The sequence below is a fragment of the Eptesicus fuscus genome, chromosome 20 (assembly GCF_027574615.1).
Source record: "Eptesicus fuscus isolate TK198812 chromosome 20, DD_ASM_mEF_20220401, whole genome shotgun sequence".
In the NCBI taxonomy this organism is placed as follows: domain Eukaryota; kingdom Metazoa; phylum Chordata; class Mammalia; order Chiroptera; family Vespertilionidae; genus Eptesicus; species Eptesicus fuscus.
In genome coordinates this window covers 47,695,124-47,817,019 of record NC_072492.1, presented here as the reverse complement: position 1 = coordinate 47,817,019, position 121,896 = coordinate 47,695,124, and the positions used below count along the sequence as shown (strand labels likewise).

Here is a 121,896-nt window from a genome sequence, read left to right as displayed (position 1 = left end):
GAGTCAAAGAGCCTATCCCCCTTCCTGCAGGTGCGCAGACAGCGCCATAGTAACTGATAGATCCGCCTCTCGCCCAAGCCGCAGAGCTTTGCGCAGGGACTCGCTCCCCCTCAGGGAATTTGGCGTTCACGCGCGCGGGACAGAAGCAGCTCCCTGTTGGGGAAATCTGTCAGTGCGCACAGAGGGCTCCCCTTCGGAGAATTTGGGGGAATTTGGCTTGCGGGTCACAGCTCCCCCTTCGGGGAATCTTAGTGCTTGCACAGAGGGGCTTCCCCTTTGGGGAATTTGGGGCACAGGACGGACTCCGCCCCCCGTCTGGGACTCCGGTAGAGTGCACGGAGCCAGCTCACCTTCAGGAAATTAAGAGTGTGCACCCTAGCCAGTTTGGCTCAGTAGAGAGAGCACACACAGGACGCAGCTCCACTTCAGGGAATTTGGCACGCCGGACACAGCTGCCTGGGATCCCTGAGTCACAGTGCATTCATACTAAGAGCCAGCGACCCCAATTGTTGGTGCATGCACACACAGGGACCCAGATTCTCAATGAGAAACCGCACAAGGCAACAGAGACTCTGACACTCGAGTCTTGGTGCAGAAACAGGGAAACTCTGACTCCTGGCACATGCTAAGGATCTCATTTTTGGCACATACCAAAAGTGTGGTGCAGACAGGGCCCCTCATTCTAAGTGTGCACACGAGACCACACGGAACACTGGGGACACTGACCCTGGGCAAGTCTGGTTCCCACCAACCAAAGGCAGCCACACGTCCTAGTGTCAGAGCACTTCAGTGAAACTCGGGTGGAGCGAAGTCCCCACAGCACACGGCCCAGGTCCACGCAAACGGAAGCTTGAGCTTTCTGGTGATAGCCAGAATGGGGAAACGAAATAACTCACAGAGGAAAGAAAATGTGGAGTCGCCTAGAAAGGAAATCAGTGAAACTGAAGCTTGCAACATGACCGAAAAGGAGTTTAGAGTAATGGTCGTGGAATTTATACATCGGATGGATGAGAAAATCAACAACTTATGCAAGAATCAGGAAGAAATGAAAAGTGATATAGCTACAATAAAAAACACCATGGAAAGTTTCAACAGTAGACTACAAGAAGCAGAGGACCGAATTAGTGAGTTAGAAGATCAGGTACAGAAACAAGCTCAATCTGAACAGCAATTGGAGAAAAAAATTAAAAAGCAGGAGGAAAGCTTAAGGGAGCTTCGGGACAACATGAAACGAAGTAACATGCGTATAATAGGGCTGCCAGAAGGACAAGAAGAGCAGCAGGGATTAGAAAATCTATTTGAAGAAATAATGACAGAAAACTTCCCGGATATGGGAAAGATAAAAGTTATGCAAGTACAGAGAGTCCCAAGCAGGATCAACCCCAAAAGACCCACACCAAGACATGTCATAATTTCAATGGCAAATATAAATGATAAAGAGAGAAACTTAAAGGCGGCAAGAGAGAGACAGAGAGTTACCTACAAAGGAACACCAATCAGATTGTCAAATGATTACTCAACAGAAACACAACAAGCTAGAAGTGAATGGAAGGAGGTATACAAAGTGTTGCAAAGCAAAGGACTGAATCCAAGAATACTATATCCAGCAAGACTATCAATCAAAATTGAAGGGGAAATCAGGAGCTTTGCAGATAAAAAAAGGCTCAAGGAGTTTATCACCACCAAACCAGCAATGCAAGAATTGCTAAAGGGAATACTGTAAAAAGAAGAAATAAACAGGTAAGAAGGAATACAGACACAAAAATAGATATGACTACAAACAAATACCGTTCAGTAATAACTTTAAATGTAAATGGACTAAATGCTCCAATCAAAAGATATCGAGTAGCTGAATGGATAAAAAAAACACGACCCATATATATGCTGTCTACAAGAGACCCATCTCAGAACAAGAGACTCACACAGATTGAAAGTGAAGGGATGGAAAAATATCTTTCAGGCAAATGGAAATGAAAAAAAAGCTGGAGTAGCAATACTTATATCTGACAAAATAGACCTCAAAGTAAATGCCATAACAAGAGATAAAGAAGGCCACTTCATAATACTAAAGGGAGAAATCCAACAAGAAGAAATAATTCTGGTAAACATATACGCTCCCAATATAGGAGCACCCAAATACATAAAAAAACTCCTGGAGGATTTCAAGGGAGAGATTAATAGCAATACAATCATAGTAGGAGATTTTAATACCCCACTATCACCATTGGGCAAATCCTCTAAACAAAAAATCAGCAAAGAAACAGCAATCCTAAATGAATCACTAGACCAGATGGAATTAATTGACATCTTCAGAACATTTCACCCCAAAGCCACAGAATATACATTCTTCTCAAGTGCACATGGGTCATTTTCAAAGATAGACCATATGCTGGGACACAGGCAAAGTCTCTTCAAATTCAAGAAGGTAGAAATTATATCAAGCGTCTTCTCAGATCACAGTGGCATAAAACTGGAAATCAACTACAATAAATACAATCCAAAGAAATCAAACACATGGAGGCTAAACAGCATGCTATTAAACAATGACTGGGTCACCAGAGAGATCAAGGAAGAAATAAAAAACATCATGGCAACAAATGACAATGAAAACACAACAATCCAAAATCTATGGGACACAGCGAAAGCAGTCTTGAGAGGGAAGTTCATAGCTCTACAAGCCTATTGCAAAAAACAAGAAACAATGGTAATAAATTACTTAACCCTACAACTCAAAGAGCTAGAAAAAGAGCAGCAAGAAAAGCCCAGTGTAACCAGAAGGAAGGAAATAACAAAGATCAGAGCGGAGATAAATGACATAGAGACCAAAGAAACAATACAAAAGATCAACAAAACCAAGAGCTGGTTCTTTGAAAGGATAAACAAGATTGATGGACCTCTAGCCAGGCTCACCAAGAAGCAAAGAGAGAGGACCCAAATAAACAAAATCAGAAATGAAAGAGGTGAAATAACAACAGACCCCGCTGAGATACAAAGGATTGTTACAAAATACTACGAACAACTCTATTCCAACAAACTGGACAACCTGGAGGAAATGGACATATTCCTAGAAAAATATAACCTTCCAAAAATCAATCAAGAAGAATCTAAAGAGCTCAATAGGCCAATAACTATGGACGAAATTGAAGCAGTCATCAAAAAGCTTCCGGCAAACAAAAGCCCGGGGCCTGATGGCTTCACAGGAGAGTTTTACCAAACTTTCAAGGAAGAACTAAAACCTATCCTCCTCAGACTATTCCAAAAAATTCAAGAGGAAGGAATACTTCCAGTCTCCTTCTATGAAGCCAGCATCACCCTAATACCAAAACCAGATAAAGACAACACAATGAAAGAGAATTACAGGCCAATATCCCTCATGAACATAGATGCCAAAATCCTCAACAAAATTCTAGCAAATCGGCTCCAGCAGTACATCAGAAAGATCATACACCATGACCAAGTAGGATTTATCCCAGGAATACAAGGATGGTACAATATCCGCAAATCAATATACGTGATACATCACATAAACAAATTGAGAGATAAAAATCACATAGTCATATCAATTGATGCAGAAAAAGCATTTGACAAAATCCAACACCCTTTCTTGATAAAAACTCTCAACAAGGTGGGAATAGAAGGCTTATATCTCAACATAATAAAAGCTATATATGATAAACCCACAGCAAACATCATACTCAATGGACAAAAACTAAAAACATTTCCCCTAAGAACAGGAACAAGACAGGGATGCCCACTCTCACCACTCCTGTTTGACATAGTACTGGAAGTATTAGCCATTGCAATTAGACAAGAAGAAGAAATAAAAGGCATCCAAATTGGAAAAGAACAAGTAAAGCTGTCTTTATTTGCAGACGACATGATATTGTACATAAAAAATCCGAGAGACTCCGTCAAAAAACTAATAGACTTAACAAATGAATTCGGCAATGTAGCAGGATACAAAATTAACGCCAAGAAATCTATGGCCTTTCTATACACCAATAGTGAACTTACAGACAGAGAGACTAAAAAGGCAATCCCATTTACCATTGCACCAAAAAAATTAAGATACCTAGGAATAAACTTAACTAAGGAGGTAAAAGACCTATACACGGAAAACTACAGGACACTGAAAAAAGAGATAGAGGAAGACGTAAACAGATGGAAGAACATACCATGTTCATGGATTGGTAGAATCAACATCATTAAAATGTCCATACTACCCAAAACAATCTATAGATTCAATGCACTCCTCATTAAAATACCAATGGCATATTTCACAGACCTTGAAAGAACTCTCCAAAAATTCATCTGGAATAAAAAAAAGACCCCGAATAGCCACAGCAATACTGAGAAAGAAGAATAAAGTAGGCGGGATCTCAATACCAGATTTCAAGCTGTATTACAAAGCCACTGTTCTCAAAACAGCCTGGTACTGGCACAAAAACAGACATATAGATCAACGGAACAGAATAGAGAATCCAGATATCAACCCAAACCACTATGCTCAATTAATATTTGACAAAGGAGGCATGAACATACAATGGAGTCAAGACAGTCTCTTCAATAAATGGTGTTGGGAAAATTGGACAGATACATGCAAAAAAATGAAGCTTGATCACCAACTTACGCCATACACAAAAATAAACTCAAAATGGATACAGGACTTAAACATAAGACGGGAAACCATAAAAATACTAGAGCAATCCACAGGCAGCAAAATCTCAGACATATGCCAAAAGAAATTCTTCACTGACACTGCCCCTAGGGCAATGGAAGCTAAAGAGAAAATTAACAAATGGGACTACTTCAAAATAAAAAGCTTTTTCACAGCAAAAGAAACCATCAACAAAACAACAAGAAGGCCTACTGCATGGGAGAACATATTTGCAAATGGCATCACTGATAAAGGTTTAATCTCCAACATCTACAGGCAGCTTATACAACTTAATAAAAGGAAGATAAATGATCCAATAAAAAATGGGCAACAGACCTTAATAGAATCTTTTCAAAAGAAGACAAAAGGAAGGCCAAGAGACACATGAAAACATGCTCAACATCACTAATTATCCGAGAGATGCAAATCAAAACAACAATGCGGTACCATCTCACACCTGTCAGAATGGCTATCATCAACAAATCAACAAACGACAAGTGTTGGCGAGGATGCGGAGAAAAAGGAACCCTCGTGCACTGTTCTCAAAACAGCCTGGTACTGTTTTGAGAGACCCACCTCAGAACAAGACATGGGTCTCTCAGTAGATGGGTCTGCACCAGTCTGCATTCCCACTGGTGGTGGGAATGCAGACTGGTGCAGCCACTGTGGAGAACAGTATGGAGTTTCCTCAAAAAACTGAAAATGGAACTCCCATTTGACCCAGTAATCCCACTCCTGGGAATATATCCGAAGAAACTATAAACACCAATCAGAAAGGATATATGCACCCCTATGTTCATAGCAGCACAATTCACCATAGCTAAGATTTGGAAACAGCCTAGGTGCCTGTCAGCAGATGACTGGATCAGAAAACTGTGGTACATCTACACAATGGAATACTATGCTGCCATAAAAAGGAAGGAATTCTCATCATTTGCAGCAACCTGGATGGAATTGGAGAACATTATGTTAAGTGAAATAAGCCAGTCAATGAAAGAAAAATACCACATGATCTCACTCATTTATGGATAATAAAGAACATTATAAACTTGAACAAAAGACAGATACAGAGACAGTAAAGCATCAAACAGACTGTCAAATTACAGGGGGAAAGTTAGGGAGAGGTGGGGGAGATAAGAGATCAATCAAAGGACTTGTATGCATGCATATAAGCATAACCAACGGATGCAAAACTCTGGGGGATGAGGGCATATATGGGAGTGGGGTGGGGGGTGGCAATGGTAAGATATGTACACATATAATACCTTAATAAAAAAAATTGAAAAAATAATTAGTCTGTAACATGATCTCTACATTGAATGATCTATACAACCACAGGGTGTGTTGGTAATGTGTCTATGCTATGTATTTATACATGTGTTTTATTCCTACTGAGCCGCCAGAAAGTTAACATTTTAATGCAATCGTCATCTTCTCATTGTCTGATGGATTATTGTTTGTGGTCATTGGTGTATCAAAAGTTGATTTGTTAACTTGACACATTTAAAATATGCCACCATTTTGGTAACCCTATTTTGACATCTTTTTTTTTTTTTTCAAGATGCCGAGAGTTTCAAAAATAAAAGTGAACTATGTGTAAGGGGTCAGGTGGGAATAGACTTATCGGGGTGGTCACTTTGTAAGGTATATGAGTGTGTGGGCACTATGTGGGACCCTGAAACTGAGGCCTGGAGAGGCCTCGGTTTCAGGGTCCACTGTGACTAAAACATAGGGTGACTATGGGGAAAGGGGAGTGAGACCCTTGTCAGGTCCACACGGGTCGCGTAGGCCAAGCAAGGAGAGTGTGTCTTATTGGAAGAGCGTGCGGCAAGGAGTGACACCGACTGCTACTGATTTCTGTGACTCTTGCTGATGAGTAGAGAAGAGAAAGGTCAACAGGGGGATGTCACCGTAGTGGTGAGAGGACAGAGGTTGCATATGGTCAGAGAAAAAGGAGAGGAAGGGACAGATAGGAGAGCCTTGGAGTGAGGTTGGCTGGCGAATGAGGAGAGAAGAAGCCCATGGTACAGGAGTTGGGTTGCAGCCACTCTGGGGTTATTATTGCCTTTGGTCGTGGTAAACTGGTGTAGAAGAGGAACAGATCTGGAAAGAGAGTGTTTGGGGGAAACGGATAGACCTGGGTTGTGCATGACAAGGTTGAGAAACCTGCGTAACACAGGAGACACCTTAAAATAGGCCCCACCTCTTGACTGGCCCCCCTACCATTTCCAGGGCAAATTGGCCCTGGAGCCATCATGTCCTCAGACTACCAAGCCTGTCTGAGGAAGGAAAGACCTGCCTCCCACCTCCTGGGAAGGACCACCCTCATCTATGACCCCTGAAGAGGCCCCTGGTCCCTGTGAACCCCAAAGGGACACCAGCGGCCAGTGCCATTGGGAAGACCGCCCTCTCTGTGCCATTGGAAGGAGAGGAAAGGCTCCGTCTCAGCTGCACAGGGTCCCCCACTTTCCATCCTCTGAGCTCTGAGCTCCCCTTGTCCACTGTCAGACCTCTGTGCTGAGTCTCACCGTGGAGTTGACTTTCAGAAGAAGAAAGAGTTAAGAGTGAAGTCCTTAGAGGGTTGGTGAACAGGGAAACCCACAGGAGAGAGGACTCAGCCTCGGATGGGACCCCACAACCAAGATGGGACCTTTGAAGGCATCTGAAGTCGTAGAAGAGCTGTGGGCCCCCAGGGTCAGAGCTCCCCGTGGGGCAAGCAGCTACATGTTGGGGGTCGTAACACCTCTGTGGTCACCACCAAGGCCTGAGAGGATGAAAAGGTCTGGCCTTCAGTCCAGGTCTCTCATTCTTGACTACAAGGAAGTGACATATGGCAGAGGGTGGGGACACCCATCAGGAGGAAATGTCCCAACGTAGCTCTGCTGTGTGGAGACATGTGTGGCCGTCAGAGGAGCAGCCGTGTGCTCTGAGAAGGGGCAGGATCCTCGCTGAGGGCCACGGGCCTGTCCTGTCATTGGAGCTGAGAGCAGAAGCCCAGGGCGCCAAGAGCTGGGGTCTGCAGCAGCCTGTGCAGCTCCTGACCCTAAGCTTCCTGCATCCTTGACCATCCAGCATTGGACTCAAAACTGGGCTGGACACGGAAGCAGAGAAGCCCAGAAAAGCAGAAGTGGGCACAGGGCAATCACACCTTCAACGAGGAGGCTTGACCGTGTCCGCACGTAGGGCCTGGCGCTGCTGCAGGCTGGGTCTGTGCGGAGAAATGACCCCGAGGAGGGGGGCCACATGGCTGCTTCCAGCTCTGTTCCTTCTCCAGGTCCCAGGTGAGCGGGGCGGGACTGTGTGGGGAGCTGGGTCCCAAGTGGGAATGAGGACTGGGAGGGGGAGTGGAGTGTGAGGAGCAGCCCATCAGGAGGGAGGGAGGACATGGGGGAGGGGAAGGAGAGGCAGAGAAGTTTCTAGGAGCAGCCAGCACCTGCCTCAGCAGCAACCACAAGGATTCAGTGCACAAAGCAGGGGAGTCTCAACCACTGAGCTGACAGAGCTGTGCTGGGAGGCAGGGCCTGTGCTCACCACCTCATTGTCATAACCGGGGATGTGGGCCCTGGCTGGAGGGTTCAGTGGTTAGAGCGTTGTCCCGCCGCAGGTTTGATTCTGGGTCAAAGGCATATACCTGGGCTCATGCAGGAGGCAACCAATCAATGTGTCTCTCTCACATCAATGTTTCTCTCTCTTCCTCTGCCTCCCTACCTCCCTCTCACTCTCTAAAAAGCAATGGAAAAATATCCTTAAGTGATTAAAAAAGATCAGAGATGTGGTCTTGGTGCATCACACTCACTTATACACACACACACACACACACACACACACACACACACACATAGCCATGTTCACACACACACAGACACACACACACACGTACACACACTCCGTTTTTCCCATCGTGGCCTTTTTGTCTCCATGGACACCCTCTCCCTGTGTCACCACTGGGAGGAGGGAGCTATGGCCCCTCCTCCCCTCACCTGGTTTGAGGGAAGGCATGGCCTCCAGACCCTGAGGGCTCTTGAGGGACCTGCACCCCAGGGTGCCCCTGGCCTATCTGGTAAGAACTGGGAACTGGGCTGTATCTTCCAGGCTGTTTGTCTCTGAGCTGCCCCAGACACGTGACGGGCACCGTGGGGGGATCGCTGAGCGTGCAGTGTCGGTACAAGAAAGAGTACACAGACCATAACAAATTCTGGTGCCAAGACCCGTGTTTGATATCGCTGGGGTCGAAGATTGTGGAGACCACAGAGTCAGAGAGAGAAGTGAGGCGTGGCCGCGTGTCCATCGAGGACCATCCAGCAAACCTCACCTTCACAGTGACCTTGGAGAGCCTCACAGAGGGCGATGAAGGCAAATACAGATGTGGGATCCGTACACCATGGAGAGAAAAACTTATAGACCTCACCTTCGAGGTTGTGGTGTCTGTGTCCCCAGGTGAGCCGCACACACCCTCCCCTTACCCCAGCTCCAGGCTTCCTGATCTGTACCTGGTCACCTCATTGGTCAGGATAGACATGGAATTAAAGAGCTAGGTGAAGTGGGGGGTCAGTGATCAGGACACAGCATGTATGGGTATTGTGTTATCTGGGCACACATGTGACCTGCAAACACATACAACACAAACATACAGTCTGTTCCAGACCCCTTCGGGGCCCAGGCCCTGACGCAGTCTCAGGCCTGGATGGCTCCTGAGGCACCAGCCTCACAGCCGTGGTCCTGGGGGCCTGCAGCAGCTATGAGACAGGCCCAGAGGAGCCCCAGGTTCCTGTGTGGGGCCCCTGTGATATTTTGGGGGGCCACCCATCCCTTCAGGCTGATCCTGTCCCTCCCCGTTTTTCTCTGATGCCTTGTGGCCACAGGAGGGAACCCAGAGACGCCCCTGAAAACACCTCCCTCAGGAAAGGAGAGGAAGGATGATCACGTGGCTCTCAGGTGCTATTGGCCCCCACTTCTTGCCTGCTCTCAGAACAATAATCTGCAACAGGTCGCTGCGCTTGTCTCCTAAGCGCTGAGTCACGGTCACCCACCTAAGCCCACAGCTCTGCCTGCTGCTCCTGCCGACCTTGGCTCTGGCTCCTTACTTCCTCCTTGTAGTTTTGGGTTTCCCACTCTCACAGGGAGGTTCCCTCACTGGCCTTGGTGTCTTCCTATTGAAGAGTGAGAACCTGGAAATCCCAGGACCTCTGGCTGGGGAGGGGGAAGGGTTTGTCCCCGTGCCTTCAGGACAGGCCACGTTCTATGGGGTCTACCTGGTGTGTGTCTCTCTAGATCAGGGGTGGGAATATCCAGCCAGAGGGCTGTATAAGGCCCACAAAATCATTGGGTCTGGCCCTTCCAAGGCATTAGGGGTGAGGAAATGAAATGCTTGGCCAATCAGAACAGGCTAATGTTTAAGTTGATGATTTTGTATGGCCCGAGAATGATGTAGTAAATATCCAAATGGCCCTTGGCAGGAAAAAGGTCCCCCACCCCTGTTCTAGGTCTTTGTTTCTGCTCATTTCTTCCCCCAGAGAGGACTGCCCAGTGGGCCAAAGGCCTGGCTGACAGTGTGGAGGACTGATAGCTTAGAAACAGCTGGAAGCCTGAGATCAGGAGGCCGGGATGTGGGCATGCACTCCTCAGGGTGCAGACTTTGTTGTATCCTCCGGGGTGGAGAGGCCTCCCTCATCAGGGCACTAATCCCATGGATGAGGGCTCCACCCTCATGACCCAATCACCTCCAAATGCCTGACCTCCTAATACCACCCCACTGGGCATGGGGCTTTCAACAAAAGAATTTTGGAGACAGGAGCGTTCAGACCATGGCATGTCTAAGGGACTGCGGGGTCCCGACATCCAATGCAGATTCTGAGACACGCCTGTTTCCTGGGTCTCAATGGAGCCATCAGCCACGCCTGAGGGCCCTGGCCACCCATCACTCTAGTCAAGGCTACAGAATATAGAATAAGTTTCACCCCGCCCCTACTAGTGGGACGAGAGAAAGAAGGGTGTGGCTGTGTTTGGGGTGAGGCCAGAGCCAGGTGCTCTTCCCACACACTCTCAGATCCTCTGCTGAGCAGGAAGACTCTGCATCCCTACGTGCCCACTGGCCACGGACTTCCTGGAGAGGGGGCCAGGGAGGGGGCCCAGGTCTGGCCTGGCTGTGGCCATGGAGGGGATGGCCTGAGTGACCTTGACCTTGTGTCAGAGCCACACAGCTTAAAGACTGGAAGACCCAGGGCCTGACATGCACTTCTCCCTAAGTACCCACCCTGAAGATCGTCACAAGAACCCTGGGCCCTCCAAGCATCTTTGGACCTCCAAGCACCCTGGTTCCTCCCTCCTCCCTGCCAACCACCACCGGGCCGAGTGTGACCAGCCAGGAGACGCCTGATGCCACCCAACACTCTCGGTAAGGGGCCCACATCCCAGGAGTTTGACACCTGGTGGATTCTCCTCTAGATGGGGGTGGGGAGGGTAGTGAAGATGTGGCTCACTGTGCATCACCGTCACTGTGTCCCCCACAGGTCCCTGCTCAGCAGTGTCCACTTCCTGCTCCTGGTCTTCCTGAAGGTGCCCCTGCTCCTGAGCATGCTCAGTGCCGTCCTGTGGGTGAACCGGCCTCAGGGGAGGTCTGAGGGGAGGCAGAGTCAGCCCCGCTCTGAGAACCAGTGACACTTGCCCCGCTGTGGATGGGAAGGACCTTCAGACCAATCAATCCAGTGTCATTGTCCATGATTCTGTGGGAATAGTCTGTGAACTGATTAGAGAGTTTTTTTCTTGCAATGTATCCGACACACACAAAAGATTCCTAATAAATGCATACTTATTAAGCCATTCATGTGCCCACCTTGTAGCTTAAGTAACAAACACCATGAATACTTCTGTAGCCCTAAGCATCTCGCTGAGAGAATCAACTCCGAGTTTACATTCATCATCTCCTTATTTTCTTCATGGTTTTGCCATATATTTATATGTATTTCCAGAGTATACACACACACATATATATATATATATATTTAAATATATTTTTATGGATTTTAGAGAGGAAGGGAGAGGGAGATAGAAACATCAATGATGAGAGAGAATCACTGATCAGCTGCTTCCTGTACACTCCCTACTGGGCATAGAGCCTGAAACCTGGGCATAAGCCCTTGATTGTATTCAAACCTGGGACCCTTTAGTCCTCAGGCTGACGTTCTATTCACTGAGCCAAACCCGCTAGGGCAGGGCAGTTTGCTGCTCTGTTGACTAATGAGTTTGCCGACCACTGGACTAGACTAAATGTTACCGTGTAGTTGGAAGCTGTGAGGATTAGGCAATTGTGGCATATTGTGTGCAAAGAGGTAAAGGGTAGTATATGACAGTGGTTGGCAAACTCATTAGTCAACAGAGCAGCAAACCCCGGCTCGTGAGCCACATGCCAACCGCTGGCTAACACATCCTGCCATTGTCCCCGCCCAACAATGTCCTGTTCAGAGACACAGCCACTCGGACTAGAGAAGACAGAACTTCATATCTGAACCTTACATCCCTTTTCAGCTTATCGCCAGAGACTTCAAAAAACATTTTAATGAATATATCACCAACACAAACGTGTGTATAGGAACAGTTGAAGGACTAAAAATAGACATCTGTGTACCCGCCATCAAGCCTAATAAATCAAACATCATTGAGACATTTAAAGCCCCCACCTACTTCTCCCTGCCCTCAAGCCCCTCCTTCTCCTGCTGCCAGAGTCAACCACTCTCTGGATTAGTTTGTGCCCATCATTTCTATTCCCAACCTCATGGGTAAGAAGGAAGAGCACGCTTGAGGCAGTTCTTAAAGTCACCAAGAGATGGCGCCAGAGGCAATTTGCAGAGCTTCACTATGGACTTCTCCATGGACTTAGAAATAATTCTTCTCCAACAGGATTGCTTCTCAGTTGATGGATCCCTCCCAGCTGATCCCCAAATACAGACCCATTGTATCCTGCTGGCCTTTCCCCCAGGCTGGGTCCACTCCCTGCCCCATCCTTCCCAGCAGCCTGGGCTATCTGAGTAGGGACCCCCTTGTCTCCATTGGGGCCAACCAGATGTGGACTCAGGCATCCAGGGGGCCAGGGGCCAGGGCTCAAGGTACAAGCAAGGGTCTGGAGCCCAGTGGGCAGCTCAGACTGGAGTAGACTGGACCTAGGGGAGGGGATGGAGCCAGGGCGAGAGACAAAGACACACCCGATTCCAGTCCAAGGCTTCAGATTTCTGAGAAGCAGCACCACGTGGATCTGATTTCTCACTCCCTGGGAGAGGCAGAGAGACCCAGGGCCCTCAGGGAACACGTTCCGCTAGCTTGGAACTTCAGGGGGTGACAGCTGTCACCACTTCCTATTCCCCAGGAACAAGGGAACTTGTGTCTAAAGGACTAATCATGACCAGTGCCTGGAAGCATCTAAGGAAGGGCCGCTGTGGGAGTGAGAAACAAGAAGACAGAGGTGCAGGGGCGAAGAGAGATGGGTGGGAAGTGGGGAGGGGTGGCGGGGTCCATCTTGCAGTGTCCTGGAAGAGTCTACAGTTGGGCCCTGGCCTGGCATCCCATGAACAGCCTCAAAATTAGTCTGTAACATGATCTCTACAACCACAGGCTGTGTTGGTAGACATGTATATACATACATGTTTATGCTATGTATTTATACATGTGTTTTTTTCCTACTAAGCCATCAGAAAGTTAACATTTTAATGCAATCGTCACCTTCTCATTGTCTGATGGATTATTCTTTGTGGTCATTGGTGTATCAAAAGTTGATTGGTGAACGTGACACATTTAAAATATGCCACCATTTTGGTAACCCTATTTTGACATCTTTTTTTTTTCCCCAAGATGCCGAGAGCTTCAAAAATAAAAGTGAACTATGTGTAAGGGGTCAGGTGGGAATAGACTTATCGGGGTGGTCACTTTGTAAGGTATATGAGTGTGTGGGCACTATGTGTGACCCTGAAACTGAGGCCTGGAGAGGGATGGACACTGTGACTAAAACATAGGGTGACTATGGGGAAAGGGGAGTGAGACCCTTGTCAGGTCCACTCGGGTCGCGTAGGCCAAGCAAGGAGAGTGTGTCTTATTGGAAGAGCGTGCGGCAAGGAGTGACACCGACTGCTACTGATTTCTGTGACTCTTGCTGATGAGTAGAGAAGAGAAAGGTCAACAGGGGGATGTCACCGTAGTGGTGAGAGGACAGAGGTTGCATATGGTCAGAGAAAAAGGAGGGGAAGGGACAGATAGGAGAGCCTTGGAGTGAGGATGGCTGGGGATTGAGGAGAGAAGAAGCCCATATTACAGGAGTTGGGTTGCAGCCACTCTGGGGTTATTAATGCCTTTGGTCGTGGTAAGCTGGTGTAGAAGAGGAACAGATCTGGAAAGAGAGTGTTTGGGGGAAACGGATAGACCTGGGTTGTGCCTGACAAGGTTGAGAAACCAGCGTAACACAGGAGACACCTTAAAATAGGCCCCACCTCTTGACTGGCCCCCCTACCATTTCCAGGGCAAATTGGCCCTGGAGCCATCATGTCCTCAGACTACCAAGCCTGTCTGAGGAAGGACAGACCTGCCTCCCACCACCTGGGAAGGACCACCCCCATCTCTGTCCCTTGAAGAGGCCCCTGGTCCCTGTGAACCCCAAAGGGACACCAGCGTTCAGTGCCGTTGGGAAGACTGCCCTCTCTGTGCCATTGGAAGGAGAGGAAAGGCTCCGTCTCAGCTGCACAGGGTCCCCCACTTTCCATCCTCTGAGCTCTGAGCTCCCCTTGTCCACTGTCAGACCTCTGTGCTGAGTCTCACCGTGGAGTTGACTTTCAGAAGAAGAAAGAGTTAAGAGTGAAGTCCTTAGAGGGTTGGTGAACAGGGAAACCCACAGGAGAGAGGACTCAGCCTCGGATGGGACCCCACAACCAAGATGGGACCTTTGAAGGCATCTGAAGTCGTAGAAGAGTTGGGGGCCCACAGGGTCAGAGCTCCCCTTGGGGCCTGCAACTACATGTTGGGGGTCGTAACACCTCTGTGGTCACCACCAAGGCCTGAGAGGATGAAAAGGTCTGGCCTTCAGTCCAGGTCTCTCATTCTTGACTACAAGGAAGTGACATATGGCAGAGGGTGGGGACTCCCATCAGGAGGAAATGTCCCAGCGTGGCTCTGCTGTGCGGAGACACGTGTGGCCGTCAGAGGAGCAGCCGTGTGCTCTGAGAAGGGGCAGCCTCCTCACTGAGGGCCACGGGCCTGTCCTGTCATTGGAGCTGAGAGCAGAAGCCCAGAGCGCCAAGAGCCGGGGTCTGCAGCAGCCTGTGCAGCTCCTGACCCTAAGCTTCCTGCACCCTGACCATCCAGCATCGCTCTCAAAACTGGGCTGGACACGGAAGCAGAGGCCCAGAAAAGCAGAAGTGGGCACAGGGCAATCGAACCCTCAGCGAGGAGGCTTGACTGTGTCTGCACGTAGGGCCTGGCGCTGCTGCAGGCTGGGTCTGTGCGGAGAAATGACCCCGAGGAGGGGGGCCACATGGCTGCTTCCAGCTCTGTTCCTTCTCCAGGTCCCAGGTGAGCCAGGCTGGGCTGTGCGGGGAGCTGGGTCCCAGGTGGGAATGAGAAGGACTGGGAGGGGGAGGGGAGGGGGAGGAGCAGCCCAGCAGGAGGGAGGGAGGACATGAGGGAGGGGAAGGAGAGGCAGAGAAGTTTCTGGGAGCAGCCAGCACCTGCCTCAGCAGCAACCACAAGGATTCAGTGCACAAAGCAGGGGAGTCTCCACCACTGCGCCCACAGAGCTGCGCTGGGAGGCAGGGCCTGTGCTCACCACCTCATTGTCATAACCGGGGATGTGGGCCCTGGCTGGAGGGTTCAGTGGTTAGAGCGTTGTCCCGCTGCAGGTTTGATTCTGGGTCAAAGGCATATACCTGGGCTCATGCAGGAGGCAACCAATCAATGTGTCTCTCTCACATCAATGTTTCTCTTTCTTCCTCAGCCACCCTACCTCCCTTCCACTCTCTCTAAAAAACAATGAAAAAAATATCTTTAAGTGATTAAAAAAAATCAGAGATGTGGTCTTGGTGCATTACACACTCTAACACACACACACATACCCATGTGCACACACACACATACATGTGCACACACTCCGTTTTTCCCATGTCGCCCTTCTTGTCTCCATGGACACCCTCTCCCTGTGTCACCACTGGGAGGAGGGAGCTATGGCCCCTCGTCCCCTCGCCTGGTCTGAGGGAAGGCATGGCCTCCAGACCCTGAGGGCTCTTGAGGGACCTCACCCCAGGGTGCACCTGGCCCATCTGGTAAGAACCGGGAACTGGGCTGTGTCTTCCAGGCTGTTTGTCTCTGAGCGGCCCCAGACACGTGACGGGCACCGTGGGGGGATCGCTGAGCGTGCAGTCTCGGTATGAGAAGAAGTTCAAGGAAAATAACAAATACTGGTGCAAAGCCTTGTGTTTCTCACCACTGAAGACGAAGATTGTGGAGACCACAGAGTCAGAGAGAGAAGTGAGGCGTGGCCGTGTGTCCATCAGGGACCATCCAGCAAACCTCACCTTCACAGTGACCTTGGAGAGCCTCACAGAGGGCGATGAAGGCAAATACTGGTGTGGGATCGATAGACCATTGAGAGACCTCACCTTCGAGGTTGTGGTGTCTGTGTCCCCAGGTGAGCTGCACACACCCTCCCCTTGCCCCAGCTCCAGGCTTCCTGATCTGTACCTGGTCACCTCATTGGTCAGAACAGACATGGAATTAAAGAGCTGGGTGAAGTGGGGGGTCAGTGATCAGGACATAGTATGTGTGGGTGTTGTGTTATCTGGGCACACATGCCCTGTGCATGTTCACACGCGCGCACACAGTCTGTTCCAGACCCCTTTGGCGCCCAGACCCTGACGCAGTCTCAGGCCTGGATGGCTCCTGAGGCACCAGCCTCACAGCCGTGGTCCTGGGGGCCTGCAGCAGCCACAAGACAGGCCCAGAGGAGCCCCAGGTCCTTGTGTGGGGCTCCTGTGATATTTTGGGGGGCCACCCTTCCCTTCAGGCTGACCCTGTCCCTCCCCGTTTTTCTCTGATGCCTTGTGGCCACAGGAGGGAACCCAGAGACGCCCCTAAAAACAACTCCCTCAGGAAAGGAGAGGAAGGATGATCACGTGGCTCTCAGGTGCTATGGCCCCCCACTTCTTGCATGCTCTCAGAACAATTCTCTGCAACAGGTCGCTGCGCTTGTCTCCTAAGCGCTGAGTGAAGGTCACCCACCTAAGCCCACAGCTCTGCCTGCTGCTCCTGCCGACCTTGGCTCTGGCTCCTTACTTCCTCCTTGTAGTTCTGGGTTTCCCACTCTCACAGTGATGTTCCCTCACTGGCCTTGGTGTCTTCCTATTGAAGAGTGAGAACCTGGAAATCCCAGGACCTCTGGCTGGGGAGGGGGAAGGGTTTGTCCCCGTGCCTTCAGGATAGGCCACGTTCTATGGGGTCTTCCTGGTGTGTGTCTCTCTAGATCAGGGGTGGGAATATCCAGCTCGAGGGCCATATAAGGCTCATGAAATCATTGGGTCTGGCCCTCCAAGGCATCAGGGGTGAGGGAATGAAATGCTTGGCCAATCAGAACAGGCTAATGTTTAAGTTGATGATTTTGTATGGCCTGCAAATGATGTTATAAATATCCAAATAGTCCTTGGCAGGAAATCAGCTCCCCACGCCTGCTCTAGGTCTTTGTTTCTGCTCATTTCTTCCCCCAGAGAGGACTGCCCAGTGGGCCAAAGGCCTGGCTGACAGTGTGGGGGACTGGTAGCTTAGAAACAGCTGGAAACTAGAGATCAGCAGGCCGGCATGTGGACGAGGCCCTCCTCTGGGTGCAGACTTTTGTTGTATCCTCCGGAGTGGAGGAGTGGAGGTGCCTCCCTCATCAGGGCACTAATCCCATGGATGAGGGCTCCACCCTCATGACCTAATCACCTCCAAATGCCTGACCTCCTAATACCACCCTACTGGGCATGGGGCTTTCAACAAAAGAATTTTGGAGACAGGAGCGTTCAGACCATGGCGTGTCTAAGGGACTGAGGGGTCCCGCCAACCAGTGCAGACTCTGAGGCACTTCTGTTTCCTGGGTCTCACTTGAGCCATCAGCTATGCCTGAGGGCCCTGGCCACCCCTCACTCTAGTCAAGGCTACAGAATTAGTGTCACCCCGCCCCCTCCTGGCGGGACAAGGAGGAAAAGGGTGTGGCCGTGTTTGGGGCTTGGCTGGAGCCAGGTGCTCTTCCTACACACTCTCAGATCCTCTGCTGAGCAGGAGGATTCTGCATCCCCATGTGCCCACCAGCCACTGAGTTCCTGGAGAGGGCCCAGGGTCTGGCCTGGCTGTGGCCACGGAAGGGATGGCCTGAGTGACTTTGACCTTGCGTCAGAGCCACACAGCTGACAGAGTGGAAGACCCAGTGCCTGACATGAGCTTCTCCCTCAGCCCCCTTCCTGAAGATCGTCACAAGCACCCTGAGCCCTTTAAGCACCCTGAGTCCTTCAAGCATCCTGAGCCCTTCCTCCTCCCTGCCAGTGACCACCGGGCCCAGTGTGACCAGCCAGGAGGCACCTGATGCCACCCAACACCCTCGGTAAGGGGGCCCACATCCCAGGAGTTTGACACCTGGTGGATTCTCCTCTAGATGGGGGTGGGGGGGGTAGTGAAGATGTGGCTCACTGAGCATCACCGTCACCGTGTCTCCCACAGGTCCCTGCTCAGCAGTGTCCACTTCCTGCTCCTGGTCTTCCTGAAGGTGCCCCTGCTCCTGAGCATGCTCAGTGCTGTTCTGTGGGTGAACAGGCCTCAGCGGGCAACTTGTGAGGAAACACAGTTTGGCTAACACAACCTGCCACTGTCCCTGCCCAGCGATGTCCTATCCAGAGACACAGCCACTCGGACTAGAGAAGACGGAACCTCATTCCCGAACCTTACATCCCTTTTCAGCTTATCGCCAGAGACTTCAAAAAACATGTCAATGAATATATCACCTACACAAACGTGTGTATAGGAACAGTTGAAGGACTAAAAATAGACATCTGTGTACCTGACATTCAGCCTAAGAAATCAAACATCATTGAGACATTTAAAGCCCCCACCTACTTCTCCCTGCCCTCAAGCCCCTCCTTCTCCTGCTGCCAGAGTCAACCACTCTCTGGATTAGTTTGTGCCCATCATTTCTATTACCCAACCTCATGGGTAAGAAGGAAGAGCACGCTTGTGGCAGTTCTTAAAGCCACCAAGAGATGGCGCCAGAGGCAACTTTCACCCAACCTCTGGCTGGGGAAGGGGAGGGCTTTGTCCCTGTGCCACACACACATGCCTGCACAGGACCCCATCCCTGTGAACCCCAAAGGGACAGAGTTGGGCCCTGGCCTGGCATCCCATGAACAGCCTCAAAATTAGTCTGTAACATGATCTCTACATTGAATGATCTATACAACCACAGGCTGTGCTGGTAGACGTGTCTATGCTATGTATTTATACATGTGTTTTATTCCTACTGAGCCGCCAGAAAGTTAACATTTTAATACAATCGTCACCTTCTCATTGTCTGATGGATTATTCTTTGTGGTCATTGGTGTGTCAAAAGTTGATTGGTGAACGTGACACATTTAAAATATGCCACCATTTTGGTAACCCTATTTTGACATCTTTTTTTTTTTTTTCTTCAAGATGCCAAGAGTTTCAAAAATAAAAGTGAACTATGTGTAAGGGGTCAGGTGGGAATAGACTTATCGGGGTGGTCACTTTGTAAGGTATATGAGTGTGTGGGCACTATGTGGGAGCCTAAAACTGAGGCCTGGAGAGGGATGGACACTGTGACTAAAACATAGGGTGACTATGGGGAAAGGGGAGTGAGACCCTTGTCTGGTCCACACGGGTCACGTAGGCCAAGCAAGGAGAGTGTGTCTTATTGGAAGAGCATGAGGCAAGGAGTGACACCGACTGCTACTGATTTCTGTGACTCTTGCTGATGAGTAGAGAAGAGAAAGGTCAACAGGGGGATGTCACCGCAGTGGTGAGAGGACAGAGGTTGCATATGGTCAGAGAAAAAGGAGGGGAAGGGACAGATTGGAGAGCCTTGGAGTGAGGATGGCTGGGGAGTGAGGAGAGAAGAAGCCCATGTTACAGGAGTTGGGTTGCAGCCACTCTGGGGTTATTATTGCCTTTGGTCGTGGTAAGCTGGTGTAGAAGAGGAACAGATCTGGGAAGAGAGTGTTTGGGGAAAACGGATAGACCTGGGTTGTGCCTGACAAGGTTGAGAAACCAGGGTAACCCAGGAGACACCTTAAAATAGGCCCCACCTCTTGACCTGCCCCACCCCCCTACCATTTCCAGGGCAAATTGGCCCTGAAGCCATCATGTCCTCAGACTACCAAGCCTGTCTGAGGAAGGACAGACCTGCCTCCCACTTCCTGGGAAGGACCACCCTCATCTATGCCCCCTGAAGAGGCCCCTGGTCCCTGTGAACCCCAAAGGGACACCAGCGGCCAGTGCCATTGGGAAGACCGCCCTCTCTGTGCCATTGGAAGGAGAGGAAAGGCTCCGTCTCAGCTGCACAGGGTCCCCCACTTTCCATCCTCTGAGCTCTGAGCTCCCCTTGTCCACTGTCAGACCTCTGTGCTGAGTCTCACCGTGGAGTTGACTTTCAGAAGAAGAAAGAGTTAAGAGTGAAGTCCTTAGAGGGTTGGTGAACAGGGAAACCCACAGGAGAGAGGACTCAGCCTCGGATGGGACCCCACAACCAAGATGGGACCTTTGAAGGCATCTGAAGTCGTAGAAGAGTTGGGGGCCCACAGGGTCAGAGCTCCCCGTGGTGCCTGCAGCTACATGTTGGGGGTCGTAACACCTCTGTGGTCACCACCAAGGCCCGAGAGGTTGAAAAGGTCTGGCCTTCAGCCCAGGAATCTCGTTCTTGACTACAAGGAAGTGACATATGGCAGAGGGTGGGGACTCCCATCAGGAGGAAATGTCCCAGCGTGGCTCTGCTGTGCGGAGACACGTGTGGCCGTCAGAGGAGCAGCCGTGTGCTCTGAGAAGGGGCAGCCTCCTCGCTGAGGGCCACGGGCCTGTCCTGTCATTGGGGTTGAGAGCAGAAGCCCAGAGCGCCAAGAGCCGGGTCTGCAGCAGCCTGTGCAGCTCCTGACCCTAAGCTTCCTGCATCCTTGACCATCCAGCATCGGACTCAAAACTGGGCTGCACAAGGAAGCAGAGAGGCCCAGAAAAGCAGAAGTGGGCACAGGCCAATCGAACCCTCAGCGAGGAGGCTTGACCGTGTCCGCACGTAGGGCCTGGCGCTGCTGCAGGCTGGGTCTGTGCGGAGAAATGACCCCGAGGAGGGGAGCCACATGGCTGATTTCAGCTCTGTTCCTTCTCCAGGTCCCAGGTGAGCAGGGCTGGGCTGTGCGGGGGAGCTGGGTCCCAAGTGGGAATGAGAAGGACTGGGAGGGGGAGTGGAGGGTGAGGAGCAGCCCAGCAGGAGGGAGGGAAGACATGGGGGAGGGGAAGGAGAGGCAGAGAAGTTTCTGGGAGCGGCCAGCACCTGCCTCAGCAGCAACCACAAGGATTCAGTGCACAAAGCAGGGGAGTCTCCACCACTGCGCCCACAGAGCTGTGCTGGGAGGCAGGGCCTGTGCTCACCACCTCATTGTCATAACCGGGGATGTGGGCCCTGGCTGGAGGGTTCATGGTTAGAGCGTTGTCTCGCTGCAGGTTTGATTCTGGGTCAAAGGCATATACCTGGGCTCATGCAGGAGGCAACCAATCAATGTGTCTCTCTCACATCAATGTTTCTCTTTCTTCCTCAGCCTCCCTACCTCCCTTCCACTCTCTCTAAAAAACAATGAAAAAAATATCTTTAAGTGATTAAAAAAAATCAGAGATGTGGTCTTGGTGCATTACACACTCTAACACACACACACATACCCATGTGCACACACACACATACATGTGCACACACTCCGTTTTTCCCATGTGGCCCTTCTTGTCTCCATGGACACCCTCTCCCTGTGTCACCACTGGGAGGAGGGAGCTATGGCCCCTCGTCCCCTCGCCTGGTCTGAGGGAAGGCATGGCCTCCAGACCCTGAGGGCTCTTGAGGGACCTGCACCCCAGGGCGCCCCTGGCCCATCTGGTAAGAACCGGGAACTGGGCTGTGTCTTCCAGGCTGTTTGTCTCTGAGCGGCCCCAGGCGCGTGACGGGCACCGTGGGGGGATCGCTGAGCGTGCAGTGTCGGTACGAGAAGGAGTACACAGACCATAAGAAATACTGGTGCAAAGGCTTGTGTTTCTCACCACTGAAGATGAAGATTGTGGAGACCACAGAGTCAGAGAGAGAAGCGAGGCGCGGCCGCGTGTCCATCAGGGACCATCCAGCAAACCTCACCTTCACAGTGACCTTGGAGAGCCTCACAGAGGGCGATGAAGGCAAATACAGTTGTGGGATCGATAGACCACGGAGAGAAAAACTTACAGACCTCACCTTCGAGGTTGTGGTGTCTGTGTCCCCAGGTGAGCCGCACACACCCTCCCCTTACCCCAGCTCCAGGCTTCCTGATCTGTACCTGGTCACCTCATTGGTCAGAACAGACATGGAATTAAAGAGCTGGGTGAAGTGGGGGGTCAGTGATCAGGACACAGTATGTGTGGGTGTTGTGTTATCTGGGCGCACACAGTATGTGTGGGTGTTATGTTCACACGCGCGCACACAGTCTGTTCCAGACCCCTTTGGGGCCCAGACCCTGACGCAGTCTCAGGCCTGGATGGCTCCTGAGGCACCAGCCTCACAGCCGTGGTCCTGGGGGCCTGCAGCAGCCACAAGACAGGCCCAGAGGAGCCCCAGGTCCTTGTGTGGGGCTCCTGTGATATTTTGGGGGGCCACCCTTCCCTTCAGACTGACCCTGTCCCTCCCCGTTTTTCTCTGATGCCTTGTGGCCACAGGAGGGAACCCAGAGACGCCCCTAAAAACACCTTCCTCAGGAAAGGAGAGGAAGGATGATCACGTGGCTCTCAGGTGCTATGGCCCCCCACTTCTTGCATGCTCTCAGAACAATTCTCTGTAACAGTCGCTGCGCTTGTCTCCTAAGCGCTGAGTGAAGGTCACCCACCTAAGCCCACAGCTCTGCCTGGTGCTCCTGCTGACCTTGGCTCTGGCTCCTTACTTCCTCCTTGTAGTTCTGGGTTTCCCACTCTCACAGTGATGTTCCCTCACTGGCCTTGGTGTCTTCCTATTGAAGAGCGAGAACCTGGAAATCCCAGGACCTCTGGCTGGGAGGGAGAGGGGTTTGTCCCCGTGCCTTCAGGATAGGCCACGTTCTATGGGGTCTTCCTGGTGTGTGTCTCTCTAGATCAGGGGTGGGAATATCCAGCTCGAGGGCCATATAAGGCTCATGAAATCATTGGGTCTGGCCCTCCAAGGCATCAGGGGTGAGGGAATAAAATGCTTGGCCAATCAGAACAGGCTAATGTTTAAGTTGATGATTTTGTATGGCCTGCAAATGATGTTATAAATATCCAAATAGTCCTTGGCAGGAAATCAGCTCCCCACGCCTGCTCTAGGTCTTTCTTTCTGCTCATTTCTTCCCCCAGAGAGGACTGCCCAGTGGGCCAAAGGCCTGGCTGACAGTGTGGGGGACTGGTAGCTTAGAAACAGCTGGAAACTAGAGATCAGCAGGCGGGCATGTGGACGAGGCCCTCCTCTGGGTGCAGACTTTTGTTGTATCCTCCGGAGTGGAGGAGTGGAGGTGCCTCCCTCATCAGGGCACTAATCCCATGGATGAGGGCTCCACCCTCATGACCTAATCACCTCCAAATGCCTGACCTCCTAATACCACCCCACTGGGCATGGGGCTTTCAACAAAAGAATTTTGGAGACAGGAGTGTTCAGACCATGGCGTGTCTAAGGGACTGAGGGGTCCCGCCAACCAGTGCAGACTCTGAGGCACTTCTGTTTCCTGGGTCTCACTTGAGCCATCAGCTATGCCTGAGGGCCCTGGCCACCCCTCACTCTAGTCAAGGCTACAGAATTAGTGTCACCCCGCCCCCTCCTGGCTGGACAAGGAGGAAAAGGGTGTGGCCGTGTTTGGGGCTTGGCTGGAGCCAGGTGCTCTTCCTACACACTCTCAGATCCTCTGCTGAGCAGGAGGATTCTGCATCCCCATGTGCCCACCAGCCACTGAGTTCCTGGAGAGGGCCCAGGGTCTGGCCTGGCTGTGGCCACGGAAGGGATGGCCTGAGTGACTTTGACCTTGCGTCAGAGCCACACAGCTGACAGAGTGGAAGACCCAGTGCCTGACATGTGCTTCTCCCTCAGCCCCCACCCTGAAGATCGTCACAAGCACCCTGAGCCCTTTAAGCACCCTGAGCCCTTCCTCCTCCCTGCCAGTGACCACCGGGCCCAGTGTGACCAGCCAGGAGGCACCTGATGCCACCCAACACCCTCGGTAAGGGGGCCCACATCCCAGGAGTTTGACACCTGGTGGATTCTTTTCTAGATGGGGGTGGGGAGGGTAGTGAAGATGTGGCTCACTGAGCATCACCGTCACCGTGTCTCCCACAGGTCCCTGCTCAGCAGTGTCCACTTCCTGCTCCTGGTCTTCCTGAAGGTGCCCCTGCTCCTGAGCATGCTCAGTGCTGTTCTGTGGGTGAACAGGCCTCAGCGGGCAACTTGTGAGGAAACACAGTTTGGCTAAGACAACCTGCCACTGTCCCTGCCCAGCGATGTCCTATCCAGAGACACAGCCACTCGGACTAGAGAAGACGGAACCTCATTCCCGAACCTTACATCCCTTTTCAGCTTATCGCCAGAGACTTCAAAAAACATGTCAATGAATATATCACCTACACAAACGTGTGTATAGGAACAGTTGAAGGACTAAAAATAGACATCTGTGTACCTGACATTCAGCCTAAGAAATCAAACATCATTGAGACATTTAAAGCCCCCACCTACTTCTCCCTGCCCTCAAGCCCCTCCTTCTCCTGCTGCCAGAGTCAACCACTCTCTGGATTAGTTTGTGCCCATCATTTCTATTCCCAACCTCATGGGTAAGAAGGAAGAGCATGCTTGTGGCAGTTCTTAAAGCCACCAAGAGATGGCGCCAGAGGCAACTTTCACCCAACCTCTGGCTGGGGAAGGGGAGGGCTTTGTCCCTGTGCCACACACACATGCCTGCACAGGACCCCATCCCTGTGAACCCCAAAGGGACAGAGTTGGGCCCTGGCCTGGCATCCCATGAACAGCCTCAAAATTAGTCTGTAACATGATCTCTACATTGAATGATCTATACAACCACAGGCTGTGCTGGTAGACGTGTCTATGCTATGTATTTATACATGTGTTTTATTCCTACTGAGCCGCCAGAAAGTTAACATTTTAATACAATCGTCACCTTCTCATTGTCTGATGGATTATTCTTTGTGGTCATTGGTGTGTCAAAAGTTGATTGGTGAACGTGACACATTTAAAATATGCCACCATTTTGGTAACCCTATTTTGACATCTTTTTTTTTTTTCTTCAAGATGCCGAGAGCTTCCAAAATAAAAGTGAACTATGTGTAAGGGGTCAGGTGGGAATAGACTTATCGGGGTGGTCACTTTGTAAGGTATATGAGTGTGTGGGCACTATGTGTGACCCTGAAACTGAGGCCTGGAGAGGGATGGACACTGTGACTAAAACATGGGTGACTATGGGGAAAGGGGAGTGAGACCCTTGTCAGGTCCACTCGGGTCGCGTAGGCCAAGCAAGGAGAGTGTGTCTTATTGGAAGAGCATGAGGCTAGGAGTGACACCGACTGCTACTGATTTCTGTGACTCTTGCTGATGAGTAGAGAAGAGAAAGGTCAACAGGGGGGATGTCACCGTAGTGGTGAGAGGACAGAGGTTGCATAAGGTCAGAGAAAAAGGAGGGGAAGGGACAGATTGGAGAGCCTTGGAGTGAGGATGGCTGGGGAGTGAGGAGAGAAGAAGCCCATGTTACAGGAGTTGGGTTGCAGCCACTCTGGGGTTATTAATGCCTTTGGTCGTGGTAAGCTGGTGTAGAAGAGGAACAGATCTGGGAAGAGAGTGTTTGGGGGAAACGGATAGACCTGGGTTGTGCATGACAAGGTTGAGAAACCTGCGTAACCCAGGAGACACCTTAAAATAGGCCCCACCTCTTGACCTGCCCCACCCCCCCTACCATTTCTAGGACAAATTGGCCCTGAAGCCATCATGTCCTCAGACTACCAAGCCTGTCTGAGGAAGGACAGACCTGCCTCCCACTTCCTGGGAAGGACCACCCTCATCTATGCCCCCTGAAGAGGCCCCTGGTCCCTGTGAACCCCAAAGGGACACCAGCGGCCAGTGCCGATGGGAAGACCGCCCTCTCTGTGCCATTGGAAGGAAAGGCTCTGTCTCAGCTGCATAGGGTCCCCCACTTTCCATCTTCTGAGCTCTGAGCTCCCCTTGTCCACTGTCAGACCTCTGTGCTGAGTCTCACCGTGGAGTTGACTTTCAGAAGAAGAAAGAGTTAAGAGTGAAGTCCTTAGAGGGTTGGTGAACAGGGAAACCCACAGGAGAGAGGACTCAGCCTCGGATGGGACCCCACAACCAAGATGGGACCTTTGAAGGCATCTGAAGTCGTAGAAGAGTTGGGGGCCCACAGGGTCAGAGCTCCCCGTGGTGCCTGCAACTATATGTTGGGGGTCGTAACACCTCTGTGGTCACCACCAAGGCGCGAGAGGTTAAAAAGGTCTGGGACCCCTGAGTCCTCAGGCCGACGCTCTATCCACCGAGCCAAACCGGTTTCGGCTCGTTCTTGACTACAAGGAAGTGACATATGGCAGAGGGTGGGGACTCCCATCAGGAGGAAATGTCCCAGCGTGGCTCTGCTGTGCGGAGACACGTGTGGCCGTCAGAGGAGCAGCCGTGTGCTCTGAGAAGGGGCAGCCTCCTCACTGAGGGCCACGGGCCTGTCCTGTCATTGGGGTTGAGAGCAGAAGCCCAGGGCGCCAAGAGCCGGGGTCTGCAGCAGCCTGTGCAGCTCCTGACCCTAAGCTTCCTGCATCCTTGACCATCCAGCATCGGACTCAAAACTGGGCTGCACACGGAAGCAGAGAGGCCCAGAAAAGCAGAAGTGGGCACAGGGCAATCGAACCCTCAGCGAGGAGGCTTGACCGTGTCCGCACGTAGGGCCTGGCGCTGCTGCAGGCTGGGTCTGTGCGGAGAAATGACTCCGAGGAGGGGGGCCACATGGCTGATTCCAGCTCTGTTCCTTCTCCAGGTCCCAGGTGAGCGGGGCGGGGCTGTGCGGGGAGCTGGGTCCCAAGTGGGAATGAGAAGGACTGGGAGGGGGAGTGGAGGGTGAGGAGCAGCCCAGCAGGAGGGAGGGAGGACATGGGGGAGGGGAAGGAGAGGCAGAGAAGTTTCTGGGAGCGGCCAGCACCTGCCTCAGCAGCAACCACAAGGATTCAGTGCACAAAGCAGGGGAGTCTCCACCACTGCGCCCACAGAGCTGTGCTGGGAGGCAGGGCCTGTGCTCACCACCTCATTGTCATAACCGGGGATGTGGGCCTGTTTGGGGGCTCAGTGGTTAGAGCGTCGGCCCAACGCAGGTTTGATTCTGGGTCAAAGGCATGTACCTGGGCTCATGCATGTCTCTCTCACATCAATGTTTCTCTTTCTTCCTCTGCCTCCCTACCTCCTTTCCACTCTCTCTAAAAAGCAATCGAAAAATATCCTTAAGTGATTTTAAAAAATCAGAGATGTGGTCTTGGTGCATTAAATACTCTTATACACACACATACCCATGTGCACACACACACACACATACACACACGTGCACACACACATACGCACACATATATACATATGCACACACTCCGTTTCACACCCACACACACATGCACACACTTCGCTTCACACACACACACACACACACACGTGCACACACACATACGCACACATATATACATATGCACACACTCCGTTTCATACCCACACACACATGCACACACTTCGCTTCACACACACACACACACACGTGCACACACTCCGTTTTTCCCATCGTGGCCTTTTTGTCTCCACGGACACCCTCTCCCTGTGTCACCACTGGGAGGAGGGAGCTATGGCCCCTCGTCCCCTCGCCTGGTCTGAGGGAAGGCATGGCCTCCAGACCCTGAGGGCTCTTGAGGGACCTGCACCACAGGGCGCCCCTGGACCATCTGGAAAGAACCCGGGACTGGGCTGTGTCTTCCAGGCTGTTTGTCTCTGAGCGGCCCCAGGCGCGTGACGGGCACCGTGGGGGGATCGCTGAGCGTGCAGTGTCGGTACGAGAAGGAGTTCAAGGAAAATAACAAATACTGGTGCAAAGAGCCATGTGTGGCATTGCTGAGGACGAAGATTGTGGAGACCACAGAGTCAAAGAGAGAAGTGAGGCGCGGCCGCGTGTCCATCAGGGACCATCCAGCAAAGCTCACCTTCACAGTGACCTTGGAGAGCCTCACAGAGGGCGATGAAGGCAGATACAGATGTGGGATCGAGAGACCATGGACAGAAGGCATTATAGACCTCACCTTCCAGGTTGTGGTGTCTGTGTCCCCAGGTGAGCTGCACACACCCTCCCCTTGCCCCAGTTTCAGGCTGCCTGATCTGTACCTGGTCACCCGCTGGTCAGGACAGACATGGAATTAAAGAGTTGGGTGAAGTTGGGGGTCAGTGATCAGTACACAGCGTGTGTGGGTATTGTGTTATCTGGACACACGTGTACTCTACACACACACACGCACACACACAGTCTGTTCCAGACCCCTTTGGGGCCCAGGCCCTGACGCAGTCTCAGGCCTGGATGGCTCCTGAGGCACCAGCCTCACAGCGTTGTTTTGGGGGCCTGTAGCAGCCATGAGACAGGCCCAGAGGAGCCCCAGGTCCCTGTGTGGGGCCCCTGTGATGTTTTGGGGGGCCACGCTTCCCTTCAGGTTGACCCTGTCCCTCCCCGTTTTTCTCTGATGCCTTGTGGCCACAGGAGGGAACCCAGAGACACCCCTGAAAATACCTCCCTCAGGAAAGGAGAGGAAGGATGATCACGTGGCTCTCAGGTGCTATGGCCCCCCACTCCTTGCCTGCTCTCGGAACAATTCTCTCCAACAGGTCGCTGCGCTTGTCTCCTAAGCGCTGAGTGAAGGTCACCCACCTAAGCCCACAGCTCTGCCTGCTGCTCCTGCCGACCTTGGCTCTGGCTCCTTACTTCCTCCTTGTAGTTCTGGGTTTCCCACTCTCACAGGGAGGTTCCCTCACTGGCCTTGGTGTCTTCCTATTGAAGAGCGAGAATCTGGAAATCCCCAGAACCTCTGGCTGGGAGGGAGAGGGGTTTGTCCCCGTGCCTTCAGGATAGGCCACGTTCTTTGGGGTCCACCTGGTGTGTCTCTCTCTAGATCAGGGGTTAGGTATGTCCTGCCTGAGGGCTGTATAATGCTCACAAAATCATTGGGTCTGGCCCTGCCAAGGCATCAGGGGTGAGGGAATGAAATGCTTGGCCAATCAGAACAGGCTAATGTTTAAGTTGATGATTTTGTATGGCCCTTGAATGATGATGTAAATATCCAAATGGCCCTTGGCAGGAAAAAGGTCCCCCACCCCTGCTCTAGGTCTTTGTTTCTGCTCATTTCTTCCCCCAGAGAGGACTGCCCAGTGGGCCAAAGGCCTGGCTGACAGTGTGGGGGACTGGTAGCTTAGAAACAGCTGGAAGCCCAAGATCAGGAGGCCAGCACATGGGCGAGGCCCTCCTCTGGGTGCAGACTTTTGTTGTATCCTCAGGGGTGGAGGGGCCTGGCTCATCAGGGCACTAATCCAATGGATGAGGGCTCCACCCTCATGACCCAATTACCTCCAAATGCCTGACCTGCTAATACCAACCCACTGGGCATGGGGCTTTCAACAAAAGAATTTTGGAGACACGAGCATTCAGACCATGGCGTGTCTAAGGGACTGCGGGGTCCCGCCATCCAGTGCAGACTCTGAGGCACGTTTGTTTCCTGGGTCTCACTGGAGCCATCAGCCACGCCTGAGGGCCCTGGCCACCCATCACTCTAGTCGAGGCTACAGAATAAGTGTCACCCCGCCCCGTGCTGGTGGGACGAGGGTAGAAGGGTGTGGCTGTGTTTGGGGTGAGGCCAGAGCCAGGTGCTCTTCCCACAAACTCTCAGATCCTCTGCTGAGCAGGAAGACTCTGCATCCCTATGTGCCCACTGGCCATGGACTTCCTGGAGAGGGGGCCAGGGAGGGGGCCCAAGTTTGGCCTGCCTATGACCATAGAGGGGATGGCCTGAGTAACCTTGACCTTGTGTCAGAGCCACACAGCTGACAGAGTGGAAGACCCAGGGCCTGACATGTGTTTCTCCCTCAGCCCCCACCCTGAAGATCGTCACAAGCACCGTGGATCCTCCAAGCACCCTGGGTCCTCCAAGCACCCTGGGTCCTCCAAGCACCCTGGGTCCTCCAAGCACCCTGGTTCCTCCAAGCACCCTGGGTCCTCCAAGCACCCTGGATCCTCCAAGCACCCTGGTTCCTCCAAGCACCATGGACCCTCCAAGCACCCTGGATCCTCCAAGCACCCTGGGCCCTCCAAGCACCCTGGGCCTTCCCTCCTCCCTGCCAACGAACACCAGGCCCAGTGTGACCAGCCAGGAGACGCCTGATGCCAGCCAACACCCTCGGTAAGGGGCCCAAATCCCAGGACTTTGACACCTGGTGGATTCTCCTCTAGATGGGGGGGGGGGGGTGAGGGCGGGGTAGTGAAGATGTGACTCACTGTGTATCACCATCACCGTGTCCCCCACAGGTCCCTGCTCAGCAGTGTCCACTTCCTGCTCCTGGTCTTCCTGAAGGTGCCCCTGCTCCTGAGCATGCTCAGTGCTGTTCTGTGGGTGAACTGGCCTCAAGGGAGCTCTGGGGGGAGGCGGAGTCAGCCGTGCTCTGAGAACCAGTGACACTTGCTCCATTGATGCCCCACACAAGAGCACAGCCCCGCTGTGGAAGGGAAGGACCTTCTGACCAATCAATCCAGTGTCATTGTCCATGATTCTGTGGGAATAGTCTGTGAACTGATTAGAGAGTTTTTCTTGCAATGTATCCGATACACACAAAAGATTCCTAATAAATGCATACTCATTAAGCCACTCGTGTGCCCACCTTGTAGCTTAAGTAACAAACACCATGAATACTTCTGTAGCCCTAAGCATCTCGCTGAGAGAATCAACTCTGAGTTTGTATTCATCATCTCCTTATTTTCTTAATGGTTTTGCCACATATATATTAGAGGCCTGGTGCACAAAATTCGTGCACTCAGGGGGGGCGGTCCCTCAGCCCAGCCTGAGCCCTCTTGCAGTCTGAGAGCCTTCAGGGGATGTTCAACTGATGGCTTAGGCCCATGGGGAGCAGGCCTAAGCCATCAGTTGGACATCCTTAGCACTGCTGCAGAGGTGGAAGAAGCTCCCGCCACCTCCGCTGTGCTCGCCAGCCATGAGCCCAGCTTCTGGCTGAGCAGTGCTCCCCCTGTAGGAGCGCACTGACCACCAGGGGCAGCTCCTGCATTGAGTGTCTGCCCCCTGGTGGTCAGTGCGCGTCATAGCGACCGGTCATTATGCTGTTCAGTTGATTTGCATATTAGCCTTTTATTATATAGGAGGATATTTAAATATATTTTTATTGATTTTAGAGAGGAATAGAGAGGGAGAGAGAGATAGAAACATCAATGATGAGAGAGAATCACTGATTGGCTGCCTCCTGCACACCCCCTTCTGAGGATTGAGCCTGAAACCCAGGCATATGCCCTTGACTGGAATTGAACCCGGAACCCTTCAGTCCACAGGCTGACACTCTATCCACTGAGCCAAACCAGCTAGGGCTAGACATATATTTTTTAACACTCCCCTAGGTCACTTTATTTTTTCCAGCTTTACTTAGATATAACTGACCCATAGCACTGTGTAATTTTAAGTGTACAGTATTTTTATTTAGAACACTGATTGATTGTACATGCAAAATGATGAGCACTATAGGGTGAGCTAACATCTCCGTCACATCACAGAATTGCCTTTTCTTTCTTTCTTTTTTTTTTCTTTTTTTTTTGTGGTGAAAACATTGAAGCTCTGTTCTCTTGGCGACTCTCAGGTGTATAACAGTGTTAGTCGCTCCAGTCCCCCAGCTGCACATCAGATCCCCGGAGCTTAGCTTATAACTGGAAGTCAGTGCCCTTTGACCAGCATCCCCCATTGCTCCTACCCCGCCTGCACTTACACACCTGGCTGTACCCCTGAACAAGTGCATCTCCGGGATGCCCGCATGCTCACCTCACTCCTGTCTCGGTGGCGGGGGGGTGGGGGGGGGAGCCCGTTGCTGGGAAGAGCCATTTCTGGAGTTGGCATGTGCCCCTGGAGCCCGGGGCCCGATGGGCCAGATGCCCCCTCCTTGACCCTCCTGCAGATATGCCTTCCCCAGCCCTCCTCACCCTGCACAGTGCTTGGCTTCCTCTTTCCTACCTAGAGGGGACCCTAGTGTCCTTTGAGTCAGACTTACTAAGAAGCGACAGTCCTTTTGCTGAATAATGAAAAGCAGGAAATGCTCTACAAAAGGAAGTAAACGCATCAGAGAAACACAAAGGCGGTTTGGACAGGCAGAAGGTGCCAGCGGAGCCCAGGCAGAGCTCCGGGTCCAGCCAGCATCGCGCGCTCGCCGGCGTCGGTCGGAGGGCCGAGGAGCCGGGGAGCAGGACCATGTGGCTGCCCCCAGCTCTGCTCCTTCTCAGCCTCCCAGGTGAGTGCAGCTGGGGCCTCGGGAACTTAGAACTGCAGGGGCAGGAGGGGGCGCCGAGAGCAGCTGTCGCGGGTACAACAGGAGGGGAGGGGGGCGGCTTTGTTAGTGCATTGAGCAAAAGCGCACCGGGGTCCTGCTTCGTGCCAGGCATGTGTCAGACCCTGAGGACGCCAAGGGAAAAGAGACACAGGACTGATCGTTAAAGAGGGGACCCCAGAGGGCTCAGTGGATGAGGCATACAGACAAACAACCACCGTGGCAGGACAGAGTCAGGCGTGATGGAGGTGTGCTCAGGGGACACCGAGGGACACATGTGCTCACACACGCCTGCACAGTCACACACATAACACGCATCTCCCTCATATGCACCCTCCCACACCAACACTTCTCCCTCAGACGAAGGCCGAGGCCCGCCATGGCTGACCTGTGGCTTGGGGATGGGACTGCGAGTTACCTTGGAAAGGGGGTGCCGTTAGGCAAGGATGAAAGAAAAGCCGCCCCCCGAGTTCTCACCTGGCCTCTGTGGGGCTACTTCTGTGAAATACAGGAGGGGAACGTGGGTGAGGTCAGAACGCCCCAACTTCTGCTAGGACGCTGTCTTATCTGCTCGGTTGCATAAGCCCCCGACGGCCCGGCCCCGAGGCGAAGGCAGGGCCTGGGTAGAGCGGTGCTAAGTGTCTGCAGGCGGAAACCCAGCCCCCTTCTCCCCGTGAGGGAAGTGGGGCCAGACGGCCAGGAGCGGGGACCTGTGCCCCAGAAGTGACTTCAGCGCTTGGGCTGGCAGGACCGCTCGGGGATGTCAGCTGAGACGCCTTGCCCAAGAGTGGCCATGGGACAAGCGGCCGCGCCGTGGCGCACCCCACGCGCCGTGGGCGTCTCCGCGCTGAGCTCCCAGCGGCTGCCTTGGCCTTGGTTTGGGTGTCGTTTGTCACCTGCTACCGGCCCAGACATGAGCTCAGCCGTTTCTCAATGTTGGGACGAGACTGTTCCCACGAGGATTTCGCACATGCAGCAAATTTTCCCGAGCAATGGACGCAGGAGGGAGTTTCCATCCCAGATTCACAGAAATGAACAATTGAAACCCACTGGCCCTGTTCCCCGGCGCCCTGCTCCTGGCCGGCGGCTGTCCTGTCCTCTCCCCCTCTCTCCCTCCGGACACACGCGAGAGTTCACGCAGACCTCATGGACCCTCCCACCCATCAGAAGCTGCGTTTATGAGAACTTCCCACGTGTTTGTAAAAACATGAGCCCAATCCTGTTGGGAGTGACTTACATGAGCCCCACCTCCAATTCGCGTCTGGTTCCCGCTTTTACTATCACATGAACACTGCAATCAGCCTCCTTAGATTGGCTGCTCGGTGAGGTGGAAATAATAGTTAATCTTAGAATCAAAACGATTCTGTCCAAGATCTTTTCAAAAACAATCATAAACTGGATTGGTACCTACGAGGATCCCGACCCAATGCAAGACACAGGGGAAGGACTGGGGGTGGGAAGAGAGAGAGATCCTTGACCTTCCGGATGGAGCATCCCAGCAGGGGAGACAGAGATGATCAAATCCCACCGACCGGGCGCTCAGCTTCCTATAAAGGCCTCGGGAGCAACGCGGAAGCGGTTGGGAAGGGGAATAAGACTTTGCAAAGGGGGCGTCACCAAGGATGACGGGCCGGGGTTAGGCAAGGTTTCCAGGGGGAAGAGGGACCGGAGCAATGACCCAGCCGCCTGGGAGGACACGGCAGAATCCGGGGAAAGCGGGGTGGGTCATGGGGGAGAGCGGGAGGCAAGACGGCGCCGGGAGTGGCGCTGGGCAGAGACCTGGGACCCCGGCTGCAGGAAGACGCGTGCCGAGCTCCAGCGTTTGAAATCGTTCTGAGACTGCGGGGAGCGGCTGTGTCCGGGAACCACATCCTTCCTATCCATCTGCCCATCGCTGGCACTGAGGCTGCTTGCTGAAGGATGTTCACGTGCTGCCAGTTGCAGACGAGGACTAGGGAGGGACGGTTTCGGGGCATGGCTCCGACAGCCACATTGGGGGGAGGTTGGAGGAGGGGAGCAGCAGGAGGGGGACACCCGTTCCAGGTGCTACCACCAGGATCCACGTACCAGATGAGCACCTGGGTCCCCCACCAGCACCCCCGGAGGCGGGGGGCTGGAGCTGCTCACCTGGGCGCACAAGGACCGACTCCGAACAGCTCTTCCCAACTCTGTGCCCAGCCCTGGCACTGACCAGCCGCCACAGGAACTGGGCAGTGCTATAAACTGGAGATTCCCCCCCCCCCGCCCGGGGGGGGGCTGGCTGTTCAATATTTACCGGCACCCAGTGGTGGTGCTGATTTAAAGAGAGGGAGGGAAGCCAGCGGGGGCCCCTGAGACAGAGTACTCAGAGATCAGGCGAGAACGGCATTGCGAGGACCGTTAGGGACGGGTCGGAGGTCAGAGTGAGCACCCCTGGGAGATGAGGCCCAAAGAAGCCAACGGGGAAGCTGGATGGGGGAGAAGGTAGATGCGAGGGGCCAGCTAAGGGGTGGCCGGGAAGGCCGCGGATGCTGGTCCAGGGCCTGGGCATCAGCCTGGAGCCCCCTGAGCCCAGGTCAGGCCTGGCTGGGGGTGGGGACGGGGGAAGAGGGGCAGTATCTACATCCTGGGATTCTGTTTTCCAGGCTGTTTCTCCATCCAAGGCCCAAAGGTGATGAGAGGCCCGGAGGGGGGCTCGCTGACCGTGGAGTGTCGCTACACGCGAGGGTGGGAGACCAACAGGAAGTGGTGGTGCCGGGGAGCGGACTGGCATGATTGCCAGATCCTCATCCAAACCACGCCATGGCAGCAAACAGTGCAGGGGCCCCGGCTGTCCATCAGCGACAACCAGAGAGACCGCGTGATCTCGGTGACCATGAGGGACCTCCGGCGCGATGACCAGGACACCTACTGGTGCGGGATCCGCAGGTTTGGCACGGACCGTGGGGCACCTATTCAAGTGATCGTTGTTGGCCCAGGTGAGAACTCGCTCATCGCTACTCCGAGGCCCTGGTGCTCGGGCTGCCAGAGCGGGGGCGCCTGCCCCTCCTTCCAGGGGCAGCAGGGAAATGGCCGAGTTCCTGAGAACCCGTGCGTGAGAGCGAGCGAGAGGCAGGCAGACGGACAGACAGACGGATGGGGAGGGAAGTGAGAGAAACAGGCCGAGTGGCCCATGGACTGTGAGGGCGGAGCCCGGGGAAGGCAGGGGCTGCCGCTGGGTGGAGAGGGGCCCGGAGAGGACCGACCAAGCCGAGCGCCCCCGGGCTGCCCGGGAGGGAAGTGAGATGGGGGCGGGCGCGGGGGACACAACACGTGAGCGGGGACCGGGTGGGCCGGCGTGTGCCCAGGCGGAGCTTTGGGGAGAACAGTGTTGAGGGGTCTTGGGCACCAGCCTGTGAGGCGACCATGGCCTCAGCCAGGAGCCACCCACCGTGGCCAAAGGGGAGGCCTCACGGAGCAGGGTTTGCCAGGCCCGGGACTCAAAGGCACACCGGGGACGCCGGGGCCGGCTGGGCTCGGGAAGCCAAGACCACGCTGCTCGCCGGCAGCGTCTCCCAGGCTGAGAGGTGTCACTCCCCGTAGCCGCTGTTCACTACTGAACCGAAACGCACCCTCTTATTCACCAGCCTTCGGGGTGCTCCCTGCCCTCGTCACCCCCGGAACTGGGAGCCCCATTTCCAGAACCGTCTGTCCCTGAGCCTGCTCAGGCCCTGCTTGAGCAAAAGGCCCAGGGCTTCCCCCCAAAACCAGCAGTCCCCCTGAGAGGGGCCGTGGGGGCGCTGGGAAGAGATGAGCTCTCTCCTCAGAATGAGCCCCAGAGCCTGCGCCCACGTAGCTGTGACCGCTTCTGGCCACACCTGGAAGCCATGAGGCGGTGACTGAGTGTTGGGTTCAGCTGGCGCAACAGAGAGGACTGATGCTTCCTGATGGGGGGGCAGTGAGGGGGGCCCCTGGGGGCTGGCAGGGCGAGGGGGGGCACTGTGAGCCACGCACTAGCCCTGGTCTGTGTCAATGACCCTCGGCCGACTTTGTTGTGTCTAGAAAACCTGCTGTCCTGGCGGACCGTCAACGGCACAGGGGTGTCCTCTGGCTCCCGCATCCGGTGAGCGGCTTGGGCCCCTTCTCCTGCCCCTACCTGGGCCTCTCCAGTGGGGTGGCCGAGCCTGGGACCCCACTGCCCCTGGGCGGTCGCCCACCATGGCCCCGGCCCAGCCCTCGCCCACCATGGCCCCGGCCCAGCCCTCGCCCACCATGGCCCCGCCCAGCACTCACCAGACCCCGCTGTGGGCTCCTCCGTAAGCATCATCACCCTGGTCGTTTGTCAACAAAACGTGACCTGGTGGGGCCAAGGGGCGATCAGACAGGAATCTCCACGACCCAAGGCTCAGGCCGCAGAGCAGGAGAGAGAGTCCGTGGGAGGAAGCTGGGCCTGGTGCAAAGCAGAACCAAGGAGCTGGGTTGCCTCTGAGGAGCCCTCCTGATTGAGCCGCTGAGGAGGTTCATGGGGCCTTCAGCGTGGGGCAGCCGGGCCGGGGTCTCAGGCTTGTCTGGGCGGGCGGATGCCCCCGCGTCAGGGTCCCGGGCGCGACGGGGCCTGGAGGGCCGGCGCTGACGGCTGTCCCCGTGACAGGAACTACTACCTGCTCCTGGTGTTCGTGAAGGTGCCCCTCTTACTCGTCGTGGTCGGCGCCATCCTCTGGCTGAAGGGGCCCCCGAGGGTCCCCGAGGAGCAATGGGAACTGCCCGTCCACACCAACCTGTCCTACGATCTGGCCGGAGACGCCGCCCCTTAGACGGACGGAGGAGAGACACTTTGGGCGCTGGACCCCGTTTCCAGAGGAGACCTGGGCTGGGAGGCACGCTTCTGCGAGGATCCCCCAGTTCCCTGCTCGGCACAGCCCAGGGACACAGCTGGATTCCCTCTGACTCGTCAGCGCTGCCCGGAGGGACACACCTGCTCCCACTTCTCCGGGTAGAAAACAGCCGGGCCCGGCCCAGCCCAGCCTCCCAGCCCAGCAGGCTCGGGCTGAGGGTCAGCAGCTGTGGGATGGAGCCCACGTTGGGAGAGTCGTGTCCTCACTGGAGGACCTCGGCACAGAGCTGGGGAGCGAAGAGCAGAGAGAAGCGACAGGAATGTGCCAGAAGGAGAGACAGGGCCAGTCCCCGGTTCCGGCCGGTCCTGAGGCCAGCTCAACACTGCTGTGCCCGCACTTCTGATATAAGTCTAGGGGTTTAACCTTTTCCTTTAGCTAATCAAGTTGGGTTTGGATGGCTCTTTCCATAAGCACACTGACACACACACACACACACACACACACACACACACACACACACGGACGGGGAGTCTGCGGGGTTCCTGGTCTGGGGCCTGAGAGACGGATGTCCCTGGGCCTGGGGAGGACACTGCTCCGTGTTCTCGGGGCTGAGGAGGGTCGGAGAACCCAGGGCTGGCCTTCTGTCCTCCTCCCCACCCTCCCCCTGCAGCCTGGCTCTCAGCACAGCTGCTCGGGCCTCCCTGGGCTGCAGCCTCAGAAGCTACCTCCGGCCAGGAGGGCGGCCATAAAGCCGAGGGGACGGCTCTCCGCAGGAAAGCTGTGTAATAAGCTCCATGAAAACCGTCGGAGGGCGGAGGGCGCTGACACTGCCTCTGCCTCTGCCAGCGACTCCCTCCCAGAAACCACCACCTCGGCTGTGCCACGTGGGTCGCCGGTCCTCACATCGAGGGTGCATCTCTGCATGCGAGGAAGAGGAAGTCCCATAGGGGGTGCCCCCAGACAAACACGGGGCGCTGTTTGGAATCTGCCCCGTTGGCTCTTTCTTTGCCCAGCTTATTGAGGTGTGCTTGACATACAAATTACATGTATGTGAGGCGTAAATGCGATTTTTAAAAAGTGCAAAATATGGTGGTGAAGGCAGGGAGTGGGGGCGGGGTGGGCTAGAAGGAGTCAATGGGAGCAAAAAGGGGACACGTAATACTTTCAACAATAAAGATTTTTTAAAATAAATAAAACACAAAAAGTGCAAAGTAGGAAGATTTAATACGTGTTACGTCGTGAAAGAATACCCACAGTCAGGCCGATACAACCGTCAGTTTGCTCAGTTGTCTTCTTGGCTTGTTTCGTGGGTGAGAAGGTTCAGATGGACCCGCCCAGCGCATCTGAAGTGTCCGCCCCAGGCTGCTGACCACAGCGCCAGCTGGGCATGGGACCCCGAATGTGTTCCTCGCCGACGGGGGGGGGGGTGCCCTGCCCAGCATGGCCCCGTTTCCCCATTCCCCCAGCCTGTGGTTCCCTGTAGAGCGTTGCCCTTTGAACTCCCATGCGGGCGTGTCCGCCCTGCCCTTGGCCCTCATAGGTGGGCCCTGTTCCTCGGCCTCCCCTCCAGGGCACAGGAAGATGCAGGGGATCTCCTGGCTCCATCACCGGGGCGTGGCATGGCGAGGTGGGAGACTTCCTCCCCGCTGGGTGCTGCAGTCCTTTCTCTCCCTCCTCCCGCTGCTGACAAACCCTTTCCCACCTACACCTGGTTAAGGGTCTGAGAACTCCATGGTGCCCGGCCAAAAGTGCCCGGCCGAAACAACGGTGGCCATTGCTGGTGCAGGCCTGGGAGCAGGAAGAGGCAGAAATTCTATAGGCGCGGCTGCGGGCCCAGCCTGCATGTGGTGGTGGGATCCAGTTGACCCTCTGACAGAGATGCCTAATTGAATCTCAGGGCATCACTGCTCACCCATTAGTGATCGCCCACTTAGACAGAGTGGCCAGGATGGCACAGATGCCCTCCGACACCTGACTCTCAAGTTCATGCAGAGATTGGGGGACTTTGGATGTGTCTTCCGGTGTCTCATTTGGTGGTAGGGCCCTCTGATCTCCCACCCACACCACCCAGCACGGGAACCCCTCCCCCCATAGATGGTATTGCCAGGATAATAGAGAACTGAGGGCCACTCTCCATCTTGGAGCTACAGACTCTTCCCCCAGCATGGGACCTGTCTCCACCACCCAGCGTATGACATCACTGTTCCAGAGATAAGATGAGCACTGATTAAATTGGCCCTGATACAGCACAGATGGGGAGGGAAGAAATCCAACGCTAACATACCCTAGTCATCAAACAGGAAAGGCAGGCAGAATCTTCACCTCGAAGACTTGACCACAAAGAGATAGAATGAGCCTCAGAGAGGAGGGAGCTGGGGCCGGGAGTCGGGAATGGGAGTGCGAGGTGGAGAACTGCCACATTCTATGGTTTCTACACCAGAACTTTGCCCGCCATTGGTTTATTACGTTACCAAGATAAAGCTCATGCCCTAACGGTTTGGCTCAGTGGATAGAGCGTCGGCCTGCGGACTCAGGGGTCCCGGTTCTATTCCGGTCAAGGGCATGTGCCTTGGTTGCGGGCACGTCCCCAGTGGGGGGTGTGCAGGAGGCGGCCGGTTGATGTTTCTCTCTCATCGATGTTTCTGGCTCTCTCCCTCTCCCTTCCTCTCTGTGTAAAATCAATAAAATATAAAATAAAATAAAAAAGATAAAGCTCATGGTCAAGTTTACCGCCACTCTTTCAACCCAGCTCTGAAAGTCTCCTGTCATGATTTCCTCTTTGAACATTTCTGTCACCATTGCCTCTTCCAATCCTTGAAAGTAAGACACCGCTGGAGGAGGTGCGAGAAGGCAGGTGAAAGAGAAACACCAGGAGATCTGGGCTGGAGATGTGGGACCGGGTAACCAGCATCCTGATCACTATGGTAACCACAAGCCACACTGGCTACTGCACAGCTTCACTGTGGCTTGTCCTCATTGAGGTGTGTGGTAAGTGTCACATGCACACGAGGTTTCTGGGAGCCAATTCCAGCATGTCATAATTACAAGAGTTTTATCAAAAGGTTGATGAAACTTGGGGGCTCAACAAGGGCTGAGTCACATATGTAATTACCTGTTGGAATTGCTGGAAGGCACTTCCCCCAAACCTGAATAGGATGATTGTCTGCTGCCAGACAGCTCAGGGCATCTTAATCTACATGTTATTACCTCCTGTTGGCCAAACACCTGAACAGCTGTAGGCTATTCCCCAATCTGACAATGCTTCTATAAATCCTACCCTTTGAAGTGTATTATCTCCACCTTGCCTTAGGACAAATTGTGTTAATAAAAAGCAAGGGTCCTGAGTCAAAGGAAGATCTTTAGCTCTGACCCCCAATGCCTTTAAAATTATCTTTCATCGTTAGACTCTTATTGAATCTACGCACAACCTTTCTCCAGATTGCTGCACCCTTCTTAATGCTGGGACAAGAACCCAGGTGTTGAAAATTTAAAATATCTCCCATATCATTGGAATAATATTTTGAGTGTATTGGGTTAAATCAAATAGACAACTAAAATTAATTTCACAGGCAGGAGCTGGAGAGGGGCCTTCAGAGGCTGCCCCCTGACCCTGCTCCTTCTCAGCCTCCTGGAGCTGAAGGGCGGGGCGGAGGGGCCTGTCCTGTTCCCGTGTTGAGGGAAATCCAGTAATGCACCCCTACGCAAACACATACCAGTGTCTCCTGTGTGCCAGGCACTGAGCTGGGTGCTGGGGATGCAAGAATGAACAAAATGTCACTCCTGTACTCAAAGAGCTCCCACCCACAAACCACCCCCCTCCAGAGACCAGGGCTGTTCAGGGGTGAGGCACCAGATACCAGTCAAGGCTTCACAGAGGGTGTCACATTCCCCTGGGAAGGACAATAGGGGTCTCCCAGGTGGAGAAGGAAGAGCCCTCTCCCCACCCCCCACCGCCGACCCCCCGAAGAGGGAGAGCATAAAGACACGAAAGAGCTTGGGGGCACAAGCTTGGGGGCACAGATAGGAGCATTTCTCAGGATGTCAGGACAGGGGGTGGTGGGGGAATGGGGGAGAGACACGATGAGGCCAGAGGACAGGTTTAAGTCATCAGCTAAGAAGACTGAGAACATCTGCGAATAAAATCAGGATGGCTTTTCTAGTCTTCCCTCCCCTGGGTAACTCTCTTGAGTCCTTTAGACTTAAAAATAAACATTTTCAGACTAAAATAAAATTGAAAAAGAACAACCTTGGACTTGCCCCTCATTGGATAAGGCTGGTCCATCGGCACCGTGAGAAAACCCGGGGTTGACCACATGAGTCAGACCCAATCCTGAACAATGGGAGCAAAGGGCACCAGAGTGGGATCGGGACTTGTGGATTCGGTCCTTGCATTGCTGTGACCTTCCCTGTGGTTTCCCTGCTTCTGTGGTCCACACGGCCTGCGAACAGTGAGACCCTAGGCCTGAAGGACTTCATTTAAAATGCCTAGAGCGCTCGAGCCCTCGCTGCACGTTTGCTGTTGGTGGTGATGAGCAGAAGGAGGAAGAGGGAAGCCACGAAGCAGGAACCCTGCTTATCTTGTTGACGTCCCCATCCCCTGGAACTTAGTAGACAGTTTCCAAATAAGAGAATGAGGAAATGACAGAAAGCGGGGTGGCTGCGAGTGGGAGAGTGGGGGCCTACCTCTGCAAATGGAAGTTTAGAAAGACACAGGGAATGTTTTCCAGACCCAGCGGGCCAATGTCATGACTTGGCTTTACCTTAAAAAGCCAAAGACACCCACAGGGACCCCTGGCAACCACTGAGACAAGTTTGATTGTCACAGTTGGTGTTTGTTTGGGGGTGGCATCTGCTAGGTAGAGGTCACGGATTCTGCTCAACACCCCACAATGCACAGGACAGCTCTCCACAACAAAGAATGATCTCAGAATGTCAATTACCCAAGATGTCAATAGCTAAAGAAAATCAAACATTGAGTTACCACACGAGCCTGCACTGGTACTTCTAGGGTTATACCCAGGAGAAATAAAAACGTATGTCTCGCCTGGCTGGCATGGCTCAGTGGTTGAGCATTGACCTATGAGCCAGGAGGTCACGGTTCGATTCCCGGTGGAGGCACATGCCCGGGTTGCGGGCTCCATCTCCAGTGTGGGGCGTGCAGGAAGCAGCCAATCAACGATTCTCTCTCATCATTGATGCTTCTATCTTTCTCTCCCTCTTTCTTCCTCTCTTTTCTAAAAATAAAATAAATAAATAAAAACATATTTTTAAAAATATGTAACAGTGCCAAGGTTGAGAAATTCTGTTCTGAACAAAGAATGTGATGCCGGGACACAGGAAAGCAGAGAGGCGAGGGGGGCTGCTGGGTGGGCTGCTGCTTCCCCTGACTCCATCCACCTCCAAAGCCCTTGGGGGCTTGGTCCAGACAGCTAACACCAGGCCCCGTGGCCCACCCGAGGGGACAGGTACATCCAAGCACTGGGCCCGAACCCCCCTGCTGCTCACGCACATTCTCCTTTACTCCCCCTCGGTGTCACCCCTACATGACCTCATGGAGTTGCTGTGCTAAACCTAAAATTCACCAGAAAGAGAAAAGCAGGAGGTCAGAAAGAGCCAACCGCACCGTGGACAGCACAGGCAGGGAGGGAAGGGAACTTACATCACGGTTGACAGTAACATTGTGTAACGTGCGCACACACCGCTTCCGCAACGCCCATCCCACCGCCCTTCCAGTGCCTCTGGATGGTGGGCAAGGCCAGGCTCAAGCTCCCCTCCCGGGCGAAGGCATGCAGCCCAAGGCAGGTTCCGTGTCTATGCAGAGCCTGGTCCAGAATCCCAGCTCTGTGCAAGTGGCGTGGGCTTGCTGCACGCAGCCCCTTACCTCCCTGGGCCTCAGTTTTCCCATCTGTGACATGGAAGAGGCATGACCTCCTCAGGCTGATGCCTGACACCCGGTCCAGCTGGGCCAGGCCTCTCTCATCACGGACCAGGCTGTGCTGCTTCTAACAGAGAATTCGAACTTGGAGGACTTGTTGCCTCGGATATCTGTAGGTAGAGTGGTTTCTTCTGAAGTCAACCTCCTAACGCTCTGTCCCCAGGAAGAGAGACGCTGGCAATGACGGGCGTGGGGCAGGTGCGGTTCCCACAGCCAGAGCCCCGGGAAGGCAGGACGCCCTGCTGTGTGCACGCCTTCCGGGCCTGGTTTCGCAGGGAGCTCCAAGGTGTACCGGTGCTTTGCTACCTGGGGCATATGGGCTGTGCTGTACTCCGCATTGCTGCTCTGGTGGCATTGTCCTACAATGCCTGGAGTCCCGGGGAAAGCAGGAGTTCTGGGGTTAGAAGGTTCCGGGCTCTTGCCGCCTCCTTCTCTGGGTTCTGGGAGAATCCTGACTGCTGCCTGGCCCCCTGTTCTCTCCCCCCGGAGCCTTTTCCTCCACCCCCAATGCTGGCTGCATGGGAGTAGCATGTGCCTGAGTGAGAAGCATGTGCCCCGCCAAGAAGAAAGCCACCAAGAACCACTGACGCCCAGTCGTGTCCCCTCCCCCACCCCAGCTGATCGGGGCCTCCTGTCACCCCCAATCCATATCCTTTGGATCAGCTGACGGCCCATGAGGTTGGTGATCTGACAAGTTTTACCTTTGACCCTCTCACCGACTGACTAACGTGTGAAATGCTCAGAAGGTCCCACGCTGGGAGGACAGTCCGCTTCTGGGGAAGTGAAGAGGCGTTTGGCCAGCTGATATCCCGCAGGTGACCTTGATCTTGAATTCCTTCATGGAGTGCTGGGTGGTCAGGCACCCTTGTCAGTCAAAGCTCCCTGCTCCTCTTCCGTAACCACCATCCCTTCGGTTCTCTCGCCTCCTACTCCATCTGCCGCTCTCAGTGCCTGGAAGCCAGGGTCCTGGTCGGCTGTTAAGCAGTTAGTGTCTGTCTGTGATGGAAACCCGCCGTCGCAGCTTCATACACAGTGAGGTCATCGCAGCGACCTCCCCATCCGCACTCCCCCAGCCTGTGCCGCGGGGTTTGCTAGCAGAGGGTGGCTAGTTGTGCTCCCTCCAGGTCTGCCCTTGACCTGGGTGACCCGGGTGTTAGAAGCGTGTTGGGGTTCATTCGCCACCAGTGGCCCAGGTTTGAAGTAGAGGGAGCAGAGGGGGGAATCCCAAGGGTCAAACACAATGACCTGGGAAGAGTGATAAGCCAGAGGGTTGGCAACAAAGAACTCAGAGGCAACAAAACGGCCTGAGGGCGGGTGGGGTGGCGAGGGTCTTTATAAAGAACTTGCTTCTAGCCCGCCTGTGTGGCTCAGTGGTTGAGCGTTGACCTGTGAATCAGAAGGTCATGGGTTCGATTCCCTGTCAGGGCACATGCCCAGGTTGTGGGCTCCATCTCCAGTGTGGGACTTGCAGGAAGCAGCCAATCAATGATTCTCTCTCATCATGGATGTTCCTATCTCTCCTTTCCTCTCTGAAATCAATAAAAAATATATATTTTTAAAAGGGCTCGCTTCTCCCTGGGTCCGGGTGAGACCATGCGTCCCTGGATCCGGATGAGGCCTCGGGCACCTAGGCCCGGGTGAGCCCAAGTGGCCCTGGGTCTGGGAGAGGCCAAGCGTCCCTGGGTCCGGGTGAGACCATGTGTCCCTGGATCCGGGAGAGGCCTCGTACACCTAGGCTCGGGTGAGCCCAAGTGGCCCTGGGTCTGGGAGAGGCCAAGCGTCCCGGGGTCCGGGTGCGACCATGTGTCCCTGGATCCGGATGAGGCCTCGTGCACCTAGGCCCGGGTGAGGCCACGTGCCCCTGGGTCTGGGAGAGGCTAAGCATCCCTGGGTCCGGGTGAGACCATGCGTCCCTGGATCCGGATGAGGCCTCGTGCACCTAGGCCCGGGTGAGCCCAAGTGGCCCTGGGTCTGGGAGAGGCCAAGCGTCCCTGGGTCCGGGAGAGACCATGTGTCCCTGGAACCAGGTGAGGCCTTGTGCAACTAAGCCCGGGTGAGGCCACGTGCCCCTGGGTCTGGGAGAGGCCAAGCGTCCCTGGGTACGGGTGAAGCCAGATCCTGGGTCCGGGTGAGGCCGTGCGCCCCTGGATCCATCCGGGTGAGGCTGGGTCCCAGGCCCGGGTGAGACCACGCGCCCCTTGGGTATGGGTGAGGCCACGTGCCCCTTAGTCCGGGTGACGCCGTGCCCCTGGGTTCTGCCGAGACCAAACCAGAGGGAGTCGGACCTCCATTACCACCATTTATCCACCATCCAGAGCTGAGGGGTCAGTGCTGACATGTACACATAAGGAACTACTGGACATTGAAATTGGGTCTCAAAAGAACTGTTGGTCCAGGGGGAAGCTCGCTGCAGATTGATTCATTTGCCTGTCAGCATGGCTATTATTGCTCGTCTCACATTCAGTTCTTATTAGTATATATCTAGTGACATATGATCTCACTCATCTAGGGGAAATGATGAACAACATAGACTGAGGAACAAGAACAGAACCAGAAGCAAGGAGGCATCGATCGGACTATCGGGCCTCAGAGGGAGGATAGGGGAGGGTAGGGGGAGGGTGGGGGGAGGGGGAGAGTTCAACCAAAGGACCTGTATGCATGCATATAAGCCTGTCCAGCGGTTGAGTTCAACAGGGGATTGGGGCATGCGTGGGGAGGGGGGTGGGATGGGGATGGGGGGATGAGGACAAATATGTGACACCTTAATCAATAAAGAAATTAAAAAAAAAAAAAAAAGAATGCTACATTGCCAAAAAAAAAAAAAAAAAAAAAAAAAAAAGGGCTCGCTTCTAATAGGACTAATCTCTGCAAGAATTTTCATTTGTGGTTTTCCTCTAGTAGTAGGTTGACAGGTGTTAATAAACGTTTTAAAGAATTTTCCAGAAAATACGAGTTTGCTTCTGAGCCTGGGAGGGAGAAAGCACGGAAGGACCACTGGCCACTGATGGTCGAGGACGAGGAAATGCCTCCGATGGCCTCCAAGGAGCCTGTGGGCAGAGGGAGTTTATGTGGGACCTGCCCTGTCTGAGCCCAGATCTGTTCCCCCAACCACAGGCGGTGGCTGTGCTGAAGTCAGGGTGGGGAAGTACAGACGTCGGGAAGAGAAGTAGGGTATGAAATAAGGGAACTCAAGGTTGGGGAAAAATTGAGATTTTTTTTGGTGGTTTTTTTTTTCTCGGCACAATGTCATCCAAGCGGTGGGTGGGGAGGGCCTTGCAAAACTGAGGAGGAGTTTGGGGTTTTTTTCCCCCTGTTTCAGGCCGTCCCTTTACCAGCCCAGCAGCTGGAGCAAGGAAGACCAGCTGGGGGCCAGCATTGTGATTCCAGACGTGGCCACAGGGGGGAGACACAGGGTTGTCCAATCCCTACGTCTTGCTCCAAGGCTGAGCCCAAACCGAAGACTTGCTGGGGTGGGTGTACGGCTTAAAAAAACGAGCAGACCTAGGCTTGAGGTCATTTCTACACCCTGGCTAAGTCAGCCCCGATCATCTCCCTAAAGGCCTTGGGCGAATTTAAAAGTAACTTCCACCTCCCTGGACCAGCTGTGAATAGACTGATGATTAACCAACTCACTTCACCTGCAAGGATTTGTCACGCTGGCCCTCGGTGCCCAGCATAGTGCTGGGTTGTGAGGGGAATCTGGATTGTAACACGAAGGCAACACACACACCGAGGGAGGACTCCATCGAACACCAGCTCACACTCTGCGAGCCGGCCCTGGGGTGGCAGCTTTCTCCCACGGGGACCCCGCAAGCAACCCACTCACAGATGCTTCCGAGAAAAGCTTTTTAGATATAGATATAGACATAGGTATAGACATAGACATAGGTATAGATATATAGATATAGATGTAGGTATAGGTATATAGAGATAGACATAGACATAGACGTAGACGTAGACGTAGACATAGACATAGACATAGACATAGACATAGACATATAGATATAGATATAGATAGAGATAGAGATAGAGATAGGTATAGAGATAGACATAGGCATAGACATAGGTATAGATATAGGTATAGATATGTATATAGATATAGATATAGGTATAGATATAGATATAGGTATAGGTATAGGTATAGGTATAGACATAGGTATAGATACAGATACAAACACAGATACAGATATAGATACAGATATATATAGGTATATAGATAGATAGATATAGATATAGATATAGACATAGATATGGGTCTAGATATAGGTATAGGTATAGATATAATATAGATATAGATATGATATGGATATAGATATAGATATAGATATAGATATAGATATAGAGATAGAGATAGAGATAGAGATAGAGATAGAGAGATAGATATAGATATAGATAGATACAGATATAGATATAGATACAGATACAGATATATATAGGTATATAGATAAATGTAGATATATAGTTATAGATATAGATATGGGTCTAGATATAGGTATAGATATGATATAGGTATAGATATGATATAGATATAGATATAGATATAGATATAGATATAGATATAGGTATAGGTATAGATATAGATATAGATATAGATATAGATATAGATATAGATATAGAAATAGATATAGAGATAGATATCCTATCTAATAATAGAGTAATATGCAAATTAACCATCACTCCACGACAAAAATGGCAGCCCCCATAGCCACAAGATGGCGGCGCCCAGTACCATCAGCCCCGCTGCTGGAGTGCAAACCCCCTGCAATCGATCGCAGGGAGCTAGGGGTTGCTTCGGCCTGGTGCACCAGTGGACTCCCTGTGATCGACTGCAGGGAGCAGACCCCCTGCAATTGATTACAGAGAGCAGACCCCCTGCAATTGATTACAGAGAGCTGGGGGTTGCTTAGGCCTGGTGCAGGAGTGGACCCCCTGTGATTGATCGCAGGGAGCTGGGTGTCTGCTCTGGCACCAGGCTGAAAGCCTCTGGTGGAGGCTTTCGGCCTGGTGCTAGAGCAGACCCCCTGCAATCGATCGCAGGGAGCTGGGGGTTGTTTCGGCCTGGTGCACCAGCAGACCCCCTGTGATCGATCATAGGGAGCTGGGGGTTGCTTAGGCCTGGTGCACCAGCGGACCCCCTGTGATCGATCATAGGGAGCTGGGGGTTTCTTTGGCCTGGTGCACCAGCGGACCCCCTGTGATCGATTGCCTGGGCAGGGAGCTGGGGGTCTGCTTTCAGCCTGGGCAGGAGCAGACCCCCTGCAATCGATCGCAGGGAGCTGGGGGTCTGCTCCTCCCCAAGAGGCTTTCGGTCTGGGCAGGCCTGGGCAGGGGCTGAGCCGGTGATCAGAGGGAGCTGGAGGGGCCTGCCCAGGCCTAAAGCTTTGGCCAGAGGCTTTAGACCTGGGCAGGGCCCAGCCCTCAATTGGTGTGAACTATAGAGGAAACACCTTTTCTGACTGCACATTGGCTAAGCTTCCTGTATGCCACTGGTAATATTCTCAGTAACTTGGGTAATAAGAATCTAAAAAGGTGGTCTAGGGTTTTTCCACCACACTTCTGGAGAAAAAAACGAAGGTCCGCTGCTGGAGGGCTAAGAAATGTCATATCCTGCCCTAGCCAGTTTGACTCAGTGGATAATGCCTCGGCCTGCAGACAGCAGGGTCCGGGTTCTATTCTGATCAAGGGCATGTACCTAGGTTGCAGGCTCCTCCCTGGCTGGGGCCCAGATCAGGGCTCATGCAGGAGGCAACCAATCAAAGTGTTCCTCTCCCTTTGATGTTTCTCTCTGTCTTTCCCTTTCTATTCCACATTCTCTAAAAGTCAATGGAAACATATCCTCAGGTGAGGATAAAAAAATAAATCAATGCATAGCCTATGAAATACACATCTTGAAAATGCCTAAAGAAAATTGTCATTTTTTTCTTGGTGAAGGGACTGGAGTCCGTGTTGATGAAAACACCTTGGTGGCTGCGGTGACTGGCAGTGGCTGCAGCAGCAGGGTGATGGGGCTGGTGCCTTCCCCTGATCAGACCGGTTGCCTCCCACCAAGGGAGGCCAGACTGCGGCTTAGGCCCGCTCCCCGTGGGGTGTGGGCCTAAGCCGTCAGTAGGACATCCCCTGAGGGCTCCCAGTATGTGAGAGGGGGCAGGTTGGGCTGAGGGACCCCTGACCCCCAGTGCACGAATTCCGTGCACCGGGCCCCTAGTAGATAGAATAACAAAACAAATGTGGGAATGTTTTTAAAATTGGGTAAATTGAATAATCCCCACACACACTTTTGTCATCCCATTTTTTCTAACTCTAACCCTCTGGCTTCCCTCCCACAAAGCCCCTTGTGATTTCACAGGCCCACCTGGGGGATCCAGGGTACCCCCATTCTGTGTGTGTGGGTGGGTGTGTTTCCCCTTTTGCACCTCAGAACAGCAGTAAGGACAGAGGAGACACTGGGATGCCTCGCATGCTCAGACCATGAAAATCTGACGCCGGGAGATGTGTCCATCCGCCCTTGGGAAAACCTTCTGAAAGCTGGGCCCCCGGCTCAGAGGAACGTGCTCCAAAGGCCCAAGGTGGTTGTGATGGCAGCGTTGCCACGCCCGGTACCCCAGGGGTCAGGGGTCGGCCTCCCTTTCACTTCCGGGAAACACACTCCTTGCTCTTAAGGCTTACTTACTTAACATGGGCCACAGCTTTGTGACGGGTCTAAACAGAAGCCCTGAGACTTCGCACAGCGGAGAGGGTGAGGGCGGGGCTGCTGGCGGCAAGCCTGACCCCCGACGTGGAGAGAACGCGGGTGACTGTCCCTGTCCCGCCAGCGCTGACCTCGGGGTGTCCCACCCCTGGGGCCCCTCCAGCCTCCCTGTGCCCCTCAGGATCAGGGCAGGAGCTCTCTTCACTGCGGATCGCAGACGCCAGCAGGCACTGTGCCAAGGACCTCTTCTCTCTCAAGATGGTGTCACCTTTATTGCCGTCTCTTGTACCAAACTAAGCCTCGCTCAGCGTCCAGGGGGGCCCAGGACAGGCCCCTGCTGGGTCTGGGCCCGGGCAGCGGCTCCCCGGCCTCCGCCTCCTCGCCTGGAGAAGAGGGGTCCGCTCTCAGCGCCGGGGGTTCCCCGCTCTCGGCCGGTTCTCCCTCCCCGGCCAGCCGGACACCTGCACGGCCTTACGAGCTCCTCGGAGGGACAGTCTGTGTGCGCCTCCTTGTCCCGGATCCCGCGGGCTGAGCGCCACGCACAGCTGGAGTGAGGCAGGGAAACGGGGAAGGTGTGGAGAGCCGGCCATGGGAGGGTGTCCCGCAGGTCCCAGGCCAGAGGGACAGCCCGCAGCCGCCTTGTTGGAGGGGAGCGGGCTGAGGGGCACGTGGGGGAATGGGGGGCGGCCCTGGGCTCCCCACAGAGACCTCCAGGCGGGGAAGCGGAGGCACTACGTCTTCCTAACCACGCTGTACTCTGGCTCCTGCCGCGGGGGCCTCTGGGAGGGACTCTGGTCCTCAGGGTCGCGGTGCTGGGCGGTGAACACCACCGTGGAGTAGTGCAGGTCCTCCCTGGGGGGCTGCTGCGGAGAGAGGCGGGAACCACCGGTGGGGACCAGGACACCCGAGGGGGCGTGGGAGGCTCCACGGGGCTCAGCCTTCCCCACTGTCCTGCCTTCTTTCCCCTAAGAGGACTGGGCTCCGAGATCCTGCTCCCCCCCCCCCCCCCACGCCCCCCCCCCCGCCCCAAACCAAGCACGAAGCCCAGGCATCCGGGTGGGGGCCCTGGGACCCACCCTGAGAGCATCAGTCACCGAGTTAGGAAAACAGGGTGTTGTAGTCCCGGGGCCACATGCCTGCGGCCTAAATCCCTCCCCATCTTCCCCACCAAGGGGTCCCCTGCTTGGCTTCTTCCACAAAAGGGGGGTCAGCTGGGGGGCCCTGGGGGACTTCCTCCTCCAGTTCGAGGGACAGTGGCTCTGCCTAAGGATTGGCCTGCGGCGGGTCATCGATAAGAACTGAAAGCAGAGCTGATACCAAAGAGCTGATGGGGCCAAGACAGTGAGAGCTCACAGGCCTTAACGCCGGGTCCATGGCACACAGCAGGTGCTTAACGAAAGCTGTACTTTATTCGCTATCAGGGCCATAGTCACTGGCCGTCCCAACAGCCCCTCCGGCTCCCAGCCCCCTCCCCCACGCCCAGCCCCAAGGACGCCAAGCTCTGGCAAGGTCCACACCAGCCCTATTTTCTGTGTGGCTCCGTCTTTTGTTGTTAATCCTCCCCCGAGGACATTTTCCATTGATGTTTAGGGAGAGAGGAGGGAGAGGGAGAGGCAGAGAGAAACATCAACGTGGGAGAAGCACATCGATTGGTTGCCTTTTCCACGAGCCCTGACCAGGGCCTGGGATGGGGAGGAGCCCCTAACTAAGGTACATGGCCTTGACCGGAATCGAACCCGGGGCCCTTCAGTCCACAGGCTGATGCTCTATCCACTGAGCCACACCGGCCAGGGCTGTGTGGCTCTGTCTTAAAGAGACACGGGGTCACTTCCCTCTCTGCCCACTGCCGCCCCAGGTGGTGCCTCTGGCATAGCCGGGTGCCCTGCCAGGAGCGGGCCTGATACTCACCACCAAGCTGTACTCCACCTCCTCCTGCCGCGGGTGCTCGGGCTCTCCCTGAAGGGGCCTCGGCTGCAGCTCCAGGTTGGCATAGCAGGGCTCGCTCTGCGGGGCGGCCTGGGTGGGCAGGAGGCGGGGGGCTGGGCCGCTGGCCACGGGGCACCCGGGGTCCATCCCAGAGGCCTGTGGGCCTCTTCTCTGCAGACACCCCCTCCCCTCATGCTCGGCCCACCTTCCTGCCCTGCCTCCCGCCCCACGCAGGTCCTCTCTGGGCAATGGCTCCCCAGGTCCGTGGCCAGGCTGGGCGAGCCTCCCTCATTCCCCTTTCCCTGGAGTGGGGGGCAGGCTGGCCAGGGCTCCCAGGCATGGTTCTTCCTGCTCGGGGCGAGCACCCCACTCCTCGCATCAAGGGTCCCCCCAGCCCTCCACTCGCCAATGGGATGTCCAGCCCCCACCCCGTGCGCCCCGCCACCCGCCGCCCTCCTGTGGCCTTCCTTCCTCTGTTGTTGTCAATCCTCCCCCAAGGATATTTCCCATTGATTTTTAGAGAGAGTGGAGGAGAGAGGGAAAGACAGAGAGAAACGCCGATGTGAGAGAAACACATCGATTGGTTGGCTCCTGCACGCGGCCCTGCGCCCCGACCAGGGCCCGGACCAGGGAGGAGCCCCTAACTAAGGTACATGGCCTTGACCAGAATGGAACCCGGGACCCTTTGGTCCGCAGGCCGACGCTCTAGCCACTGAGCCATCCCAGCCAGGACCTGGTGGCCTTTCTTACCTGACAGTGGTTCTGGAGGGGCTCCGGATTCCCACCAGCTACAGAGACAAGGGGGAGGGGAGAGGTTTGTGCCAGAACAAGGCAGGGACGGGGCTCCCACGTCCCACCTGGAGAAAGGCCTTTGCCCACAGACTTCAGCCCTGGGGACCCGTCGCCTCAGGTCTGCAGCGCGGCTGGACTCAAGGGTTTGGGGGATGCGACTGCGGGGATGAGTGATGAGTGAATGCACAAGCAGGTGTGAACACATTCGGTTCCAGGTGCTGCGCAGGCTCCGCGCCACCCTCCCACTCAGCGGGGACGACCTTCTGATGGGGGCGGGGGGCAGAAAGGGCAGGAGGAAGAGATGGGAGCACCGCCGGGGACGGAAGGCCGCACTGAGGGAGCTCGGAGGTAACCCGCTGGACGTGGGGCCCACTCTGCCCTCGTAACACAGTGACCCGGCACCAGTCAGGGAGGCGGGAACCACCGGTGGGGATCAGGACACCCGAGGGGGCGTGGGAGGCTCCAGCGGGGGCCCAGCCTTCCCCACTCTCCTGCCTTCTTTCCCCAGAGGCCTGGGCTGAAAGGGCATTGCTGGGGTCGCTGACACCACAGACAGACAGTCCAGGCTCGGAACCACCCCTTGTCTTCCCCCCTCCGCCCCCTCTCCGCGGGAAGAGGAAGCGGCTAACACCCATCCCGTAGCTGCCTCCGCCTCCCCGCCTGGAGGTCTCTGTGGGGAGCCCAGGGCCAGCCCCCTCCACGTGCCCCTCAGCCTGCTCCCCTCCAACAAGGTGGCTGGGCTCCCGGCTGTCCCTCTGGCCTGGGTCCTGCGGGATACCCTCCCACGGGCCGGCTCTGTCACCAGTCACTGACGCTCTCTCAGTGACACAGTAGGTGCTCAGGACAGGTAGGCACTCAGGACAGCTTTGCCGAGTATGAGTGTGTGAGGGAATGAGTGTGTGTGTGTGTGTGTGTGAGTGAGTTTGTGAATGAGTAAGTGTGTGAGTGTGTCAGAGAGTGGGTTTGTGTGTGAATGAGAGTGAAAGTGTGTGAGAGTGGGTCTGTGTGTATGTGAATGAGTGTGTGAGAGAGTGTGTGAATGTGTGAGTGTGTGAATGTGTGTGTGTGAATGTGTGAGTGTATGAGAGAGTGTGTGAATGTTGAGTGTGTGAATGTGTATGTGTGAGTGAGTGTGTGAGAGAGTGTGTGAATGTGTGTGTGCATGTGTGTGTGTGAATGTGTGTGCATGTGTGTGTGTGAGTGTGTGAATGTGTGAGTGTATGAGAGAGTGTGTGAATGTTGAGTGTGTGAATGTGTATGTGTGAGTGAGTGTGTGTGTGAGTGTGTGAATGTGTGTGCATGTGTGTGTGTGAGTGTGTGAACCACCAATGAATGACTGAGTGCCACAGGCTTAGGAGAGGAATAATGGTGTGACACAACATTTTAAGAAACGTGCACAAATAGGCATGGAGAAAAGACTGGAAGGGCATACCCCAAACGTGGCGGTTTCTCTTCTCTGGGGTGGGAGTTTCCGTTTTATTTCTGATGGGAACTTATTTCCTCCTCTGTGCTTTTACTTGCTTCTGCATTTTCTACAACAATCACGGATCCCTTTTTTAAAAAAACTTTTCTAGGTGAAAGGGCATTGCTGGGAATGCTGACACCACAGATCTGAGACAGTCCAGGCTGGGACCCCCCCCCCCCCCCCCCCGCCGTGGGAAGAGGAAGTGGCTGACACCATTCCGCTCCTAAAGGCCCGGGCGTGCTGCGGGAGAGGCTGGGCCATGGGCGGGTGGACTGGCTGGAGGAGAGAAGGTAAGGCAGTGTCCCCGCAACCCGCCCCGCATGTACCCGCTCCCAGTTAGCGCTGCAGGCTGCAGCCGTGGAGAGAAAATCACCCTCCCTCCGCCCCCCACACTTGACCTCAGGCAGACGTCTGCATCCTACAGCTGACTGTTGGCCGGTCATCCGTTCTCATTTAACTCACTCCCACGTGTTTACTGAGCCCCCGCTGACTGAGCGCCAGACTCAGAGAGGCCCCCTCGGGGCCGCCTCCCACAGCCTGCAGGCACCACACCAGGCTCACGGGCTCTAGGGTCACCGGATATGCAGTCTGAGGGCACACGCTCTACGCCCACCCTGGGCTGGGGGCACAGGGCCAGGGAGCCAACTCACCTTTGACCCGCCTCCGCACCATTCTCCAGGCCAGCAGCGAGGCCCCCCCCAGGAGCAGCAGCAGAAGCGCCAACAGGATGAGCAGCACAGGGAGCCTGCAGGGGCGGCAAGGGCGGGGCAGAGTGGGTGGGGATCTGGCCTCCCGCCTGTGTTTCAATACATAGATTAAGTCATATTAAAAATAAAACAAAATAAGCCCAGCAGGTGTGGCTCAGGTTGTGGTTCAATTCCCCATCTGGGCACAAGCCTGGGTTGTGGGCTCCATCCCCAGTGGGGGGCGTGCAGGAGGCAGCCAATGGATGGTTCTCTCTCATCACTGGTGTTTGTCTCTCCCTCTCCCTTCCTCTCTGAGATCAATAGGAACATATTTAAACAAACAGCAGAGCCCCCTCCTTTCTCCACCTCCCCTCATCTACCCAGTTCCCCCGACCCCCACCCACTGTATACTTGACAACCTTCCAGAGGCTCTTCATTCAGATACAAGGAAACATGAATGCGTGTTATTTTCCTCCCTTTTTCACACCCGGGAGGCACAGTATAAACACTAGCTTATCCTTAACAAATACACCTCGGACTCTGAGAGGATGGGGGCGAAAAACAACAACAAACAAACAACAGAAGATACTGTTCCTCCCGGGTCAGTACCTATGAAAGGCCCTCGCCCTTTTTTTTTTTTAAATATATTTTATTGATTTTTTACAGAGAGGAAGGGAGAGGGATAGAGAGTTAGAAACATAGATCAGCTGCCTCTTGCACACCCCCTACTGGGGATGTGCCTGCAACCAAGGTACATGCCCTTGACCGGAATCGAACCTGGGACCCTTGAGTCCGCAGGCCGACGCTCTATCCAATGAGCCAAACCGGTTTCGGCGGCCCTCGCCCTTTTTCACAGCTGCATGGTATTCCACCGCCCGGATGGACCATCGTTTATTTAACGTGTCCCTCCCTCTTCACGGGCATTTCCCCAGCGTTTGCAATCACAAATATCGCTGCACAAATCACCTCGTAGCTCCGCCACTGCACACGCGTACAGACAGACTTACTGACACGAGTTAGGGTTCGGGCCCCTCACTGGCTTGGGCCCCTTCTTTCATCCCCTGTTGGCAATCATAATGGTCTAGTCTTTTTCTTAAAGATGCACCTCCCTTCTCCCCAACTCGCCGAGGCTTCAAGCCCCACGAAACCTAGCCCTGCCCCCCATGGGTGCATGTGCAGAGTCAGTGTCTGGAAGCGCTGTGTTTGGGACCAGAGTCCCACCGGCCTGGCGTTAAGATGGTCAGCGAGGTGGGCAGGAAGCTTGTGGACAACCTGTCATCAGACTGGCCTTTGCCCCTGGATCCTGGGAGGGAGGCGCCAAACATTCAGGATTTCTCTGGTTACCCACAAATCCTTTGCATCACCCCTGAGATTATGCTAAGAGATGAGGTGACAGGATGGGAGCTGGTCACCAGAAGGAGCTACCACGTGGTTAAAGATTTGGGGTTCTGAGCTGCCTGCCCTTCAGGGAGGCTGGGAATGAGTTCAGCCGTGTGGTCGGTGATTCAACCAATCGGTCTATGTGATGAAACCCAGATAAAAACCCTGCGGCCAGCGCTCGGAGGAGCTTCCGGTCCTTAAACACGTGGAGTTCGGGAGGGGTGCAGCCCGCGCCGCTGGGAGGCGGGAAGCCCTGCATCCGGAGCCCTCCCAGCCTCGCCCTCCGTGACTCTTCCTTCGGCTGGTCCCCACCTTCACCCCTTAGGGCCAAACAGTTACCATAGTAAAGTGCTTTCTGGCATTCTGCCAGCGATCTACCGATGGTCAAAGCCAAGGGGTTATGGGAACCCCCACATGTGTAGCCAGTGGGTCAGAGTGCGATGGCCTGGGGATCCCCCAGGACCCTGACACCTGGAGGCGGGCAGTCATATGGGACGGAGCCCCTGGCCTGTGGGGTCGGCGCCAACGCCGGGCGTCGGGGCCGGGACTGAATCACAGGGCACCAGGTGTCTGTAGCCCCAGAAGCGGTTTGGGACAGCTTGCATTTTTCTGGGAAGTCTACATATGTTGTCAGATCCTCCTGGGGCACGTGACCCTCAGAGAGGTCACGGATCACCAGTTTAGAAGGAAGAACAGAACCCACGGCTTCGGAACCCCAGAAGCCTGTGCTGGAAGCCCAGCCTGCCTGTAGCTGCAGGACCCGCACATCGCTTCACCGCTCCGGCCTCGGTTTGCTCATCTGCAAAGTGGGAGTGGTGATGGCGAGGTCCCAGTGCGGAACAGGCCCTCACGGAAGGTATCAGCCCGTGTTGGGGAATAACAGCTGCTCTTGTTGAACGTTACCTTCTTCATCCCCCCAGCTTCTCCCCCTCAAGCTTCGCTCAGACCCCAAGGCGGGCCCGGCCAGGAGAGACAGCCTGTGGCTCCCGGCCTGGGCCTGGCGCAAAGGGGGCCGGAGGTGACCCCCTCCCCCAACACACACACCCAGGGCCACAGGCCCGGGAAGTGGGTGGCGCCCTGCTCTCCCCTGAGGAAGCCCCCCTCCCCGGACCCAGGACGAGGGCGCCTTACCCGAGGTCCGGGCTCGGCGGGGCGCTGTCCTGGCTGTTCTTGCTGCGGGTGACATTCCCTGCCGGGGCTGAGGACACAGTTGGAGTTTGGGCCGTGGCTGTGGAGGTCGTGGCTGCAGCGGTAGTTGTAGTTGTAGTTGTAGCTGGCCTGGAGGTTGCTGCTGGTGCGGAAACAGGAATCAGGCCCAGGGCTCTCTCCTGACTCCGCCACTGGCCACGCCGTTTAGGTGGGACTTCACACCGCATGTCCGCCCCCCAACTCGTCCCCCATCCAGGCCCAAGGCCCAAGCCTCCCAGGACCGTCCTGCCCTGGGCAAGAGCATTCCTAACAGGACGCTGTACCGCCCCAACAGCCCCGATTCCATCCTGCCCAGGAGGTCACCGTCCTCCAGAGGGGCCCTAAGTCACCCACACCCTGTCTCGCCCCCTCGGCCACCGCCACGTGCTGCCCCCCGCCAGAGCTGTCTGCTTCGCTGGAGTCTGCCACACCACTTGTTGTTGTCACACCTTCAGCCCCCAGCCTTCCCCCACACAGGTCTGGGCGTCCGCAGGGCTGACCCAGCGTCTCCTCTCCTCTCCTCCCTCTCCTCTGCTCTCTCAGCCTCCCCTTCGCCTGACAAGCGCCTCCCCATCCCTCAGACTGAGCATGGCGGCAGCTCCTGCAGGATGCCTCCCAGTCTCTCTCTCTCTCCCTGCACACACACACTCACACACACACATACACACACTCACACACACATACACACACTCACACACACATACTCACTAACACACACATACACACACACACTCACACACACACACCCATACACACACTCACACACACACTCTCTCACACACACACACACACACACACACTCACACACACACACACACACACACACACGCTCACACACATACACACACACACACACTCACACACACATACACATACACACACATACACACACTCATACACTCACACTCACTCACACACACACTCACACATACATACACACTCGGTCTCTCTCCACACACACACGTGTGCACACACACCCATACACACACACACACACACACTCTCTCTCTCACACACACACACACACACACACACACTTATCATTTGCTCCGAGTCTCTGATCTGATTCCTGCCTCAGCTATTCCGACCTGAGACTCTTCAGACAGGACAAGCGGAGGGTGTGTGCGGCTCACCTGGGGACACAGACACCACAACCTGGAAGGTGAGGTCTGTAAGTTTTTCTCTCCATGGTCTATCGATCCCACAACTGTATTTGCCTTCATTGTCCTCTGTGAGGCTCTCCAAGGTCACTGTGAAGGTGAGGTTTGCTGGGTGGTCCCTGATGGACACGCGGCCACGCCTCATTTCTCTCTCTGACTCTGTGGTCTCCACAATCTTCACCAGACAGAAGCCGTTGCACCAGTATTTGTTATGGTTTGTGTACTCCTTCTCGTACCGACACTGCACGCTCAGCGATCCCCCCACGGTGCCCGTCACGCGCCTGGGGCCGCTCAGAGACAAACAGCCTGGAAGACACAGCCCAGTCCCGGGTTCTTACCAGATGGGCCAGGGGCGCCCTGGGGTCACCCCATAGGTCTCCCGCTCCCATCAGCCAGATCACATCTTGAGGGTCCTCCCCTGTCTATCACCCCAATATTTTGATGACAGCGGCCCCTTCCTCCAGACCCCAACCTCCTTTCTTGCTGCCCTGTCCCCCTCACTACCAGGGGCCACCTCTTCCAAACTCGCCAGGACCATGAGAACCCGCCCCAGCACCCTGCTCTCCCCCAGCCCCTCAAGTAATTTTTCAGCATGCGCCCCTCCCCCACCCCATCGCAGCTCTGTCCAGGGTGCCCTGACCACAAGCTCCTGTCAGTCCCTCCCCCATGGCCTGGGTGAGCCGGTGGCCTGCTGAGGCCTTCCCAAGTCCCGTCACAGGGCGCGGGGAGGCCGGGAGGGGAGAGGGGGGGGAGGGGAGGACACGCTTACTGAGATGCTCGCTAATGACTGCGCCGGTGAAGTGAAAAGGCGTCAGGAGCATCGGGTCTATCTCTCAGCTCTATGACATGTCAGCTGTGTGTGCTGGGGCAAGTTACTTAACCTCTCTGAGCTTCCGGCGCCTCCTCTGGGAAGTGGTGACAGGTGTGAGGCCTCACGTTGCCTGGGGCACTGAGTGAGACAGTGGGTGTAATATGCCTGGGAAATAATAATGGCTTAAACCATGTGAAATTGCTAATATCCAACTGTTTTAGACTCAAAACCCAGAAATTTCATGTGATTCAGTCTAACAAAAACAGAGAATCATCTGTCTGGCCGAATGAAGAGATGAAAAGAGAAAATGATCACAGATACGGAGAGAACGGGGAGAATGAAGATGGTGCATTGCAGAAATTCTCTACAAGTGTGCAACCTGGGTGAACGTGCGATTTTCTAGAAAAACACGGGTCACTAGAACTGACACAGACTTGGCCCTAACGGGTGTGGCTCAGTGGATAGAGCGTCAGCCTGCGGACTGAAGGTCCCGGGTTCGATTCCGGTCAAGGGCATGTACCTTGGATGCAGGCACATCCCCAGTAGGGGGTGTGCAGGAGGCAGCTGATCGATGTTTCTCTCTCATCGATGTTTCTAACTCTATATCCCTCTCCCTTCCTCTCTCTAAAAAAAAGTCAATAAAAATATATTTAAAAAATAAAATAAAACTGACACAGACCAAGGACCTCATCACTAAAGGCTGCTGCAGTCTTCTGCCATCCTCCAAGACCCTCTCCTGCCTCCCCCATCTTCCATGACCACACCCCTGCTCCCCCATCCCCCAATCTCCAGGACCACCCTCCTGCCTCCCCATCCCCCATCCCCCAGGACCACGCTCCTGCCTCCCCATCCCCCATCCTCCAGGACCACGCTCCTGCCTCCCCATCCTCCATCCTCCAGGACCACGCTCCTGCCTCCCCATCCCCCATCCTCCAGGACCACCCTCCTGCCTCCCCATCCCCCATCCCCCATCCTCCAGGACCACGCTCCTGCCTCCCTCATCCTCCATCCTCCAGGACCACGCTCCTGCCTCCCCATCCCCCATCCTCCAGGACCACCCTCCTGCCTCCCCATCCCCCATCCTCCAGGACCACCCTCCTGCCTCCCCATCCCCCATCCCCCATCCTCCAGGACCATGCTCCTGCCTCCCCATCCCCCATCCTCCAGGACCACGCTCCTGCCTCCCCATCCCCCATCCTCCAGGACCACCCTCCTGCCTCCCCATCCCCCATCCCCCAGGACCACGCTCCTGCCTCCCCATCCCCCATCCTCCAGGACCACGCTCCTGCCTCCCCATCCCCCATCCTCCAGGACCACGCTCCTGCCTCCCCATCCCCCATCCTCCAGGACCACGCTCCTGCCTCCCTCATCCTCCATCCTCCAGGACCACGCTCCTGCCTCCCCATCCCCCATCCTCCAGGACCACCCTCCTGCCTCCCCATCCCCCATCCCCCATCCTCCAGGACCACGCTCCTGCCTCCCTCATCCTCCATCCTCCAGGACCATGCTCCTGCCTCCCCATCCCCCATCCTCCAGGACCACGCTCCTGCCTCCCTCATCCTCCATCCTCCAGGACCACGCTCCTGCCTCCCCATCCCCCATCCTCCAGGACCACCCTCCTGCCTCCCCATCCCCCATCCTCCAGGACCACCCTCCTGCCTCCCCATCCCCCATCCCCCATCCTCCAGGACCATGCTCCTGCCTCCCCATCCCCCATCCTCCAGGACCACGCTCCTGCCTCCCCATCCCCCATCCTCCAGGACCACCCTCCTGCCTCCCCATCCCCCATCCCCCAGGACCACGCTCCTGCCTCCCCATCCCCCAACCTCCAGGACCACGCTCCTGCCTCCCTCATCCTCCATCCTCCAGGACCACGCTCCTGCCTCCCCATCCCCCATCCTCCAGGACCACCCTCCTGCCTCCCCATCCCCCATCCCCCATCCTCCAGGACCACGCTCCTGCCTCCCCATCCCCCATCCTCCAGGACCACGCTCCTGCCTCCCCATCCCTCATCCTCCAGGACCACGCTCCTGCCTCCCCATCCCCCATCCTCCAGGACCACGCTCCTGGCCCCCGAGTCTGAGCTCTAGTCCCTCCCCCTCGTCAGTGGTCCTCTCCCTGCCCTCTCTCTCTGCCTGGGTCCTGGCCCCCCTCTATGATCTGGGTCACCCCAGCACCCCCACCCACAACACCCAACCCTGTCTGTCCGTCTGTCCTCTCCAGTGTCTGACTTCCCTTTGCACTTGTTCTTATGTGTTCTCTCTCTCTCTCTCTCTCTCTCTCTCTCTCTCTCTCTCCCTCTCCCTCTCCCTCTCTCTCCTTCCTCTCTCTCCTTCCTCTCTCTCTAAAATCAGTTTTTAAAACATGTTTTTAAAAAGGAGCAAACCCCAGACAGTTTCCCAAGTTACTTCTCTCAAGCTTCCCAGCAGCGGCCGCTCGCACTGCGCTGGCGCATTCGCAGGGAGCACAGCCACAGAAGACCTCCGTTCTTTTCGTGAGGTCAGCGTGGCATGTGGGGACTGACATGGGGCCGAATCTCAATGGGATGCACCCCTTCACCGTTCAAAGGAGAAAAGTATAATCGTCTCCACAAAGGAAAAGCCCCGCCTGCTGCTGTTGGTTTTAACTGCTTCAGAGACGCAAGCGGACGGCCGCCTTGTTCAGACTCAGTGGGACACCTGGACGCCTGCGCTGGTCGGGGAAGGCGGGGGTGACCCCGCCGCCTGGGTCTCCAGGCATCATTCTGGCCGCACCAGCTCGTGATGAAAGAGAGAAAGCGAGGGAGGAGCGGGCGTCAGGGAGGAGCCGCGAGCTCTGGGTGCCAGCAGGTCCGTGGAAACACCAGGACCCGGGAGGCTCAGGAGACAGGCGGTGGCGAGAGGCTGCCGGTTTCCAAGTGAATTCACAAAAAGTCATCGCTTTCCGACAGACATTGCTCAGCAGATGGGATGCAGGGAAGCCTGCCGTTTAGGAGCAAAGCGGCCCCAGAGATCGCAGCTATCCTAGGCGAAGCCTCAGGGCTGCAGGCTGACGGAGGGCACAGAGGGTAACGGGGGGGGGGGGGGGTGGAAGGGGGGGGAGGCGGGCCCTGCTCCCTGGAGAAGGTCTCCCCTCCCGGCCTCCCCACAGCCTGGCCTCTCGGTCCCTCTCTCCCTGCCGGCCCTCAGGCCCTGTCCTCTCAAGGGGCCCTGCCTGCTGACCTCCACATCCCTGAGACCAGGCCTGCTCCTGCCAGCCCCCCACTTCCACCACACCCTGCAGCCCGGGAACCAGGAAGGCGCCCCGACAAAACCCAGGCCCTGGGATGCCCAGGGAGGCCACTCTCCACCCCCACCCCTGCTGTGCCCTGCCTCTCAACCTCCCCCAAAGCCTCCCTCTACACCCCCTCTTGGCCCCATGCCCGCCTAGGATGTCCAAGAGGTCAGACCAGGAGTGTGGTCCTTCCGTCTGTCCATCTTACCCGTGGAGCGACCACGTCCATCCTGAGGTCAGGGAGCCGGGCTGGGGTGCTCAGGGCACAGCTCCGCAGCCCTGCCCTCCGCCCTCCTCCCCCCACCCTGCCCCCAGCCCCTCACCTGGGACCCAGAGCAGCAGCAGGGCTGCGGGCAGCCCGGACGCCCGGCCCTGCGGGGTCATCTCTGCGCCTCGGAGGTCACGGGCAGCGGCGCCCGGCCTGCTGGGCCCACGGCTTCTGTCCTCCTCACGGGGAGGCCGGGCCCCAGCTCCCACTTCTGTTTTTCTCTGCGCGGCTGCTTCCTTGTTCAGCTTCTGGAGGTTTTGTTCCTAGAGCTGGTCAGGAAATGGAGGCTCCAAGGGAGCAGAGGCCGGGCGGCTGGCTGAGACGCCCCAGAACCGGGCCCACCCCCACTTAATCCCAGAGACGCAGGTTCTGTACATACTTCCAGGAAGGACACCCCACCTCCCCCCGCCCCTTCACAGCTCACAGGCCTGCACCTCCCCTCTCACATCCCCCAAGACCACAGGGCCAGGTTTCCTCCTAGTGGGGCCCAGTAACTCCCCCAGCCCGCTTCCTCGTCATGTGGTCAGGGTGAGACCCGGGGAAACCCACAGTTAGGCCACCTGGGGAGCTCTCTACCTTTTAAAAATATATATTTTTATTGATTTCCGAGAGGAAGGGAGAGGGAGAGAGAGAAACATCAATGATGAGAGAGAATCATTGATCAGCTGCCTCCTGCACACCCGACACTGGGGATCGAGCCTGCAACCCAGGCATGTGCCCTGACCGGGAATCAAACCGATTCCTCCTGGTTCATGGGTTGACACTCAACCACTGAGCCAGGCCGGCCGGGCTGGGGAGCTCCCTTTCCATGAGCCTCCAGCTCCAGGCCCCAAGCCCTGACCACCCCCTCTCCCGTTGGCACAACGACCTGAGTCCCTGAATGCTGTCTAGTCTGGGAAACGTGGCCTCAACGTGACTGGCAGGTCCTCAGGCCGTGACCTTTCACCCCGCACGGCCCCCGCTGGACCCAGCTCAGGGCAGGACACAGTGGGGACTCAGCAAGCCCTTCTGGCCCTATCACCTTCCCCCGGGGAGTGCAAGGGAACCACGGAGCCTTGCTGGCTCTCCTTCTGGAAGGTTCCACGGACAGCTTGGTAGGAATCGGGAGGATTTCCAGAAGGATGCAGGTACAGACCCGCAAACACTGCGAAGACCAGAGCTGCACGGAAACGGAGAAGCGCTGTCACTTCTGGTGCTTGTCAAACACGTGTAAGTTTCCCCAAAATGCGTGTTTTGCAATTCAACCACGGGAAGGCCTGGCTGTGGGGGTGACTGTCACGGTGAGAAGGGGGGCGCCCAGGATTGAGAAGCAGGAGGCTGGGTTCTCCTGTGACTCATCCATCACCTCCGGGGTGACCTTGAACAAAACCCGTGGCTCCTGTAAAGGTCGATGGGGATAGCTCATCTGCGGGAATAAACAGGATAAAAATTACGAATACACTCAGACGGGAGGTAGTAATATCCTTAGGCATTTCCCGGGGAGTGCATCTTTAATGAAAAGCAACAGGCAAACAGGATGCGATGGTGAGAAGTAGGCTCTACATGTAATCTATGGGCTCCGAGTCCGAGGAGAGAAAGGGGATCTGGTCCCGCCACACGCACCCTGCTCACCCGCCCTGTCCACAAACCCCGAGGAAGAGATGAGATGATGTCAGGTTACCACATGGTGCCAGAAAACTAAGGAAGTGGCCCCCTTGCTGCTGCTCCCTACTAACCACGGGCAGACGTGAGCCCCAGGCCTGAGCCCCCTTTCTCGGGGGGCGGGGGGTCCTGCAACCACAAGGCCTCTCACTGGGCTGGGTCCTCTTCCCAGAGTGGACCCAAGCCTTCGGGTCCAGTGGGGAGGGTGTTGCTGGTGCCACGCGGGAGCCCTCCGGGCAGACTTGCCGCAGCTTTGAGTCCTGCAAACTGTGGGAGCCCCAGAAAAGATCTGGGGGTGACTGAGTTGTGGGACTTCTCAGCAGAACCTCGCTCTGCAGGGTAGCGCAGGTTAGAGCTGCCCTCTCTCTGGGGCAATCCATGGCTCTGAGTGAGGGGCTCAAGTGGGGCCTGAAGGTGGAAAGGCTGTGCCCCGACCCCAGCGAGGGGTGGGGGGGCACGCGATGAGGCTGCAGTGAGAAGAGCTTGGCAGCTGCTTGACCTGCTGCTGATGCCTCCCACCCACCCAAGTGCTTTGGCCGTGGTTGAATGGACATGACTCGGGGGTGAATGACTGCAAGATCCATGAGGCAAATGGACGACAGCATGAGAAGCAGCAGGGGAGGGCGGCAGGGAGGGGGCACACAGTACTGGTTTCCCTGCCCCAGGAGCCTGGGTGAGACCAGCATCGCCGGCCTGGCCCTGCCCCATCGGGCCGGCCTGCCCCTCTGCTGGACTCTGGGACTGACCATGCCCCACCCTCCTGCCTACCCCTGGGGAAGCTGCCCCAGCATGGCCGCATCTGTAACCCCACAGTCCACAACCAGCTGGTGCCGATGGCCTGTGGCACGCTCTCCTGCCTGCTCCTGTGTGCGCTGTGGTGCAGATGGAGAGGAAGAGGAAGCTGTGAGTGAGCAGAGGCGGGCAGCCCAGCCAGAGGCCCGGGGCCCCCGCCATCCACAGAGCCAGCACTCCCTGCAGGCCCTGTCCCACAGGGGACCGGGGATGCAGAGCTGCTCTGATGGGGGCCTGGGAGCTCAGCAGGGCACCCATGGGCGCAGCGCAGGAGGGGGGCAGCCCACCAGGCGTGGGCCTGTTCCTGGCTGTACCTGGAGAAACAGTCTTGGGGTTCCTCAATGTCACAGTCACAGGAATTGGGGAACCCCAAACAGAGGGATGAGCCTTCGAGCCATCTCCTCAGAAGATGCCCCTGCTTCTCCCGGCCCCTCTGAGCCCCCTCCCCCTGCACCCCTGTCCACACGGGGCCCCACAGCCCCAGGCTCACGGGCCCACTGCCCTTCCTGGGGACAGGGAGCCAGAATTGGGGTGAGATACAGAGAAGGCCGGGCATGGAGGCCTCTGTCTCCTCTCGGCAGACCCCACCCCCAGGGAGAAGAAAGGGATGGAACTTAAAACGGCGAGGGCAGGTTAAAGGCCGCCCAGCTGAGCGGTTCAGAGTCCTGCCCTCCACCTAAGCTCCACCTGGGTGGCAGCCAAGTCCCAGCACAGGCCAGGGTGTGCACACCCGGAACTGAACGCAGGGGCGGCATCACCCCATCCCAGCGCCCCGGGGCGCCCAGAGATAGGGCGTCTAAGGGGCTGCCTCCCGAATCACAGGTAATACGCGGGGATCCCTCCAGGAAGCAGGACCAGGAGGGGAGGCCTGGGAGGACCCCTGACTGTGACAATGGAGAGAGATGGAGGGGGGGTGGGAAGGGGAGAGGTCCTGCCCTGTGTGCTGGCCCCCGAGCTGCATTCTAGGGCCTGGGCAGCTTTGTCCAGGGGGTTTTCCCTCCTGTGAAATGGGGACACTGCTAAGCACCCTACCCACTTCACAGGAAGCCCGGCGTGAGAACAGAGACGCGAATGCATTTACGTCACGTGAGTGTGGTTTGCTGAACCGCCACCACCTGCGTGCCTCAGTTTCTACTCCTCACAGCCCGGAGGTGCCTTACCCGCCGACCACGGTCACCATGTGCGTCCCCATTAGCCCCCAGACTTCGGTCCACACGCCGTGCCTCTGTGGGGGTGGCTGCCCGGGGTGGGGGAGTGGCTCGGAGAGGCTGTGGAATGCACCCAAACTGCTGACCACGAGCAGAGGAGGAAGAGGATGTTGGGCAACTGGGGCCATGAGAACCCAAACGGACAGGCTTCCCAGGGGATCCCCATCCCCCCGCCTCTTTCCTCACCTGGGACCGCCTGTGGGCTCTGGCTGCTGTGCGGGCCAAGGGCGAGGCGAACCAGCAAGCGGCCAGTTCAGAAACCTCTCGTTTGCCTTCGGGAGCCACATTTGCCCTTGAGCTTGAAGACACGCATTTCTGACTTTCAGGGGAGGACCCCAACACCCAAGGCCTCAGCAAGGTCAGAAGCTTCCCCCGCCCCTCCCACCCCTCCAACCATCGTGAGCTCACTGCTCGTCGGTCTTCAGGGGTCTTCCCACAGACACCTCCAGAGGCCGGTGCGATGTGTGTGCTTCCAAGGGCTACTTCGGCCTGATTTCTATTCCCTGGTTCTGGCCGCCTGCACCTTCGAGAGAAGCTGCTCTCCTGGGAACCCAGGCAGCCCAACTTGGCCAGCCACGAGCAGCGCCATCGCCACCTGCTGGCTATTGCCTGAACTGCCAGCTTTCTAGGGCAGGCAACCATTCCCATCTGCAAGTCAGGAAGGGGAGGGGCTCCTGTGGGGAGCGGGAGGGTGTGTGTGTGTGTGTGTGTGTGTGTGTGTGTGTGTGTGTCTGAGACCTCCATCCAGGGCTCAGACCTCCATCCGGGTCCAAGACAGTCATGCCGGGGCCCAGGCCTCGAACCCAGTATCCAGTTCGTGATCAGGGTCCAGAACACCATCCATCGTCCAGACCACCATTCCATGACCCAGAGGTCCAGCCCCTGACCCAGACCTCCACCTGGGGCCCAGCCCGCCCTCCAGTGCCCAGACCTCCATCCCAGGACCCAGACCTCCATCCGGGTCTCAGACCTACATCCGGGTTCCAGACCTTCATTGCAGGGCCCAGTGGGCCATCCACGGGCCGAGACCTCAAACACAGAATCCAGTGTTGTATCAGGGGGCCAAACCACCATCCATAGTCCATAACCCAGAGGTTCTGCCCAGGAGCCAGACCTCCCGCCGTGGCCCGGACCACCCAGCCCCTAGGGCCCAAACCGCCCTCCCAAGACCCAGACCTCCATCCCAGGCTCAGTCCTACATCTGGGTCCCTGACAGTCATACTGGGGCCCAGGCCTCAAACCTAGTATCCAGTCCATGATCAGGGTCCAGACCACCATTCCATGACCCAGAGGTCCAACCCCTGACCCAACCTCCACCTGGGGCTCATACCTACCTCTGGGTCCCAGACCTTCATGCCCGGGTCCAGAAGGCCATCCCGGGGCCCAGGCCTCAAACACAGAATCCAGTGTTGTATCACGGGGCCGGGTCACCATCCGTAGTCCAGAGCACCATTCCTTGACCCAGAGGTCCTGCCCAGGAACCAGGCCTCCCCCACCTCCCGGGCCCAGACCGCCTTCCCAATACCCAGACCTCCATCCAGGGCTTAGGCCTATATCCGGGTCCCTGACAGTCATACCGGGGCCCAGGCCTCGAACCCAGTATCCAGTCTGTGATCAGGGTCCAGACCACCATTCCATGACCCAGAGGTCTTGCCCAGGAGCCAGAGCTCTCCCGGGGCCCAGACCTCCCCCTCCCCCCGCCCCGGGGCCCAAACCACCCTCCCAAGACCCAGATCACCATCCGGGTCTCAGACCTACATCCGGGTCCCTTACCTTCCTTCTGGGCCCAGACCTCTAACCCAGTATCCTGTTGTGTATTGGGGTCCAGAACACCACAGTGGTCCAGACCACCATTCCATGACCCAGAGGTCCAGCCCCTGACCCAGACCTCACCCGGGGCCTAGCTGATCCTTCCAGACCCCTTAACCAATAGACCGGGGACAAGGGGAGGGCTCCAGCCCCTGGGAAGCGGGTCTGGGGCTTCAGAGAGGCAGGCTGTGGAGGAGGAGGAGTGAAGGAAGGGGTGGGAGTGATGGAGAAGGAAGCAGGACAGTGCCCAGCCCTCAGACCAGGCCACCCAGGAGGGATGGGAGAGCCGGGGCCCAGGCTTCGGGGTGTCTTAGGTGTATTTGCAGCCAATGAGAGCCAGTGGGTGCTCAGACGCCCAATTGGACCACCGGCTCTGAGGCCAGCCTGGGGAGCCCAGCTGCCCCATTAGGGTGAACAGGCCGGCGCTGCACCTCCTGCCTGCCCTGGAAGAGGACTGTCCTAGAAGGGGTGACGCTGAGGCTGCGGGGGGGCGAGGGGGAGGGTGAGAGGGCAGCAGCCTCCACTCGGGGACAGAGGCAGAGACAGGAACTGGGTCTCACACCTCCCAGCCCTGCCCCCCAGTTCAGTTCTCCACCCTCAGGCTCTGCACTGGAGGCTGCACCCCCGTGGCTCCCGCCGACATGTGTTTTGGCCGCAGGGGAAGGGACCCGAGATTGAGACCTTCGGGCCTGCGGGGTGCCCCGCACTAGAGAACGGGAGGCTCAGCTTGGTCGTGGGCAGTTTCGGGGTCAGGTGCATGTGGGGAGTGGGGGTGCAGGGCCCGTGGGGTGAAGCAGAGAGAGGCTTAGTCCGATAGCTTCCCCATCCCGCTAGCCACCTTTGCTTACCCAGAAGCCTCCAGGGCTCCCAGCCCTGCTTGCATATTAGACTCTGTTAGGGGACTTTTTTTTTTTTTTTTAATGCCTATGCCTGAGCCTCCTCCCCGGCCCCCTCCCCTTTTCCCACCCAGCTGGCCCTGAGATTCTGACTCTGCCTGTTGGGTGGAGCCCACACCTCGAGGAAGAGGGAGGGTGGAGAGTGCTTCAGGAGCAGAAATGAGATTTCAGACCCTGGACAAGCCCAGGAGCAGGTGGAGAAACACAGAAGTCAGAATTTATTTTAGTCCCAACCCCTGGACACCGAAACTCTCCCCAGAGAAGGAGGGGGCTCCTCTAGGGGGACTGGACCCCAGCCCTCCCACAGGGTCCGATCCATAAGGCTGGCCCTGGAAATGAATGAATGAATGAATGAATGCTGACAGTGATTAAGAGCGTGGACTCTGCGTCTCATTGCCCAGCTTTGAATTCCAGCCCTCACTGGTCTGCGTGCCAGCCCAGACTTCTTTCAGCTCTTCCCTCTTCTTTCTCCCGTGCCTTGGGTCCCCTCTCCCACCTGCCCCTCATTACCCTACGACAACCGTATCTTTCAAAGGCAGCCTAGTGGTCGGCGAACTCATTAGTCAACAGAGCCAAACATCAACAGTACAACGATTGAAATTTCTTTTGAGAGCCAAATTTTTTAAACTTAAACTTCTAACGCCACTTCTTCAAAATAGACTTGCCCAGGCCGTGGTATTTTGTGGAAGAGCCACACTCAAGGGGCCAAAGAGCCGCATGTGGCTCACGAGCCGCAGTTTGCCGACCACGGGCCTAGCCTGTCCCTCCCCACAAGACTTTGTCCATGGACCCCTGTGCTTACCCCTGACCCACGTGACCTCACACTTGGACCGGCTGCCCAGAACCAGAGGGCCAGGACACCTCCCTCCCCTTCAACTGCTCCAGCCGCAATCTAAGACACGGCCATACTCTCTGGCTCCACCAGGGGGCACTCTAGGCCCGGGTGCCATTTATTATTTTTATTTGACAACGATTGAATGGCTGCCTACCTTGTGCCAACCATTGGGCCCAGAGATGGAGACATGCAGGTTAAAAATAAAACAATTCTCCTCTCCAGGAGTTTGTGGTTTCGTGGGAAACATGTAAAAACAAAGACGGGAAAACAGGATTGCCTTAAAAGGTAGCCGTGGTACTCAGGTCAAGGCAAGCCTCCCAGGGGCCTGGGTGAGAGAGGGTCCCCCTTCATCAGACACAGGAAATGGCACAGACAAGTGACCCCAGGTCCTGGACCCCAGCCCCGGGCCCCGGGCCCCTCCCCCATCTCAGTCCCTCCTCCTTCGAAGATGGTCTTGGGCTCAGGGCTGCTCACTCCTGGGAGTGGCCAACACTCACACCGTGGGCCTCTGCCATCCACGGGAGGGAGGTGCCCGCTGACATCCCATCCGAGTCTCTGGTCGCACTTGGGAGGCTGTGCTGAGGGGCAGTCTCTGTCCTGTCCTTTCACTGAAACATGAGCGACCAGGAAGCCCGCTTTCTAAGCACTGGGCCCACTCTCCGTGCCCGCTCACCGCCCGCCCATGTCCGGGACGGGCACACGGGTCTCCAGGTTAGGGGTCTCCATTATTAATGCCACCTGCTTTCCTGGAGGAGGGAAAACAACAGACACGTTTGCAAGACCGCACTTCCGGAGGATGCACAATGCGCCCTCGTCCTCAGGCGGCCTCCGTTACTTCCTTCGCCGCTGGGGCCAACCTCGTCCCCTGGTGCCCTTCAGCCTCGTCCCGCCCAGCACTGGAGTTATGGGTTGAATTCACACACACACACACACACACACACACACACACACACACACACACACACACCGAATTCATACGGTGAAGCCCTAGGGCCTCGGAATGTGACTTGATTGGCCCTGGCCGGGTTGGCTCAGTGGATAGAGCGGCGGCCTGCGAACTGAAAGGTCCCAGGTTTGATTCTGGTCAAGGGCACACGCCCGGGTTGTGGGCTCGGTCCCCGGTGGGGGACTTGCAGGAGGCAGCCGATCCATGATTCTCTCTCATCATGGATGTTTCTAACTCTCTCTCCCTCTTCCTTCCTCTCTGTAAAAAATCAATAAAAAATAATTTAAAAAAAAAATAAATAAAAGAATGTGACTTGATTGGAAGGTGGGGTCTTTACAGGGCAATCAACTTAAAATGAGGTCATTAGGGTGACCCCTAATCCAGCACCACCGGTGTCCTTATAAAATGGGGAGACGTGGACAGAGACCCGCGTAGAGGGAATGTGATGAGAAGGGACACAGCGAGAAGACAGCCGCCTCCAAGCCAAGGAGCGGGGCCCGGACAGATCACAGCCTCAGGAGGAACGGACCCTGCAGGCACCCGGAGTTAGGGCTTCCCGCCTCCGGGACTCTGAGCTGGTACATTCCTGTTGGTGAAGCCCCCGAATCTCAGGCCCATTGTCGGGCAGCCCCCCGGCAACTAACACACCAGGTCCCTCCTCGCTGGTCCCGTGGAGGATGGACCTTGTACTGACTCGGAAACTCCCCTCTTGACCTTCCTGAGTATGACCAACGGGGAGACGCTCCATCCCAGCTCAGCGTGACCCCTTCGCCTCTACTTTCCAACTTGACACAACCTCTCCCAGGTAAGCCCCCGCCCCCCAACACAGGTCCATGGACACACTCACACACAGGGCGTACCCCAGCTGTGTCCTGCATTAATTGATAGGGCCAGGTAGTTGCAGCATTCATGCAGATGGTAGGGTAGGTGGCTCCTCCCACGGACGCCCGACTGCCCGCTGGACTGAAGGGGGAGAAGGCGTTCAGGGATTTGAGGAGGCAGGATCGTGTGCCAGGCGGACTGGGGCGCCAGGAGAGCGTTCCGGGCGAGAACTGATGTCGGTCAGAATGGTGGCAGGGAACAGCCTTAATAAATATTGATGAAGAACCGATGAATGGATGGATTAACGCACCAAGTGTCACTCCCAGGCCGGTGTTGTCTGCCCTGCGGGACACAGTGGGTTTGTAATGAGCTACACAGAGAGGCCAGACGGCATGTGGCGTCAGCTCACGACCTGCTCCACGAATGTCCACCTAATTCAGTCTTCGCAGAAGGCGATTATTTCGCAAGGCTGGGGCGGGTGGCGGGGGGTGGGGGTGGGGCATGCACCCACATGCAAGGAAGTAGAGGGGTGAGGAGTGGCCCAGGAGCAGGACTGCTGTGAGGCTGGCTTGTGAAGGCTGGGGCAGTGGCAACAGGCTGATGGGGAGGGGCGGGAGGGGTGCTGTTTTTCATGGAAAAGGAAAGCATGCGAGAAAGGAAGGGGGGAGAGGGGGGAGAGAGAAAACAGTAAAAAGTCTCCCTGTCCCCCACCTGCCAGGTCCCAGGTCCGTGACACCCCCTCCACTTTAACCTCTGTGATGGTGCCTTTGACTCTATGCAAATACAGGCAAATCCGACTCTGGGGCAGTCATATTTATCGTAAGTACTAGAGGCCCAGTGCACCAAATTCATGCACGGGTGGGGTCCCTAGCGGCTGGGCTGCCGGTCAGGGCTTCCCTTTCCCCTGCCACCTGCCACCGCTGCTGGCTAGGGCAGGGTCCACCCGAGGGAGGGGCTGTGGGCAGCTGGCTGGCCGGCCGCTCCCCTTGGTTGAACTCCCGTTCCAGGGAACCATTTGCATGTTAGGCTTTTATTATATAGGATGGGAGTGAACCCTTTTGGAAATTCTACTTTGCATGTGGGGTGGGAGTCGAGGGAGGGGTACCCACCCACCCCCACCCTCTCTGTGCCCTTCATGGCTCTGATGAGCACCCCCACATCAGCTGCCTCCTGCGTGCTCCCTACTGGGAAAAGCCTGAAACCCAGCAACCTCTTGGTTCATGGATTGATGCTCAAGTGCTAAGCCACACGCACCAGGCTCAATTCATTTATTTGCATGCCTGTGTGTGTGTGTGTGTGTGTGTGTGCGCGCGTGCGTGCGCGCACCGTGTCTGGACAGCTCCAAGGACTGGGGTCCACAGTTGAGCCCCTGTTGACCAGGATGTTCCCCTGACCCTCAGCCCACTTCACCCCTCCCCCAGCTCCTCTCCTGGAACCCCAAGGCTACCTGAGGGGCACACCATGTGAGTCTCCTGGTGCCCCACTCTGACTCCTAGTGACGGGAAGACACCCCAGTCCCCTGCACCCATCCCAGGGCCCGCTCAGCACATCAGGCAGGAGCTGAAAGGTGTGTCCAGTAAGGGGGGCTGCTGGTCACACGCGGCCCAGATGTTGGCAGGGAAGGGTCACAGTCCCTGAGTTACCCTCGGGCCTGAGGAGGGGGCCCAGGAATACCCTCACCCCCTCCCTGGCTGGGAGACCCCAGAGGCGTGGTTCTCACCCAGTAGAGTTCGGGGTGGGGGGGTGGCGGGGGGGGGGGTGTTGGCAGCCCGGACAGTTTTAGCATCTAGGATGCTGCTCAGCATCTTACAGCGCCCAGGGCAGGCCCCTCCACAAAGAATGACCAGGCCCCACAGGTCACCGGGGTCAGGCTAAGGACCCCTAGACCCTGACCCCGGGCACCGGGCCCCATGGCACCCACCCGTGGAACGTGGTGAGCCCAAAGGGCCTCCCAGGAGGCTCTCTCCAGAGACAAAGGGAGGAAGGTTGTAGGGTCGGCCTGTCTGGCCTGAGGGGACAGGGAAAGGCCACAAAGGACTGCAGTCCTGGAGGGGAGGCCGAGGGGAGGAGCGGGTCATGGAGGTGGGGAGAGGCACTGCGACTCCCCTTCTCCAGGCGGGGTGGGGGGACCTGGGGAGGAGAGCTTGGGGGAGCAGCCCCCAGCCAGCGGCGGAGCGGAGACAGCCGGCCCCAGCCAGCTGTCCCAGCGCTGCCGCGGGGATCAGGTTGCAGGGGTGTCGGGCGGGGCCTGGGGTGGGGAGCGGGAGGCGGCCTCGGGTTGGCTGGGGGCAGGGGGCGGGCCCTCGCTGGAGGGTGACGTCGGAGCGCCCGAGGTCGGGTCCCCACCCCCACCTGCCACCACCCCAGGTTACAGTGTGGTGTCTGCGGGTGCAGCCAAAGGGATCCGGGAGCCGGCGCCCTCCCGCCGCCCGCTCAGGGCCGGGCCGCTGCTGGAGCGCTGGGTTAAGAAACAGTAAAACCTGCCGTAGGCGGGAGCCCACTGGCCCTCTGGTTCCCTCGGACGGAAGGAGCAGCTGATGCCCGTGTGTGTCCACCCTGGACTGTCCATAGATCCCCCTTCCACCCCCCCCCCCCGCCCCCGACTCCCTTGGAGAGACCTGGGGGAGTGAGGGGAGCCGGCTGGAATTCAGCCCCTTGCCTAAGGGGACCCAGCGCCTCGGTCCCAGGCACAGCCAGATGGTGGCCTGCTCCCCCCAGCTCAGTTCCAGACCTGCCTTTTAGGGCACCTCCCAACTGCTGGGGACCCCAACACCAGGGCCGAGGCAGAGCTGGAAGTTCAGGTCCATTTCAGGGTGAGGAAGCGGAGGCCGTGTGGGGAGCTGCCCCAAGTCAGGGCGAGTAAGAACCAGGTCTCACGGGAGCCTGCCCAGTGCCTCCCCTCCATCCCGCCATCCCACCCGCTCGGGACCTGGCGCGTGAGGGGCCGCAGAGGACAGGGAAGATGGCAGCAACGGGTGCGATCGGGCCTGGAGGCCAGCGTGTCTGGCAGGAAACCCAGGGCAGCCAGCTCTGATGCCCTGCCGTGGCCCTTTTAGGATTGACCTTGAGGGGCCAGAACACTCCCTGTGACCTCAGGATGCAGCACTTCCATCGGGCAGATGCGGAGACTGAGGGTCCACAGAGCCGGAGCGGGGCTGAGAGCCACGCGGCAGCAGCCAGCTGACCCCTAAGCCCGTCCTCTCCCCTGCAGAGCTGCCGGGCGTCACAAAGGCAGCGGGTCTCTGGCCCCCACCTCTCCTGGGAGTGCTGGTGTCGCCTCCTCCATCGCCCGCACCCCGCACCCCGCAGCGGGATCTTCAGCCCCACGGCCCAGCAGCATCCTCTCAAGGAAACAGAGGTCAGAGGCGCCCGGAGCCCAAGGAGGATGAGGTCAGACCATTACCGGCGGGTGCAGATGCTCAATAATTCATGGGCTGCTGTGAGCCAGCGCTGCAGCTTCCGGCGCGGCCGGTGCAGCCGGCAGACAGGAAACCTGCTGGTCACCAGCACTCGGGGGACCCAGCACATCCCGTCCCCCGGGGCTAGACTAAGTGATCGGGCTTGGTGAGAGGGGGCTGAGGCCTGATGGACCCTCACTAGCTGCGTGACCACAGGCCAGTCACTTGACCGATCTGCTTCAGGCTCTCCTATGGGCTGGGAAGGTCCCTGAACGGGTGTGGGAGCCACGTGTCCTAGCCAGATCCTGGGGGCGGCACTCAGCAGGTCCTCCTGACCCAGGGGAGGTAACCCCTGGCCCCAGGATGCCTTCCCAGGAGCCAGTATTCCACCCAGCGGTGCCTCTCCCCCCAGCACACCAGGCCACAGCAGGACTAAGATAAAGTCCACCCCCCCTTGTGTCCCATCCCTACGCTCCCAGGCCTTGTGTGTTGGGTGGGTGAGGGGACACCGGCCTGGGGCCGGGCCGGTTTGGGAGACCTGGTTTCCCCTCTTAGAATAAATTCCCAACCAGGAAAAAAGTTACTTGGAATCAACCATCCTTTCTTGGTCTAGGAGGCAAGGAGAAAGCTAAAAACACATATTGTTAAGAAAGCCCAGAACAGTTCTTCATGAACACACGGGGATTGCTGGTAGCAATTCCTCACAAACCGAGAGGAATAAGGTCATTTAATTCCGAGCAGGTACCAAGTCCAAACGACTCCGCTTTGAGCTGGAGTTTGACAGTGGCTGTGAGATTTCCCCGGGTGCCGGCTGCGGCGGGTTCGGGCCGATGCCGGCGCCCTTCCCTCCCGGCTCGTTTGCGATGCAGCTGGACCGCTTCCCTATCTTCTCCGCTCGGCCAGGGGCGTGCCCGAGTCCCGGCAGGCTGCACCCCTCCCCGCGCCTCCCCGCAGGCCTCCAGGGGACTCGGACTAGGAACAAACCCACATTCACTGCAGGCTGCTACCCCTGGCCGCCTGGCGCGGCTGAGGGCTCACGTGATACCATCACCTCAAAAAGCAGGACCGTCCCTTTGTTCACCGTAAGGGATCCTGGGGCCACTAACCTAGATCAGGAGCCGTCTGAGGTCCAGAGCCCCCCCTTCTCTTCCCTCAGAGGGAAGTTATACTCCATTCTTGGAACTGACAGCACGGTACAAGGGATGGTAAATGGTGGTGGTGGTGGGGTGGGGGGGTGTTATCACACTTGGGGGACAGCTCTACTCTCATCTACTGGGCCTGCTCCCCCAATGCCTCTCTGGAGAGACTCTGGGGACAAGGCACAGGTGCAGGCAGCAGGGGGCAGCACTGGAGCTGTGGGCCTGACTGCATGTCGAGGTTGCGCACAACCCAACTCACCTCGGCTGCTCTGGTCCTCGCCCGCACACGGCCCCAGAGGTGATGCTGGGGTGAGACCTGCAGGTGGGGCACACCTGGGGAGGCCCCTCTTGGACGAGCCTGCTGCCTGGTACCAGAGAGCAGGACAAGGCAGGGGGACGATGCTACAGAGAGACCCCCACAAATCTGGAGCCGTGCACCTCGTCCTTGGTGCCAGCATCACGCAGGCCCCGCGGAGGTCCCCACCCCCCGGGTGGCGTCAGGACGCCCTGGGCATCCTGGGTGAGGAGCGCAGCACCAGCACCCGGAGGTGCCGGGGTGAGGGAGGCACCTTTCCCTGCCCATCAGGAGATGGCAGTGTCCAGCCCCAGATGCCACTTATCCGAGGGGCCTCCCCGAGTCCCGCAGGTCTGTCCTGGACGAGGCCTAGACCCCGTCCGCGTGGTCCAGGACTGTCAGCTGGTTCCCAGCCCCATCTTGTGTCTCCAGGGGACCCGGTTCATCGAAGGTGAGGAAGGAGGGTCGCGGGCGGAGGGGCGCGGAGTGAAGCACCGCCCGCCGCGGCTCAGGTCCGGGGCCCTCCGGCCACGAAGAGGCGCAGCTGTCCAGGCCTGGAACGAGCCCCGCCTTCCCCAGCTCGCGGCCTTCCATGGTTCCCTCGGTGACGGCCCCGGTGAGAAGGGCCAGGGGCAGCTCCCGCCGGGTGTGGCTCCAAAGACTCACGGAGCCCCGCCTCGATTCACCGGGGTGCAGAGGGACAAGCTGGACACCAGCGAGCTGGCCGGGGAGGCCCACCGTGTGCAGACAGGGGCACGTGAGGGTGGCCCTGCAGAGCCACCGCATGAGGACACGGGCTGTGATGTGGGGGAGGGTGTCGCGAGGGGGATGGAGGCAGGCTGGTCTGCAGACGGCTCCTTGTCCTTGTGGCCTCCGTCACTTGAGAGGCTGGGCAGGGCAGGTAGGGGTGGCCCTCGAGCCCCAGCCCTAAGCCTCGAGTTTCACAGCCCTCTCCGGCCGCCCCCCCCCCCCCCACACACACACACTTGGTCCATTGCTCCAGACCGGAGGCCTCCGGGCCCTCCCAGCTCCAGTGACAAGGGTGGGAAAGGTGCATGGCCCTACCAGCCAGGACAGAGGACTGACGACACGGGACGGCGTGCAGTCCAGGCCGCAGGGCAGCTACCATCTCGTTTTACTTTGCGGGGACTGAGCCTAAAGCAACCAGAAAGAACAACCGTCAAAGGGCCCCCCTGCTCGGGGGCCCAAGGGCTGGTTTTTACGGAAACAGCGTGGGGCGTCCCCGGGGGCTGGTGCCGGCTGACACAGGAGAGGCTCGGGCCAAGGTCCGCTCCTCTCTTCCGGCCACCTTTCCCTCCCCCCCTCCCAGCAGGACATTTTTTTCCTACAACCGGTGTCAGAAAATAGCTTCTGGCTCGTCGGGGAGGGACATTCCCAGGCCTGGGAGGGGCGGGCTTGGCGGTCCCCGCGCGAGGCCTTGACCCGCGTCCAAGGGTCAGGACGCTGCCGCTTGTCTCCGCCCGGCCTCCGGGCCGCTGGCTGTCCCCGGGCCGCTGGACGTCAGGGTCCGGAGAGAGCCTGCCTGGTCCTGGGGAGGCTGTGCAGGTTCTCTGGGTCAGTAGGGGGCAGGACAGCTAACCCCCAACTTTCTCCCACGGCCCCGTCGAACCCTAAAAAGGTAACAGTTCTGGGATCTTGCCGAAACCGGTTTGGCTCAGTGGATAGAGCGTCAGCCTGCAGACTCAAGAGTCCCAGGTTCGATTCCAGTCAAGGGCATGTACCTTGGTTGCGGGCACATCCCCAGTAGGGGGTGTGCAAGAGGCAGCTGATCGATGTTTCTCTCTCATCGATGTTTCTAATTCTCTATCCCTCTCTCTTCCTTTCTGTAAAAAATCAATAAAATATATTTTAAAAAAAACAACAAACAGTTCTGGGATCTGGACTCTGGAAAGGAGAAGGGCCTGCCCACCTTCGGGGGCAGCCACGGGGTGCCGGGGAGCTGGTGCGGAGGGCTTTACCGCCGAGGCCTGAGTAATTCCTGCCCAGGAGTGAAACCAACCAGAACGCGGCCCCACCCTCTCCGCCTCTGTGAACCCACCTGGCCAAGTGGCCTAAGAGCGCCGAGCAGAGTTAAGACTCCACCTGTGCCCTAAGCAGGGGTCCTCAAACTTTTTAAACAGGGGCCAGTTCACTGTCCCTCAGACCGCTGGAGGGCCGGACTACAGTTTAAAAAAAACTATGAACAAATTCCTATGCACACTGCACATATCTTATTTTGAAGTAGAAAAACGAAACGGCAAAAACACCCGCAGGTGGCCCGCGGGCCGTAGTTTGAGGACGCCTGCCCTAAAGGATCTGGACCCCCGTCCCCACTGGGCGGCTGAAGGGAGCCCGTCTCCCCTGGCACGCGCCTCCCTCACAAGCACCCTCTGCAGGGGGCCTGCTGGTGGGCCCACCTCCCTGCTCGGCCCCCACGTACGGCCAGTGGAGGGGGACCCGGCGGAGAGCGGTCTGATGCCAGAGGAGCTCAGAGGATGGACTAGCCCCCAGACAGGAGCGGCCCGGTTCACTGAGAGCCCCCGCGGCAGGGACACAGGACGGATCCTTCCCTGCGAGGAGGTGTCAGCTACAGACCACGGCAGCCGTCACGTGAGCTGGGTTGGGCGGGAGGAGGAGGAAGGAGCCGCCCGTGGGCCGAGGGGGAGCGGTTCATCGGGAACCCAGAGCCGGGCCAGAAACGGCATTCCCAGAGGAAGCGTTAACAAAGCAGAAAGAATGCGTTTATTAGGCACCTTGTTCCTCACGGAGGAGCAAGGCCCGGGGCAGGGCCTGTGACATCTCTCGAGGCTGCAGGAATCTCTCCCAAGACTCCGGAGAACGCAGGTGCCGCGAGGCCATCCCTCAGGAAGAACAAACACTATTTGGCTGGAGCGTGACCCCTGGAGGGGACCCTGGCGTGAAGCCGGGGGCGGCTCCTCGACTCCACAAACACTGAGGAGTGGGCAGGGGCACCTGGGACACCACGGAACCCTGGCCACCAGGCAGGGCCTCCCAGCTGAGGCACAAGCTGCCCGGAGCCGTCGAGGGGCACGGGGGCCCCCCGGGCAGTCCCTGGCCCAGGCCAGGTCCCCAGGGCCCTCCCCGCATCGGCCCGCCGCCTTCGGGCGCCGAATCAGTCCCACACGTAGGGGTTTCTAAAGACCTGAGAGTTCTCGTCATCTTTCGGGGCCGTGGCTGCCCGGTGGCTCTGAGCCGCGTACATGTCCTCAGCCCGCAGGGTGGAGTTGGCACTGCCCATCACCTGGCTGTTGGCGGTGGCCCGTGGGAGGATGACGTCGTAGGGTCCCTCGGCCTGGAAGGAAGAGCAGGTGGTCTCACGAACACGCGGCTTCCTGGGGGCGGGGCCTGCCGGCTCCCCTCCCCCACCCCCAGCCAGGCCCCAGCGGCAGGCTGGAGGGGCCGACCTCTGACCTCCAGCCCCTTAGCTCACCCTGCGGAGGGCCCGGCCTCTGGGCCTGGGAAGGAGGCCCCCAGGGTGCTCCCGGGGCTCCCTCGGCCGCCCCTTCAGAAGGAGCCTCTTCCCACGCTGGGCGGCTGCCACCTGACCGGCGCTCCCAGCCTCCCTTCCTCCAAGACTCGTACCCGCGTCCCCCCATTGGCCCTCCGACCCCACCAGGCAGGGCTGCTGGTGTGCCAGGCCTGGCTGTGCCCACACAGTTCTCCTCTAGACGTCAGGGCTGGCCTGCCTGATTGGAGGCTCAAATCCCAAATGCTTTTGGGTGTGAGGATTGTAAGTTTTGGAGACTTCAGACCCAAATTAGCTGCTGGAACCTGGTTCAAGCTGCAGCGGTCCCGTCCTTGTGTGGGTGAGACACGGCTGAGGGGTGCAGAGGGTCCTGAGCGCCCCAGCTCCCAGCGGCTCCAGGGCCCCGAGTTGCCCACCTGGTGGTCTCCAGCTCCCCATCCCCTAGTAGCTCCTGAAACATCTCCGTGGGCGTTCTCAAACCTGGGTCAGAATCACCTGGGCCAGTGGTCGGCAAACTCATTAGTCAACAGAGCCAAATATCAACAGTACGACTGAAATTTCTTTGGAGAGCCAAATTTTTTAAACTTAAACTTCTTCTAATGCCACTTCTTCAAAACAGACTCGCCCAGGCCGTGGTATTTTGTGGAAGAGCCACACTCAAGGGGCCAAAGAGCCGCAGTTTGCCGACCACGGACCTGGGCTGTTTAAACCTCACCCACACCCGGTGGTGGGTGGCTGGCTGGCAAATGTTTAACAACGGGGGTGGGCGGGAAGGGAGGAAGCCCTGATGAGTAGGATTTGCAGATTTCTACAGGTGGTTACTCCCATCATGCATCAGGGTGATGTCACCGAGGAGATGCTAACCATTGGATTCATCACAGCACTGGCCCCACCTAATTTGCATTTTTAGCGAGATCCCAGGTGTGGTGATGCCGAAGGCCTGCGGGCCACACTGAGAATCACCTGTCAGTCCGGATTCCACCCCCCTCGGCAAGGAGGGTGGCAAGCGTGGGCACCCTGCGGCCCAGCAGACTCTGCTCGTGTTTGGAAACTCCTCTGCCCACCGCGGCTCCCGGGGGCCGCAGGGTCGGGCTCAGGGAGACCGAAGGGCCGGGTTGGGAGTTTCGGAGCTAGCTTCACCCGGGCTCCCGGAGGGAGGGGTGAGAACGCCACCCTGCTGACCTCCCTCCTTCCTGTTCCCAGCCTCCTGCCAAGGCGGGTCCCGACCTCTCCTGCCGCGTCTGCCAGCCGGGAGCAGGAACATATATGGGGCGAGTGAATCTGACCCACCGTCTTCCTGTTCCCACCCCCCTCCCAGGGCTCAGGGAGCATCTGTTCCAGAACCCAGGGGAGGTGTGAGGCTGAGAGCGGCTGCCTGCCGGCGGGGGAGGGGCCTCTCTGGAGACAGCTGTGGTGGGAGTGTAAACACCTACCCAGACTGGGTCCCCTGTCCCTCTGGAGTCCCCAAGAATGACCCCCGGCTGGCCGAGGCCCTCCTCGGTCCCTCCCGAAGCTTCGGAGGGTGAAGCTGGCAGCTCCCACCAGCTCAGAGAGCCCGCGCAGCGTTCTCCACAGCCCGCAGCCCCAGTTCAGTGTGTGACACCCCGATGCCACGGGCCGGGCAGGTCCCATCGCAATAAAACTGAAGGTGGTGGATGCACTGACTCCAGGAAAAGGCACCAGGAGCTGGGGCTCGGGGTTCCCCGAGGCTGAGGCACGGAGTGGAGACACCTGCCTCCTCCCTACCCCCTGCACCTCACCCCGCACGGCCACAAAGGCTGGGCTCCCCTTTCCGCAGGGTCCCGGGGACTCGGGGACCCCACTCACCGGGCCTTTGTGCATCAGGGCCATCTCGGTGGGCTGGTACACACTGGTCAGCAGCTGCCCATTATACCCACTGTACGGCGACACTGGTCTCTTGGCTGCAAGGGAACAGGAGAGGTTGGAAGGCCGGGCTCTCAGCTCCCTTTCCCAGCCGAGAGCAAGGCTCCGGGGGCGGGGAGAGGGGCTCGGCCTCCCGGGGGTAACATCTAACCCAGGAGGGAGCCTGGCGGGGGTGGCCAGCTTGGGGGTGAGGCTGTAGGTGTGGGGGCCCCTTCGGAACCCAACACCCCTTTGTTCGGATGCACGGGAGCCGTGAGGCTGCTGGCCTTCCCCTCGGCCTTTCCTGCCGTGTGGGGACCCCCTCCCCCCTTCCCGGTCAGTTCAGAAAACAGCTCCTGTCAGCAGCCTTCACATCGCCATCTGCCTCCAGGGCAGAGGCCACGAGGGCACACGGGCCTTCGGCCGCCTTCCGAGATGGCCAGCCTCCAGCTGGGGCCTCCGCCGCAGCCGGCCAGCTGCCAGGCGCTGGGGTGAATACGGCACAGACCCCGCCGCCCCAGACTCCAGGGCTGGGAACCGACTCCCCGCGACCCACAGCCCAGAGCCCCCCAGGGGGACTGCACGCACATCCTGTCCCTCGGCCCCCGGGCCCGGCTCCAGGACTATTTTCGGAGGCAGGAACACTTCCCCGGGCCTCCCGCGGGGAGCTGGCTTCCCGACCTGTTCCGCCCGAGGGCGCCGTCAGGTGGCTCAGGAAACCTGCTGGCCAGCGGGGCCCAGGATGGGCTGGGCCTGGGGGCAGGCCCCGCGGTGGTCGGTCAGTCTGTCTGTCTGTCTGTCTGCAGGCCGATGGCCCCCAGCTCGGAGGGACCACAGCCACAGAGCTAAGTGCCGGGCTCACGCGATGATTAGGTTTTCCATTTGGAGAAAAAAATAAATGAAGAGAGAGAAACCCTCACGGCCCCAGAACGTCTGCCCTGAGAGGACAAAGGCTGGGAGCGTTTGGCCCCGACAGACACACGGGCTGAGAAAGCGCGCGAGGTGCGTGCCTAGGACACGTGGAGACAGGCGCAGCGGCTGGCGCACAGCAGGTGCCCCATAAAGGCCAGGGTCCTCCCTGAGTACAAACGCCAGAGAGGACTCCAGAGAGGACTCCTTGTGGGAGCTGGGAGCGCCTCTGGCCAAGGCTCCCGGAGAACGGCCCTCCCACTCCTGCTTCCCAAGCTGCTCCCGGGGCGGGGACGCACAGGTTCCAAAGCTCCACTCCCCTCCCCGCCTCTCCTGCCTCTCCCACCGCCGGGCACCAGGACCACCCGGAGCGGGGCCCCGCCAGGAAAGCCTGTCCCATTAGCCAAGAGCCCGGGGAGCAGCCGCGGGACAGTGGGTGCTGCTTTAGACTGCTACGGGGCGTGAGTGCTTTTATTAAAAAGGGAAAATAAAGCCCTGACCGGTTTGGCTCAGTGGATAGAGCGTCGGCCTGTGGACTGAAAGGTCCCGGGTTCGATTCCAGTCAAGGGCATGTTCCTTGGTTGTGGGCACATCCCCAGTAGGGGGTGTGCAGGAGGCAGCTGGTCGATGTTTCTCTCTCATCGATGTTTCTGGCTCTCTATCCCTCTCCCTTCCTCTCTGTGAAGGGTCAGTGAAATATATTAAAAAAAAAAAAAAAGAATAAAATAACAGGAACACGCCCGGTGGATGGCTCATGCTCCCAGCGCACCTCCAAGCGCCAGGCCCGCGCATTAATGAGTTCTCATCAGAATCCTCTGGAGCACGATCTACCATCATCCCTATTTTACAGGTGAGGAAACTGAGGCACGTGCAGCTAAAATACCAATCAACCGTCAGCTCTGGGGATGAACAGGAAGGAATTGGGGAAACAGTTGGGAGAAATTTTGTTTCTCTGTAATGTTTGAGATTTTACGTTGAAAATATATTTATGAGTTACATTGACTGTAGTAAAAATAATTTTTTTTTTTCAAGAAATGGAACTATGGGGGCAGCAATGGTAAGATATGTACACATATAATGCCTTAAAAAAATGAAGAAAAAAAGAAATCTCCATAGCAACAAATAAATAAACAATTGCTATAAAAAAAAAAAAAAAAAGAAAGAAATGGAACTAGCCCTAACTGGTCTGGCTCAGTGGATAGAGCGTCAGCCTGCAGACTGAAAGGTCCCGGGTTTGATTCCGGTCAAGGGCATGTACCTTGGTTGCGGGCACATCCCCAGTAGGACGTGTGCAGGAGGCAGCTGATCGATGTTTCTCTCTCATCGATGTTTCTAACTCTCTATCCCTCTCCCTTCCTCGCTGTAAAAAAGCAATAAAATGTATTTTTTTAAAAAGAAATGGAACTAAGGGAGTTGAAGGCAGAACACCACGGACAACCCTCAGGGACCTGGCTCCAGCCCAGCCCCCCGTCCTGCAGTAAATGACGTGGAAGAAAAAGGGCCGGGAGGGGTCCGGGGACCTACCGGAGCCTGGCTCGTCCATGGAAAACGCCTTGTTCTCCACAAACATGCTCTGGGCCTTCTGCTCCTTCAGGATGGTCTCGTAGCCCACGCCCCGGGTGGGGTACAGGTCTCCCTGGTAGCTCTGCTCCGGGCTGGCCTTGGTCACCTGGGACACCTCGGGGATGACGTAGAAGAGGACAAAGGCCCAGGCGTTGGCGGCGAGGGCGATGGCCAGCGTGGGGTCGTCCCAGGCGGGCCTGTTGCGCTGCCGGTTGCCGTAGGTGTACATGACGATCCACACCACCCAGATGGCGATGGAGGTGGCGGTGGCGAGCAGCACGAAGGCCCCGTGCTTCCGCCAGCGCTTGAAGCGGCCGCACAGGGCGGGCCAGGCCCCCGCGAAGGCGGCCAGCAGCAGCAGCATGACGTAGATGAGCGCCATGACGAAGTCCATGTTGGCGATGTCGCAGGGGGAGGCCGCGGCCCCGCCCGCGCTGCCGTTGCCCAGGGCGCCGTCCTCGCCCGCGGCCCGCACCAGCGTGATGATCAGCCACTCGGTGTTGATGATCACCTCCACCAGGGTGAGCAGCAGCGCCACGGCGAAGACCACCCAGCCCCGCGGCCCGTGGTTCTTCCGGGCCAGGAAGTTGAGGGCAAACACGTGGGCCACCAGGCAGGAGAAGCAGATGGCGAACAGGACCCCGAAGAGGAACCGCCGGGAGGCGCAGGTGGAGAAGTCGGGCTTCACCACGCAGGCGAACACGAGGCAGAAGAGGCCCAGGGTCCCCAGCAGGAAGAACACCTGGGTCCCCAGAAGGCCGCGCTTCTTGACGTCCTGCACGAAGGGCAGGCTGGCCACGAGGACGATGGTGAGGACGAAGGTGGTGACCACGCCCGCCCCGGCCACGGCCTCCAAGACGATGCCCCAGGCCCCGGAGCGGTCACACAGGTTGTAGTAGAGGGGGTTGAGGTCCTGGCTGCAGCCGGGCGGGGCTCGGTTCTGGGCCTGCGCCCCCGGGAACAGGAAGAGCAGCAGCCCCAGGCATGTCAGCAAGGCTCTGCGGACGGCCATCCTGGCTCCCAGGCCAGGCTCCCGCGGGGTCCCTAAAGACAGAGGGAGAAAAGGCACAGTCAGTCCTCCCCAAAGTCAGCCGCCGACATGGGTGCTGCTTCCCGGAGCCTGAACCCGGGCAGACGGCGCACATTGATCAGGATCCTGGGCTTCAGAATTCTTCTTAACGCAGAACTCCTGGAAGGCATGCCAACTGACCAGAGGCCAACGAGATGAAGCCCGTCTGTCATTCCCACTCAGGGAAGAGGAAGGAACTGTCACTGCATTTTCAGGTCCTACCCCCCATAATGTGGATCTAAATATTCCCTGAGCTCTTGCAGCTGGGGTGGGGGGTGGAGGGGGGGATTATAAGCAAGTCAAAACCAAGCATGCCACCCATTCAGCACTTCCTCTCTTGCTCTGGGACTCCCAGCGTTCAGCAGGCCAGATACCATGCCCCTGAACTCTGTCTATGGGATGCCGGAGTCCATGGGGAATCAGCCCTAAGCTCACTGAGTCCATCGTTCATTCATTCAACAAGTATTTCACAATGAGCATAACCAGCATAACTTGCCGCCAGAAAAAGGGAAGAGAAAAAAAAAATCGAAGAGAGTTGACAAGTTGTATTTATCAGCACTTCCCCCTGATCCCTCCCTCCCACTTCCCTTTTCTGCCCTTCACTCTCCCACTCTTCGTGCCAAAGCCTCTCTTCAGAATCCAAAGTTCTTTGTGCAGCTCAAGTGCGTAAGCGTCAGGATAGAGTAATTTCCCAGCTAGGGAGTTAACGACTTAAGGCGAAACTTCTCCTACGAGGCGCTAACGTTTTAAAAGCAAGAACCAGGCAAGGGCCATGTAAAACCCAAAGGAATGAGTCTATAATGGAAAACTCGAAAACACTGCAGCTAAAGGCAAGAAAAATGTCTTTTATTCACACCAGGAAGCGAACGTATTATCCTAGCCACTCGTTCGGCCATTCCGGGCGGCGGCTTTGCCAAAGGAAGCCGGGCTCCTGCTCTCAATGGCAACTGGATTTTCCCTGTATGACGTGGAAGTGCAGAATGCGGAGGTTAAGAGACATTAAAGACCAAATCAATGAGTTTTCCCATCAAAGGCTTTACATGTACTTGGAGGACAGAAGATGTAAGTTATAAATCCCGAAATTCTATGAAACGCACGCGCTCCACATCGAAAGGTATTCTGTGTGCAAATACCAGGGATAACCCTGCCTCTTCCTCGCACCCCTTGGGCCCAGGAACTCTCCAGAAAGACAGCAACCGAGCTTTCCTGGGCTGACAGTGACCACTAGTGGCTGGCAGGGGAATGGCATGATCCAACTCTATCCTCCCCACCACCTCCCTCTTCCCATTTTGGGGGTGGGAGGGAGAGGAAAAGAGAGGGGGGGGGGGGCGAGAGGTTTACACCCTTATGTTTTCACCATTCCTGGTTCCTTAATTTCTAAAAGGAAACAAAAGATCCTAAATCTCGGTCAATATAAATTGTCTCTCCAAAATTAAGTGGAAGGACACAGCTACTGTCGGGGGAAAAGAAAATTCATAAATTAAGAGAAACTGACATAATCAAGATCATCCATTTTCAACAACCGTTAAGCTATCCCACATGCCCCTTAAAAATATTTTAGGCATCTCCGCCTTCTCAGCTACCTCCTCATCGTTCAATTAAGCTTACTTTTCCCATTAACTCTTTTTTAATTAAATTATTTTTCAATTACAGTTGACATACAACATTATGTTAGTTCCAGGTGTATTAAGAAGTGACCGCCCCTCCACTCTTAATAAATTAACATTCTGTGTGAATTTTTCTATCGTTTTTTGTTTTTTTTCCCCCTAAATAACTGGCACTTCTCCTGGCTTCCAATGCGAAAGCAGGTTTCCCCTACGTCGTGACTTAAATAATATTTCGCCGGAGACTGTGTGTGATCGTAGATCAAGAAAGCACACACTGTGTTTATAAGCGTGGGAACGAGGAGGGAGCCAGGAAGGGCTGAGGGGTGAGGAGAAATGCTGAACCGCTCCAGGAGGTACTTGACGGTGTCATGCTCCACTACAGGATCCTAAGCTCTCGGCCCCATCCTGGGCATCTCTGGCTCACAGCAAGGCAGCCAGAACTGGGGGTGAAGTTGGGAGATGTGGAACCGCACCCTGAGAATGGCCACCCAGACTTAGCCTCCCGGCATCTGCACATCTTCAAGGGCTTCTCATTCTTCCCACCCGCCTCTTCCCGTCGGGGTTTAGGACAGACAGTGATTCCAGGCTGCAAACACGGACCATACACCTAGGGCAGTGGTCGGCAAACTCATTAGTCAACAGAGCCAAATATCAACAGCACAATGATTGAAATTTCTTTGGAGAGCCAAATTTTTTAAACTCAAACTTCTTCTAACGCCACTTCTTCAAAATAGACTCGCCCAGGCCGGGGTATTTTGTGGAAGAGCCACACTCAAGGGGCCAAAGAGCCGCCTGTGGCTCGCGAGCCAGTTTGCCGACCACTGTTCTAGGGGCTTTGGGAAGTGCAGAGAGGAGCAAACACAGTCCCCCGACTTGATGGTATTTAAAGATCTGATAGGAGACAGCATTTGAGATCTGTTTGGCTCAAATAAACTCTTGTAAAAAAATTTTTAAAAATCTAACAGGAGAGATAAGAAAATTACACAGTGAAGAATAAGGTAAGTGCCACAGAACAGAGGTTACCTCTGGGGGAGAGCAAGGCACTACAGAAACACGGAGATGGAAGCTCTTCCAGCCCAGGGGTCAGAAAAGGCAGAATGGAGACCTTCCACCAAGCTCGCCACGCGTGAGCTAAGTTGCTAGCGGAAGTCCGAGGAGAAATGCTACAGGGAAGGGGCTTGGAGCATTATTCTAAGGGCAGGCGGGAGCCGCTGAAGGCTGTTCTGTTGCACGATGGGGGCATAACCAGGGCTGTGCTTTAAGAGTTGAATCTGGCACACAGCACAATCGATTTGCTGAGGACACATTCATCCGGTTGAAACATCAAGACCCAAAGTAAGCTGGAATAGGCAGATCCGAGAGATCCTTTCCAAAATAAAATCTAAGGCCTGGTTGGATGTGGGAGGAAGGATGCTAAGCCTGTGCTACAAGTTCAAGTCTGACAACCGCCACATCTTTATGCCACCACCACACCGAGACTCATTTAGCCCTGGGACCCTTATACGCCACTCCTCCATCCATCCTGCTTAGATCCATTCTGCCTGTACCCGGGGCCAGGGCCATACCCTGCAAGTCTCGACTCAGCGGCCCCATCAACAGGGGAATTTCCAGGGAAGGAAACAGGAATGGCCCCTCCTCCCCCATCCAGGTAACATGCTGCCTTGGAACTTACCAACCCCAGAGGGAATTCATCTTCCAGGCCCTGATAGGTCTCATTTCTCTGACTCCCTGGCAAATGGAAGGGCGAGTGGGGAGACAGAATGCACTGACTCGGGTAGGGAAATGGGGGCAGGTTGACCGGGCTCTAGTCCACTGCCCAGGACAGCGACCCCTGCAAGCCAGCAGGAGACTTGGTGAAGGTAACGCAGAAGAGTCTGACCTCCAGATTCAGCCAGTCAGCGGGCGCCACCCTTAAGATGGTGAAGGGGGAACGGACTTCAATGAAAGGGACCCAGCTCTGCCTGGAGACGCTCCCTCCTCCCACGGGTCCCTCGAGCCTGCTCTGCGAGGCTGAGTCTTCTGAGACCTGCGTGTTAGAATCGTGTGTGCACACGTCTCCCCTGCCAGGCTCCAAGGTCTGAGGGTGGCGGGCAAGACACACGGAACGCCAGGCCCTTGAAAATCACTCACTGGAGGGACTCGGCTCACTTCCCTCCCAGCCCCGCCTCCTTCCTCTCGGGGTCACATCTGCTTCGAGGTTCTCGGTGGGACCCAGGAGCTGACCCTCCCTCTGCAGCCCGGCCCCAGCCTCAGCTTCTTTTCCAGGCCAAAGGGCCCCTTGCTTCCTGAGCGCCCTGCGATCAGCCATACAGATAAACACCTCTAATCACCTCTGAGACCAGCCTCTCCCCAGGCTCAGCCACTCCGCCCAACCCAGTTCCACAATCCCCTTCTGCCCACTTTCCTTCTTGGGGAGCAGAGAGGCCTCCGGAGGGCCAGTGGGTTCAGGGCCCAGCCAGCCCCGACTGGCTTCGGCCTGCAAGGATGCGGCGCCTTCCCACTTTTCCAAGCAACCAACTTCCTCCTCTTCGCCCTCAATTCACCTAAAGGCCCGAGAGCCACCCCCAAAAGAGCACCCCGTGCTTCACACCCCGCGCCCCATCGGTCTCCCAGGCTCAGGAGCACCCAGAGATACAGGCCACGGCCAGGTTTCCTCCCAAGAGGGCCGTGACCCTCAGAGCGCCCTCCCAGAGGCACCCAGGCTCCCCCAGGAGTGCCCGGAGCATCCTCCTTCCTCCCCTAGCCTGCCGCCCGCCACTCAGCAGCCGTCAGGAGAGATGGATGGACTCACTGACAGCCCTCCCACCTCCTCCCCTTCTCCCATCCACCCTCCTTCCCATCCGGGTGCCTGTGAGGAGCTACCTCCGTGTCCAGGTGTGTGAGTGTGTGTGGGGGGGGGGGGGAGGGCGAGGGAGGATTTGGGGGGATTTCCTGAAACCCCAGCCTAGACCTCCACACGGGTGTGCATTTGGGCCAAAATTCCAGAGCCTTCTGAAACTTGGAAGTCCCCAATCCAAAGGTCTGTTCTGGAAATGTCACTCTGGAATGTGCCCCACCCCCAATAGCACTCCCACCCACCCCCACCCCCACCCCCACCCCCAGCCACACACTAAGGCTCCAGGGGGTGGGGGATGGCCTCCAGGAGCAAACACCCTGTTTTAGGGGCAGCACTGTGGGGTTCTAAAGTGACGGGGCTTTCCTGGGTGTAAAACTGCCGGCCTGGGGATGGAGGGGCGCCCCTCAGCCTCGGAGGCTGGAAAGGGCCCTGGAAAAGCCATTGAGGGGGTGGTGGGGGGGAAGGGATCTAGAAGCCACGCTGCCAGAAGTAGAGGCTCTCGGGTCGTCTGAAATCCCAAACTTGGCGCAGCAAGACTGAGTGCTCCCCTCTTCACCCCCCCCATGGGGTCCGCAGTGACGCTCCCCTGAACCTCGGAGCAGAAGGCGCAGGGCAGCCGGGCTCTCCCCATTTCCTCTGGCCTCGGAAACCTGCCCTCCGTGCGCCGTAGCGGGCAGCGGAGAGGACGCCCGCCCACAAGTCGCGGTGGACGGTAGACTCGCAGAGGGCGTGGGGCTGGAGGGGGGCGCACCTGGGAGATCCTAATTGTGGAGTTCTCCCCGCCGCCCCCCGCTCCGAGCCGCCGCGCCGGGGTCCCCCCCCCCCCCCCTAGTCCCTAGCAGGTTTGGAAAGTTTCTGCGACCCAGCGGGGCTGGAGCGGCGTCCTCCGCCCCCGGGTCCTCTGCCCCCGTCCACTCCCCGCCGGCCCGAACCGACTCTTCCGGGCGGCCGAGGGGAGGGCAGAGCGGAGGCAGCAGCCCTTACCTGGGACGCGCCGCCGGCCCGGCTCCGGCGCGGGGTTTGGGGCCAACTCCAGCCCCAGGCGAGGCGCGGGCGGAGGTGGGAGGGACGCGGTGCAGGGCGCGGGGCCAGGCCCAGCCCTGGCTGAGGGTGCCCGGGCCGGGGCGGGAGGGAGCTCGGGGCTCGGGGGCCTGCCTCTCCCCGGACTGGGGCTGTGTTGGCCAAGCCTGGTCGCTCGCTCTCACGCTGGCCTCTCCCCGGGCTCGGCTCCTTTCTCTCGGCGAGGGTGGGCCGGCGCCTGCATTACCGTGACATCACCCCCATTCGGGCGCTTATCGGGCGAGCGCAGCCCCAGGTATGTGCAATCGGTTTGCACTGTAACAAAGCCCGCCCAGCCCTCCCCCAGCGACTCACCTCCAGGCTCCGGCGAGGCGCACTTTCCGGCCCGGGAGGGAGGTCGGAGTTTCTGGCGGAGCTCGCCAGTGGGTTGTTGCTGTTTACCGCCACGCCCCCCGCACGCGGGCGCGCGCACACTCACGCGCACTCCGTTTCTGGGCTCGGCGCTGTCTCTCCAGAAAGCGATTTGGGGTGTAGCCCAGCGCACCTCGCGAGTGGGCTCTCCCTCCCCGCAGTATCAGAGCGCGTTCCCAGACACGTCCCGGGGCCACCCCGGTGCGTCTCTCTGTGGCGGACACCTAGCCTTTGTCACCTTCGTCCTGGGTCTCCCGTGAGACACTCGCCAGACACAGCTCGCCGCTCCGGGCTGGAGCGAGCCGCACACTCAGACACAAAGTCCGCCTTTGTCACGCCTTCTGTGCCCCCTCCCCTCCCCGAGCGTGCACACGTGGACGCCCCACACCGCGTGTCCGCCTCTTGCGTACTCGGTTCTTCCCCAACACCTGGGCCACCAAGTGTGCGTGGGAACACCCCTGTGCGCGCCCCTAATGCGGGGGGCGAGCTCAGAACCACTCGGACCGTGAGCAAACTTTGCCCCAAATCCCAACTAACCCGCGCCTGGGTTTCCAGGGACCAGCCCAGACTCGGGCCAGCTCTGAGCGCGCGCTCCTCTCCCCGCGCCCCCGTCCCCTGCGCCGACTTGTCCTAATTAGCCTTCTGCTTCTGTTCCCCTCGGTGCAGCGTTTAGCCTGGCCCGGGAGGACTCGGCGCTGCGCGCGCGTCGGCCCTCCGAGTCCTGCCCTTCCCATCGCCCGGGGACTTTTCCACGAGTTCGGGTGCCCTCGGCCCTCTCCACGCCCCACCTCCACTCCCTGCTCCGGGGTGGATCAGCGGGTGGCCACCCTTTCCCCTTCAGGAACCCGTAGAAAGGGAACCGCAGAATTGAGGAAGCGAATCCAGGCTGGGACCTCCCCGGCCCAGTAAACAAGAGATTTTCCGGCTGCCTGCCTGCCTGCCTGCCTTCCCCCGAGGCTGCGGCTCCGCGCGAGGCGGGCTGAGCTGTCCCGGGCGCCCAGCGGGGCCTAGTTAGCGCGCGCGGGAGGCCCGGCGGGGCCGCGGCGCACCGGGAAGGGAGAGGTGGTTGGGCCTGGCCGGGGCCCAGGGGACACGGAGGGAGGGCAGGGCGCTGGGTCTCCCGGGTGCTGGGTCTCGTGACGCTAGTTGCCTGGGGGATCGCCCGAGGCGCGCCCTCGGAGCCTGCGGGTGGAGGGGCGTGTTTGCTCTGCCTGGAGCGCCCGGGGAGGGAGGAGGGGGAGGGGGGACGGGCGCAGCGGGGAGGAGGGGTGGCAGCTGGTCTCGGGCAAGGGGGTGGCCAGGTGGGGGAGGGGAACCTCCCAGGCTGTTTGTTTGCGAGCCTCAATCTATGACAACCAGGAGTCTAACTCCGTGAATCACCCCGAGCTGCCCGAGCGATAAACCTCCGGCCGCGCCTCCCCCTCGCGCGCGCACCGCCGGTTCGGACTCGGGGAGGGAGTGTTTGCTTGGCGGCAGGGGCTGGCGGTGGGGCCCAGGTTTCCCAGAGCCCCGTCTCCCTTCCTGCGCCTTGTCCTCGCAGGCAGGGCTGGGAGATGGTGGAATTCTTCCAGTTCTTTGAAATGTGAAGCGGAAGAGCGCGATTCCGTGCCTTAACTTCACCCCCACCCCACATAAGGCCCAGGCAGCTGGGTGCCCACCATGAAACGGGGAGCGGCCGGTCTGACGGAGGACTCTGTAACCAGGCTACTGACGCCCAAATCAGTGTGCTGGGAGGGGCCGCTCATTAGCATAGGTGACCAGCCGATTCAGAGGGGCGGGGAGGATGTGGGGGAAGGGAGATGGGGAGATGGGGAGAGGTCTGTGACACCTCAGGGAGACACGGATGAATTGTGGCTGCCTCGGGCTTTGGGAAGGAATCCCTTCACCCTACAGAGACCTCTCCCAAGGAGCAAGTCGCCCCTACATTCTAGGCCCAGGCAGGGGGAAGGCTGGGGTCCTGGGTGCCTGGCCACTCGCTGGGAGTCATCTGGACAGAGGCCGGACCGCGGCGCTGAGCTGTCCGCAGCAGCCTGTGACAGCCGTGGAAATGGAGGGCGGTTTTCTGAGAATCCTGTGCTTGTTTCCTTATCTCGGCCTCACTCTGGAACAGGATCTGCCTTCAAAACAACGCAAAGCTCTCTGGGCAGATGGCCTGGGCCCCCGGATCCCTGGTGCGCTGTGCTAGGAGAGGTGGGGAGCCTGGAGGTGGAGGTGTGGGGAGCCGCACCCACCCCACCCCACCCCTGTGAGTCAGAGGCCGTGGGTGCTGCTGGCCACTGGGGGCCTGGAGTGGCTAACAGGGACGATGTGTGGGAGGTGCTCTTGCTTTCTAAGGCTCCAACTATAGGGTCATCTGCGCCCCCAAATGCCCTTCACCCAGTATAACAGCCCATGGGCATATAGAAGCTTTACAAACTCCCATTTTCACTAAAAACAACACTTTGAAGAGTGGTCCCCTAAGGCTCCTGCCCACTCCCTGTTCAGCGGGATCCCAGATGAATGAATTGTAGAGGGGGGTCAGGCTCCCTCCTGCCCTAACGCGGTGCTGGAGTTCCCTCGGGCCCATTGAAACCACCCTCTTCCTGGGGCCTGGGACAGTAAGGTACTGACCAGGCCCAGGGTTCAAGAGCAGCTCTGCCAGCTGTGGGACCTGGGCAAGTCCCTCCGTCTCTCTGAGCCCCGCTTTCCTCTGCCGGGAAACTGGTCTGACACCACCTCCTCATCTTGCTGTGAAATCCTCATGGAGCTGTGTCTAGAATGTTCCTCACACAGCCAGCCGGGCACTTACAGGTGCTCCGTGGTCAGCCGCTCTGTTCGTAGCCCGCCCCCTCCGAGCCTCAGTCCGGTCAGTTGTAGAAGCTGCTTCTCCAACGTCCTTCCGGTTCTGTTTGACTAATATCAGAAGAGCCTTGCCTTCATGCTCTGGGCCTTCGCCTGTGCTGTTCCTTCTACCTCCAACATCCTTGCCCTCTTACCCACCCAAAATTTCTTGGGCCCAGATTTTTAAAGTAGGTCCTGTCTCCAAGCTCAGCCTCAGTGGCCCTCCTCTGCGAAGCTGCCTTCACCTTCCCCAGAAAGAACCATGTGGGCTGCCCTGTTGCCCGGGGCCTGTTAAGCATTTGTTTATTGATCATTGACCCTAGTGTACCCCCATTATTATTAATTATCATTATTATTGATTTTAGAGAGAGAGGAAAGGGAGAGGGAGAGAGAGAGAAACATCGATGTGAGAAAGAAACACCGATCTGTTGCCTCCTGTATCTCCTGCCCATGCCCCGACCTGGGATCGAACCCAAAGCCTGGGTATGTGCCCTGAGCCAGAATCAAACTCCCGAACCTTTGGTGCACAAGACGATACTCCAACCAACTGAGCCTCCGCGACCCGGGCATCCCTGCGTATCTTAATCAGCCTTCTAAATGACTGGCTCCCCCGTTAGACCGTGCCCTGCCCCAGAGCAGGGACATGCCTCACATCTTGTGCCTGGCATCCGGCCCAGAGCCTGGCACGCGGCAGACCCATTACTCTATGGTCCAAACAATGGCAGCAAGAGGTGCGACAGGCCCACCGCTGACCTCCCCCTCACACCAGGGGCCTTGCACACCTGCCCTGCCCAGCGGTTCCAGGCCGCCCTGGGACGCAGACAAGCCCCAGTGCCTGCTGCTGGAGAAGCCGGCCTCCCTGCGCCCGCCCGCGGAGCCCTGCGCTCAGTCCCGAGTCGGGGCCTTGCGTGGCGCCCTGGAGGAGCCTGCCTGGAGTGCAGTTGGCTCCCTAGAGGGACTTCCCTTTTGCCTGGGTGGCAGGCGTCCTGGAGTGCAGTTCCAGCTGGCAGACCTTTCCGGAGCCATTTCCTCCCCTGGGGAGCAGGAGGCCCACTTCCCAGGGTGGCCCGCCCCGGGGGGCCCGTGCATTCTGGGCCCAGTGGAGTGAAAATAGTTCCCTGCTGAGCGGGGGGCGGGGCTTGGCTCCCTGACCCGTAGGTGCCTGGAACCCTGTGAGGTAAACAGAGTTTGCATCTGCCCTTTGCTTGCCCCGGAGCTGGGATTAACTGGTTCCTGCCCAGGTTGCAGGGTCTGGCCATGTGTCCCTTCTCTTGGGCTCATGGGACTGCCTCCTTGGAGCAGCAGGTGCCGCCTGGTCTTTTGTGAGGACCCAGGTACCCCGGTGGCCCCTTAAGAGGCAGGAAGCCACGGGGCAGGGCCAGGGGAGTGAAACACTCACTCACACAACTGGCTGCCCATGGCCGATCCTCTGGAAATGTACCCGGAAGTGGGCCTGAGGTGGAGCCCGCTGGAATGTCACCTGATGCCGAGCCCATCCCCCCCACCCCCGCCCCTCCATGGCTCAGGGGCCACTGACCAGCCTCCTGTGGAAGAAGAGGCTGGGCCTCCCGGGCTGCCCGGGTCTGGACCGCCTCCATCCACAGGCGGAGCGAGTCTAGGAACCAGGGTCAAAGCTGAGGGTCCAGGATTTGGGCCTCTCAACTCCCTCATCCCTTCCCCCCCCAAAACATGCCAGCAGTGCCGCATGTAGGACCCCTGCCTTCTGGTACAGTGTTACCCCAGATCTGAGAACATTCCAGGGTGGGTTTGCCTTCTACCTCACCTCCAGTCCCCCTGCAAACCCCCACGCATTGTGGGACGTTTCTGACCCTCCCCGGCCATCTGCTCACAGCACCTTCCCGGGCTCCCACGGCCTGTAGCTGAAGAGGCCAAACTCCCTGGCCCGGCATTCAAGGCCTCTGCAACCTGCCCTCCCCCTGCCCCCCCACCCCACCCCGCATCTCTCCTCATCCCCACAGGAAGTGGCCCCTCCACCCCCGGGTCAGCTCCGAGTCAGGCCTCCGTACTGGCCTTCCTGTCGCCCCACTCTCCATCCAGGATGCCCCCTCTTTCGGCCTCTTGTAATCAGTCCCCCTTTAAAACCCTTGGCTCTTCCCAGAAGCTTTTGCTGGTGACCCCACCCCACAGCCCTCCGCCTCCCTCGGCTCTCCCAGAGCCCGTGCCCTGCACTGCTCCGCACGTAGATCTCTGCCGCCTCACCTTGGTGGTGGGCTCCGTGGAGAACAGACGGGATGATATGCGCACCCTTCCTGGCAGCCCATATTGTAGTGCTGTATGCAAGGAAGGTGGGCGGCCCGGCCCGTGCGGCTCGGTGGTTGAGCGTTGGCCCAGGAACCAAGAGCTCTCTCTCAGTTCGATTCCCGCTCAGGGGGGCACATGTCCCAGTGGCGGGCTCAGTCCCTAGAAAGGTGCTTGTGGGAGGCAGCTGATCGATGATGTTCCTCTCTCATCAACGTGTCTATCTCTCTCTCAAAAAATCAATGAAGACCTATTTTTAAGAAATGGGCAGTCCCTGTCAGTGGGGTGATTGGCCAGGAACTGAGAGAGGCCCTCAGCTTCTCTAGGGGGGAGGGTCTAGGCTGGGCCCTGCTGCTGCCCTGAACCCTGGGCTCCCTCCGGCTCCCAGAACCCGGCTCCCAGAACCCCGGGCCAAGACGCTCAGAGCAGCGCTGGCGAGCCTGCAGATGCACTAGCACGACAGCGCGCCTCAGCCGAGCACTGCTCTCTTTCCGAGTGTCTTTTCTCTACGTTTGATGTTCGCAGCTCCGTGAGTTCAATAAGGCAGAAACCATCTCCATTTCATCGATTTAAAAACGGAGGCGGAGTGACGCGCCACGGATCAGAGCCCGTTCGTTTGAACTCTGTTGGGCTTGCGCTGTGCTCCGGCCCAAGCACTTTCTCGTCTCTGGTCGAGCTCTCACGTTTCCTGCCTCCGTGTTCGTGCAGGCACAGGTCTTATGTCCCCAAAGCTCTTTGAGGGGAAGGTCTGCCCTGGACCCCCCTCTGTGCCCTCTGAGAGCCTTGCCTGGGGTAGGGCCTCAGTAAATATTAGCGAGGGGTACACCGACGGAGGACCTGCGCAGGCAGGCACAGAGGACGTGGGCCACAGAGCAGGTGTCAAGCAGGCAGGCGCCCTTCTCAGCGGCCGTCCCTGCTCCCAGCAAGCCCTTCAGCTCCAGGAGCCAGCGCCGGGCAGAGGCCCAACCTGTGGCGGGGCTGTGCCTCCCCCCTCCCCCCCCCCCCCCCCCCCCGCCCCTTCCTCCTTCTCCAGCTGCTGGCCCCGTGGTCACGTGCTCTCTGCACACGCTGCAGCCTGCCCTGCCTCCGGGACACTCAGCCCTCCACCTGCCTCACCAGACACCAGCAGAGCTCACTGCACAGCACCCAGGAGACCCACGCCCCACCTGGGGTTTGAGGGTGCCCCTGACTCCCGAACACATCCAGACCCCCCCCCCCCCGAGGTGATGGGAGAGAGCCAGGGTGTCACGAGCGAGTCAGACAGGCCCACACTCACCAGAGATGGTGCCTCCAGCAGGGCAGGGCCAGCCAGCTGGCTTCTGGGCAGTGTCCAGGCCCAGCTGTTGCCTGCGCCCCCCTCCCCCCCCCGTCCCCACCCCAAGCCCAGCTGCAGAGCCACCAAGGCTGCCGGGAACTTGGTGCTATTCTGGGAGCGAGCTGCAGCTCGGGACGCCGGGCGGCCGCTGAAACTTTAGCCCCTTCGGTCTGCACGCTGCTCCGCTCCGCTCTGATAATAAGGCGGCGGCCTGCCACTGGGCCGACTTCAGAGCCACCGCGGGCGTGCGTGAGGGGCGTCATGGCAGCTGTGGTTGTGCTAAAGTGGGACGTGGCCGCAGACAGCCTTTACTTCAGCCTCCGCCGCAACAGCCTCCCTTCTCGCTGTCACTCCTGTGGTCGCTTCCCTGCAGTTTGGGGTTCGTCCCCATACCCACCCTGCAGCATTAACCCCTACGCCGGCCACCCTGCCATCGGCCTGCGGTTAAATCCAGGGCTGGGGCCTTTCTGCTTCCTGGGTTTTTATTTGTTTGTTTTTATTGATTTCAGAGAGGAAGGGAAAGGAAGAGAGAGATAGCCATGGGAGAGAATCATTGATCGGCCTGCCTCCTGCACACCCCACACTGGGGATCGAGCCCACAACCCAAGCATGTGCCCTGACCAGGAATTGAACCGTGACCTCCTGGTTCATAGGTCAATGCTCAACCCCTGAGCCACGCCGGCCGGGCATGCTTTCTGTTTGGAGACTGCGTGGTCTGATTCTGCCGTGTAAGTAATCAAGTGTCAAGACTGAGTTTAGGTCACAAAAGATGAGCGTCCGAGTCAAAGCCACCTTACCGCCAAGCGAAGCCCGTGCTTGCGTGTCTTCGGACGTCCCTCAGAGGCGCCGGGGTGATGAGGTCGGCTTTGTTTATCCCGGGGGGAACCGGAGGCCAGGGGGGAAGAGAGCCTACCCAAGGTCACTCGGCGGTGGCCATCAGGGTTAGGCCTGGTGTCCTGATGTGCGGTCATGGACCTGTAGTCTCCGAGCTGGAAGGAGCAGCCGAGTTGTCCGAAGGGCACAGAACTTGCTTATCTGTAAAATGGGGTCGTGACCTTGGCCACAGGTGATTGCTGTGGAGATGACCTGAAACCACAGATCTGAGAGCCCCTGGCCCGAGTGCCCGGGGATTTGGGACCTTCTGGCCCTAGACTCATGCCCCTCTGCTGCCTGGTGTGTGTAGGGACAAAGCAGCTCACAGAGAAGGTGGGGAGACCGGTCCTCGGGCGTCCTCAGGCCTCGGTGCGCAGCTAGGAATCGAGTGAGTCATTTGTGTTTTTTTTTAAAAATCGTATGTATTGATTTTAGAGAGAGAGACATCAACTTGTTGTTCCACTTCTTTATGCATCCATTGGGGGTTCTTGGATGTGCCCTGACCAGGGATCGAACCTGCAACCTGAGCGCGTCAGTCGGGACGATGCTCTGACCCAGTGGTCGGCAAACTGCGGCTTGCGAGCCACATGGGGCTCTTTGGCCCCTTGAGTGTGGCTCTTCCACAAAATACCACGTGCGGGCGCGCACGTACAGTGCGATTGAAACTTCGTGGCCCATGCGCAGAAGTCGGTTTTCGGCTCTCAAAAGAAATTTCAATCGTCGTACTGCTGATATTTGGCTCTGCTGACTAATGAGTTTGCCGACCACTGCTCTGACCTGGCCAGGGCTGGGTCGCTTGTTTACAAGCAGATTTCTGGGTCCCCTTGCCGACTGTTGAACCCGAGCCTCTAGCCAAGAAGCCTAAGAGCCTGCTTTACAAAACTACTCTGCCCCCCCCCCCCCACGTCATGGGATGCACACTCACCTGAGGCCCAGTGAGGCAAGGTTCAACCCAGAACTGTCCAAGTCCGCTCTGAGGAAAGGGCGGGGAAACAGAGGCAGCGCACAAACAAGCGTGTGGATGCCTGGGAAGAACTCTGCCCTCCCAGCCGCGGGCAGGCCCCTGCTTCTGGGGGACAGAGGGCTTTGGGGGATGGGCGGGTGAAACGGGAAGCCTGGGTGAGGACGCACAGGGCAAGTGTAGCCCGAAGCCAGAGCCTCGCCGCTCTCTGTGCCTCCCATGCCCACGCCCACCCCGCCCCGCCCCTCGGTGTGGAAGGGGTGCCAGGGTCACAGAGTGATTAAGAGGCACCTCCTCCTTTGTCTGCCCTCCTGCCCCTTCCCAGTCAGGACAGGGTTCAGGGCTCACCGCCATTTTGAATACAGGCAGACACTTCACTGGAGGGGCCTGTGATGGGAGAACTGTGGGCCGAGGAGGTCCGAGCCGTGGGATTCCATGGATGCCCTCCTGGGAGCACACGGGGCGAGGGTGGGGGGTACCGCAGGAGAGGAAGGAGTGTGGAGGCCTTGGGGGTGGGCGCGTGCAGTGAGCGCGGCGGCGGGGCCTGTTGGAGGTGAGAATGGCACGGGGTCGGGTTGGGGAGGAGGGAGGGGAGGTGGGGGGGGGGGGTGTTAGACCTCGGAGTCAGATTGGACCTTGGTTCAGCAGCCTCGGTCCTTGCGTTGGGGCTAAAAAAGAATTCACTCAAACGGCAAGATAAGTTTAACTGGAAAGTCACAGGCAGAAGGAGTGAGCCGAAGGAGCAATGGACTCAGGAAGCCAGTGACAGGGGCACAAGAAGGATCCGGAGCTGAGGAGAGAAAAAGGCAGCAGTAACCCTGGGGGTGGGGCAAGAGGGGGAGGGGGGAGGCACAGGTGTGCTCCCAGGAGGGAGAGCTGGCTGGAGGGCTTTTAGTGTGGGGGTGGGGGTTAGGGTTAGGGAAGGTCCCAGGAGCCTCTTCATCAGCCCTCCAGGTGTGCACCTTCAGGGGGCGGGCTCCACTGATGGGTCGGCGCCAGGCCGGGCGGGCCGGGAGTCATTGGTCAGTGCAGCTGGTCCTGATGTTGGACGTGGGGTCGCTTGTCTGGTTTTTCTGCTTTCCCGGGCCCTGGAGCTGAAATGCCACGGAGCCCAGATGTCAGCCCTGGAGGCTGATGCTGAAAGGAGCGGTTGTGCAAGGGCCGCAGGGGAGTCGCATGAGGTCACTCTTGGGCCCTTTTCCTCCTCCAAGGGGTCTGTCTACCCATGACTAGCGCCATGCCAGGGGGGGAAAGGTCAGGGGGGGAAAGGTCAGGGGATCTAAGCCACATGACCAGCGAGATGCCAGGGCAGGAAAGGTCACCTGGGGGCGAGGTCCTTGCTTTCCCAGGTTTGCCCCTTGCTAGGCCCCGGGCTTCCCGCCCTGGTGACCTCCTGCACCTGGCCCATCGTCCTTGCTCTGCTCAGGTCTGTCTAACTGCCCACCACAGACCCACAGGATTCGAAGGCCCTGCATCCTTGCCTGTTGGAAGGCGAGAATCTCGGAAGAGGGAAGGGGCCGAGCCCAGAAGAAAATGTGACCAAACCTCAGAAGCGTTTCCTCGGGCAGACCCCTTGTAGATTCCCTCTTCCTGGAGGTCAGAGGTCAAAGGAAGTCCCTGCGTTATTTCCGGCTGCTGTCCTGTCTTGCCCCTTTATACCCAGACTCCTTTTTTTGGACATGGTAATGCTCCAGAGAAAATCTCAGCAGACTGTGATGTAAGAGCCTTGGATGCCTGGATTGGGCATTTTAGGTCAAGGTGATGGGGTCGGGGGAAGGGCAAGAATAATGTCTCCTCTACCCTCCTAAGTGCTCTGCTGGGAACTCTCACAAAAGATACATTAACAAGAGAAAACAAACACGTTTGCTAACATGTACACTTTCTGTATCCGTAAGAGACACGCGGGGGAAAGTGAGGAGCTCAAAGAGGTGGCTTAGAATTCAGACTGAAATCCCGTCTTCCGCTGAAGACGGCAGAGAGGAAGGTGTGGGGAGGGGGTGCAGGGAGGTGGCCGGGGAAAGTGTGAGGAACGAGAGTAGGTTTTGCTGTGCAGATGCAGGTCGGGGCCTTCTCCCTGGATACGCAGGATTTTCGGAGCCATCTTCCTCCTCCTGGTACAGAGAGGGAGACCCCGCCCATGGAGACTCTCTTTATAAACGTGCATTTCCCTGACACGGGGCAGCTGGCATGTTCTCAGGGCTTCTCCGCTGTGACAGAGGCATGTGTGGGGTGGCGTATTCTGCTACTGTTCGGTGCCAGCTTAGGAGACACCACGCCCAGGAGCCTTCCTTGATGCCTCACCGGGGCTGCGCCTGGCCCCGAGGCCCCGCCAGAAAGGGACAGGCACACCTGAGGTTCTTTGCATGCAATTTCCATACGTGATGTTATTGCTCACTCAAAGGCAAAGTTCAAGCCCTGGGCAAGTTGGTTAGAGCAACGTCCTGGTACCCCAAGGCTCCGGGCAGGTTCAATCTCTGGTCAGCGCACATACAAGAGTCAACCAATGGGGGAGGGGGGGTGGAGGTGGGAGAGGGGGTGGGTGGAGGTGGGAGAGGGAGGTGGGAGAGGGGGTAGGTGGAGGTGGGAGAGGGGGTGGGTGGAGGTGGGAGAGGGGGTAGGTGGAGGTGGGAGAGGGGGTGGGTGGAGGTGGGAGAGGGGGTGGGTGGAGGTGGGAGAGGGGGTGGGTGGAGGTGGGAGAGGGGGGTAGGTGGAGGCGGGAGAGGGGGTGGGTGGAGGTGGGAGAGGGGGTAGGTAGAGGTGGGAGAGGGGGTGGGTGGAGGTGGGAGAGGGGATGGGAGAGGGGGTGGGTGGAGGTGAGAGAGGGGGTAGGTGGAGGCGGGAGAGGGGGTGGGTGGAGGTGGGAGAGGGGGTGGGTGGAGGTGGGAGGGGGTGGGTGGAGGTGGGAGAGGGGGTAGGTGGAGGTGGGAGAGGGGGTGGGTGGAGGTGGGAGAGGGGGGTAGGTGGAGGTGGGAGAGGGCATAGAGGGGATAAATGGTGATGGAAGAAAGAAAAAAAGAATCAACAGATGAATGCATAAATAAGTGAAACAACACATCAATGTTTCTCCTTTCCTCTCTCTTTTAAATCAGTCAATTAGCCCGACCGGTGTGGCTCAGTGGTTGCGCGTCAACCTCGGAACTAAGAGGTCTTGATTCGATTCCAGGTCAGGGCACAAGCCTGGGGTGTGAGCTTGACTCCCAGTAGGGGGCGTGCAGGAGGCAGCTGATGGTTGATGTTTCTATCTCACTATCTCTCTCCCTTCCTCTCTCTCTCTCTCTCTCTGAAATAAATAAAAACATATTTTAAAAAATAAAATAAATCAAATAAAAATATATTAAAAGAACACACCAAAGGTAAAGTTCAAATGCCACCGCGTTTCTTATTTCCGCGCCTCTTTCTGTGGCCTCATTCCCTGCCTCCTTCGCTGCCTCCCGCTGTCGAATGTGGAGCCTGTGCCCAGACTCTGAGAAGGGCACCCCGAGGGGACCCGTGGCTCCCGGGCCTCTGCGGGTCCAGGTCATTTTGATCTGCTCGAACCAAAGCCGCCCACGCAGTGGCGACTGACTCCCGACACCCCTTTCGCCCCAACGGCGGATTGCGTTTCAGAACAGCTGTCCTGCTCTCCTCCGGCCGTTTCCTACCAGGGCTGGAGCGGCTGGGTCCCTGTCCGTGTACCCGCTCTGACAATGGAATGTGATCCACGAAGTCCTCTCAGGGGTGCCCAGCCTGCTGCTGCCTGCTCGTCAAGCCTGTCCACGCCCCTCCTGCAGGGGCTGGGAGCTCTCCTCAGGGCAAGGCCCACAGTCTGACCCAACTGGCCATGCCCCCCACCCCTACCGCCAGCACAGTGTGCACAGCCAGCTGTTGGCAGTGCTTGCAGCTACACATCTGGGACGGGCTGGGGGGCGGGGAAGCTAAACCAGGAGCACTGGACAGGGAGACAGGAGACCTGGCTTCAGCACGCAGCCTGGCTGCCGAGTCGCTGGCTGTGTAGCCGTGGGGATCTCTCCTCACTTCTCTCGAGCTGTTTTCTCTCCCATATAATAACGAGTGTTTTCTATGGGCCAGGGACTGTATATGTTACGTATTAACTCCTTTGCTCCTCCTAATAGTCTATAGGGTGGATATCGTGATCCTTAAATAAATAAGGATAAGTGAGGGAACTCAGAGAGGCTGAAGTAACTTGTTCAAGGTCATTAGCTAGTAAGTGATAGTTGACCCCAGCGCTTGCACTTTTAACTATGCTGCCTCTGTTGGGATAGGAAAAAGTGTATTGGGAAAAGTGTGTTGGCTAGCTAATGCTGCGTAACAAATTACCATGCCGTTTAGTGGTCCAGAGCAACCAACATGGTGATACACAGTTTCTATGGGTCAGGAATCAGGGAGTGGATGAACTTGGGGTACTGGCTTGGAGTCTGTCATAAGGCTGCAGCTATGATGATGGCCCGGGCTGTGGTCATCCGAAGGCCAGGCTGGGGCTGGAGGGTCTGCTGCCTAGATGGTGCCTTCAGATGGAGCTGGTTGGTGGCTGGAGGCCTTGGTTCCTCACCACGTGGGCTCTCCACAGGCCGTTGGAGTGGCCTCGGGATGTGGTGGTTTTCCCCTGGGAATGTGTTCCAAGAGAGGACAAGGCAGAACTGAAACACGGTGACTAAGCCATGGACAGCACGCGCTGTTATTTCCACACTATCTTGCTGCTGACAGGTCAGCCATATTCATGAAGGGAACTCCGGGAGGTGGGATCAGAGAGGCCGCCTTGGAGGCTGGCCGCCACAGGTGGTAACGGAGAGCCACTGACAGGTAGTTGGGAGGGTCACGTCAGAGATGAGATGGAAGCGTGCTGTGTGCATTTGCTAGAGCTGCTGCACCACAAAGTGGGGGCCTGACAGCGACAGAAATGGGTTCTCTCTCAGGTCTGCAGGCTGGAAGTCCAAAGTCAAGGTGTCAGCGGGGTTACGCTCCCTCCGAGAGTTCAAGGGGAGAATCCTTCCTTGCTTTTTATAGCTTCTGGTAGCTCCAGGCATTCCTGGGCTGTGGCCTCCTATCACTCCATCTCTGCCTTCCACTTGGCTTGGCACTTTTCTCTGCACTGGTGTCTTCTTTTTTGTCTCTGATAAGGACACTTGTCATCGGATGTAGGGCCCACCTTAATCCAAGGTGATCTCCTCTCAAAGCCCTTCTCCTAATTACACCTGCAGAAGCCCTGAGAGGAAACCAGGTCACGTTCTGGGATTCCAGGTGAGCGTGTCTTTTCTTAGGGGGTGGGGAAGAGAAGCACCATTTAACCCACTAAACCTCCCCCCCGCCAACCAATTCTGTTCCGGTTACCTATTGCTGTACAGTAAATGAGCCCCGAACTTAGTGACCTCAAACAGCAGCCGCTGGTTTCTTTGAGTGAGGAATTCGGAGAGGGCCTGGCTGGGTGGCTCTGGCTTCCGATCTGTCATACCGTGGCAATCATGACAGTGGATGGTGCTGGAACAGTCCGGGGCTGAGGCAGCTAGGGACTAGGCAAACATCTTTCTCTCTTCCTGTGGTCTCGGGACCTCTCTGTGTGGCCTCCCCATGTGGCTAGTTGGGCTTCCTCACAGCATGGCAGCCTGGGGGAGGTCGGACCACTTCCTGGAGAGCAAGGCATTCAGAATCACTGAGGGTCACCTCCACGGTGCTCTGCCATTCAAGACAGCCCCAAAAGCCCTCCCTTCCCCCCGGATTCATGACAGCTCTCAGCAATAGCTTACCCCCCTTTACAGGTGCAGAGACTGAGGCTCAGCAAGGGCAGGAACTGCCAAGTGACTAGAGCTCAGGGCAGAGCCACACCTGAACCCAGGAAGGTGACTTCAGGGCCCGAAACTACAGCACGCAGTTAGCCCCTATGGATGCTTTCTCTTCTCCAATTATCTGTTCCTTCAACCTGGGGAAACGGGCCCGATCGAGTCCCAGACTGCTGTCTAGGACGGATTGGGGACAATAGGGATCGTGTGAGCGTGAAGGAGGCCGGTAGACGGGTCGCCAGCTGCCCTGGCTTCCAGCCCTGCTCGGCCACGCCTGTTGGTGTGGTCTTGGGCAGTTTCCTGTTCTGTCACAGAAGGAACCATGCCTGCCCCGCTGCCTTTCGTGGTTGTCACGGCTGACGGGAGGTTCAATATGCTGGAGTGCTTGCTAAGCTGTTTAATGCTGTTCAAATAAAAGGCACCGCATGTCTCTTTGAGTTGCTCCGAGTGCCACGAGCATCTGGATGCTTTGCAGATAGTGGCTGATTTTAATTTAAAGGTTTCCCACCAACCCCAGAAGGAGCAGCAGGTCCCGGCAACTGCGCTCTGCCACCAAGGATGGTTACCCAGGAGACCATGGGGTCAAGTCATCAGTGAGGGACTGTGGACTTCGGAGCTTGCAGATCCTTGTTGCCCCAGAGTGGCCAGTGAATAAGGCTGGGGAAGGGATGAATCTTTCAGAGGATTCGTGTCACTGAGGGCTGTGTACACAAAGGACCCCAAATTTAGTGCTTAATCTGGTGATTCTTTTTTATTTTATTTTATTTATTGATTTTTTTACAGAGAGGGAGAGGGATAGAGAGTTAGAAACATCGATAGGAGAGAAACATCGATCAGCTGCCTCTTACATACCCCCTACTGGGGATGTGCCCTCAACCAAGTTGCATGCCCTTGACCAGAATCGAACCTGGGACCCCTCAGTCCGCAGGCCGACGCTCTATCCACTGAGCCAAACTGGTTAGGGCCTGGTGATTCATCTTTATCTGTCGTGGTTGTGTAGGTTGACAGGGCTCAGCTGACCAGTTCTTCCTCAGTGAATGGGGTGGGGTCTCTATACATTTGCAATCAGAGAGCAGCTGGGTCTGTGGTCATCTGAAGGCCCGACTGGGCTGGGTGTCCAAGATGGCAGCTCAGGGCTCTTCCACGTGGCCTCTCTCTCCAGCGGTGTGGCCCCAGCTTCTTAAGTGGCAGCTTTTAACTCCAACAGTCAGTAGAAATGGCCAGTCTCCCAAGGGCTGGGTGCAGATCAGGGTTGGCATCACTTTGGCCATATTCTGTTGGTCAAAGAGTCACAAAGCAGCCAGATCCTAGGATGTGGAGGAATAACCTCACCCTCTCAGTGGGGGCATGGGGTGTCCACACAATAATCTCCAAAGAATCTTTGTACCCACAACAGTCAGCTTTCCCGGTAGAGACTGGCAGGAAAGACTCAGCCCCCGGCTGAGCTCATGGTGGCTCAGGTATCCAAACTCTTCCTCTCCAGAAAGGGAACAGTCATTCCAGTGGTTTGCCTCCCTGCCCTGGCATCTGTCTGTGGAGTTTCCCAAGCTTCCTCGCCCACTCCCATTCTCCCCTTCTTGTGCATCTTGTCCATTTACTCTTCTCGCCCTAATCGGTTTGGCTCTGTGGATAGAGCGTCGGCCTGTGGACTAAAGGGTCCCGGATTCGGTTCCGGTCAGGGGCATGTGCCTTGGTTCTGTGCTCAATCCCCAGTGGGGGCTGTGCAGGAGGCAGCTGATCGATGTTTCTCTCTCATTGATGTTTCTAGCTCTCTATCCCTCTCCCTTCCTCTCTGTAAAAACCAATAAAATATATTTAAAACAAAAATATATATTTTTTTAAATTTACTCTTCTCACTCCCTTTTGACAAAAGCAAATCTGGGTGCCCTGGGGCACGTGATGGCTTCTTTGAGCCTGGCTCCCCACCCCCACCCCCCTTATAACATGGGGTACCTCCTAGGGTTCCTAGGAGCATTGTAGAAGGTTTAACTGTGCGGTTCCCAGCACAGGTCTGGCCCAGGAAGGTGCCGGGTGAGTAAACCGACAGTCCCCGTCACAGGTCTGGTCTTGCCCACGAGTATCAGGTCTGTGTCAAATGCTTCCCATAGGTTATCTGGTCTAAACCTTCGGGCTCCAGGAACTGAGTGCTATTTTTATCTCTGTTTTATAAAACAAGGAAGCTAACGCTCCGGGAGGTTAGGGCATGTGCTCAAGGTCCTTCGGTTAGTAAGTGGCAGCAGCTCTGAGACTCGAACCTTGAGGTGTTCCCCACTGTAGCCCATCCTACGCCCCAGGTGGTGTGAGTAAGAATAAAAACATCTCTGCTCTCGGCCCCTCCCCAGGCTTCCAGACTGTTCTCTAGGCTCACACACCCTCTGGGAGGCAGCTGGTTCATCTCTAAGTGGCTACAAACATGTGTTCGCTGGGAGGAATCCGTTCAGGTTTAAATACACTCGCCAGAGGGTTAGTGACTTGGCGGGGTGGGGTGCCGGGGCTCCGTTCAAGCAAATATCTGCTTCTTCTCCCCCCACAGAAACTCCCCTCCTCTCTGCAGCGGTGGACAGCCGGGCTCTTGGGGAACCTGGGATGGCTGCGGCAGGTCTGCGGGAGTTTAGTGAGGATGGCCAGTTCTCAGGGATGCTCAGGCCTGCCCTGGCAGGGCCAGCAAACTCCACGCCACAGGCCAAACCTGGCCCACCGATTGCTTTTATAAATAAAGTTTTATTAGAACACAGCCATGCCCATTTGCTGACTAGTGTCTCTCTGCTTTCCTGCTACAAGGGCAGAGTTGAGTAGCTGTGATGGAGCCCACGGGCAGGGGGTTGAATATCTTTGCTGTCTGGCCCTGCGCGGAAACTGCTGACCCTGAATTAGGGGCCTCACTCAGGCTGGTCTCTGCCAGCTGATTCCGCCTGGGCCGACACAGGAGGGAAGAGGTTTGCGTTTTGAGCAGGAGACAGTCTGTGGGAGGGGCTGTGTGGGTGTCTCTCCCAACCTGGCGGCCGGACTTGTTCACGATGAGGCCGGGTTGGAGTCGGAAGTGGTGCTGGCTCAGGGCCTGGGGTTCGTCACGGCCACCCTGGGTCACTGGCCAGAGCACCTGGAACCCCAGCAGGGAACACTGCTTCCCTCTGTCCCCCAGGTGCCCGGGTCCTGGCAGCTCAGGAGGACAGGATGGAACTGGTTCCCGGTACTTGAGGAATCCCCTACACACCCCCAAAGGTTCCTGCGGAGCCGAGCCGGGGCAGGAGGTGGATTCCTGAGAGCCACTGTGCCGTGAGCTCAGCTGCTACAGCGACATGGGGTCTATGGCTAGCTGGGGGCCCTGCCTCTCTCCCCCCAGGACACGTCCTGGGGGCCTGCCTCTGTCTCTGCCCATCAGTGGGACATCCCCTATTAGGAGCAACAGGGGTGTCCTTATGTGGTCCCTTTCTTTGCTCCTGGGTTCTCCATGGACGGCACCCCCAGCCTCTTTCCCTGACCTGGGAGGGCTGGTCCTGGGCAGACTCCAGCCGCACGGGGAGATCCGCATCCACACCCACGTGCCGGGAGCTTCAACAGCAAACAAACAAGCACCACTGCACACGGCCCATTCCTCCCCGCTGTGGCGAAGGTGTGCCAGCCCGGCTGTGCCCTTGGGCACTGAACACAGTCGGCCCAGGCTGGCCTCAGCGCCTGCTGAGCCGTCGGCGCCCCCTGCACCCCCAGCTGCACGCCGGCTCCTTGGGAGGGTGGCCTCGGCGCCCACCCCCTCGCTCGGCTGGGCGGCTGCCCCCGTGATTTAGTTTCCTCCCAAAGATTGATTTTTCATTTCATTTTATTTTTATTTTTCCCCTCAATGATTGATTTTTTTAAAATGTGCTCTGTGCTGACTCCATTCTGTTCTGCAGAGTCCCTGCCTCCAACACCGTGGCTCCGGCCCGCGGCCTGGCCTGCCAGGTAGCCAGGGAGACACATATGTCGCAGACCTGGGGCCTTGGAGGAAGGAGGGAGGAGCCATGGTCACAGCCAATGTGGAGTCCGCCTTCCCTTCCCCCCATCTCTCCTGGAACCCAGTCCCATCCGCGCTGATCTCATGGCCACCCTCAGACTAAGAGTGTCCTCACTGGGCCAGGGGGCCTACACGCAGGCGTGGGAGAGGGGCCTGCAGCTTAGCAGGGCTGGGGGCTTCTTAAAGACCACAAAAGACACTATTCCATTAGCATATGTGGTCACGGGTAATAGTCACAATTTTTTTAAAAATATATTTTATTGATTTTTTACAGAGAGGAAGGGAGAGGGATAGAGAGTTAGAAACATCGATGAGAGAGAAACATCGATCAGCCACCTCCTGCACACTCCCTACTGGGGATGTGCCCGCAACCAAGGTACGTGTCCTTGACCGGAATCAAACCTGGGACCCTTGAGTCCACAGGCCGACGCTCTATCCACTGAGCCAAACTGGTTAGGGCAACATTCACAATTTTTAAAAAATCACAAAAGGAATTCATACTTATTAAAATGTTGAAACAGCTGGGCCAGTGTGGCTCAGTGGTTGAGCATCCACCTAAGAACCAGGAGGTCACGGTTCGATCCCCGTTCAGGGCACATGCCCGGGTTGTGGGCTTGATCCCCAGTTGGGGACATGGGGGAGACAGCCGATCCATGATTCTCTCTCATCATTGATGTTCTCTCTCTCTCTCTCCCTCTCTGAAATCAATAAAATATATGTGTATATGTGATTATTATAACTATTTTTAAAGGCACTTTGGGCTATAAAACTGTAAAGGCACTGAGACAGGCTGGCCGGGAGGCAGCTCCAGCCGGCACTGAGGATCCCAGGAGAACGGCGGGACAGGACCACACTGGCTCTCTAAAGACGGTGGCCCCCAAAAACCTTGACAGCAGAACCTCCCACCTGCAGACCACAGTCTGAGAGAGAAAGAAACTTTTATCTTATTTTTTTAAAAAGGATGCTGTGTAGGGGAAGGCTTAGTACTCAAACCTATTTAGTGGGAAAGGAAAGAGGAAAACGGCCAATTACTCGCTTTCCCCTCTGCTGTCCGTGTCTGGTGGGCTGTCATTTCCAAGGAAGAGCAGTCGTGGGCTTTGAGCGAAGCGGGAAGGGCGGGAGGGCAGAACGGGCTCCTGCTGGGAGAGGCACCGACCGACCGACCGACCGACAGCGTGTCTCCTTCCTCTGCCCCGCTGGCCTGGATGGCGCTGCAGAGCCTCGGTCTGCTCGCTGCCGGCTGCTGGGAGCCAGTGCAGAGCGGGAAGGAGAAGGAGGACAGAGAGGGAGGAGAAAGGAACGTCAGGGTGAGCAGGATGAATGCAAAGCACTCTTTGGATCTGTGCATGAGCCCTGGGATGCGGGCCGCCTTCGGGGAGGGGGGCGGGGGGGGACAGGGGGGGCGGCGGGAGCCGGGCCTGGTTGCTCTTCTAGGCCGCCCGTCCTTGCTGCTCACTCCCTGAAGCCCCACCACAGCCCTCTGCTGTGGGTAGGGTTATTACTCTCTCTCTTTTTTTTTTTAAAGGGTTGGGATATAAGATTTTTATTTATTATTATTATTATTTTAAATATATTTTATTGATTTTTTACAGAGAGGAAGGGAGAGGGATAGAGAGTTAGAAACATCCATGAGAGAGAAACATCGATCAGCCGCCTCCTGCACACTCCCACTGCAGTTGTGCCCGGAACCAAGGTACATGCCCTTGACCGGAACCGAACCTGAGACCCTTCAGTCCGCAGGCCGATACTCTATCCACTGAGCCAAACCGGCCAGGGTTATTTCTTATTATTTAAAAATATTATTTTTATTGATTTCAGAGAAGAAAGAAGAGGGAGAAGGAAACAGCAATGATGGGAGAGAATCATTGATGGCTGCCTCTTACACGCCTTCCCTCCCGCCCCCCCCCCCCCCCCCGCCCCCCACTGGGGATCAAGCCCGCAACCCAGGCATGTGCCCTGACCAGGAATGGGACCATGACCTCCTGGTTTATAGGTCGACACGCAGCCACTGAGCCACGCCGGCTGGGCTATGATTACTCTTGCTTTATAGGCAAAGCGACTGAGCCGGCCCAGTAAGCAACCTGCCCTCAGTCACCCAGGTAGGATGTAGCTGACCCAGAATTTGACGCCGTGCTCTGACATCACAGCCGCTGCCTGACCCGCTGTGCCCTGTGGCCTGGATCGGGCTGTAGGTGGCGATGAGGGCATCCGTGACCCCGGCCGCCAGGACTCTCCAGCCACAGGGATGTGAGGAGGAGCCAGAAGACCGGGATGCAAGTCCTGGCTCAGCCACGCGCTGTGTGACCTCCGAGAAATGACCCCGCCTTCCTGGGCCTCCATTTCTTTATCTGAAAAAGGGGGTCTGCCCGGAGGATCGAATGCGGCGGCACACACGAGGCGCTTTGCAGAAGGTAGCAAGGCAAAAAGGTGCCTAAGGGGAAGGCTTGCTCCTGTGCGACCGATGACACCGGCTCCCGGGTCTCCAGGGCAGCCTTCGGCACCCCCCGCGGACAGCACGGACTGCTCTTCCTTCCCCCTTTCCCCGCAGCGGAGCGTGCCGGTCCGTTCTCTGTGGAGAACTGAAACCGCCGGCCGCCCAGCTGCCCCGCGCCTGCTTTGCATGCTCTTTTGTTTTTCCACTTCGCAGCGTGTCTGGGGCCCGTTTCCACGGCCGCACCTCTCTGGTCCCGGTGCCTCGTTCCTGCCACTGGCCGTCCCGTACACGTGGCGTCGGTCCCCGGTGGCGGGCGCCCGCATGGCCTTGCCAGTCTCCGAAGCAGTGCCACCCAGGTCATGTCACCAACGTGCCTGCACAGCTGGACGGGACTTCCTGGAAGTGGAGCTGCTGGGTCGCAGAATGCGTGCATTTAGCAGATGTCGCCAAATGGCCCTCCCCGAGGCTGGGCGGGTTTGCAGTCCTGCTTGCGAAGCACGACAGGGCCTCCCCCCACCCTTGCCAGCTCAGGCCGTTGTCAAACCTCTGATTCTTGTCCATCTGCTCAGTGGAAAATGCATCCGAGTGTACTTTTTTTTTTTAAATATTTTTATTGATTTCAGAGAGGGAGAGGGAGAGATAGAAACATCAATGATGAGAGAGAATCATTGAGCGGCTGCCTCCTGCACGCCCCCTACTGGGGATCGAACCCACAACCCGGGCATGGGCCCTTGACCAGAATCGAACCCGGAACCCTTCAGTCCGGGCAGGCCGATGCCCTATCCACTGAGCCACACCAGCCAGGGCTGGGTATGCTTTTCATTTGACTTCTCTTATTCTGGGTGAGGCTGAGCACCTTTCCATTTGTGCCCAGCCCCGTGGCCAGCCTGTTTCTGTCTGTACACAGACGGGAGCCGTGACCTTGCCCGCTACCCGCTCTGCAAGATCCAGGTCGAGATCTGTGTCTCTCTCCGCCAGCTTCTTGCTGAGTCACACGCAGGAAGGAAAGGGCAGCAGGCTCGGGTTAGCTCTGCCCCGGGGGCCATCCGAGCTGCCAGTCCTGGGGAGACCTTGGTCTCTGGCATTTCCTGTGGGCGCCCAGCACCGTGGGCCCTGGGTCACCGCACCTGTCCGGCCCAGGAGAAATGGGGGCTCGCAAGAAGGGATCGGGCCGGGCCAGTTTGCAAACGAGGCGTGGCAAGGACTCAGCTGCTTTTGGAGAGCGAACACTTGCAAGGAAGTCGTGAGCGAAGTCGTAGATAAGTGACAACGAGAGGAAGCAGGACCCGCTCGGAGGAGGAGGGTTTAAGCTGCTGGAAGGCACTTGGCCTGGGAGGGGAGTGGGCCTCCGTGAAGGGGCTGGGGCAGTTGGGAAAGGATTCGCAGCGGAAACATCTAAATGCATCTTGCACGAGCTGCACCGCTCCTGGCTCCTCGCTCATCTGGTTAGTGCTGAGAGCAGCCGGCATAGCAAGTAGAGACGCCCCTTAGCTGCCCAGGGAGGATTCAGGCCACTCGCACGCACGACCAGCGAGAGGTGTGGAGAGGCCCAGTGACCCTCGCTGACCTCTCTGAGTGGGGTCGCGGCATCTGGGGCAGCGGTCGCCAACCGGTGGTCCGCGGACCACTGGTGGTCCGTGAGGTCCGAAAGGTTGGCGACCGCCGAGGGGGCAGCCGGTCAGGCCGTTGTCATTTGACCTCAGCGCTGCCCTGTGCATCTGGCTGCGTCTTGCTCTGGGCGAGAAAGCAGGAGCCAGTGGCTGCATTCCTGGGCCCTGGGGAGTCTGCGCTGTTATTTCCAGACTCAAACGAAAAAGCAAATTTGCCCTGGAAATTGCTGAGGCAGAGTCATCCTGGAGCCCTGAGCGGCACGGATGCCATGTCACTTTATGACCTCCAGGCATCTGACCTCAGGGGCAGCCGGGCCGCGGCTTCTGTGAGCTCCGGGGGAGCCTGGCCTGGCCTAGGCTGGGCATGTCCTGGGCTGTACCATCGTCCACTCCGGCCTCTCCCTCTGCTGGGCTGGGGTCCGGAGCGGTTCTCCCCAGTGGCCAGTGGGGAGGGGCTCCCTGGTGTCTTGGGCCCCACTATGTCCGTTCCCGGGCTCCCCATGCTGCTGCTGGTGTCGGATGGGGCTGCCTCGCTGCTGTGAGCGTCTCAACGCAGCCACGGATGCCCTCCCTCCTCCCCCACGCCTCAGCCTCCCTGGGCAAGAGGACCAGGAGTTGAGGTTGTCCCTGAGGCCACCAAGAGAAGCTTAATTGCTTTCTGAGAGAATTGTCACGCCTTCTGGTCTCCATCCCCTCTCCATCACCCCCACCCCCGCCACACCTCTTCCCCAGCCCCTGGAGGCTCTTGCTTAGAGAGTTGGGGCTAAAGACCTGTGTTCCCTGGCTGTGCCCCAAAGTAAGCAGGCGCCGTGTGCTGAATAGCAGCCCGCTTCTCCAAATACATTGCTGCACCGCCTTTGCTGAAGACAAGAACCCTATGTTTGGGGGGAATAAATGTGCGTTTTTCTGTGAGCCAGGTGCTCACTGACAGCAGATGGATGGTGGCCCGGGCCAGCTGAGTCAGCCTGACTGCGGAGCGAGCGGACAGTGTGAACCAGGCAGGGCGGGAGCCAGCAGGGAGTGAAGTACAGGCCTCAGCCCAGATCCGTCAGCACCTTGTGCAACTCGGTTCAGGTTGACGGCCAAACAGGGGGGGGGTGTTATCGAGGGGAGGCTAAGAAGCAGCAACACGCAGACCCCCACGTGTGGAATGGTCCCGACGCCTCAGAAACGGGTTTCTTACTCAGACAACACTCCAGCGCAGGCGTTCGTGATGGGTCAGTGGCTCTCCTCCACACGGTGACGCAGGGACTCAGGCTCCTTGGGTCTCACGACTCTGCCATCCCCAGAGTCTCGTGGTCACCTAAACCCAGGGGGCAGAGAGGAAGGGAACTGTGGGGGAGGCACAGGCCTTGCTGCTCTCGCTCCCCAACACCCCCACCCTTGTTCTGAGGTCTCACGCCCTGGAGGGAGCGCCAGTTCCCCAGCCTCCTCGGCTTCTTGCCTCCCCCCCTCCACACCCCCTCGCAGGGAAGGGCAGGCCTGGGCACAGTGATTTCAGCACTTGGCTGCTCCCCGGGCATTCCCTGGCTCACCTCCTGGCCACCCAGACGGTGCCAGCCCAGAGCGGTGGCCCCGGGTTCGTCCCCCACAGATGGCCCACCACTGGGGAGGGCAGGGGGGGGAGGAGTGGAGGCTCTGCCCACTGTGCCTCCCGCCGTCGCCTCTGGCCTGGCCTCCTCACCGCAGCCTCGGCCTGCCTGTTGGCTCCTGGTTTCTATAAGCACCGTCTGCCCTTAACAATGCTCCCAGCACTTTCTCTACTGTGTCTAATTCCTTTCAAAGCCTGTTCCTTGTGGCAAGGCCAGGTGGGGCGCCCTCCCGCCCCCCCGCCCCCGCACCTGGGGCCGTCTCCCCTTCAGTGACTCAGGAATGCAGGTGCCCACAGCAGAAACCACTAAAAATGTTTTCTTAGCTGCAGGCCTCTACCCTGGGCTCCTCGGAGCAGATCTACCCTTTGTGCACCCCCCCCACCCCCGGCTGGCCCCCCCTCGGCCCCTGGTCTCCCGCCTGTCTGGGCAGTCGACCAGCTCAATCCAAAGCTCCTTGGTGAAGCCATCTGCAGGCCCCGTGACCTTTCCTTTTCTCCGGGACCCCACGGAAGGCGACCCCTGGGGTCCTCTGCAGGCCACAGGGGTGCAGGTGGGAAGGGCCCAGTCAGCCCTCCATTCCCGGGCCCAGAGGAGCCTGCCGAGCCGCTGCCTGGGACCAGCACAGCCAGGGCCACGCAGGGCCTGGTCGGTGTGCGTGGACGGATGCCGGCCCTGCTCGGAGCCCCAAAGCCGAGAGAAACGTCTCTTGTGGGCCAGACGGCTCGTCCATATGTGTAGGCCCAACACATGTCCCGGGGCCTGGATGAAACGGCCATTCGTCAGGCACTGAGCAGGTGCTGGGAATCCGATGGCCCCCCGACAGCTTGGCCGGAGCAGGGTCGGGGTGACATGGGGAAAGCCAGGGCTGGGGGGACGGGAGCCACGGCCGTGAGGGCCGCCATGTGGAGGAGGCAGCACTTCCTCCTGGGGCGGGGGGATGCCCCTGGGTGGCTTCATGCAGGGACAGGGTCAGGGCTGTGTCAGAGAGGAGGGCACAAGCCTGGAGGAGAGAGGTGGTGGGGTGGGGTGGGGTGGACCGGCTGCTGGAATCCTGGAGGTGACCGAGGCCCCTGGACCAGGGCTCCCTCCTCCCAATCAACCACCACCGAGTCTATAAGGGGAACCACGTGTGCCCTTTGCCTATCTGATCTGGCGCCCGCGGCTCTGCCGAAGGACAGGCTGCCTTACGAGACCTGTTTCCTGTGCGTGTTCTCATCCTGGCTCCTCTCCACCCTCTGGCTGCTGAACGGGCCGCTGCCCCCGCTCTCCCGGACGCCTAACTCCCAGCACCCCCCGGCCTCTGCTGGCTCTCTCCCGCTCCTCGGTCCGTCCAGCCACACGACGCTTCTGTTCCCCGAATTTTTCCAAGGACCCAGCCCCCTGCTGGACACCTTTTGGAAGAAAAGAAGGAAGAGAGGAGGCGAGGGATGGAGACTCCAAATGCCTGAAGCCAATCGGAGGCCCTGCCCACCCCCCTCCCTGCAGCGCGCCTCGGTCAGGTCTGTGATGGGGAGGGGGGATGGGGGGAGGAGGGGGGGGCAGACATGGGCCGTCACCTCCCTGGGGGCTCAGATGCCCCAGGCCCAGCCTGTGTGACGTGAGCGGGTGGACTCCATGGTCCCCGGCTCTGGGTGCGAGAGGTCTCTATCAGGCTGTGATCAGCCGCTCCTTCCTGACCCCTGGAGGTGTTGACTCAGCAGGAAGAGGCCCAAGCCCTTGGAAAGATCAACAATTCCTCGGTGGCTCACCCAATCCTTTTCCTTATCAGGGTGACCTGCCGCCTGAGGTCAGAGGGACTGACGGGGCACCCGCTTTCTGAAACGATTTCTCCTGTCTCTTTCCCGGAGCAGGAGCACCGACACCACCGGAGCGGTGACCAGGGGACGGCCCGAGTCCTGGCCGCTCCTGGGCCGCAGGAATGCGGACACAATCGGGAGTGTTGGGTTACGGGCCAGGGCCTCACGTCACCGTCACCGTCACCATCACCGTCACCGTCACCGTCACCATCACCGCTGCGGAGCGCAGGGCCCTGGGGCCAGTTCAGGACACACCTGCGGCCAGCTCGCCCGACCCCTCCCTGCGGGCGGTTCTCCCCACACGGAAAATCCCTCTTCCTGCATAATGGGACCTGAGCACGGAGTTGCTCGTGAGGACGGGGATGGGGGTCGTGGGGCCACCTTAGAATCCCGCCTTCCTCCCCCCGCCGCTGCACCCCAGGCCAGCTCCTGGGCGGAGGCGTCCTCTGCCCTTGGCTGCCCTCCGACTCAACGAGGCTGGACCAGAATCCCCAATCCCTGGATTACACCAGCCAGTGAACAGGGGTAGAGAGGCCCTGGGGCAGACTGCTCTCCCCTCGGGGGGCCAGTTCCCTCCCGGCCCCACTGGCCCAGACCCAGACCGTCTCAGCCGGTGGTCTCAGCTTCCAACCAGGGAGCACAGAGGTGGTGGGAGGGAGGAGGGAGCACAGAGGTGGTGGCAGGGAGGAGGGAGGAGGGAGCACAGAGGTGGTGGGAGGGATCCTGCACTCACTGGGTTTTTGCATTTCCACCTGGTTCCCCTCGCGGTGATCATACACACTAACATTCATCCATTTAATAAAGATTTCTTGACAGCAGGAGCTGGAGGCACAGGGAGGGGGGTGCGGGGCAGGAGCCTCGCCTTCAGAAGGCGGGGGGAGGGGGGCTCGCCCTGTGACTTAGCTCAGTGGGCCACCTCTGGGTTCCTGGTCTGCTTGCCAGAACACTGGGTGACGCACAGGTCGCTGGGAGAGGCTGAATGCACAGGGGGATGGCGGCCGAACTCTGCCAAAGGTGGCCCGGGAAGCCTGTTCTCTGTGACTCCACAGGTCGGAGGTCAGACCTCTATCGCGAACACCTGGCCCGGGAGGCCCAGGTAACCCGGAAGCAATTGACCCCAGGTGGCCAGGGTGATCATGTGACAGCCTCCCGAATCCTTAGCATTGCTTCCAGCCTGGGCCTGGCGGGGAAGGCCACACGTTCCTCTGACCAACCTAACCAGTCCCATAGGACGCCCCAAACCTGGTTGCCCCCCCACAGACTCCCTGGGCGGACAGCCTCACTGGGCCCCACCCGAGGCCTTCCCTTGGTTCTTCTAGAAGCTCCGGCTCCCGCCAGTGCCGGTGCCGGTGATGGTGATGGTGGCTGACCCCTTGCCCAGCCAGCCCCGCGCCAAGAGCCGCGCTTGTCCTCACTTGGGCGGCCTTCGCTTATCCCCACCCGGGGTCCCGGGGCCAGGGAGCGGAGGAGCGGCGGAGAGGAGAGCCCAGAGCCAGGCGGCAGTGTGAGGGAGGAGGATTCGGGGTGCAAGGCCCGCGGCCCAGGGGAAGCAGCGGAGCCATTCCCACAGGTGGTGGCAGGCTGCGCCCCACGCCGTCCCTGGCGAACCCCGTGCCCAGCTCTGCTCTCCACAACCCACGCACGTCCCTGGAAGCCTGGGGCACTCGGTCCTTCCCCCACTCTGGGCCCCCCAGTCCTCTCTGGAACCCCACCTTCCTTAGAGCCAGCTCACACGTGCCCTCCGCTTCCCTGCGCTCTCCTCTCCCAGCATCCCGCCCCCTCGGGGCCCCGCCCCTGCCTCCATCCCCACCCCGCCCGCCCCACCCTCCTGCGAGAGGCGTGGCGATCAGAGGCTCGGTGCCGGGCATCTTGGCATTCCTCTCCTCTGCCTGCCCTGCCGGCTAAATATACATCTAGGAGGAGTCCGGGAAGCAACGCCGCAGCCTTCCTTAACTCCTTCCCCTCCGGCAGCGAGCGGACAGGCTGGAGGGGGAGGCTGGCATCGGAGCCTCTGCCAGCCCCAGCTCCTCATGCCGGCCAGGAGGATGGGGTTCTGGGGTTCCGGTGCGGGGGAGGGTCAGCGGGGAGACCAGCTGTCCCCTCCCCACTCCTGCCCGGGAGGAGGAAGGCAGGTAGAGGCGGACAGGTGGGCTCTGTGGTTCCAATCTCGGGCCAGCGATGGGCTAAGCGAGGCCCTAACCCAGTTTCTCCAGAAGGAACTGAAGGGAGTGAGGGGGGGCCGGCAGGTGGCCCACCGCCTCCCAGGGGGCTCCCCCTTCCAGCTCCCTTTCTAGTAAATAGAGGTGTGAAGGCCAGAGCGGGCCTGAGACTGGAGGAGGTGGGAGTCCCTTCTTCTCCCTCAAAATGGCCAGGACTAGGCCCGCCATCCCTTCTCCAGCTCTAGGCTGCAGGTTGGCAAGGTGACGGGAGAGCCATCGGGGGTGGGGGGCGGGGGAGACAAAGGGGGGGGGCAGGCAAAAGGCTGTCCCACTGGTGACCAGAGGGAGGAGCTCGGGGGCAGTGGCAGGCGTGGGTGACCCCAGCCCTGGGTCCCCGCTCTGCCCGTGACTCACTGGGGTTTGCAGTCTCCCTCCCTCACCTTCCTGGCCCCTTTCCCTCCACCCCTGTTGTGCGGGGCCACTGCCAAGGCTCTAGCTCCCTCCGAGGGCAGGATGCCCAGGTGGCTGCCATGACCAGGACCCGCTGGCCAGGGGCTGGGTCAGGTGGAACTGGGCAGGAGTGGGGCGAGTGGGACCCCAAGGCACTGACCCAGGCTCCCAGGGCTCTGAGCCCAGACCGGCCAAGCTCTCTTAGCAGAGCCTGAGGCCAGGGGAGGGGCGGCTGGACCTGCCTGCAGAGGGAAGAGGGAGGAGGGTGGAGGAGGGAGGAAGGAGGGGGAAGGAGGGCCATGAAAGGGCCCTTCACACAGTGCCACGCTCGCGGGGAAACCTTTCCAACCGCCAGCATGATCTGCAAACTACAGCTGCAGCCTGGCAGATGGACGTGGCTTCGTGGCTTCAGGGTGGAGGAGGGTGACAAGGGGGACAGCTGAGCCCTCCCACCCGGCTGCTCCCCGCTGGCCATGGGCCCCAGGGCAGATAGTTTCTTTGCAGTAATTTGGATCTTCCCAGTCCCGTCTGTCCATCCTGCAGCGCCCCCTGCTGTCTGAGACGGTAGCGATAGGCAAAAGGCAGAGTCTGCCTCACTGAGCTGCTCAAGCTGCCCCTCTACAAAGGAGGGAGGGTTGGGTGTGCAGGGGGCGGGGGTAGCGGGGAGCCAAGATTCCCTAGACCAGTGGTCGGCAAACTCAATAGTCAACAGAGCCAAATATCAACAGTACAACGATTGAAATTTCTTTTGAGAGCCAAATTTTTTAAACTTAAACTTCTTCTAACGCCACTTGTTCAAAATAGACTCGCCCAGGCCGTGGCATTTTGTGGAAGAGCCACACTCAAGGGGCCAAAGAGCCACATGTGGCTCTCGAGCCGCAGTTTGCCGACCACGGCCCTAGACAGACACCCCCATGTCAGAGGCTGTCCCGTTATCGCTCCCAGCACATCTATAACCTGGCCCACCAACAGGCTTGATGTTTAATTCAGAAAGCGTGGTCCCGCCCTCTGGGTGACCCCAGCAGATTCGCTAGAGGTTTATCTCGTCTTCTCCCCCCCCCCCGCCCCTACCCCCAGAGGCCTGTCTCTCTCGTCTTCTCCCCTCCACCCCCGCCCCGTTCCTTCCCCGGTGCCCGGGAAGAGGTGAACAGCTGTGGACCCTTTTACCCAACCAGCCTGCCTCTTCTTTTGGACAAAAAGAAAAAGGGAAAATCCAGTGAAGCCCCTCAAGGGAGAAACACTGGTGGGGGTCGGGGGGGTGAGGACAAGAAGAAAGGAGAGACGACATTTAAAAACACAAGACTGCCCAGCTGACTGTGGCTCAGTGGTTGAGCGTCCACCTATGAACCAGGAGGTCCCAGTTCGATTCCCCATCAGGGCGGGTGCCCGGGGTTGTGGGCTTGATCCCTAGTGTGGGGCATGCAGGAGGCAGCCGGTCAATGATTCTCTCTCATCATTGGTGCTCCTTCTCTCTTCCTCTCTAAAATCAATAAAAAAAATGTGTGTATGTATATCTATATATATAAAAGCCTAAGTGACCATTTGACTGGTAGCAATGACATGCACTGACCAACCGGGGGCAGACACTCAATGCACAGGCATGGAAACGGAACAGACTGATGAATCTCAGAGGGAAGGAGGGAGGGGGAAGGGTGGGAAGAGATTAACCAAAGATCTTATATGTATACTAGAGGCCTGGTGCACGGATTTGTGCACCAGTGGGGTCCCTTGGCCTGGCCTGCGGGGATCGGGCCAAATCCATGCACCGGGCCTCTGACATTCCCCGAGGGGTCCCGGATTGTGAGAGGGCGCAGACCAGGCTGAGGGACCCCACCGGTGCACGGGGCTTCTAATACACACACACACACACACACACACACACACACACACACACATATACACACATACACATATATGTGTGTGTGTGTGTGTGTGTGTGAATTTTAAAATACACACAAAAAACTAAAGACACAAGACTGACTCTAAATCTTGCTACACCCACTACAAAGAAGAGAAAGGTGAGCCCTGGTCCGTGCAGCTCACGTGGCTGAGCATCGTCCTGTGTGCTGAAAGTTTGCTGGTTTGATTCCCAGTCAGGGCATGTACCAGGGTTGGGCTTGATCCCAGGTGGGAGGCATACAGGAAGCAGCTGATCAATGTTTCTCTCTCTCCCTCTCTCTCTTAAAACAAAAACAATAACAGCATATTCTTTTTAAATAAACAATAAATGAAAACCTATTTTTAAAAACACACACACACAGATAATAGAGACCAGAAAACAACCAACTTCCAAACCAGCGAACATCATATCTACGCTTGGGAAGACATGGGAGATGCTTGAACAATCACTGCCCTCCAATGGTCACAAAGACTTAGTGATGGAAGAGTCCACCCGCGGACAGACTGGACAGCGTCTGACAGACTGGACTGGCCCGTGGGCGGGTGTCTGTAAGAAAGAAGGACTTCAGGAAGGATTT

At 57.5% G+C, this 121,896-nt stretch overlaps 6 protein-coding genes across 14 annotated transcripts; 4 read left to right on the top strand and 2 right to left on the bottom strand.

Moving 5' to 3' along the window:
• Positions 1-7,602: 7,602 nt before the first annotated feature.
• On the top strand, positions 7,603-11,476 carry LOC129147437 (CMRF35-like molecule 6). Of its 2 annotated transcripts, XM_054709511.1 has the most exons (5): positions 7,603-7,938; positions 8,750-9,094; positions 9,520-9,592; positions 10,904-11,051; positions 11,167-11,231. In XM_054709511.1, the coding sequence occupies exons 1-4, from the start codon at positions 7,878-7,880 to the stop codon at positions 11,031-11,033; spliced, it is 609 nt and encodes a 202-aa protein (XP_054565486.1). In that variant the 5' UTR covers positions 7,603-7,877; the 3' UTR covers positions 11,034-11,051; positions 11,167-11,231. The 2 variants fall into 2 exon arrangements, with proteins under 2 accessions (XP_054565486.1, XP_054565485.1); XM_054709510.1 differs by lacking the exon at positions 9,520-9,592 and having other exon boundaries at positions 11,167-11,476.
• Positions 11,477-20,861: 9,385 nt separating this feature from the next.
• LOC103298409 (CMRF35-like molecule 6) lies at positions 20,862-25,070 on the top strand. The gene is made up of 4 exons (XM_054709512.1): positions 20,862-21,056; positions 21,836-22,180; positions 23,982-24,111; positions 24,228-25,070. Exons 1-4 carry the CDS (start codon positions 20,996-20,998, stop codon positions 24,358-24,360), a joined length of 669 nt encoding a protein of 222 aa, XP_054565487.1. The 5' UTR covers positions 20,862-20,995; the 3' UTR covers positions 24,361-25,070.
• Positions 25,071-26,664: 1,594 nt separating this feature from the next.
• LOC129147435 (CMRF35-like molecule 6) lies at positions 26,665-30,817 on the top strand. Its single transcript, XM_054709507.1, has 4 exons — positions 26,665-26,938; positions 27,907-28,251; positions 30,052-30,361; positions 30,487-30,817. The coding sequence occupies exons 1-4, from the start codon at positions 26,878-26,880 to the stop codon at positions 30,632-30,634; spliced, it is 864 nt and encodes a 287-aa protein (XP_054565482.1). The 5' UTR covers positions 26,665-26,877; the 3' UTR covers positions 30,635-30,817.
• Positions 30,818-32,412: 1,595 nt separating this feature from the next.
• CD300LB (CD300 molecule like family member b) lies at positions 32,413-37,382 on the top strand. The gene is made up of 4 exons (XM_008156265.3): positions 32,413-32,459; positions 35,120-35,452; positions 36,516-36,576; positions 37,105-37,382. Exons 1-4 carry the CDS (start codon positions 32,420-32,422, stop codon positions 37,265-37,267), a joined length of 597 nt encoding a protein of 198 aa, XP_008154487.1. The 5' UTR covers positions 32,413-32,419; the 3' UTR covers positions 37,268-37,382.
• A 12,781-nt stretch (positions 37,383-50,163) lies between these two features.
• CD300A (CD300a molecule) lies at positions 50,164-64,230 on the bottom strand. Of its 3 annotated transcripts, none has more exons than XM_028132261.2 (8): positions 63,975-64,230; positions 62,895-63,108; positions 58,482-58,814; positions 57,292-57,451; positions 54,745-54,839; positions 52,588-52,625; positions 51,820-51,927; positions 50,164-50,774 (listed from the first exon to the last, which is right to left on the bottom strand). In XM_028132261.2, the coding sequence occupies exons 2-8, from the start codon at positions 62,953-62,955 to the stop codon at positions 50,643-50,645; spliced, it is 927 nt and encodes a 308-aa protein (XP_027988062.2). In that variant the 5' UTR covers positions 62,956-63,108; positions 63,975-64,230; the 3' UTR covers positions 50,164-50,642. The 3 variants fall into 3 exon arrangements, with proteins under 3 accessions (XP_027988062.2, XP_054565481.1, XP_008154488.2); XM_054709506.1 differs by having other exon boundaries at positions 50,164-50,771; XM_008156266.3 differs by having other exon boundaries at positions 57,292-57,448.
• An 11,586-nt stretch (positions 64,231-75,816) lies between these two features.
• Positions 75,817-97,798, bottom strand: GPRC5C (G protein-coupled receptor class C group 5 member C). 6 transcript variants are annotated; one of them, XM_054709514.1, is made up of 5 exons: positions 97,741-97,798; positions 84,404-85,486; positions 81,935-82,029; positions 79,784-79,933; positions 75,817-77,775 (listed from the first exon to the last, which is right to left on the bottom strand). In XM_054709514.1, exons 2-5 carry the CDS (start codon positions 85,452-85,454, stop codon positions 77,743-77,745), a joined length of 1,329 nt encoding a protein of 442 aa, XP_054565489.1. In that variant the 5' UTR covers positions 85,455-85,486; positions 97,741-97,798; the 3' UTR covers positions 75,817-77,742. The 6 variants fall into 6 exon arrangements, with proteins under 6 accessions (XP_054565489.1, XP_054565490.1, XP_027988065.1 ...); XM_054709515.1 differs by lacking the exon at positions 97,741-97,798 and adding an exon at positions 91,923-92,095; XM_028132264.2 differs by lacking the exon at positions 97,741-97,798 and adding an exon at positions 91,624-91,714.
• Between the last annotated feature and the right edge of the window lie 24,098 nt (positions 97,799-121,896).

Coding starts and splice junctions, on each gene's coding strand:
- LOC129147437 (XM_054709510.1), top strand. CDS start 7,878: ATGACCCCGAGGAGGGGGGCCACATGGCTGCTTCCAGCTCTGTTCCTT. Junction 7,939..8,749: donor GTTCCTTCTCCAGGTCCCAG/GTGAGCGGGGCG, acceptor TGTATCTTCCAG/GCTGTTTGTCTCTGAGCTGC. Junction 11,052..11,166: donor GATGCCACCCAACACTCTCG/GTAAGGGGCCCA, acceptor TGTCCCCCACAG/GTCCCTGCTCAGCAGTGTCC.
- LOC103298409 (XM_054709512.1), top strand. CDS start 20,996: ATGACCCCGAGGAGGGGAGCCACATGGCTGATTTCAGCTCTGTTCCTT. Junction 21,057..21,835: donor GTTCCTTCTCCAGGTCCCAG/GTGAGCAGGGCT, acceptor TGTGTCTTCCAG/GCTGTTTGTCTCTGAGCGGC. Junction 22,181..23,981: donor TGTGGTGTCTGTGTCCCCAG/GTGAGCCGCACA, acceptor CTTCTCCCTCAG/CCCCCACCCTGAAGATCGTC.
- LOC129147435 (XM_054709507.1), top strand. CDS start 26,878: ATGACTCCGAGGAGGGGGGCCACATGGCTGATTCCAGCTCTGTTCCTT. Junction 26,939..27,906: donor GTTCCTTCTCCAGGTCCCAG/GTGAGCGGGGCG, acceptor TGTGTCTTCCAG/GCTGTTTGTCTCTGAGCGGC. Junction 30,362..30,486: donor GATGCCAGCCAACACCCTCG/GTAAGGGGCCCA, acceptor TGTCCCCCACAG/GTCCCTGCTCAGCAGTGTCC.
- CD300LB (XM_008156265.3), top strand. CDS start 32,420: ATGTGGCTGCCCCCAGCTCTGCTCCTTCTCAGCCTCCCAG. Junction 32,460..35,119: donor GCTCCTTCTCAGCCTCCCAG/GTGAGTGCAGCT, acceptor TCTGTTTTCCAG/GCTGTTTCTCCATCCAAGGC. Junction 35,453..36,515: donor AGTGATCGTTGTTGGCCCAG/GTGAGAACTCGC, acceptor TGTTGTGTCTAG/AAAACCTGCTGTCCTGGCGG.
- CD300A (XM_028132261.2), bottom strand. CDS start 62,955: ATGACCCCGCAGGGCCGGGCGTCCGGGCTGCCCGCAGCCCTGCTGCTG. Junction 54,840..57,291: donor CCGCCGAGCCCGGACCTCGG/GTAAGGCGCCCT, acceptor CCGCCCCTGCAG/GCTCCCTGTGCTGCTCATCC. Junction 50,775..51,819: donor AGGTGGAGTACAGCTTGGTG/GTGAGTATCAGG, acceptor CTCTCTCCGCAG/CAGCCCCCCAGGGAGGACCT.
- GPRC5C (XM_054709514.1), bottom strand. CDS start 85,454: ATGGCCGTCCGCAGAGCCTTGCTGACATGCCTGGGGCTGCTGCTCTTC. Junction 79,934..81,934: donor CCCTGATGCACAAAGGCCCG/GTGAGTGGGGTC, acceptor TCTTCCTTCCAG/GCCGAGGGACCCTACGACGT. Junction 77,776..79,783: donor AAGATGACGAGAACTCTCAG/GTCTTTAGAAAC, acceptor TGGTTGCTTTAG/GCTCAGTCCCCGCAAAGTAA.